At 45.3% G+C, this 140,614-nt stretch overlaps 6 protein-coding genes, 1 long non-coding RNA gene and 1 pseudogene across 28 annotated transcripts; 3 read left to right on the forward strand and 5 right to left on the reverse strand.

Moving 5' to 3' along the window:
- Positions 1-4,060: 4,060 nt before the first annotated feature.
- Positions 4,061-9,119, reverse strand: PRR3 (proline rich 3). Of its 2 annotated transcripts, XM_004019275.5 has the most exons (4): positions 8,976-9,119; positions 8,200-8,262; positions 5,622-5,912; positions 4,061-5,346 (listed from the first exon to the last, which is right to left on the reverse strand). In XM_004019275.5, exons 1-4 carry the CDS (start codon positions 9,076-9,078, stop codon positions 5,240-5,242), a joined length of 564 nt encoding a protein of 187 aa, XP_004019324.2. In that variant the 5' UTR covers positions 9,079-9,119; the 3' UTR covers positions 4,061-5,239. The 2 variants fall into 2 exon arrangements, with proteins under 2 accessions (XP_004019324.2, XP_011956364.2); XM_012100974.5 differs by lacking the exon at positions 8,200-8,262.
- A 1,060-nt stretch (positions 9,120-10,179) lies between these two features.
- Positions 10,180-17,786, forward strand: GNL1 (G protein nucleolar 1 (putative)). Its single transcript, XM_027958866.3, has 12 exons — positions 10,180-10,305; positions 10,724-10,889; positions 11,249-11,385; positions 11,550-11,701; positions 11,818-11,889; positions 12,838-13,045; positions 13,196-13,291; positions 13,688-13,882; positions 16,251-16,429; positions 16,507-16,669; positions 16,908-17,048; positions 17,434-17,786. The coding sequence occupies exons 1-12, from the start codon at positions 10,233-10,235 to the stop codon at positions 17,673-17,675; spliced, it is 1,824 nt and encodes a 607-aa protein (XP_027814667.1). The 5' UTR covers positions 10,180-10,232; the 3' UTR covers positions 17,676-17,786.
- A 1,869-nt stretch (positions 17,787-19,655) lies between these two features.
- RPP21 (ribonuclease P/MRP subunit p21) lies at positions 19,656-44,096 on the reverse strand. 4 transcript variants are annotated; one of them, XM_060403357.1, is made up of 5 exons: positions 43,987-44,096; positions 43,816-43,892; positions 43,638-43,720; positions 42,716-42,841; positions 19,656-29,734 (listed from the first exon to the last, which is right to left on the reverse strand). In XM_060403357.1, exons 1-5 carry the CDS (start codon positions 44,041-44,043, stop codon positions 29,679-29,681), a joined length of 399 nt encoding a protein of 132 aa, XP_060259340.1. In that variant the 5' UTR covers positions 44,044-44,096; the 3' UTR covers positions 19,656-29,678. The 4 variants fall into 4 exon arrangements, with proteins under 4 accessions (XP_060259340.1, XP_060259339.1, XP_011956366.1 ...); XM_060403356.1 differs by having other exon boundaries at positions 20,299-29,734; positions 43,816-43,916; XM_012100976.5 differs by lacking the exon at positions 19,656-29,734 and adding an exon at positions 42,434-42,573.
- Positions 44,097-45,289: 1,193 nt separating this feature from the next.
- On the reverse strand, positions 45,290-57,764 carry TRIM39 (tripartite motif containing 39). 7 transcript variants are annotated; one of them, XM_042237422.2, is made up of 9 exons: positions 57,245-57,764; positions 56,790-57,108; positions 56,559-56,603; positions 54,754-55,213; positions 52,759-52,854; positions 49,953-50,183; positions 48,747-48,769; positions 48,058-48,173; positions 45,290-47,257 (listed from the first exon to the last, which is right to left on the reverse strand). In XM_042237422.2, exons 4-9 carry the CDS (start codon positions 55,204-55,206, stop codon positions 46,710-46,712), a joined length of 1,467 nt encoding a protein of 488 aa, XP_042093356.1. In that variant the 5' UTR covers positions 55,207-55,213; positions 56,559-56,603; positions 56,790-57,108; positions 57,245-57,764; the 3' UTR covers positions 45,290-46,709. The 7 variants fall into 7 exon arrangements, with proteins under 7 accessions (XP_042093356.1, XP_042093354.1, XP_060259322.1 ...); XM_042237420.2 differs by lacking the exon at positions 56,559-56,603 and having other exon boundaries at positions 57,353-57,764; XM_060403339.1 differs by lacking the exon at positions 56,559-56,603 and having other exon boundaries at positions 56,790-56,872.
- On the forward strand, positions 57,372-93,852 carry LOC101107908 (BOLA class I histocompatibility antigen, alpha chain BL3-7-like). Of its 12 annotated transcripts, XM_004019276.6 has the most exons (8): positions 57,833-58,276; positions 65,574-65,747; positions 78,887-80,240; positions 83,190-83,486; positions 85,440-85,715; positions 86,526-86,801; positions 86,918-87,022; positions 91,009-93,852. In XM_004019276.6, the coding sequence occupies exons 3-8, from the start codon at positions 80,180-80,182 to the stop codon at positions 91,053-91,055; spliced, it is 1,062 nt and encodes a 353-aa protein (XP_004019325.3). In that variant the 5' UTR covers positions 57,833-58,276; positions 65,574-65,747; positions 78,887-80,179; the 3' UTR covers positions 91,056-93,852. The 12 variants fall into 12 exon arrangements, with proteins under 12 accessions (XP_060259334.1, XP_060259336.1, XP_060259333.1 ...); XM_060403351.1 differs by lacking the exons at positions 65,574-65,747; positions 78,887-80,240 and adding an exon at positions 57,372-57,463 and having other exon boundaries at positions 58,198-58,254; XM_060403347.1 differs by having other exon boundaries at positions 86,918-92,908.
- A 17,569-nt stretch (positions 93,853-111,421) lies between these two features.
- On the reverse strand, positions 111,422-113,609 carry LOC114109640 (BOLA class I histocompatibility antigen, alpha chain BL3-7-like; annotated as a pseudogene).
- LOC132658257 (uncharacterized) lies at positions 111,764-119,129 on the forward strand. Its single transcript, XR_009597620.1, has 2 exons — positions 111,764-113,221; positions 113,669-119,129. It is a non-coding gene; the product is annotated as an uncharacterized LOC132658257 (long non-coding RNA).
- A 15,759-nt stretch (positions 119,130-134,888) lies between these two features.
- LOC132658253 (BOLA class I histocompatibility antigen, alpha chain BL3-7-like) lies at positions 134,889-138,516 on the reverse strand. Its single transcript, XM_060403342.1, has 4 exons — positions 138,444-138,516; positions 137,867-138,136; positions 137,393-137,668; positions 134,889-136,496 (listed from the first exon to the last, which is right to left on the reverse strand). Exons 1-4 carry the CDS (start codon positions 138,487-138,489, stop codon positions 135,856-135,858), a joined length of 1,233 nt encoding a protein of 410 aa, XP_060259325.1. The 5' UTR covers positions 138,490-138,516; the 3' UTR covers positions 134,889-135,855.
- Positions 138,517-140,614: the final 2,098 nt, after the last annotated feature.

The raw sequence follows: 140,614 nt of genomic DNA on the forward strand, positions 1-140,614 counted from the left end.
GCAGGCTGTGAACTGGAAAGGGGTTTTCAGATCATTGGGTTTCTACTCTTGACTAAAATGGAAATCATTACAAGGTTCTGAGCAGAGGAATGACCTGACTTGACCTATATTTTAGAAGGATGACTTTGGGTTCACACTGATGGAGGGGCATGAGATGGGAGAAATGGCAGAAGCAGAGTGACCTCTTGGAGGTGTTGGTGAAGGTTCAAACCAGGGTGGTAGTAGTGGAGGTAGTGAAAATGGCTGGTTTCTGAATATATTTGACAAAAAGAGCCAGCAGGCTTTGTTAATGAACTAGACATCAGGTGTGACCAAAAAAAAACACAACTAAGGATGACCTCAAGACTTCTGGTGTGAACAACTAGAAGGAGATGCTATCAACTGAGACTTTAAAACATATCCCAAATCTTCCTACTTCTCTCGACCTCTACATCATCTTTTTCCTCTGGACCACCAAAGTGGCCTCATACCTGTTCTCCCTGCTGTCATTCTCCTTCTCTAGCTTATCCTTCCAACCTACAGTTAATGGTAGTTTTAAAACATAAATCATTTTTTCAGAACACTCTGGGACTTTCAGAGCAGTCGGTGCATGTCCATGCAGAATGATCCAGTGGTTAAGAATCCAGTTTCATGCAGGGGACTCCAGTTTGATCCTCGGTCAGGGAACTAAGATTCCACATGTTGAAAGGATACCAAGCCCACAACAAAGAGCCAGCACAGCCCACAATCCAAACGCTTTGCCGCAGCTCTGTATCATTTAGCCCCTGCTGAACTTCCTGATCTCATCGCCCAGTCTAGACCCACTCGCCTTCTATTTCTACTTCAAATCCCTCAAACTCACTATTGCCTTGGCCCTTGCTGTTCCCTATGCCTGGAATGCACTTCCTCAGGATACTCATATGGTTGCTTCCTCACTTAATTTCTGCCTCTATTCATAGGCTATCTCCTCAAAGAACCACTACCTATTGTAGTATTGACCTGTTCTCTTCCACCTGTCACTCTCCAACCTCTTCTTTCACTTTGTCTTCAAAGTATTTCTTGAAATTACATACGTATTTATTGTCTACCATCTTCACCAGACTATAAACACCATATGCGCAGAAATGTTGCCTTTTTCACCGATATATCCTGAGCTCCTAAAACAGTGCCTGGCTCAGAGTAGGCACTAAGTATTCATTAGATGAACGTGAGGCTTAAATAAGACAATACGTATCGGGAACTTAGCATGGTACCTGGCGCAGGGCTAGCAACCAGACAACGACACATTCTAAGCTCTCACCCCGCCTCTCTGACCATCCCTCCTCCTGGTCAGGTCATTCTTGTCCTTCTTCTCCTGGCCATTGAATGCCAGCTGTCCTCTAGGCTAAGTCCTGGGCCCTCTGCTCTCCCCATCTGACACTCTCCTTCAGGTGATCTCAGCTGCAGATTCCTCAGTAAGGTCTATCCTAACCACCACTGGCTCCCAACCATTAGTCTCTATAGAGTGCCCCATTTATATTCTTTATATCATTAACCACAACCTGTAATTACTCATTTGTTTGTTTTTGAGAAAAACAGTGCCTGACAACTGGAAACTGACCTGACCCTGGCAGGTAGCCCTTGGTGTTGCTAGCAGCTGGTCTGGTCCTCATATCTAGGCCATGGTGCTCTCGCACTGGTCATAACCTCACAGAACATCCAAGTCAGGCAAGGCCAACCTGTGACTGTGATGAAGTAAGATAAAGACTATCATCTTTTCTAATCGAAGACAAAAACAAGGTAACTGTGCAAACCATAAATTCTGAACAAGTACCTCTCAGCTAAAATGAGGAGTGGCTGCCTTTTTTTTTTTTTCCCCCAATTACAGCTTCAGCCATATTTCAGCTCTCCCCTCAAGAGGAGGCTTTGTATCTGCAGGTTCCACATATTCAGATTCAAGCAACCTAGAATTAAAATATTAGGGGAGAAGATTAACTCCAGAAAGTGCCAAAAAGCAAAACTAAATTTGCTGCACATTTGTAACTATTCACATAGCATTTACATTGAATTTATAACTATCTACATGACATTTACATTTTCAGTATTATCTCATCCAGAGATGACAAAGTATAGGAGAGGATGTGTGCAGGTTTCACACAGATATTATACCATTTTACCCAAGAGACTTGAGCATCCTTGGATGTTGGCACATAAAGGGGTCCTGGAACCAGTGCTCCCTATACCCTAAAGACAACGGTATTAAATGGTACTAAGATGTGCAATCATAGAGTTGTCCCCACTTCCTGGGAGCACTCAATCTAGATCCCCCTCTTCCTTGAATCTTCCCCTGAATCACCTAACACAAACCCTCATCCTGTCATTTTTAATTCTTTTATAAGATCTCTGCAGGTGACAAAACCCAACTGTTTAACTAGAGGTGGTTGCTGTTTGGTCCTTGGCTGGAGGACACTGACACTTTTACTGTCCCATTCTCTATCTCTCACCCTAACTCTAGCAGGGAGGGCTGGCAGAGGATGTTTGCCCTTCCCTAATGTTTTCACCTGCTGAAGGGCCAAGAGTTTGCTGGTTAGTACATGGCTGCCTGGATAGAGTACTCTTCAAGCCTCGCTGGAGCTGAGTATTATAGGCCACAGGACATACTGACTTATAGCCAATGACATAAAAGTTAGAGAGCTGAATGTTAGCTTGGAGGTAATTTCCTCTGCCTTTCCTCCATCCTGAGGCTTGGAACATGGATAAGTGAGCTAGAGCTTCATTTCAGACTGTGAATAGGAGGATTTGGCCCCAAGAACCATGGGGTTGAGAAGTGGGGGGAGCAAGGGTTCTGAATGAATGCCCGAGGGCCTGGTGGCATGACTGTCATACATGCTTTGCACTGTCCCTTGATTTGTGAGAAAAATAAACTCCAATCTTGCTTTAAGATTAATTTTGGTTTCTGTTACAACTGAACTTAAAACTGATACACTGGGCCATCACAGGTGCTTAATATTTACAAAGTGAACAAGTGTACTGATGCTCATAGCTTCAACCACTACCTATATGCATATAACTTAATGTCTCTAGTTTTAATCTGAGTACCGAACCTGTATATCCAACTACTTATTTTGTCTCCCTCCTTGGATGTCTTAAAAAGCAGCTCAGATTTGACCATTCCAAAAGCAAGTTGGTGGCCTTTGACCTGTTTCTTCCACTGTCTTTTCAAACAGCACTTGGTTATGCAAGCCAACAACCCTCAGAAATCTAAAATACTTTCATTTTGATCTATTTCCAAATGTCCACTTCTCTTCCATTCCGCTACCCAAGTCCATACCAACAACTCGCTCAGACTACTCAACTTGCTAATGCCATTTCCAAGCTGGCCAGCTCCATACAAAGGTGATCTTTTTGTAAAACCAATCTATGATACTCACCTGCCTAAAAAGGCAGGTATCACAGGCTCTTCAGAGGCTTCTGTCTTATGACCCACATCCTCATATCCTGGATGGCCCTGAGTGCTAGCTCCCCTTCCTTCTCCTTGACTTTCTACTCTTCCCATCTCCTCTTAGCAACACCTCTGCCCAGATTCTGCTTTCCCACCTCGCCTTCTGCTTGTCCTCAAAGCTTGTCTCAGCTGTCACCTCCCCAGAATCGTTATTACGTATTCCCCCATGTCTCGCTTCTTCACAGCACTTTAGACAGGTACATTACACATATTTGTGACTTGACGAACATGTCTCCTCTTGTAGATTTTAAGTTCATTGATTTTGGCTCTCTGTTATTGCTATAGTGTCTTGTATGCTGCCTGGCCCACAGGCACTCTACCAGTATTTGCTCAAAGACTGCTTTGCCACCTCCACTCTATAACCATAAACACAGGTAAAATGTTTAAAAATGACTCCATGGACAGGTCGTTCCTTTCTCCAACAAAACTTAGCCCTTGAATATAATGCAGCTGGTCCGGTTGATCTCCACAGGGTAAGGGGCCCCGCTGGTTTCTTCAGACTGGGAAAAACATGTCAACATTCTAAGTGAAGCATACACTGACTCCCAGCCTCCTCTGCACTTCAAGAGATGGCCGCAACACAGGGATTAAAGAAAATGCTTGTTTCCACTGCATTTATTACTAATATAAAAAAATGTAAAAAAAAAAATTCATTCTCAGTTCTCCAACAGCTCTCATCCCTCCCTCTTGCCCACACAACTCCTGACCCATTTCCTCAGGGCCAGTTCAAAACTGAACCTGTTCACTGCCGTTTTCACAGAAAACAACCAGTGCCAGGGATGCAGGGGAAGAAGGCTGGAAGAGGGCGACAGTACTGTCCGAGTTCCACCCACTGGCCAGGTGGAGATTCACAGAATTCAAATGAAACGGCTGGTGGCCTCACGATGATGCAGTCTAAGATGGGCTGGAGAGAGGAGAGGCCCATCTGAGCCTTCAGATGACATCTCTCGGGCCTGTGTCAATCCCGAGGAACCGACATGGGGAGGATGAGACGACCAGGGAGGCGGTCTTGTGGAGTTTCACAGTTCTTCCTCGTCGGGGGGTGGGGAAAGTCTAGGCGGCACCAACGGCCCCACACATTTTGGCAGAAAAACTTACTCTAGTGTTGGGAGGTCACGAAAATGCCACGGACACTGAGAAAGGCTATGGGGGTGAGGGGCAGGGGGATGCAGAGTTTCACAAAGCACAGTGAGCACAGACCACAGCGGTGGGGATCATGCTACTGACGCAGGAACTACCAGATCCAAGAGCGGGGAGTGTGGCCTCTCGGGAAGTGACTCTGCACCAGTCATCCACACTTGACCCCAGGTCAGCCAACCGGACGGGCGTCACAGGGCCGCCGACCACGCTGGGGCAGGGGTGTCACACGAAAAGGACTTAAAAACAAGCAGCGAGGAGGGGATGGTAGGAAACTGCTCCAGGGCTCTCAGGAATCCAGGGCGATACCGGGGGCTGGGTGGACAGATGCACAAGAAACAGCACCAAAGAGGTTTCCTGTTCCGCAGTCAGCCGGCGAGGGGGAGGAGGACCCAGGAGGCAGCTGAATGGAGCAGGGACGGTCCTGGAGATGTCTCTGGAGGCTGGATCAGAAGAGTGCACACCGCACACCAGTCATGGAACACAACTCTGGGCCCCCAGTGGGAGGGGGCGGTGAGGGGGGTGGGCGTCACTGACTGGGGGTGGCGCGAGGAACAGCCTCACGGTGGCCAGCACAGGGCCGCAGGGGAGAACGTGGCCGCCAGGCCGGGGGCCCCTTCCAGTCTGGGTGGGGAGGCGGCCTCACAGCGGGGGCCCGTTGACGCCCGGGTGGTAGAAGGCACAGAGGTCCTCGTATCGACAGTGGCCCTTTTTGGCGAAGTGTCGGCAGACGGGGCGGTCAGATTTGTCTGTGAACAAGCAAAAATCGGGCAGTTTAAAATGTAAGAACAAACAAATCTAACAAAAAGCAGAGAGAGAGAAGGTCAGATTTCCTACTTGCTACCATTTCCAGGTATTATGGAATGACAGACTTTCTCGAGGGAGAAAAAACATTCAGGGCTACTCCTACTCCAAAAGGACAAAGGACAACCCAAAGCACAAGAGCCATGGGTATTCTAGGCATGAGGTCGCTCTGGGAGTGATGGGTATTAAATGTGTGCAGGCATAAAAAAATGGACCTCACCTTCCATAACCTGGGGTCCATCCTTGGGTGGGCAGGTATTCTTGATAAGAGACCAGCTTTTGAGCCTTCGAGGATTTCTCTGTTCTTTGTGAAAGCCTCCCCTGGAAGGACCCCCGTGGCCTGGTCCAGGGAAAGGAGGCTCGGCATTGACCCCCCACCAACCACGACCATATGGGCCAGACCTGGGGCCTAGGCCTCCCCGAATTGGGCCTCTGCCCCGGGGAGGAGGTGGGAGACTCAGCAGTGGTGGGATCATTGGTCCCCTTGATCCCGGAGGACCTCTGTGAAAAGCTGAAGAGACAGACAGAGACAGAGAGAGACACGGGAAGATCATCAATGGCCAGCTTAATACAGATAATGCAACCCTGATTTTGTTTTAAAAACATTTTATTGAAGTACAATATATACACCAGAAATACACAATTTTAAGTCCTTAACTCAACTATTACCAAGGTAAGCACACCTGTGTTCCCACTAAGATAGGCTAGAGAAGGGACAGAGCCTTATTAGCCTTTCAGAAGCCCCACCTTCTTGTGTCCCTCCTCCCCTACTACCCCACCCTCCTCCCCCAAAGTAACAGCTGTCTTGACTTCTATCACCATAGGTTAGCTTTTGAACTCTGCGGTACAGGAAATCATACAGTCTGCATTCTTTTCTGTCTGGATCCTTTGATTCAACATAGTGTTTATGACCTTCATCCAGGTTGCTCGTAGCAGGAGTTCCTTCATTTTCTCTGCAGTGTGGTATTCCACTACATGTACACACAACTGATTTAGCCATTCTACTGATGGTGGACATGCTACTAGATTCCACATTTTTGTTATAGTGTGGGGATATAACAAAAAAAATGCTGCTATGAACATTTTTATATAAGTCTTCGGTACACACGTGGATGCATTTTTGTTGAGTATATATGTGGTAGAGGTATTATTGGATCCTTGAATATATGTATGCTTACGTTTAAGAAATTCGAAACTTGGGTTGTTCCTATTCACACTCCCACTACCACCATAAACAAGCTGTTATTCCTTGACAACACTTGGTAACAATCTTTTTCATCTTTGCCATTCTGGTGGGTGTGAAAAGCAGTGTTTTGTTTTGAAATTGTGATTGTAACTAACATAAAACTTTCCACTTTAGTACTTTAAGTGTGTATCTCTGTAGTGTTAAGTAATTTCTTGTTATTGGAAAACAGATCTCCAGAACTTTTCATCTTGCAAAACTGAAACTCAGTAGCTTCTAAACAACTCTTTCCCTCTCCTCGCCCCAGCTTCTGGCAAGTACCATTCTACTTTCTGTTAGTATGAATTTAGTTACTTTATATACTTCAGATCAGTGGAACCATACAGCATTTTTTTGTGTGACTGGCTTAGCGTCAAGGTTCATCGGCGCTGTGGCCTGCTACAGGACTTTCTTCTTTTGAGGGCAGAATCACATTCCATTACATGATCATACCACACTCTGTTTACCCATCATCCATCGATGGGCATCTGGCGGCTTCCATATCTTGTCTACCGTGCATAGTGCTGCTATGAACATGGGGTGTGACTCCCTCTTCAAGATCCTGCTTTCCACTCTTCTTGGTAAACACCCAGAAGTGGAACTGCTGGATCACATAGTAGTTCTATTTTAATTTTTTGAAGAATCTCCATACTGTTTTCCATTGTGGTTTCACCACTTTACAATCCCATCAACAGTACACAAAGGGTTTGGTTTCCAAGTTATATGCTTTTATCTTGCCCTTATCTGATGACTAATGATGCTGTGTTCTTGTTCATGTTTTTGGCCATTTAGATCTCAGTTTTTATTAGGTGGCTGTTCTAGTCTTTTGCCCACTTTTCTAACAGATTGTCAGAGAGTTTTTTATATGTTCAAAATTTTAACTCTTTATTGGTTATATTTGTTGCAAGTATCTTCTACTCTATGGCTTCCTATTAACTTAATGATGTGATTTGATTAATAGAAGTTCGTATTTCCTAATGTAATTCAGTTTATTTTTCCTTTATGCTTAGTGTGTTGCTTGTCTGTTTAAAAACTCTAATCTACTTTAAGACCATGAAATACATTTGTTTTCTGAAATTACTTCTTTACCCATGAATATCCAATTAACCTGCCATGATTTGCTGAAAAGGCCACTATTTCAATCCCATCTTCAAGAATGAAATGACCATATGTGTGTGGGCCTGTTACTGGACTCTTTATGCCATTCTGTTAATTTATATGTCTCTTTTTGGACCAATACCACACTGCCATAACTGCTACAGCTTTAAGATAAGTCTTGATATTCAGAGTAAGCCCTTCCCCTTAAAAAATTGTCTTTGCAATTTCTCACCCTGATCCTTTGCATTTCCATATAATAATGCAGAATGCTTATTTCTACAAAAACATTGTAGGGATTATAAGTGGGAATGCAATGGATCTATGGGTCAATTTTGGAAGAACTGTCATTTTACAGCATTGAGTTTTTCATTTAAGTACCGAATTCTTGATCTTTTTTTTACATCCCTTGTGGGTTTTAGTCCCTCCCTTGCTCCCTTTTCACGACCTAATCAAAGGATCAGGGCCCCTTTCTTCTCACCTGACTTGGGGTCACCAGGCTTTCCATTGGCCATGGGGGGAGGGCCCAGAAGGCTGGGTGGTCCTAAGAGTAGACATGAAAATATGGTCATCAGAATGGACTAAAAAACTGATGATCCTGTTCTTATATGCTTTCCTTCTACTACTCATTTCTTAATCTAACCAGTAAAGCCAGGTATATTCTCAACAGTGTTATGGGTTCTGACGCCCATCTATTTCCAAAGCATTTTCAGGATTTGCAAAGTGGAGACTCAGCCCTGTCACGGCGTATAATGAGAAAACGATACCTACAAACTTTCTCTCTCCCTTACATTGTTGCTATCCAATAGATCCCAAGTGACTCCTGAGATAAAACCAATCCCTCTCTTTAACTGCTGGCCAGTCAGATACCTCTCCTTTAACCCTATCCGCAAGGAGTTCACAGAAAGCTCTACTTCCACCTTCCCCATGCAAGTGTGGTCACAAACTGTCATCCCAGTCATCGCAATCTGCAACTTCTCTAGGGCCCCTCTCCCTCTGACGTTTTGCGGCTGCGCACATAAGTTCTTTATCTCCTCTCCCTTCTTTACAAAGGGTTAGAGGCCAGTTTGAAGTTGAGGATTCAAGAAAGAGAACTCATTTAGTGTTCCATCCCACACAGGCTCCCCCCCCCCGGCCCCCGCCCCAGCGCGTGCGCCCTTCCTCCCGTTAGACCCCTCTCCCCCGCATATTTTCAGCCTCTAACCCTTCGCCTCGACAGGCTGACAGGCATGTGCGCACCCCTCCGGGGCTCCTCACCGATGGGGCTCCCATCCTCCTCGTCTCCAGTCTCATCCCGCTCTGGCAGTGGGGGCTGCTGCTGCAGTTGCTGCTGCTGATTCTGCTTCTTTCGTTTCGGCATCGTGGTTGCGGCAATGGCTGCAGCGGGATTTGGAGGGCAGTGAGGAAGGGGCACGCTGGGATTCTGTTTCCGCTTCCGGGGGGGGCGGTGGACACTGAGGCTGAGGCTCCCGCCATTTCACTTCCGGAAGGCTGCGGAGAATCTTTGTGCGGTTCTTCTCGCATCAGCCGCCTCCCGCAGTCTCTGCCAGGCAGGGCAGCAATCTCAAACCTTTCCTTTGCTGCGTTGCTATAAACGCTTTGAAAAAGTTGCTCGCTCCTCCCCTCGCTGAAAGAAAATCCACAACCGGCTGCTCCTCACAGCCTGCCATAGAGTCGACTCTCGGGCCAGAAGGCCTGATAAGAGAAGGCTGTCGCATCTTGAGATCGCCATATCCGGTCCCCGGTTTCTATGGTAACAGCTGCAGGCACAACTTGGTGCCCTATGACCTCCCTCCCAAAATCCTTGTCCCACCTGGGTTTCTCTCCTCGGCGGCGCTTGCATTTATGATCTGTAAGCCTGCTCCTTATCATCATTCCCACAAGGAATTTGGGTCCCAGCAGGGCGCTGCCCAGGGCTCTCCAGACCGCCACCCACCCTTCAAGACCTCTGACCCGGCCCCCAGTGTAGTTCAGTAACTCTGCTTCCTTCCCGGGATGCGCAGTCGCGCCTTTCCTCTAAGGCCCAGCTGGAGGATTGGTAAAGTAGCTTATGCGCGTCCACGCCCCTTTCTCCCCAGGTGGTAGGACCCGCCCTCCGCTCCACCGCCCCCTCCAGGTGAGTGGTAGCTTCTCCCCGGCGCGCAAGGTAGTGATGACACGCGTCCCCCCTCCTCTGAAGGCGAGTTGGTAGCGTCCGTGACGAAGTTAGCCCGATCCTCCCACGCGCGCCTCCTTCCTCGCCGCCGCAGCGCCCTCTCCGTGCCACTGGCTCTCACGTGCGGGTAGCCTACCCTGCATCATCCTCTCGCCTCGCTCTCACTGGGAAGTGACTGTATTTCCCCGTTGTCTTCCACCCGGGCCGCCCGGGCGCAGCGGCCGGGCCCGCCCGCTGACGTCACCTTCAGCCCCGCCCCCTCCAGGGTCCCGGGCCCTTGCGGCGGGGGCTGCCCCGGGGGGAGTCAGTTGAGGCGGCGGGAGCTCGGCGGAGGGCGGGCCAGGTGACTGGTCCGGGCCATGCCGAGGAAGAAGCCTTTCAGCGTGAAGCAGAAGAAAAAGCAGTTGCAGGACAAGCGGGAGCGGAAGAGAGGTCAGTGCAGGAGCCAGAGGAGGGGGCGGGGCTCGGACTCCCGCACATCTGGAAGGAGGGGTGTGCCCGCCTCACCTCTGGGAGGCGTGGGAGGGGGTGGCGGCCGCGTGCCGACGCGCGTGGGCGATCGCGGAGGGGATTCCCTCACCGCAGCCCCCTACATCTGGAAGGGGTGGGGAAGGATGGAGAGTTGGGGGAGGGGAATCCCTCCAGCTCCAACGGGGCGCCATCCCCGCAGATCCCTGGAGGAGGAGTGCCTCCCCCCACGCACATCCGGGAGGGTCCTGGGCAGAGTAGGTGGGAGGGCCCGGTCTCAAAAGAAGTGCGGTGGTGTGGGGAGGAGCCAGGCCGACCGGGGAGGGGGTCTTTTGGCCCCTGAGAACTGGCCAGCACTGGCGTCACCGGCTCCTCCCCGCAGGGCTTCAAGATGGGCTGCGATCCAGTTCCAACAGCCGCAGCGGGAGCCGAGAGCGGCGGGAGGAGCAGACCGACACCTCGGACGGGGAGTCTGTGACCCATCACATCCGCAGGCTCAACCAGCAACCTTCCCAAGGGCTGGGCCCGCGAGGCTATGACCCAAATCGGTGAGAATGGGCGGGGGGCTCTGGCCCAAGTTTCCCCGCCTACCCGGAAGTCAGAGCGTTGGGGGAAAGCAGGCTGCTGGTGGTGGAGGCTTGAAACGAGATTGGGGGAGGGCTGGGATGCCACGGTTCTCCATGGGCCGCTAGGGCACAAGGGAAGCTTGTGGAGCGGGCTACAATCTTCCCTTCCGCAGAGCCTGGAGAGAGTTTGGCTGTTTCTGGACGAAACTTAGGGGAAGGCCTGTTGTTGCACGAAAGAGATTTGGGGGAGGGCTGGCTGAGAAGCGAGACTTGAAGTCTGGAGAGAAGAGTTTGTGGTGGGCCAAGGATTGCGATGGATGCTGTGGTCCCTTCCCTGTTAGATACCGGCTGCATTTTGAGCGAGACAGCCGGGAGGAAGTGGAGAGGAGAAAGAGAGCTGCCCGGGAGCAAGTGCTACAGCCCGTCAGTGCTGAGCTGCTGGAGCTGGACATCCGGGAGGTCTACCAGCCCGGCTCTGGTGAGTGAGAAGCTCAGCGCCTGGATGCTTGGGACAGGCAGTGGGCTGGGGAAAGGAGTTTGGAAGAGTAAGAGCCGACTGGGAGGAAGAAGGGGTCTGGGAAATGCACCCTTGAGTTTTGAAACTATCCCAAAACTTATTTGGACTTTTTATTGATGACTCAGTCCTGGACTTTCCCCGACGTCCTCCTTGGAGCTATGAGATGTCTAAGGAACAACTGATGAGCCAGGAGGAACGGAGCTTCCAGGAGTATCTTGGGAAGATTCATGGGGCTTACACCTCTGAGAAACTCAGCTACTTTGAGCACAATCTGGAGGTGAGACTAGAGTGGGGACAGGAGTGGGGCATAGTCACCCATGGCCAGATTGGTTTGAGTCAGGCAGGAGAGTGACTCTGGGCTCAAGTTCTCTTTCACTGATTTTGTCTTTTCAGACATGGAGGCAGCTGTGGCGAGTGTTAGAGATGTCTGATATTGTTCTGCTGATTACTGATATCCGACATCCAGTGAGTCCTGAGATGAGGGTGGGCAAGGGGCAGGAGGGAGGGAGGTTCTGGTGGGGTAAAGGGCAGAGGCAGTAGTTGGGAGACATAGATGTAATCCCTTCCTTTCCAGTCTCCTCTACCCTGCTGAAGTCTGCAGTTGGGAACTCAGTCTTTATTCATCAGTGTCAGAGCCTGTCACTCCTCCTCTGGCCAACTGCCTCTCCTGTTCTTTAATCCTTTGATGGAAAACTGTTCCTGTTTCCTAGCACACCAGAGCTAATAGGAAGTCTCAGTGTGGAGCTCCAGGGGAGTCTGTGAAGTGGGCTTCCCTGCCATATGAGTCACTACAGAACTCAGCCTCACTTGGGATGCTAGGGTAGTGGTTAAGGCTCTAGACATGCTGCTGGACAGCTCTCCTGGGATCTGGCTGTGCTGCTTCACTGTTGTTCTCCAGGGGGAGAAAGGGAGGTCTGAAGTCTGTGTGGATATTTAGGTTGGAGATCATTAACATGTACACATACACCTCTACATAGTCAGAGACATACGTGTGCATTCACATACTCACTTAACTACATGTGCTCAATGCAAACCTCACACGTGCATGCCAACACATAAGCTTGTGTACACATGCAGACAGATGTGTGTGTAAAAACAGATACTAATTTCTATCCCAGTCCTCATCCCTGTGAGTGATCCTAGCATTTATCCCTGATTGCTAGGTCCGCTTCCTTGTTTTTAGCTGTTTACCATCCCTAATTGGGCCCACAGGGAATGCCCAGAGACAGACATACAGGTGATGCTCACTGCTGCTTTGTCTCCCTAGTTCAGTTTGGCTGATCTATCCTTGTTGCCCCAGAATCTGCTACCACCAGGGTCTTCTCTCCAAGCTGTGCCTGGTGAGTAGGGCACTGTAGGCAGAGAACTCTGGGTTGACCTTGCATCACTCCCTCCTCTTATATCCTGTTCCAGGTTGTGAATTTCCCACCAGCACTTTATGAGTACGTGACTGGAGAGCTTGGGCTGGCCCTGGTGCTTGTCCTGAACAAGGTGGATCTGGCCCCGCCAGCTCTCGTGGTTGCCTGGAAGCATTATTTCCATCAACACTATCCCCAGCTCCACATTGTTCTTTTCACCTCTTTCCCTCGGGATCCCCGCACCCCACAGGACCCTAGCAGTGGTGAGTGGGCAGTGAGGAGGGCAGTGTGGGGGATGTAGGGGGGGCAGGGGACAAAAGGGAGGACCTGATCTGGGGTCTGAGGGTGGTGGGAGAGAGGGGGTACCTGAGCCCCGTGGGGTGAGCTCATGCTTTTGCACCCTTTGATCTCAGTCTTGAAGAAGAGTCGGAGGCGGGGAAGAGGATGGACTCGGGCTCTGGGGCCAGAGCAGCTGCTGAGAGCCTGTGAAGCCATCACTGCGGGGAAAGGTATGTGCCCCTTCCAGGGGAGGTATGGGGGCCAGTGGGGGCTACCCAGGGCCCCGAATCATTTTGCATACCTTCCCTCTAGTATCAACTCAGGCAAGAGGCCACAGGGAGGGCCAGGAGAGGAAGCTGCCTGACTTGGTAGGACAAGAGAGGCAGCAGGGAGGCTGGAGCCCCTGTGGCTGACTGCCTTCAGTCTTGCTGGTGCTTTTTAGAAACTCAGAAATGCCCCCGATTCCGGGGTGGGGTCAAGCGAAGGCTGGGGAGGTTGCTGTTAGGCAGCTTGGCTCTGCGAGATGCAGAGGGCGCCATTTACCTCGGCTGTGCAGAGCGTGGTCTCCATCATCATGGGCAGCGGCCCTGGGGAGAACCACTTCCTCTTTCTCCTTCCCTGCACAGTGGACCTGAGCAGCTGGCGGGAGAAGATTGCCCGGGATGTGGCCGGGGCCACCTGGGGTAGCGGCTCCGGGGAGGAGGAGGAGGAGGAGGACGGGCCGGCCGTCTTGGTGGAGCAGCAGACTGACTCTGCGATGGAGCCGACGGGCCCTGCGCGGGAGCGCTACAAGGACGGGGTGGCGACCATTGGCTGCGTGGGTAAGGAAGCAGCGGCTGCCTGGGAGGCACAGGGTTTCAGTATTTGGGAAACAGAGAAGGTGGTCAGGTTCCTCTAGGCTCCAAGGTCTCTGAGGCCAGAGGAGGCTGTCTCCCATTGGCATAATGATCACAGGACACCTGAGTTAAGTTTGCCTTCTTAGCTTATTGATCTCGAGCAAGAGATCTTCCAACTCTCAGTCTCAGTGACTCTGATTTGAAAAATGAGGACAGTGATGCTCAGTTAAAAGAATGGATGGGAGGAAGTGGGAGAAGAGTATAGAGAGAGCTTTAAAAAGTCTAACAAATAGTGATAATAGTAATAATAATAATTTTAAGAATTATGTGATGCTTGCTGTGGTCAGTTATGTAACTTACATATTAAGTTTTTTAGTTGTAATAATCAGTCCATCATAAATCATAGCAAGAGCTTAGCAAGTGTCAGGTTCTTTCTTAATTCTTTCAGTCTGTTGTAAAGAGAATCTTCTTTTAATTAAGAGCTTTGTCTCTGCTCTCAGTGGGGGATGAAGGAATGTAAATGGTAGGGATGGGCAAGACAAAGCAGAGAGTGGTCAGAGGCAGTCCCAGTCTAGGGGAGAAATGAGACTTGCTCAGAACAGAGGCAGAGGTGGGGAGACAGGTCAGGATCTATTTTGAAGGTAGAAAACACAAGATTGCTGAGGAGTTGCACTTGGGTTGCATAAAAGAAAGCAAAGAATAAAGAAGGACTTACAAAGTTTTATACTGAGCAGCGGGAACACTGAAGTAGGAAGACTGGGAGAGGAGCAGATTTGGAGGGATTGGGGAAGGGAATCAGATTAAGTTTGAGAGTCTTTTTAAATATCCCAGGTGGAGACGTCGACTAGGCAGTGGGCCAAGAGCTTAGAGGAGAGAGCTGGAGATTTGAATTTGAATGAGATTTAAACTTGGGAAGCCAGTAGTGGACATAAATGGTGATTAAAGCCATGAGATGGGATGAGATGTGGGAGAGGAGACAGATGGAGAAGAGACTAGGCTAGTGTTTAGAGGCTGGGCAAAGGAGAATGAAATCAAGAGTGTTCCAACAGGCAATGAAGAAAGTTTGGAGAGGAGAAGAGGGCTCAGTCGTGTTGACTGTCGCTGACAGGTCAAGAGCGGTAAGAACAGAGACTTGCTCAGCAAGTTGGGCAACATGGAGATCAGTGGTTTCAGTGGGTGGAGAAGAGAAAGCCAGATTAGGGTGGCGGACGAGAGGATGGGGAATGACATAGTAATGTTGTATGAGAAAGGGCTAGACACATCAGCATCCATACTGTACAGTCCCATTTGTGTAAGGCTCCAAAGCTATAGAATTGAACTGCACCAACTGTTCAGGATTCACAGGCCATGGAACTGAAAGGAAAGTGAAGCGGCAGAATTCAGTGCCCCTCAGGATCAGGCTCCCATGAGCACAGGGAGAGGGTTATGATCGAGAAGGAAGGGATGGGGCCTCTGAGGAAGTGAGTCATTCTGTGCTCAGGGGTGGGTGATGTGGGGGTTCATCAGGCATGTTTATGTTTTACATGTTTTTTGTGTGTGTTATAATTTATGGTCACAAAGAAGATGGTGTGAAGAGGTGGTGACAAAAAATAGACAAGTCTTAGAGAGTTTTACTGTAAAGGGGAGAGAAAACTGGAGTTGTCAAAGGAGAGTTGTCTCCCCAGCCCCTTTCGAGAGGAGGTATAATCAAGGAGCCCATGGCTATGGAGGGCTAACTGTACTGTTTCATTTTATATAAGGGACATGAGCCTCCCTGGAGTTTGGTACCTGTGGATAGCAAGGACCGGCTGTGCGTGAGTGTGTTGTAAAGAGAGCACAGTCAGCACCAGGGTGCATTTTTGCCTGGCCTCAGTCAGCTGCTGACTGGGCAGAGTTGCATTTACAAGGCTGGAGTTTTGCCATATGACTAAGAAGAAGGGGAGAGGCAGGGCCAGGGAGTTGAAGCTCCTTGAAAGGGACTGGCTGTCGCGCTGGACCGTGGAATCTAAGTTGAGTAAGAAGGGAGGTGAGGGCATGAGCCCATGTTGGTCAGGGTCAGAGGCTCATTGGAATAGAGGATCCAGAATAAGTGAGCTGGAAAAATGAGGTGTTGGGCAGAGAGAGAGGTGCTTGTAGGTGGGATTTGGAAGGTGTGAAGTGACAGGCCCAGGGTAAGACCACAGAAGGGGTGGAGGAAACCTCTGGGAGATCCTGGCACTGGGAGGCCAGAGCCTGGTTTGTAACTTTTGACGTTATACCACATCTGTCCTTTCTTTCTGCACCTTAGTTGCCGGTTCATCTATAGCTACAGCACCGTGTCCTACCTGTCACAGAGTAAGGATCTGTCAGTGTTAATTTTCCTTGTCTTCCTTAGGTTTCCCCAATGTGGGCAAGTCCTCGCTGATCAACGGGCTGGTAGGCCGGAAGGTTGTGAGTGTCTCTAGAACTCCGGGCCACACGCGATACTTTCAGACCTACTTTCTCACTCCCTCCGTGAAGCTCTGTGACTGTCCCGGCCTCATATTCCCCTCACTTCTGCCCAGGCAGTTGCAGGTACGAGGGCAGAGGGCCAGCAGTGGGGAGAAGGCAAGAGATAGAGGCAGGTACTGAGTGCTCTTACTTCCCCTCAGGTCCTGGCGGGGATCTACCCTATCGCCCAGATCCAGGAGCCGTACACCGCTGTGGGCTACCTGGCCTCCCGCATCCCCGTGCAGGCTCTGCTCCATCTGCGCCACCCAGAGGCTGAGGACCCCTCTGCAGAGCACCCCTGGTGTGCCTGGGACATCTGTGAAGGTGGGCTCCACGTGCCTGGCTTTCCTCCCCTGGCCCTGCTTCCTGTCTGTCCTTCCTCAGAGGTCCTGCCATCCTGATGGGGCAGCTGGCTGGTCACCTACAGACCCTGTCTCAGGGCCAGCAAGATCTTGGGTCTGGAATATTCTGGGAGAAACTGGAAGGACTGTATTAGGGGTGTGGGATGATGGTGACTGGGCCGAGTTGATGCTCTTCCATCCCCATCCTTCTCTCCCTCCAGCCTGGGCAGAGAAACGTGGTTACAAGACAGCAAAGGCCGCCCGAAACGATGTGTACAGAGCAGCCAACAGCCTCCTGCGGCTGGCACTGGATGGCCGCCTCAGCCTGTGTTTTCATCCCCCGGGCTACAATGAGCAGAAAGGTCAGTCAGCTGGTGATCCTCCCCAGCCCCTGCTGTAGGAGAGGCAGAAGGGTGTGGGCTTTGTGGCCACACTGTGTGAGGATTTGGATTCTGCCCCCATCGGCCAGCTCTGTGTGGCTAAGCAAGTCTGAGATGACTTTCCGATCTACAAAACGAGAGTGCTTAGTTGCCCCTGGCAAGGAGGTGGTCAAGATGGGAGTTAATGTGTGCAAAGCTTCTGTTCTGTGCCCAGCACAGGAGAGGGTGAATGAATGAGTGAACAAATGAATGCCAGCAGCTATAAAAATGGTTGTTATTCTTAGTCTTTGCCTCTTCCCCATCTTTGCCTGGTGTTAGTTTCTTGCTCAAAACTCTCCCCCATTCTTTTTCTGTTTTGGTTCCCCAGGCACCTGGGAGTCCCATCCAGAGACCATGGAGCTGGTGGTTTTGCAGGGCAGGGTGGGGCCAGCGGGTGACGAGGAGGAGGAGGAAGAGGAAGAGCTGAGCAGCTCCTGTGAGGAGGAGGGAGAGGAGGACCGGGATGCGGATGAGGAGGGGGAAGGGGATGAGGACACCCCAACCTCGGCTCCAGGGTCCAGCCTGGCCGCCCGAAACCCTTATGCCCTGCTGGGCGAGGACGAGTGCTGAGTCCCTGCCCTACTCCATCTCCCCACCTCCCCAATATCTTTGCTTTTGGACTGACCCGGGGGTCTCTCCCGTCTGCCGCCCCAGTTGTGAATAAAGATTGTCTGCTTTGTAGCCCCTTCCCTAGATGGACTGAGGTGAGAGCAGCTGTCTCAGGCTGACAGCTGTGGGAGGCTGGCTGCTCTTCTCCCTTCTCTTTTCGTGGATTCTCTTTGCAAAAGAAGAGTTCTCTTAGGAGTTAATTCAGTGGGTTCTGAGGCCCCAAACCGCTCCCTCTGCTCACTCTCCCACTTTTACCTTAGGAACTGTGTCATCAGCATGAGGAGGGGAGGTCACTTCAGGCTTCTGAGGCCTGGTCAAAATCCAATCCCCTTTGGGAGTTTGTGCTGGTCCCTCTGGTGTTGGAACAACCCCTGTGCGCCCCCTGCTGTCAGTCCTGGGTTATACCAGGAACTTCTGGGAGAAGCAGCAGTAAGAGATGTCACAGCTGATGTCTCCAAGTGAGATTTTTTTAACAGGATTTATTCAAATTCAACAAATATTTATTGAGGTCCAACTGTGTGTTTAGACTTATGCTAAGCACTGAGCATATAAAGCTGCACAAACAGGCCTGACCTAAATATACAGCCTGGCCATGATCAAGACCTCATTAATCAGGTACCCAACTTTTTGGATTAAGATGGGTGTATAATGTTCTCCAAATCCTTAGGGCTCATACGGTATAATTCTAGAACTTCCTGTTGGTGGTGATACTTAGCTAAGACTTGATGCTTGTGAAAATGTTAATTAAATGTGTATGAGTAGTGTTAATTACTGGCAAACAAGTGGGGTGCACATTTATGATCTGAGCAGAAGAGCCCTGTAAGTGCAGTTTTAAGTCTCATTATAGAGCTTTAACACTAAGGGTCTACTAGATTCAAATGGGAGGGCACACACCCAGCCTCCTGAGCCCCACTTGCCCTGGTTTGGGATGGAGCCAAGGAGACCCAGTGCATGGTCTGGGCTATCTTATGATATCAGGCGCAATTCAGCAGAGGTCAGCTCTTCTGTGAGTCAGGGTGCTTTAGGCCTTGCTGTACATCCCCCTTGATAGGCAAGCAGCTGGACTCCTAGATTTCATTCTTGGAGAAAAGGAAGAATGAGCTTTGGTTCATTGGCTGCCACAATGTTGTCTGGGTTGGGTGGTAGCAAAAAGTGTTGTTTGATAGGTTAGCCGTCAGGGGTAGGGGTGAGGAGAAGAGGGCGTATGATTCCTCTCTCTAAAGCGTTCTGTTCAGGTTCTGGGTCTCAGGCTACTTTTCATTCCAGCAGAGACCCAGTCACTCCAGAAGCAAAAGAGGCTGAGGTGAAGTGGCCCATATTTGGGTCATTTCTTCCAGTTCCCTCCTCCTCTGGTCCCAGTGAGGACATAAGCTCTGGAATTTGAATTCCAGTGCAGAGTTTGAATACAGCATGTGAATGTGTGCGAAAGTTGCCCACAATGTGCTGTAAAAGAGAAAAAGTTTCAGTGGAGAGAAAAACCCACCTGTCTCCCATCTTGCACTTTGTACCCTCAGGGCTAGGTCTGTTGACAAAAAAAGGGGGACCCTTACTGAGCATCCTGTGAAGGTTCATAATGGTCAGGGAAGCTCAGGGGACTTCTCTACTGCTGGAGGTGGGATGGGGACATTGGAATTGTCTCAAAAAGTGGAGAAAAGTGAGAAAAATCAGAATTCTATTTATACCCTTGTCTCTGTGCCACTTCTCTTCACTTGTCTTTATCTTGTTCTGTCTTATGAGTTTCACCAGGAGCATTTGGGAGATCTGGGGGTGGAGATGAAAGTTGAGACCTGATGCTGGAGGGGAAGCCAAGGAAGAGGGTTTTTATGCTGAAGACCTGGATGGAAGCAGTGCTAACATCCCCAAGGGGCTAGAGATGGCAAGTGAGTCTTCCCAATCAGTACTCACTGTGTAGGAAAGTAACACTGGGAAAAGAACTATCTTAGCAACAAACTGATTTGGGAGGAGAAGGATAAATAATAACACCAGTGCTGGAGGTTGAAACTGACTAAAAGGGGACAAAGGAAACCAGGGGTCCAGTTCTGAAAGTCCCAGGATTCCTGTGCTCACGCCCCTCCTGGGACATATCCACTGTGGAGGTCTCAGGCTCTGGGAGTTTGCACAGCTGGCCAGTCTCTTCTCTTGATGCCCAGAAGCTAGTACTTACTCATGCTGTAATTCCATTTAGATGTTGAGCAACTTCTGAGCTTCTCTTTCTCTAGACTGAGTTCCAGTCATGGTTCTGGGACAAAGTAGCTGTGTGTGGTCCAGAGTAGTTCATTGATACAATCAACAAAATTGGTTGAAAACAATGTGTGTCAGGCATGCTGAGTTCTGGGACAAAAACACTGAGTCAAGGCATAGACCGCACCCTCCAAGAACAGAACAGCCAGATACTAATGACACTACTCCATGTCACCATGTAAATCATAAAAGAATTGCTGTACGTGAGTACTGAATTGTACCTAAGTAAGGTGTCTAGAATTATAATCACCCCAAGAATCCATTCACCAATTGAACATTTGTCCATTTGTCAACAATTACTCTGCCAGTCACTGCTAAGTGGTAAGTGATACAGAACTAGTCCTTTGTGGAGCTCACAATTTATTGGAATATGAAAACAATTTAATAATTACCCAAAAAGTGTGATAAGTGCTGTGAGAAGGGTGATACAGGGTTCTGTTGGATAGTGGTGGCTTCATGTAGAAGGATGTTGCTCAGAAAGAAGTGGAGGACAGAACTGGAAACTGTGATTGTATAGCAAGTTATATAAGACTAGGGGGAAAAAAAAATTAGTGGTCTGTGGTAAAGAACTGCTGTGGGAACACCCAACGGGTCAGTCTTGGTGAGTCAGAAAAAGTCTCCTAGAGGGACAGAGGTCCAAGCTGAGGCCTGAAAAGTGAGCAGGAGTTAGCCAGGCATTGAGAGGGAAAGAGCATTCCAGAGGAGAAAGCAAAGGATAGGAACAAGCACGTGACAGTTTGGAAGACTTAACTGGTTCAGCATGGCTGGGGCAGAGGGTGCAGGGCTGGGAAGGTAAAGCTGGAGAGGCTTGGGTTAGCTCTTGCTGGGTCTCATCAGCCGTGCTAAAGATGAAGGCTTTATCCAGAGCGGCACTGAAGAACTTCAAGCCTAAGACCAAGGAAGAGAGATTTGTGCTTTAATGTCAGTTTGGTCGCACTGTGGAGACTGGTTTGGAAAAGGGGGAGAGATCAGAGACTTTTGCAGAGATCCCAGAGAAAGACTGGAAACCAGAATTAAAGGGCTTGGGGGAAGAGAGGTGTGGCTGTAGATGGATTTGGGCATCAGAAGCATACAGGTGGGAAGAGGGTAGCTGAGATCCTTGAGAGCTGAGGAAGAATGTGGAGAATATAAAAGGGAGGGCAGGGAAAGAGAAACCAGCAGACAGGATAAAACCTCGGAAGTGTGGTGCACTGAAAGCCAAGGAAGGAAGAAGGAAGGGCACAGTGAATGCTGCTGAGGGTCAATGACAAGAAGGAAGAATGTCCACTGGGTTTAGTAAAAAGAAGCCTTGCTGGTCTTGGTGGGAGCAGCTGCATTGGACAGGTGAGATCAGAAGTCCCAGATGTCAAGGGATTGAGAATAATTTGGAGGAAGGAAGTGAAGGCAGTGGAGAAAAGGAGATAATTTTTAAAGACGTTTGGTTGTGTTTGGAAGGAGAGAAAAATGGAGAGAGCAGAGTATATAAAATCGAGAAAAAAATTCGCTCTAAGTTTTGAATGTTTTAACATACTGTTTAGAAGAAGGGTTGAGTGGAGGAGGAAAGACTGAAAATGCAGGAAAGTGGGGATTAGTGATGGAACAAGCCCTGGAGAGCGGGCGGGGGCGGCACTGACAGTCCCGGCGCAGGGATTACCCTCCCACGGGAGCCTGGTGGCTTCTGTCCTAATTGGAGGAGACAGCGCTGACATTCAGCCGGTTTGCACTGGTACTCTTCAACCAGTTGTTAAAACACTTCTGTACCAGTTAGTAAGTAGTATAAGAGTAACTGCAATAAGCAGTAAAAATGATTAATAAAATACATTATAATATGAACTCATCAGTTCAAGTAATGAGACCGCGACAGCCATTGGCAAAATGGGCTTCCCGCTGTACCTGAGACGCTTTGCAGCGCCATCTGCCGGTGGGGTAGCGTCACTGCAGGCTAAGCGGCTGCTTTGAGCCTTATTAAACTCTTTAAAATTGCCTGTTCAAATTATCTTTGAATTATGGAGTTGCTATTGCTTCGAAATAGTTTAGCTTCTGCTTTGATTTTCTTGCTAGAATATTGTCATTCTTGCATCAGTAGTAAATTTCAGTGTTTTAATATTTACAAATTTAAGAGTTTTTAATAAACTATTAAAGCCAAACTTGAATAAAGAGATAAAGTTTGAATATGTCTCTTAATATGCCTTCAGAAATATCATAAATGGGAATGCTTTGGTTCCACGGGAGAACAAAGAAGAAATATTCATGAGCTGCTGCTCATGATGTCTTCTGTTACTATGTTAAAAAAAAAAATCAAAATTCTTTCTTTAAAAAAAAAAAAAGATCAAAATTCTTTCCAACGTTTTGTTTTGAAAATTGTCTAACACACAAACTGAAAAAAAGGACAATAAACACCCAAACACCTAAACAAGGATTTGACAAATCTAACATTTTGCCACTAGTCTCTATCCTGTTTATCCTGTCTACTTATCTTTTATTTATTTTTCCCCTAGACTGGTTGGAAGCAAGTTGCAGACATGCTCATTCTTTCCTAAGTCATCAGTATACGTCTTGCACAACCACACTAGACTTACCGTGTCTAATGAGTTAGTAATTCCTAATCTAACCTAGTATCATATTCAAGCGTTCCCAATTTAAATGTCTTTTACAGCATTAAAGGAACAAACCAGGAATCAAGTTCCACACACTGTTCTTTGCTGTGATTATGTCCTCTTCTTTCCCCTCTTCTTTTTTTCTTTTTTTGACCGCACCACATAGCATGTGGGATCTTAGTTCCCTGACCAGGGATCGAATCCTCAACTCCTACATCCCTGCACTGGGAGAGAGAAGCTTTAACCACTGGACTGCCAGGAGGTCCCTCCCCCTTTCTTTTTAATCCAGAACAGTCCAGTCTTCATAAAACTGACTCTTTGAAGAGACTAGGCCAGTCTCTTCTATAGAATATATTACATTCTGGATTTGTCTTATTGTTTCTGTGTTGTCATTTAACCATTCCTCTAGCTCATATTTTTTAATTTAAAAATTTAGGTCCTAGTTACCCAATTTGGGGACTGATTCTTCAAAAGTGCTGCATTTGTCACACTGTTTCACAATGGAATGCACATAATACGAGGTCATCCCATAGCTAGTGATGTGAAGTGTAATCAACTGTCCTATGAAAGTAAAGTGTTCCCCTTTGCAGTTAGCAAGTTATATGCATGGTTCTTTCACACTGTGATTTTTTTTTTTTTTTTTTTGGCTGCATCTTGCAGCCTGTGGGATCTTAGTTCCCTGAGCAGGGATTGAACCCAGTCCCCTGGCAGTGAGAGCCTGGAGTTCTAACCAGTAGGCTGCTGGGAAGTTCCTGACACTGTAAATATTCTAAAAAACTTTCACCCAATAATTGGCATCCATAGTGACCCTCGCCTGAATGAGTTATTTCATCAAGGGTTACAAACTGGTGCTTTTCTACTTCTCCCACTACTCCATTTATAAGGAGATATTTATCTAGAGGGGAGCTTTCCCTCATCAACTGGAAAGTTAGCCTATTTTTAAAAAACCTATAGGTTTCTGGGTTTTATCCATTTAGTATTTTCCAATCATAGTCATTATTCCTTTTGTTCTCAAACTGTACCAAATGTGTACAGTAGGCGCCCTTTTAAGATGACTCCTGTGTCCTTTCGACATGCTCCAAAGTTGTCTGTGACTACTTTCTTGCTTCTGGCATGACGATATCCCAGGCTCAGTTTTTACTTTCCCAAGCTCCAAACATGGAATTAGCCATTTCTCCAGGGAGTACTGGTTCTTTTCATGAAAAATGGTATATAGAAACCACTATTTAGATGCTGGGAGAACTCATTACTGCAGGAGTATCACTGCTTTAAGACACTTTTAATGTTAAGAAAAATCATGAATTCATATTGATATTTCCAATTCAAATTTTATATTGTAATTTAACTTTTTTCATGTTGTATTTCATGTCTTTCATCAGGATAATTTAAAATTTTAATAAGCTTGACATCTATTTGCTTTATCCTAAAATATTCAAAAAAGTTTCAAAATTAGTGTTTAATACTACTGACAGTAAAATAACTAAGTGCAATTTAATATTTTTATTCGCTGTTCTTTTAGTCTTTAGAATATTTACCATGAAGGATGTACAGTGTACTGTATTCACCTGAGGGACTTCTCTGGCAGTCCAGTGGCTAAGACTCCATGCTTCTAAAGCAGGGGATACCATTTAGATCCCTGGTGGGAGAACTAAGATCCCACATGCAGGCAGGGTCTGCAGTCCAGGTCTCCCCACCTCCCCCGCCACTCCCTTGCTTTTCTTGCTATACTGCCAAAGCACCTGTTCCCTTACTCCACCGTGGTCTAGGTTTCCATGCCAAGGTCACTGTTCCTCGCCTCTCACCTCCATCCCCCGTTATATGGAAAGTCCAGGCAGCCTCAAACTCACCAGCCGATAGCCTCTTCTACCTTCCTTGGGCAGTCCTGCTCCAAAATGGGCCTGTGAGGAGTTGCAGGACAGTCTGTGGCAGCCGGTCCCTGGGAACCCAATACTTGTCTGTGCCCTCTGCACTCCCCGCCCTGCAGCACAGTTTAGGGCTTTTCAAGCTACAATCCCGGCTAGGTGTGGTTCTCCACTTTTGGGCAGTGTGGCGGGTGCGGGGCATGCCAAGGCTGAATTGGAGGCCTGGGGCCTGAGATCCCTGGGGGCTGGGGTAGGGTGGGGTGGGGAGGGGGATGGTCACTTATTCCCAAGAAGAGGCGGGGAGACCCGGCTTTATGAGAGGCACTGGATGGAAACACAGAAGCTCAGTTTTAGTCCAGGCACTGTCTCCCTTGCGTTAATAGGTAAGCTGTAGTTAATAGGGCAAAGAAAAATGAATTTCATTTTTTTCTCTGTATAACTATTTTCAAAGGCTTCGTTGTCTGGGTACAGAGCAGTCTGTCCCACACCTTGTTCTTCCAGGGAAATAAAGTATCAGGTCGAGCTCCCCCTAGAGCAGCCAGAACTTACTGAGGACAGAGCTGCTGATCCTTGGATGCTCGGATACAGAATAAAACCGTGCCTCTGAGGCTCCAACTGGGCCCTGGTGTTCCTGTGCTTGTGGTGCCCATAGTCTGGTCACTCCCCCTGGAATCGGGGGAGGTTTCTCATCTCTTCCAAGAGCCCAACCCTTCAGTCCCAAGTTTCCCCATTCTTCATGTCTAGTCTCACTTGTCCCCATAGATGTTTTCTGGACATTCAAAGGACTCATTGCAGGTGCCCCAGCCAGTCAGACCCCTATTTGCGAAGCTAGGAGGTACAGGAAGAGTGGAAGGGGGCTCTCATGGGTGAACTAAACATTTTTTGTCTTCGAACTGATCTTTGAGAAATATAAATTTAGTTTATGCAGTCCATCTTGACTACCATCTTGACTACATGGTCAAGAGTATTTATTTTTGTCGCTGGGGACAATCCCCAGCTCTGAGCTCCATGCTATCCCCTGAAACCTCACCTCCACCAAGGCCTGCCCCAAGTGACACCCTCATGTTCAGGTAAAAGGGGAAAGGGGCCTGCATTGGACAGAAACAGCAGAATCCCAGTCCTTTTGAGGTCGCTATTTTGAAAGGCCAGGAGACAGGAAACAGAATGGCCAGGACCTATGGCCAGAGCCCTGTTCCACCCACGCCACCCCAGACCCCTGCCCCATCTGTCTCCCCTGTCACAGCGCTGACTCTCCCAGGGAAGCTGGGTGTGGACCCTCAAAGCGTAGAGTGTTTCTCCAGCCTGCTGAACGCAGATCCTGTCCTCACAGCACCCAGCTGGCCCAGTCCCGCCCCAAGCCATGGAGGGAGGGTAGACTGGGTAGACGGGCATGGAAGGCTCCACCCAGTGATTGCAACCAACATGGTCCAGGCCCTTCCAGGCTGGGCTTACCTGGTTCCTGAGCACCTTGGCTCTACCTACCCACGTTCATTGTCAGTCTGGTCTGGCTGAGTTGCGGGGCTTCCAGGATTGGCTAGCCTGGATTTGGAGCCATAAGAATGTCCTGGAGCCCAAGGTCAGGCTTGCTCATGCTGCAGTCTCCTCCACTGGAGAGAGAAGGAACAGGAACCCTGTTCCCTGAGCCCCTGGGATCCTGGATGGCCATGGTCTCACCTGCTCTTTCCCTAGTGCTAGCCCCTGCAACCAGTTAAACAGCTTTAAAATATCTGGGGTTTTGGTTTGTGGTGGCTGAGTGTTTCACTGTGACTTGATAAACCCAGAGGTTTTTTCTTTGTTCAGAGCCAAGTAAGGCTGCAGTGGGGAGATTTTATAACAGCAGCCCTTTCTGTCCCAACCCAGTCTCCTCCCTTGTGTGCTGTGCTCAGTTGTTCAGTCGTGTCCAACTCTGAGACCCCATGGACTGTAGCCCACCAGGCTCCTCTGTCTGTGGAGATTCTCCAAGCAAGAATACTGGAGTGGGCTGCTATGTCCTCCTCCAGGGGATCTTCCCAATCTAGGGATCGAACCCAGGTCTCCTGCATTGCAGGCGGATTCTTTACTGTCTGAGCCATTGCTAGTCTCATTACAAGAGAAGGAACTGCAAGTGAAAAGGTTAGGCATCTACCAGGTCACAGCGGCAGTGCCTGAGCGGACGAGTTTGAGCAAACTCTGAAAGGTAGTGAAGGACAGGGAAGCCTGGCATGCTGTAGCCCATGGAATCGCTCAGACACAACTGAGCAACTAAACAACAGCAGAAACATATATGTAATCTTCATTTAGTAATTCTATTAAATCTATCTCCTAGTCAAGATTTATAACCTCTGTCAATGCCCGGAAGTTTCGAGTACCCCTCCCCTATTGAAACCTCACTATCAAAACACGGTCCAGGATCCCCCTGGTGGCCCAGTGGCAAGAATCCGCCTTGCAATGCAAGGGACAACAGTTCAATCCCTGGTCCATGAGGATCCCATAATCCAGAGTAGTTAAGCCTGGGCACTGCAACTACTGAGTCCACAAGCTGTAACTAGTGAAGCTCATGTGCCTAGATCCAGAGCTCCAAAACAAGAGAGGCCACTGCAATGAGGAGCCTGTACACTGAAATGAAGAGTAGCCTTCACTTGCCACAACTAGAAAAAGCCTGCATGCAGCCAAAAATATTCTTTTTTTTCTAAGATTAATTAATTTAATTTATTTAATAATTGAATAAATAAATCTTAAAAAAAGAATCTGCCTGCCAGCGCAGGGGACGTGGGTTTCATCCCTGATCTGGGAAGATTCCACATTTGGGGCAGGGAAGGGGAGGCAACTAAGCTCACGTGCCACAACTGCCGAGCTCATGCTCTAGATAGAGCCCATGTCCTGCAACAAGAGAAAGCCACCGAAATCAGAAGCCTGTGCACCACTGCTAGACAGTAGCTCCACTAGAGAAAGCCTGTGTGCAGGAATGAAGACCCAGCACAGCTGAAAATAAATAAGTATTTTAAAAAGTTAAAAAGAAACGTGGTTCCATCTTCTGTGGTAATCTCTTTGCTTTTCTCTATGCTTTCTCATTGGTTTGCACTCTCTGAAATAAAGACCTGCAGGAGATGTCTTCCCTAGAGCTGAAAAATCTCACTGTGCATCTCAAGTAGGTCCTTGGAGCTACTAGAGAAAGTCCATGTGCAGCAACGAAGATCCACCACCGCCAAAAACAATCTTTTTTTCTAAGATTTATTTAATAATAAAATAAATAAATCTTAAAAAAAAAAAAGAATCTGCCTGCCAATGCAGGGGTTTGCTGGGTGGGCTTCCCTTCTATCCTTTCTCTCTCCAGCTGGCAAAAACAAATCAGTGAACAATGTGTAGAACAACCCTTCTAGGAAATGGTGGTGGTAAGGGGTATACAAAGTGTATGTGGGGGGAATCCACTCAAGTAGATGAATTTTGAAGCCATTTGTTACATTAACTCCAGTACTGGAGCCATGAGGGGCACTAGAGTGTACCAACCCACTCAGATCAGAAGGTTAGAGTCTCCTCTTGGTTCCTTTGACATTGCAGCAGCCTCAGGGGCCTTGCTTGCCCTGGGAATGGTTGGGAGGAAGTGGAGGAAAGATCATATTTTACTACCAGCAAGGTACTGTGCATTCTTTATCTTTTTCCTCCACAACAATACTGAATTTCTTTATAGTCTGATAAAAAATTTAGAGATAAACTCACTCATTATGTCATCTATTTTTCTTTTGTTCTGTACATTTCAGTATAGGGCATAAGAGAATCTTTTGTGGATCTTTCTGTATGTTGTCCTCTCAACTTACTGCTGGGTTGTTCAGTAACTCAGATAATCTAAACCTATAAATTATGAATTATAAATTCAATTTTAGAGCAGTTTTCCACAGTAAGAAGACTATTCATGGAGTTGGTGGAACCTGCCAATTTAAGAGTTTCAGCACCCTGGACAGATCTATATGTCTATGGACTCTCTGTACTCTATATGCAGTGTATTTGGAGCTGGAGTTCTCTTTCAATTGGACACAATGGCATACCAGAGAGGAAAGTTTAAGGAAAACCTTAGTGGCCATGAAATTGTGATTTTAAACACAGTCATTAATCACAATCTCAAATTCTGACTCTCTCCCACTTTTAACATGGCATTAACCATGATGTCACTATAACAGAAGACCCTGTTTGTAGTAAATCACTTGAGTTTCTTTCTTCTGCCAGGCAGCCTATCTACAGTGAGCCTACAGTAACAGCATTTAGACCAAAGTAAGCACTTCAAGAAGGACAACTGTATCCTGTAAAAAACCCTAGAGAGGTTGAGGGAAATGAAGGCAGAAAAGTCCATTACATTTGAAAGCAGAGGTCACTGCTAACTCTCGAGAATTGATAAGAAGGTTGGAAAGAGCAAAGGCCCAGAAGCACATATAATTAAGGAATGGGGAGTGGGGAATACCAAGGAGACTGGTCTGGCAGGAACATATTCTTAAGGTAGGAGGTGGACTGGATTGGTAGGGTGTGAGGAGCTCAGGGGGCTTTCCAAATGGTGCTAATGGTAAAGAACCTGCCTGCCAATGCAGGAGACTTAAGAGATGCGTGTCCAATCTCTGGATCAGAAAGATCTCCTAAAGGAGGGCATGGCAACCCACTCCAGTGTTCTTGCCTGGAGAATCCCATGGACAGAGGAGCCTGGCGGGCTACAGTCCATGGATTCGCAGAGTTGGACACACTGAAGTGACTTAGCATGCATGCCCAGGAATTTACCCTATCTGGACAATGGTTACAAATCTTTGAGTAGGTCTAAGGTATGAAAAAGTATATAATTATGGGTGTAGTGGCAAGAGAAAAACAAACATGTTTTCAGTTCAACTTGTGTGAGCTACTTTTGATATTGAGATTTGATAACAAGATTTGACGTGAATGTAGATAAAAATCTTTATTTCCCATCTCCGGCAATGTAAGTAAACTAACAAGTGGTAGGATAAGGACTAGAGGAGCAGACCACTCCTTGGACTGCAGAACAAGGGCGGTTCCAGGGACAGAGAAGTAGGCAGACAGGGACACTCTGAGACTGGGAAAGATCAAGTGTAGCTGGTCGTAGAGAACCTGAGTTCCAGACGTAGTTACTGTTTTTTTAAAAATAACTAATTTTGACGTGCTGGGTCTTCGCTGTTGTGCTCGAGCTTTCTCTAGCTGCAGTGAGCAGGGGCTGCTCTTCATTGCGGTGCATGGGCTTCTCACTGTGCTGGCCTCTCGCTGCACAGCATGGACTCTAGGTGCATGGGCTTCAGCAGTTGTGGCTCAAGGGCTTATCTGCACTGCAGCATGTGGGGTCTTCTTGGACCGGGGATCAAACCCGTGTCCCCTGCAATGGCAGGCAGATTCTTTACCACTGGACTGCCAGGGAAGTCCTACAGTTATTATTTTTATGTTATACACAGCAGAAATGGGATTTCAGTCAGTCGTCAGTCAGATCATCAGTTTAACTACCACAGTCTCAGTTCAGTTCAGTTCAGTCGCTCAGTCGTGTCCGACTCTCTGACCCCATGATTGCAGCACGCCAGGCCTCCCTGTCCATCATCAACTCCCGGAGTTCACTCAAACTCACGCTCATCGAGTCAGTGATGCCATCCAGCCATCTCATCCTCTGTCGTCCCCTCTTCCTCCTGCCCCCAATCCCTCCCAGCATCAGAGTCTTAATGAATCAACCCTTTGCATGAGGTGGCCAAAGTACTGGAATTTCAGCTTTAGCATCATTCCTTCCAAAGAAATCCCAGGGCTGATCTCCTTTAGAATGGACTGGTTGGATCTCCTTGCAGTCCAAGGGACTCTCAAGAGTCTTCTCCAACACCACAGTTCAAACGCATCAATTCTTCGGTGCTCAGCTTTCTTCACAGTCCAACTCTCACATCCATACATGACCACTGGAAAAACCATAGCCTTGACTAGATGGACCTTTGTTGGCAAAGTAATGTCTCTGCTTTTCAATATGCTCTCTAGGTTGGTCATAACCACGGTCTAGTATTATGTAAAATCAAAAGATTTTGGGACGGCTGTGTAAGGATATATGTGTAAGAATATATGTACAGAACATATATGATGATGTACTGTAAATCAACAGTAGTGATAAATAAAGGAAACCTCCTAAATATTTATTGATAGGGTAGTAGTTCCAAACATAATGCGATAAAAGTGTTAGTTGCTCAGTTATGTTCAACTCTTTGTGACTCCATGGACTGCAGCCTGCTGGGCTCCTCTGTCCACGGAATTCTCCAGGCAAGAATACTGGAGTGGGTTGACATTCCTTTCTCCAGGGGATCTTCCCGACCCAGGGATTGAACCCACGGCTCCTGCATTGCAGGTGGACTCTTCACCATCTGAGCCACTAGGGAAGCTATAACACTACGGAATAGTATTAAAAATGACGTATTAAAGTTTACTTTGTGACACTGGCACAATGGCCAATTTGAAATGTAAGTCAAACTTATAATTATGAGATACCACTGGCAGGATGATATTGTACATGTAAGACAGCAAAGAGCAGGGCATTCTGAATAGAATGATTTCATTTTCAAAAAGCTACAGCAATGGGAATTCCCTGCCAGTCCAGTTACAACAAAGTGCTTTCATTGCTGAGGGCCCAGGTTTGATCCCTGACTGGGTAACTAAGATCTCACAAGCAGTGAGGCATGGCAACAAAACAAATCAAATAAACAACCCCACCAAACAAAGCCAATAAAACAAAACAAAAACTACCACGAGCAAGACAATTAAAGTTATCAACATCTGAAAGAAAGATTAACTATCTCCATGAGCAGATGATATGATTTCATGCATAGGAATCCAAAAGAATACACTAAAAAATCATTGGAACTAAAAACAAGTTCAGCAAATTGTCAGGATGCAAGATCAACATACAAAAATCTATTGTATTTCTATATAGTATCAATGAATAAACCAAAAATGTATTAAGAAAACAATTTATAATACCACCACCAAGAATAAAATAGGAGTAGAATTGAGAGTCTAAAAACAACCTTCACAGTTATGATCAATTGACTTTTTGAAGAGGATAAGACAATTAAATGGGGGTAAAGCAGGAGTCTTTTCATCAAATGGTGCTGGACCCACTAGCTATCACATGCAAATGAATGATGCTGGATCCCTATTCCATACTACATGCAAAAATTAACTCGCAATGGATCAAAGACTTAAAACTCTTAGAAGAAGACATAGATGCAAACTTTATGACTTTGGATTAGGCACTGATTTCTTAAATGTGGCACTAAAATCACAAGCAGCCATGGGGAGAACTGGGTGCTGACTCAGTTGATGACCAGAAGGTTTACGACCACTAGACTCTGGGAAGGGCATTACCCAGGGTGAGCTTCGGTCAGTACCCGGAGAGGCAGAATGGAATGATTTCTCTGATATTTTCTAGTGTTAAGTCAACAATAACTGAAATGTGATTTCTTTGGAGAGGTCAATGAAATAGGAAACAAAGGTTCAATTTTTCTTTTTTTTTCTGACAGTGCCTAACCTACAGTGTTTTAGGAAAACCTTTTACTTTCATTTGTTCAGCTATAAACTGGGAAGAGGGATGTGTTCTTTAGGCATGCTAAGGGAATTTAGACCAAAAAAAAAAAAAAAAACCCACCAAAAACCCACTCCTATGCTTACACCATATGCATAACATAGCTATTGAAAATATGTAAATCTGTGACCCTAGGGTTTCTTTTAAAAAATGTATACATAGGAGAAAAAAGTTGCTTGCTCCTTGGAAGAAAAGCTATGACAAACATAGACAAAGTATTAAAACAGAAACCTCATTTTGCCGACAAAGGTTCGTGTAAGTCAAAGCTATGGTTTTTCCAGTACTCATGTACAGATGTGAGCGTTGGATATAAAGAAGGCTGAGCACCAAAGAACTGATGCTTTCAAACTGTGGCGCTGGAAAAGACTCTTCAGAGTTCCTTGGACTGCAAGGAGATCAAAGCAGTCAATCCTAAAGGAAATCAACCCTGAATATTCATTAGAAGGACTGATGCTGAAGCTGAAGCTCAAATACTTTGGCCACCTGATGTAAATAACTGACTCATTGGAAAAGACCCTGATGCTGGGAAAGACTAAAGGCAGGAGGAGAAGGGGACGACAGAGGATGAAATGGTTGAATGGCATCACTGGCTCAATGGACATGAATCTGAGCAAACTCTGGGAGATAGTGAAGGACAGGAAGTCCTGGTGTGTTGCAGTCCATGGGGTCACAAAAAGTTAGACATGATTTAGTGACTGAACAACAACAGGAAAAAAAGAAGGGTCTTCCATTCAATTCCAACAGCCAGAAAAAGTGTTGAGTGAGGGAATTCCGATTTCTGAGAAGTGGAGAAAGCACAGCTGCACAAGAACAAAAACTTAAAATTTGCTGCAGTAGCTTTTCTGCCTTTAATCCCTTTAATTGACTGCTCCCAGCTACAGTGAAACACATGGTCTGTTTGAAATAAATTGTGCTGAACAGTCTGGGGAAGAAAAAGATCCTGGAAGGCCATTGTTCCAGTCAGAACAGAACCACGTTTGAATTGGAAAAGTTGTGTTGGGTCTTCCAAATCTTAGGGGCAAACACACTTGTTGTCTGGAGGTTTTGAGGTCAGAAGTCCACAGTTAGTTTCAGGGGGCTAAAGTCAAGGTGTGAGCTGGGCTGGTGCCCGCTGGAGGCTCTAAGGAAAACCCCATTCCCTTACCTTTTAGAGCTTCTAGAGGCTGCCTATGTCTCTTGGTTTGTAGGCCCTTCCTCCACCTTCAAACAACATCCCTTCAATCAATCTCTTCTTTCATCATCACATTGCCTTCTCCTCTGACTCCTCCTTCCTTAGCTGATAAGGACCGTTATGATTACATTTGACCCACCCTGAAAATTCATGATACCCTCCCCCAAGGGCCTCAACTTCATCACATCTGTGAAGTCCCTTTTACCATTTAAGGCATTATTTACAGTTTTCACGGATTAAGATGTGATTAGGGGCCTTTGTCTGGCTCTAGGTGAGTGATCACACCATCGTGATTATCTTGGTTGTGACGATCTTTTTTGTACAGTTCTTCTGTGTATTCTTGCCACCTCTTCTTAATATCTTCTGCTTCTGTTAGGTCCATACCATTTCTGTCCTTTATCGAGTCCATCTTTGCATGAAATGTTCCCTTGGTATCTCTAACTTTCTTGAAGAGATCTCTAGTCTTTCCCATTCTGTTGTTTTCCTCTATTTCTTTGCATTGATCACTGAGGAAGGCTTTCTTATCTCTTCTTGCTATTCTTTGGAACTCTGCATTCAGATGCTTATATCTTTCCTTTTCTCCTTTGCTTTTTACTTCTCTGCTTTTCACAGCTATTTATAAGGCCTCCCCAGACAGCCATTTTGCTTTTTTGCATTTCTTTTCCATAGGGATGGTCTTGATCCCTGTCTCCTGTACAATGTCAGGAACCTCAGTCCATAGTTCATCAGGCACTCTATCTATCAGATCTAGTCCCTTAAATCTATTTCTCACTTCCACTGTATAATCATAAGGGATTTGATTTAGGTCATACCTGAATGGTCTAGTTGTTTTCCCTACTTTCTTCAATTTCAGTCTGAATTTGGCAATAAGGAGTTCATGATCTGTTTTCATTCCAATCCCAAAGAAAGGCAATGTCAAAGAATGCTTAAACTACTGCACAATTGCACTCATCTCACAAAGTAATGCTCAAAATTCTCCAAGCCAGGCTTCAGCAATATGTGAACCGTGAACTTCCAGATGTTCAAGCTGGTTTCAGAAAAGGCAGAGGAACCAGAGATCAAATTGCCAGCATCCCCTGGATCATGGAAAAAGCAAGAGAATTCCAGAAAAACATCTATTTCTGCTTTATTGACTATGCCAAAGCCTTTGACTGTGTGGATCACAATAAACTGTGGAAAATTCTGAGAGAGATGGGAATACCAGACCACCTGACCTGCCTCTTGAGAAACCTATATGCAGGTCAGGAAGCAACAGTTAGAACTGGACATGGAACAACAGACTGGTTCCAAATAGGAAAAAGAGTACATCAAGGCTGTATATTGTCACCCTGGCTATTTAACTTCTATGCAGAGTACATCATGAGAAATGCTGGGCTGGAAGAAGCACAAGCTGGAATCAAGATTGCTGGGAGTAATAGCAATAACCTCAGATATGCAGATGACACCATCCTTATGGCAGAAAGTGAAGAGGAACTAAAAAGCCTCTTGATGAAAGTGAAAGTGGAGAGTGAAAAAGTTGGCTTAAATCTCAACATTCAGAAAATGAAGATCATGGCCTCTGGTCCCATCACTTCATGGGAAATAGATGGGGAAACAGTGGAAACAGTGTCAGACTTTATTTTTGGGGGCTCCAAAATCACTGCATATGGTGATTGCAGCCATGAAATTAAAAGACGCTTACTCCTTGGAAGAAAAGTTATGACCAACCTAGATAGCATATTAAAAAGCAGAGACATTACTTTGCCAACTAAGGTCCATCTAGTCAAGGCTATGGTTTTCCAGTGGTCATGTATGGATGTGAGAGTTGGACTGTGAAGAAAGCTGAGTGCCGAAGAATTGATGCTTTTGAACTGTGGTGTTGGAGAAGACTCTTGAGAGTCCCTTGGACTGCATGGAGATCCAACTAGTCCATTCTGAAGGAGATCAGCCCTGGGATTTCTTTGGAAGGAATGATGCTAAAGCTGAAACTCCAATACTTTGGCCACCTCATGTGAAGAGTTGACTCATTGGAAAAGACTCTGATGCTGGGAGGGATTGGGGGCAGGAGAAGGGGAAGACAGAGGATGAGATGGCTGGATGGCATCACTGACTCGATGAGCGTGAGTTTGAGTGAACTCCGGGAGTTGATGATGGACAGGGAGGCCTGGTGCTGCAATTTCTGGGGTCACAGAGTCGGGCAGGACTGAGTGACTGAACTGAACTGAACATACCAATAGCTTTTGCTATATATGTATTCAAGACTATGCAACTTGGAGCTATGTTTTCTAGAAATGGTTGTGCGGGTCACTGAAAATTACAAGAAGAGAAAGGACCAAATAACATTTTGCTTTACAAATATCTCTCTGTGTGTTGGCAGTGCCTTTGGAGGAGAGGATGACTGGAAGCAAAGAAATACGTTAGGAAAATTTGGCAGAATCTCAGGGACAGATAATGACGGTTTCAGCTAGGGCAGTGGCCATACACTGTGACTGGCATCCCTGCCAGGGTCAAACGCCTGGGACCAAGCAGCCACAAAAGGTTGGAGGGAAGGCTGAACCAGAGACCAGGGCAGCACTGGGTAGAAGCCTGCCCACGCTGAGTCACAGGTTCCAAGGGACATGGATCTCCTGAGTTGAGGCACTGTTAGGTATATTGGGTTTAAGTGCTAAGTATTTGTGGACTTGGAATGAGTGGTGCTAGTGGAATGAGGGCAGGGATGCAACATCAGCTGAGAATGAGCATAATCAGGGGATGGAGCTGCCACAAGGTGGCGCTAAAGGAGCGGACTCTGGGCGAGGGACGCTGACAATCTGTGACCAACGCAACTGCAAAGGAACTTCAGGAAAGCCACTTTTCCTTGTTTTTATTTTTCTTTTTTCAGTTGTATTAGGTTTCTTGTGAACCATTTTCTAGCATCGGAGCCCATTATCCTCTCTTCTTCCTCCTGGTTCTTTCTACAATTTGACTTTTCCTCTTATATTGTGGAAAAATCTTCCTATTGAGATATTGCAAATTTCCAATAAGGGACAATTGTTGTTCAGTCGCTAAGTCGTGTCTGATTCTTTGCGACTCCATGCACGCCAGGATGCTCTGTCCTCCACCATCTCCTGGAGTTAAGGGACAATAAGCGTAGAGAATCCTGTCCCTTGAATCTCCACGTTTCTCACTAACCCACAGCTTCCCACACTTCCCAGACACAAAAGGCTCAAAGGATAAAATGGAATTTCTTCTTTTACACCCACATCTCTGGGAAGCAAAGGGCACACCCAAGTTTGGGGAACACATCTGAGCTGGGAGAACCAAGAAACCTGCAAGACATGGGATCCCAAATCCGTGCATATGGCGGGGATGGTACAGGGGTCTATGAAGTATGACAATAGGGAGAAACCCGTGGAAGCTCTCAAGTGGGAGTCAGCCGGACCTCCAAGAGAAAGTGAAGTGAAATGGAAAGAAAGAATCTCAGCAGCTGGGCAAGAGCCAGACCCTGACGTGGTCCGGGAGTGTTTGCGGCTTCCCTGCTGTGCAGCTCAGACGCATTGCTGTGTCGCTTATTCAATCGTTATTTTAATAAATCCTTAAATCAATGGTTATTTTACATCCTCTACCTACCAGCCACAATGCTGGGCTGTGCAGGTACAGAACTCCAGGAATTCTTGCAGAGACATTCATCTGGTGACACGGATTTGGCACCAGGGCCAGCTGCAAGCAGAACCACGCGCCTTGGGGCTCTGTTGCTACTCGCCCGGGGCGGGGGGTCAGGGGTCCCTCCCAGTCGCCACTCCCAGTCCCTAGCCCTGGCCTGCTTTGGCAAGGTTCTGCCAAGTGGAAGCCCCAACAATGGCAGAAGAAGAAAGAAATGGATGGTGTCTGAGACAAGTTCAGGCCGCTGCCCAAGAAAGAAACCTGTAAATGCCTAAGTCATAGCTCCTGGTGATTTTTCGTGCAAGAATATTAAGAGATCAGGACTCCTGCAGTCAGTATGGAATTCATGTTGGCTATATGCTTACCAGAACTTAAAACAGTTCAGGATCATTCACTCTGGCAAAAACACATCTCTGGAATGGATGTTATCAGCTCCTCCTGCACACTGGAGGAAACTGGACACTGTGGTTTAGATAACCTTGGAGAGCTTGCAAATGTAACAGGCTTGGTTGCACAACACCCAAGATGTTAACAGCAGTTCATATTCAGTCCTGATGACAGAAAATTCTTGTATTCAGGGAATGCTTCCTAATTCTTGTATAATATGACAGAAAGAGCAGAACCCAAGACGTAGCAGCTGAGACAGAAATTCAAGCATCAATCAAATGCTTACTAAACTAGATGCAATGAGATAAGTGCTGAAATGACAAACAAAACTCGAGAGAACTTTGAGATCTTGAGTGCTTCTTACATGAGCAATTGTGTTTTAAAAAATAGTTTATTTATTTATTTGGCTGTGTAAGATCTTAGTTGCAGCGGCATGCCAACTCTCAGTTTCAGTGTGTGGAGTCTAGTACCCTCACCAGGGAAACCCAGGTCCCCTGCATTAGCAGCGTGGTGTCTTAGCCACTGGGCTACCAGGGAGGTCCCAGCAATTGTTTTAAGAGGCCAGAACACTGATTGATTGTGAGGAACTGAAATCGTGCAACTCAGACTAGGACTTGAAACCATGATCTTTTGACGGAGATCACATACGTGGTCTGAGGACGTAATGAAGCTCAGGTTCTTGATGTCTCATCACAGAAAAGAATTCAGCAATTGACAAAGTGGTAGCAAAGAAGTGGATTTATTTAGAGAAAAACACACTCCCCAGAGTGTGGGCCATCTTGGAAGGCAAGAAACCTTGAGAGAAACAAGTGGATATGAAACAGGACGGAAGGGGGCAGGGCACAACCTTTAAAAAAATGACACAGCAATAGGACATGACAAAAACTGGTTAGAACCAACTAGGTCCAAGATGGCAGACAAGTCAACCTCAGTAGACCTTAAGCCTCAGTATACACTCACTGTAACATATTAGCATGCTAAATGACATACCCATCAGTGTTATGACAGATCTCGCAAGCCGAGTAGTTGTGGCGCACAGGCCTAAGTTGCCCTGCGACATAAGCAGCAGGGATCAACCCATGTCCCCTGCATTGGCAGGCAAATTCTTAACCACTGGACCACCAGGGAAGTCCTCCCCTGCCCTTCAAGTGTGAGTTCTGTCCACTGTTCCCACAGTGGGAGCTGTTCCGAGGACACAGCTTTGAGAGAGCAAGGTGTAGTTGAGATCATCTGGACTAAAGGCATGACTGAAGCCTGTCAAGGCCTCTATATAATAAAGATTCTTATGGGTGAGTAGGGAGATCTACTTGTTTTGTTGCTGTTCAGAATAAGCTTCAATTGTTATAAGTTCTCTTGCTTATTTTAAACCTGTCACTTACCAACCTGGAGCAGTCTACCTCTCTCATCTCTCCCTGCCCTCTGTGAACGGGGGCTGCTTTCAGAGTTTACTTAGGAAGCCCTGGAGGTTTTGAACCAACAACTAGATCCTTTACCTCCCTCAAGTCTTTTTCTTTTCTTTTGGCCGCAGCTGGTAGCATGTGGGATCTTCGTTCCCCAACCAGATATGGAACTCTGGCCCTGTGCAGTGGAAGCATGGAGTCTTAATAACTGGACCACTTGGGAAGTCCCAAATCTTTTTTTTCAAATGGCACTCTTAGTTGGGATTTCTTCAAAGCAAACTCAATGACCAAGACTTGGGTGCAGGTAGTTTACCTGGAAGATGATCCTAGGAACTATGGTGAAGGAATGGGGAGTAAAACAAGGAGAAAGGGAGGAAAGTGTATAGAGGGCACATCTAAATAATAGTGCCACCAGGGCTCCACTCTGCTGGAGGCCCTGAGACTATGTAGAACATTTAACCACCGATACTCATCCCTCACTGTTTGGGGTGGCTCCCAGGAATATTACTCCCTGGCAGTTTGGGCCTACCTTGCATGGCTTGTTTCCAGGTAACAGTCGGCCTGAGAAAGGAGCTGCTGTCATAGGTGGGAAGGATCTGCTGGAGGTAACCTTCTGAGGTTGTCTGAGGGGGTATGGAAGAGGCACCCTCAGAGTCTGCTGGACACCTTCTCAGTGTTGCCTGCCTGGGCTGCTCTAACTGAACCTGGAACCTATATTCCACAGCTTCTTTGCTCTCTTGGCCTTTTCTGTTGCACATATCCCTTTAGAATACATAATTTACTGTCATACGTTGCTTTTTTTTTCTTGTCTTACTTCTGACTCTTGTTCATTGATTTATATCCTAATTCCTAACCAAATGGCCTGGCATAGAGTAGGCCCTCACAAAGTAGTTATTAAATAAATGCATGAAATCCTGGCTTTTTGATACCTAGTGGGAAAACTGGATAACTTCATTTGTTGGTCTTCAGTGTTGGAAGAAGCTTTAGGAAAAGAACACAGTCAAACTGCCTCATGTACAAATGTGTACTATGGGGACAATAACTCAGATTCACTGATGTCCATGACCTGTCTTTTCTAAAATACTTTGCTGCTTGTTATTATAATCATAGTATAATTTTGATTACTAATTAAACTCTACTGCAGTCCTCTTAATACTCAGTTTTCAAGGTGTCACCACATATATTATCTCATCTGATAGTTAAAGCAACTTTGTCACATAAAGCTAAAATTATTTACTATTCCCTTTGTTGAGAATCTAAGTAATTTTTGCATTCCCTTCCAAATTCAGAACAGTCTCTCAACTCCTCTCTGTCCCCTGACAATAACTATACTTTTTTTTTTTTTTACTAGTTTTAAAAAGTGCTAAGCATATCGAAGGTTCAGGAATAATTAAGGCTCAGTTTCTATGGCTTTTGGAAGACCTTGTTTACTTATTTATTTTTTGGCTGTGCTGCATAGCATATGGGATCTTAGTTTCTGACCAGGGATCGAACCTGTGCCCCTGCAGTGGAAGCGCTGAGTCCTAACCACTGGATTGCCAAGGAATTCTCAGACCTTGTTTTCTTGAACCAGTTGTGATGACATAAGTTTCTTCTCCTCTAATTTTATCTAACGAGTCCTAAAAGAGCACAGATTTTGGACTATTAAATTGCTTAGAAACATTAAAGAAAGCTGACTACTGCATACTAGGACTTTGATTTCCTCTTTGTTACAGGAAATCCATTTTTGCACATATTGACTATTATGTCATAATAAGTAAACATGAAAAAGGACAGAGTTTTGGCTATGATGTCTAGTGAGAGGAACCCCTATCTCACTGTGGACATGTTCAGTCATGTGTCCTCATAAATCACACTTGAAACCACTTGGCCAAGAGTCAGATTTAGTGTGCGAGAACCAACCAGCTCAGAAATGACAAGGGAGCCAAGGAAGGTGAGCTGAGGCCACAAAGGGTCCAGGCCTACACAGAGTGTACCTTCAGGCTACACATTTGTGTTGGCTGCTACAGTTGACTCCTTGGGCACTATCTCCAGAAACAAATGTTAAAGAATAACTCAGAAACATTTAGTTACTGCACTGAGATTAGTATTTTCCAAACAAATAATGTATCCACATGTGAGGGAATTGGTAGAGAGAATGAGTTAGGCACAAAGGCAAAATGGGGATGTGGTAGATTGCTACACTGGTAGTTGTTAGGGAATCAGTGAACCTCCCAATATTCATACCCCAGCGTAGCCCCTTCCACACTGAACCTGGACTTGGCCATGTGATTTACTCTCATCTAGGGGACATTAGCAAGCTTGATGAGAATAGAGGCTTGACAAGCACTCATACCTTGGAGCTTGTCTTCTTGGATTACTCTCTGTGGAAGTCAGAGCCATGTAAGAAGTCCAGCCACCCAGAGACAGCCATGCTGTGAGGATGTCAAAGCCAGCTACATAGCAAGGCCACACGGAGAAGCAATGAGGTATCATACACGCAAATGAAACTTCTTGAGTCTTCCAGACCAGGTACCAGCCACCAGCTAAATGCAGCTGAGTGATTCCAGCTGATGCTGTACAGAATGGAATAACCACCCAGCCAAGGCCTCAGTCAGTCTAGCCTACAGAATCAGGGGAAATAACATATTGTTTTAAGCTACAACATCATGCAGTGATTTTTATGCAGCAATGAATAACTGCAACCAAGATTTACAAGAGAAAGGGAAGAAAGAAAACTGCATTCCGGAAATAGTGAATCTTATTTGTCTACTTTTGGAGTAAGCTGAGTAGCTGGCACCCAGCAAAGAAGTCAGTCTGATATTCTGTCCTCAAGTAAACCGTCCAGGGATATCAAATAAAACAATTTTTGTTGTTTACTGATTCTCAAGAAAACCTTGAAGGTTTACCTACAGAATTTATTGTATAATATCTGCCAATGTCCTTCTGTCAGTACTTTTGACTTTAATTAGTTCAAGTTGAACAGTGTCTCTTGTTAGAATTTTATAGAAGAAAATAGAGATTGGCCAACACAAAGTGGCCTGCAGAATCTGAACCCTCCCTCTGCCAACCCCACCCTAACTTCTTTTCTTCTGTTAAAACAGCATCAATGACATATATACACTACAGTGTGTAAAATAGCTAGCTAGTAGGAAGCTTCTGTATAGCATAGGAAGCTCAGCTGGGTACTCTATGATAACCTACAGGGATGGGATAAGGGGTGGGAGGGAGGTTCCAGAGGGAGGGGATACATGTACACACATAGCTGATTCATTCTGTTGTACAGCAAAAACAAACACAACACTGTAAAGTACTTATACTCCATAATAACATTTAAAAAAGAATAAAATAAAAACAGCATCAGGGACTTCCCTGGTAGTCCAGTGGTTAACAATCTGACTAGCAATGCAGGGGATGCAGGTTCTACCCCTGGTCGGGGAACTAAGACCCCACATGCCACGAAGAAACCATGCCACTGCTGAGCCTTGCATGCCACAGCTAAAGAGTTCAAGTGCTGCCAAATAGATAGATATTAAACAAAATAAAACAAAAACAGCATCAGTGGCATCAGCAGTTTGTCTGTCCAGCCCTTTAGTCAACAGTCAGAGCTACCTAAAAATGGACTATCTTAAGGTTCAGGGCTTTGCAAACATCCCTGGAGCCTGAGTTCCAACCATGGTACTGTACCAAGGAGGCAAGGGTGGAGGGGCACTTGGGAGGCAGGGTCCTGGAAATGAGAGCTACTTCCCAGGGCCAAGTGGAAACTGGGATCTATCTCCCTGAATGGTGGGACTAAGAGGATGACAACAACAAAAGACAAAAAGGACAAAGAAGAGGTTAACTGGTGACAGAGAAATGCAGACAGAAACAGAGGAAAGAGCTGAAACATTCACAGAACGGAATTACACAAAGTTAAGCAGAATTAAAATTTATTTGGAAGACAGAGTGAGTCCATCACTGGTGACTGGAGCTCTGAGGCTGCACTTTCTCCTCAGGAAGCTGGGCTGGAATGGGGTGGGCTGTGTTTGGCAAGGGCTGTGGTGGTTTGGAATCTAAGTAGATGAGCAGAATTAGTTTTTGAAGACTGGCACTTTCCACACCAACCCAAAACTCACCCATTTGTCTTCTGCAGCTCTCCGTTACCCACTGTCTCTACTCCCTGGGTTAACCCCCATTTTCTCAACCATCTCTCACCTGCCTGGTTCCCCAGCTGGGCCTCGGGCCGGTCTCCCCAGAGCACATGCCTCGGGTCGTTGAGGAACCGCTGGCTGCGCTGGCATGTCAGGCAGGTCTGTACAGTCCAGCGCTGACCCTTGCAGCCTGGAATGCATGTGGGAGAAAGAGAGTGCCCAGGTTTAGGAGAAGAAAAGGTCTCCTGAACCCAGTGTTGCCTCCACTGTTTTCTAGTAGGGATTCTCCTCCCTCCCCACCTTGAACGCAAATTTGATGGTGTCAGGTCCCTGAACAAAGTCTATCATTTTCTTGGCACCCTTTAAGACAAAGTCCAAACTCCTTAACAAGACTCAAGATCTGCCCTGCTTCCCTCTCCCACCTCAGGTCTTGCCCTTGCCCACCTCAAAGCCTGCCTCCTGAACTCTCAGTTCCTTGACAGCACCACAGGCTTTCTTTCCTGAGGCCTCACAAATGGCAAGGATTTCCATCTCCTACTCCCCTGCCCTTATAAAGAACCTCACCACCACTGGTTTAAGTAACTTCGTATTCTACTCCCCTAACTGAAGCATTTTTCTAGGCTATTCTAATCGTTCCTCTTAGTCCATCCCATGAAACCATATTTCAATGAGAATGTTGATTCTAGAGCAATCCTTGACACATCTCAGAAAAATAATTCTTGAGTGAACGAATGAAGATGCGAATCATCCTCTATGATGTCAAATAACATCTATTATCATGGCCGGGCGAGGCTGCCTCTCAGGGCAACATCATTTTTCTACTGCCCAGATCTGTCTGTCCAAGTAGAGTTAACAACTCAGAGAAAGCCACCGACTCCAAATCCCACACCTGGCACGCGTCTGCCTCGAGAAAGGGATCACTGCCCGTCCCCTCCCCAGCCCACAGGTGTTCCTCATACATCCCACCTCAGCAAGAGGGTACTTACGTCTCTGCCGCTGGGTGCAGGTCAGACCCGGGATGAGGAGGGAAGAGCAGCCACGGCAGAGAGTTCGCTTCACCGAGGGGTCCCTGGGGGCGGAGGCAGGTGGTAGTCCAGACGCCCGCTCTCCCTCTCCAGTCCTTCCCCCGTCCCGCCCGCTGCCAGGCTCCATAACCTCTCTTACCGCCGTAATACGAGCCGCTTCGCTATGGTCCTCTCCGTGTGGCAGTAAAACCTCGCTAGCGCCTGGTTCTCTGGGTCCTGTGCGAGGACGCAGTGGGCGGCCTGGGGAAGTGAGCCGTCACTGGGGGCCCTCCACATTGGGTTCCCCGCCGTGCGTGCGCCGCGGACTCACCTGGTACAAGAAGCTGAGCCTCTGGAGGGCCTCGCGGTCTTTCACCGGCCCCGCCATCCGCGCCGCGCGAGCTCTCCACACGCGACCGTCCACAGGCCCCGCCCCAGGATAGCCACGCCCCCGGCGTCCGCGCGAGACCTCCTGGGAATTGTAGTTCCGGGAGCGATGCACACTCCTTTCTTTCTGGTCTTCCTTTCTCTGGCGCCACCCTATGGCCTCACAGACCCAACTGTTCGAAAATCCACCCCGCCCCTGCAATGAGAGTCCAGGGGCCTCCTCCTAGTCTTTCTCAAGCCGATAATTACATTAGGCGGAGACTGGAGAAGTTAGTTGAGCAGAAGAGTCTTAAACCCCTAAACATCGTCAGGACAGAAGACTCTTCTTTTTAGGCAGATAGGTTGGGAGATGGTTAGGTGCAGTTTATACCCAGCTAGACTTTCTGCCCTATGCTCCTGAAGACAAAGGCAGATGCCTTGAAAACCTACAGACAGAAGCAGCAGGTCTTCCTTTTTTTAGAAAAGGCACTGGTGCCAGTGGGAGTGACGCTGGAAAGGATCATGAGGGTAGTGGAGGGAGGGAAGAGGGCTCCTGGCCCTTAGAAAGCACAGCTTCCTCCCAATCTTTTCCACTTAGCAGATGCAGTGCTGGCCACAGTAGGGGATCCTCATTAACCCCTAGTCTCAGGAACTGAGCACAGAAACCTTTCAACAGCATCCCCCTGAAGAAATATCCCCTGTAGTACTCCACGTCCCTCCCTTCAATCTCTGCCTCTCCTTTCCTGCTTGACCTGCTGCTGCTGCTTCTGCTTCATAATACCACTCCTTCCTGAGGTTAGAAGTAGAGGGACAGAATATGCATAAACCCTGAGACAGGGAGAGGGTAGTCATGTCAGGAGAGCATGAGAATTCTCTCCTCTCTCAACCACCCCCCCCCCCCACCCACACCTTGCCCCAATCAGGACTCCAGTTTGAAAGAAATGGCTGAAATTTCCTCTCAGATTACTTTCACAAAGGCCTCCAAACTCAAATGAGGCGTATGATTAAAAGGCAGATATGCCCAGGCCCACTCCAGACCTCAGTCAATTACTGAGGGCAGGCACCAGGAATATGCTTTTTTTTTTTTTGAGGCCAAACTACAAGGCTTGCGGGATCTAAAGTTCTCCCACCACGGATCAAACCCAGGCCCCCAACAGTGAAAGTGTGGAGTCCTGACACTGGACTGCCAGAGATTCCAAGGAACATGCATTTTTAAGTTTCTAACACATCAACAGAGGCTACTGTCAAATTACCACAGGACACAAGGATTACTTCAGTGGATCCTTTGTTCCATATTATGTTTTACCAACCAAAGCATCTTGCCACAAAGAACCACAGTCAAGGCACAAAGGTAAGAGGAGAGTCTGGACGAAGTCCTGTTGAGGTGGTAGGAGGAGCTGAAATGCCCTCAATAAACTGCAGTTTCTTGTCCCAGTCTTCTGTGAACCCGATTAGCCAGTAGCAGATAATCCAGTCATTTTAGTTTGGTTTGGCATGCATTGCGTTACCTTTTCTGTAACATATGTACCATATAGGTTGTTTATTTTGGCCTAACATTAAAATGATTTACATTCTCTGATAGGAGAAATGGCAAAACGTGAACGATGGCAACAAACAAACAAAAAACCGGCTCTTATGAACACTAGTTTCAGGCTAGATACACACAGGCCAAAGGAAGTTGCCTGTATGGCTTCTCCCTAAACATACTACCCTCTTCTACCCTGTCCCCAGGGTAAGGAAGACACCAGTTTCTTTCTCCCTGTCTGGCTTGGATACCTTAGCCAGGTAACAAGGCTGACAACTTGGGAGCAGCTACTTGGAGGCATTCTTTAAGGCCCAGGCTTTGGATAGGAATGCTTTTCTCTTTCCTCTAATACCTGACTCTCTCCTTTCCAAGTTCCCTTGGGGAAGCAGTGAGAGGGTAGACATGTCTTGCATGATCTCTTGCATCTTGCCCCTCCAGATGAGCAAGGTAACAGCTCTTGGAGACAAACAACTACAAGAAGGGAGACGATAAGCCAGGCCTGCTGAAGATGGAGGCAGGGACCTGGGTTCTTTCTTCCTACTCCCTCCTCCTCACATTCCTACCTCTGGCCAATCCTACTCATAATGGAACCAAAGAAACCCTTCTCTTTTCCTGACCTTCGTTCTAAACTTCTTGATGCGCAATCTCTGCCCTGAAAATAACTCCTCAACTTCTAGACCCGTGAGAACAACTGTCATTCACCTTTATTTCAATTAGAGGTACAAAGACCCCTGTGATCTTCCTAAAAAAGAAAAAAAAAAAAAGTCTATTCTGGGTCAAAGAACCCCCTGAAAGGCTGTACAGGGATTTCTGTTTCCTCCTCTGGTTTGAGTGAGTCAGACCCTTCCACAGACTTTCTTCTGAAAAAGTCTCTCCTTCCTTCCCAACCGGTCCTTGTGCAATAGCAAACCCAATGGACTTCAGGGGAGACCACCCCCTGAGAACCAGCTCTCCACCCTGTCAGGAGGGAGACACTGCAGTGCTCTCGACCTAGTCCAGTCCTACCTACTCCTCCATATAAACCATTCGGGAAACCACATGGTTCTCCCACATGGTTCAGAACCAGAACCAGGCAGACACGAAGACATTCCAGCAGGTCACAGGAAGGAAGGCCCGTAGCTCTTGACCCTGCCTCACCCTGATGATTCCCATGCCCCGACCTGTCACTCCCAGTCTGTCGGGGGCCTGATGGTGAGTGGTGCAGCATTCTTCCGACCAGCCCGGATGCCTGGATAGAAGAGGGGCCAAAGTTTCTCAGTAAAAGTATCAGTGAAGGTGTAGATATGAGAGCGGTCTGTGACGTTGTAAAAAGACAGTGTGCCAGCCTCATAGTCTAGGAATATGCCCACCCGCTTAGGTTTCACCTTGATGTGCAAAGGGGTAAAAGGCGTGGTGGTGGCTGCATACTTGTCCCCGTTCCATAGCCGCACCCGCCAGTAGCCAGTCTCAGGAAGCGGGGTCAGTTCACCCTTTCGGCTCACGGAGTCCCGGCACACACCCACTGCCCAGTGGGTCTTGTCGCCCACCTCCACCTCCCAGTAGTGTCGACCTGAGGTGAAACCCTCAGTAGCCAGGACGCAAGGGTAGAAGGTGAAACGCCGTGGTGTATCAGGGAGATCCCGGAGTCTTGTCTCCACGAACTTGACGCTCTTACGATCTTCAGACAGGACTAGGTTAGGATGAGCAGTTTCAGGGTCCAGGGTCACATCCGCTGGCGGGAGAAGCCACAGTGGGGAGCTAGATGAGGATGGGAATAGCTAAACGCCCCCGCCTCACTCTTCCAGCCTGCCTTTACAGAGCCTGCCCTGTGAAAGCCCCCAGAACCCTGTGGTTTGGTTAACCTTCTCAATCCTCAGGGTCACCTAAGGGAGGGGAGGGGCGGAGGGAAGGGAACAATGGCTTCTGATCCTGGCCCTAAAATAAACAGGTAATGATCTCTTGACTCTGCAGGGGCTGGTGCTTGAGGCTCCTGCCTGGTCATCCCTCTGTTCCTCAGAGATCATCATGCATCTCACTGGGTGGAGAAGTACAAGGCACAGACCAGGGGCCAGAAACGATGAAAAACGTTAAGAAGGATACAGAGCAAGAGAGCATTACAGTCTGGCGATAGGGTGACAATGTGTCTGTTTTCCTGTAACAGTCTGGCTTATGCCTGTTTCCTGAGTAAGTATTAATGAGACTCCCTTTCATTCTCAAGAGGAGACCAGTTTTCGGCAAATTATTTAACCTCTCTGGGTCCCTATTTAGAAAAATGTGGGACTAAGAGGAGACCAGTTTTTGGCAAATTATTTAACCTCTCTGGGTCCCTATTTATAGAGCAGATGACACCTGAGGCTCCTCACTTTGAGTTCTGCGACTCAGAGTGAGATTAGAAGCCAGGTAAAGGAGTGGATGTGGATACAGGCATGAAAAGTGACAACAGGGATAACTGAAGTCCAGATAAAGTAGGACCTAAAGACTTCCGTCTCTCTGTTGATTTCCTTTGCTAGTTTCCTTTTGGGAACAACTCACCAATTAGCTGTTTAAGGATTTTCCTTAGTGCAAAGTACTGTCGGGGGAAATTGCTGAAGTTCTTTTCCAGCTCTATGGATACTGAAGTCACCTCCATGGTCTTCACCTTCTCACATCTAGGAGGGATGGGGAGATAGGGGAAGAAAGGGCAGGGTCAGGGGAAGCTCCAGCTTAGTCACTATTCAGATGCTGTCATCTTTAGGGAGAAACTAAAATTATTCATCCTCGTACTTTCTCCTCTCTCAAGACAAGTACTCACTGCTTTCTTTTGCCTATCTATGGAAAGAGAGATGGTCCCCTGGACAAATCCTTAAGAATGAGTTTTAGAACTTTCTGGAGGTACTGTTATATTTCATGCAAAGAGATACCACCCCTACTCCCCAACCCATTCCTCCTTCCATCTTGTTTGGACATGATTCCACCCACGGGCCCAGGCAGAATCTGGTTCTATTACATTATGCTGGTATCTACCCTACCAAGGAAGTCCTGATGCTCAAAGGGTAAAGGGGAACAGACTAGTACTCCCAATCATTTGTTCTGTAATTGGCTTCATGGATGCAAAAACCCTTCTCCCTTTTTCTACCCAAACACTGCATGACTTTCCCATTCTTACTCCCCCAGCTCCCTATTGCAGCCCTAGTCTTTAAGCCAAGACCTAACTCACTCGAAGAGATACAAGAATCACTTACTTTTCCAGGGTACTTTTGACATCCTAGAGGAAGGAGAAAAGAAAGCAATATTGGTCCTGGTAGTCAAGGGCCCTATAGGCAAAAGGTTCCCCTCCTCCCCAAAGTTCTAGAACTATTAAACAGGCACAGGACAAACTAAGGGTCACAGTGCAAAGGGGACTAACTCCAGAGGGATCTGAGTACATCTTTCCCAACCTAACCCCCACCTTCAGCTCTCAGTCATCATGAAACTTGGTAACTGATGTCACTTCCAAATAGTTTCCTGTGTGTTTGTCTTTGTTCCTCAAGAACACCGGGACCTCAATGCCAGGGATAGGATTGTGTCTGCTCTTTGCTCTGTCCCCCAAGTACCAACCACACACCTGCCTCCTTGAGAATCAGTAGAGATAGTTCTAGACTGCTGGCATAGGAATGAATCACTCTCTCCCATTGTGGTTTGGTATCCCTTGTCTAGTATTGGTTAATAAATATTTATAAGTGCGTGCCAATCCTGATTTGTGAATACTTGGGGTCCAGAAGACAAAGAAGACAAATCTCTGCCCCGCCAAGGATTTCCCAGTTTAATGTGGAAGGCAGAACACACATACATGAAAGGACATGAGAATAAATACCAAGCAATATATAACATGCAGATAAATATACAACGAAGCCTCGCTGATTCAAATGCTGGTAATGTGATCTCTAAGATAAGAAATATGTTTCCTGGAATCTTGCTAACACCATTCATTTGCTTAAGAAAACAGACTATTTCAAACATTTTAGAGGCACTATTTACATATCAAAAGCAGCATGTTACTATACATTATTTCAAGTGTCATCACACTATATTTCTATTCTTTTTGAGCACTAGGTAAGTCAAGTTCCAGGACTTAAAAGTAACGGTTACTGCATTTTACACAATTTTTAATGCATAGATTTTTCACTAATTTAGACTAGACTGCCCTCTTCTCAAAAAATTGAGTTTTTTCTTTGGTACAAATTAAGCACATAATTGTTGACAAGACATAAGAACACAGAAGTGATCAAAAGGGATGTGAGAAATCAGAGAAGCCTTTCTGTAGAGAAAGATCCTTTGAGCATGTCTGGAAGAAAGAACTGGATTTAGAGAGGCAGAGTGGAGGAGTGAGCATTGCAGGCTGACAGAATGACCTGTGCAAAGCTAGACTGCGCTCGGCCTGAGTGGCTATGCAGGGGCAAAGGTCGAACCTTAAGCATCTCGAAGCCCGACTGTAAGCACTTGCCCTCCACCTCAGCAGCCAAGTGGGCGAGGTCCCGGCGCTTGTCTCCAAGGTGAGCAGCATTTTCTCGGAGGCGCTGTAGAATGTCCTGTTCCTCTTCCTCCAGCCGTGAAAGTAACACCTGCTGCTCTTCATCCAGGCGCCGGTGAAGCTCTTCAAATTCCTTTAGGATCTGCTGTCGGCGACTCTCCACTAGTCTCTGAGAACAGAGGGTGGGTGTTATGTTTCACAGGGTCAGTGGGGCATAGGATACCTTTCCTCATGCACCATGTGTATGAATTCAGACTTCAAGTGCCATTGGAGAGAGTTTAAAAGGACACTCATGTTGCTCTCCATTGATATTTCCTTCTGTAAAGAATGGCTCCATCCCCATTAGCACCCTTACTGATAACTTGGGATGAAGATCATTGAGATAAAAAAATAAACCAATGCTGAAAAAATTATTTTATTTACTAAATTAACTTCTAAAAAAGCTATACTTTTATGTTTTAGAAAAAAAAAATTCAAGACATAAGAACTCAATAATATGACAAGTAGTATTACAGAGATACGGCTGTAATAATAGGACAAGTACTGATAGCAGAGATACCTCTGCTATTTCCTACTCTAAGTTCTAGCTAACGCAAATTGTGAAGAAAAGGAAAGCACAGATACTCGAAAGTTAGAGATTGTCATCATTTGTACACTGCAAGACATCTACCTGATAAAAACCAGAGATGGAAAAACTGGAAAAATATCAGAATCAGTAAGATTTTAGTAATGGACTGTTATAAAATATAAATTTAGATTTTGGGGCTGAGCCTGCTAAACAGTTTCAAGTCACTTCAGAGACTGACAGTTTACACCCCAGGAATGGGTTATAGATGTGAAAAAATAAAAGGGGCATTGGGTCTGGAGGTGGGGATGAGGGAGAGGGAGGAAAGATAATTCAAAAGGTCACTGAAGGAAAGTTGGTGATTGGTGACAGTTTCTGAGACCACTGAAATGATAATTTACATTAAAAAAAAAAACCCACACCACAGTTCTATTCAAGCATTTAGCAGGTTTTTAAACTTTTTATTTCCTTCTCCGTCCTTTATCCTTAAGAATGTGATCAATAGGAAGAGGAAAGCTAATGATTAGGAATAAGCTTCATTTTCACAGATTTTTAGTGTTTCAAGACAATAACTTTTTTAAGTTTACCTTTGCAATCAAAATTAGTTCAACTTTTTAAAAATTCAAATGTTTCTTTTTAAAATGCATAAAGGACTAAGGTAATAATACTTGCTTCCTATTGAAATGTTGTCATTGTTAAAAAAACAAACAAACAAACAAACTAATTTCCACTAATTTCAAACCTGTGCTTAGTTCTTCGTAATCCCTAAATCTCATTTATTTCTTCTGGAAGGCTTTAATGACATTGAGTTTCTCTGTCATATTCTTGGGAATTTGCAACTGTACCTTTTGTGTCTGTTGTTTCTATTTTCTCTACCTGACAGTAAGCTCAAGGAGGGCAAGGACCATGTTTTTGGTCATCAATGGCCCGGTGTCAAAGACAGGGTGTGGCCTATACTGGAAGCTTAATAAATATTTATTGATTCCTGCAGAATTAGTATCTCTGGTTTTGCCACATACTGGCTGTATGATCTTGGACTAGACACTGATCCAAGTTCTGTTTCCTTCTGTGTAAACTGGGGATAATAAGACTTATCTTATAGGGTATCTAAGTTCACTCTTGCCTAACAAGCTTTGCTGGACTCCCTTCTCCTTTTCTTGTACCTTCTCTATGTTCCACTGGGGCCAAGTCTAGCCTGATCTCTTAGAACTTAAAACTGGGCAGAACCAAGCCTAAGACCTAATACAATACTTTAACTTTGGAATGTCATGAACACCTAATGAATTAATGCCCTATTATTACTGTAACAATTAATACATGTTTCACTGTCCAATAGAAGAAATAAGGCAGGTATCAAAATACCAGTCTACCAATATGATAATACTATAGAAAAGATGTGAAATTGTATGAAAATTAAGAAAGCGAATTTCTGAAGGGTCAGGAAAGGCTACACAGTAAATGGTTTTCATTTTAGGATGGACAGGATACTACAGGTAGAAGATGGGAAGGGAAAGAACATTCTAGGAAGCCATACTACCTAGCATACTCGAGCTTATGTGAATTAAGAGAATGTGGTTCTAATGTGACTGGGGGGTTCTGGGAGCTCTTGGGCAGCTTCTTCATCCTTCCTCCCCAGTGCACCTTCCACATTCTCCAGCAGAGAGCCTCCTTCCTGCTCTACAAAGAAAAGGAGACCAGCGGCCATCAACTCCCTCAGCTCGCCAAATCCTTCACCCCTTATATCCTTCTCAATTCTTAATCCATTAGGAATGTACTTAAACATTCTTAAGTACAATGTTTAATGACAATCAAGCTTAATAAAATATCATTGTTTTTGAAAGAGCATTTTTTAATAAACCAAAAATGTTGGATTAAATAATGCATCATTAATGTTTAGTTAAATAATGTATGGCTAATGTTCAGGGATTCCCTGGTGGCTAAGATGGTAAAGAATCTGCCTGCAATGCAGGAGACCTGGGTTTGATCCCTGGGTAGGGAAGATCCCCTGGAGAAGGGAGTGGCAACCCACTCCAGTATTTCTGCCTGGAGAATTCTATGGACAGAAGGAACCTGGTGGGCTACAGTCCACAGGGTCACAAACAGTTGGACACGACTGAGTGACTGACAATGTTCAGTTAATTGCCTGTAGGGCAGGCCTAATGGGACTGCCTGCCTTTACCTTGAGTTCGCCAGGCTTCTTCTCCTCAGCGGACTTACAGCGGCTGATCTCCTGCAGCTTCTGCTCCAGGGGCTCCAGGCACTTCTGCAGTTTTTCCTGAGAGGTGTGAAGTAGGAGAACAACATTTGTGGTTGGCTGGTACAGCCTATGTTCAGAGCCTAACCCGATTGTTTTAAACTACTTGCTTCCTATTCATCTCAGTTCAGTTCAGTCATTCAGTCGTGTCTGACTCTTTGCGACCCCATGAATCGCAGCTCGCCAGGCCTCCCTGTCCATCACCAACTCCCGGAGTTCACTCAGACTCACGCCCATCAAGTCAGTGATGCCATCCAGCTATCTCATCCTCTGTCGTCCCCTTTTCCTCCTGCCCCCAATCCCTCCCAGCATCAGGGGCTTTTCCAATGAGTCAGTTCTTCGCATGAGGTGGCCAAAGTATTGGAGTTTCAGCTTTAGCATCAGTCCTTCCAATGAACACCCAGGACTGATCTCCTTTAGAATGGACTGGTTGGATCTCCTTGCAGTCCAAGGGACTCTCAAGAGTCTCCTCCAACACCACAGTTCAAAAGCATCAATTCTTTGGCACTCAGCTTTCTTCACAGTCCAACTCTCACATCCATACATGACCACTGGAAAAACCATAGCCTTGGCCAGATGGACCTTTGTTGGTAATGTCTCTGCTTTTCAATATGCTATCTAGGTTGGTCATAACTTTCCTTCCAAGGAGTAGGCGTCTTTTAATTTCATGGCTGCAATCACCATCTGCAGTGATTTTTGGAGCCCCCCAAAATAAACTCTGACACTGTTCCCACTGTTTTCCCATCTATTTGTCATGAAGTGATGGGACCAGATGCCATTCCGTTTTCTGAATGTTGAGCTTTAGGCCAACTTTTTCACTCTCCTCTTTCATCTGACCACCTCTTAATCCAACTCCGTTCTTTGCTCATGAAGTGTCAACTTCCTACAGGTCCCTCCTCCTGCCTCCAGCCTGTCTCCATGCCTTCCTTGCTTGCAAAACTTTAATTGAATCTCACTGTGTCCAGCTGTCACCAACTCTCTGTTCTTCCCTAGCCCTATTCATTTTCTAACAAGGAACTGCCTGTACTGACAGGCAGTTATGTACCCTTATGTACCCTGACATCCTTCTTTTTTTGGCCACATGGCATGCAGGATCTTAGTTCCCTGACCAAGGATTGAATCCCTGCAGCACTGGAAGCATGGAGTCTTAACAACTGGACTGCCAAGGAAGTCCCTGATATCCTTTTTAAAATTTGTTTTCCTATACAACTCTAACCACTTGCAAATAAAATAAAATCTTGATTATTCTGTGAACTACCATAAAGTCTTGTTTGTAAGACTTCATTAATATAATTAGGCAAACTACTTGATAAAGTGCTAAGACAGTAAAATCTCTAGTTCCTATTACTCAAACATTTACCCTGTGTCTCAGCAGTAAGTTAAACCAGATGCCATGTTACCCATTATCTGGGAAAGATGAAAACAGGCTGGTTTAGCTGTTTTCATCTAAATGGTTGGGATGGTTTAGAATGGTTGGGATCATTCTAAAATGATGTTACCTGTTCCCAATACCAGTGGGTAAATAAGCGGTGTGCTGAGCAGGGGGACAGAATGAAGGAACCAGACCATTTTTTAGTTCTTAAGTCTGAGATTCTCTGTGTGGTTTCATTCATTTATGAAAAATAGGATACATTCTAAGACCACACATACTCAAATGTGTTACAAAAGTCAAGAGAAATTTGGGCCGTACTTCTTACTGCTCTTCTTCATGCGTGAGGACAACCAATCAGACGGGACTATGCGCACTGCACCCCCCGACCCTCACCCCAATACATAGCTCTGTACCTCCGAGGGGACTACAGAGTGAGCACCAGAGACTGTCTTGCCCTCAGGAACTTATGATTCTCTACCCAGGGAGTTGCCCATCCTCTGGGCTCCTCCCTCTTGCCCTGCACTGACATCAAGTATCTGGTTCCCTACCTTATACTCCTGTGTGGCATCGTCCAGTGGCACGACGGTGTGGGCCCGGTGGGTGTGGGAAATTGCACATATCAAACACACAGCCTCCTGGTCCTCATAGCAGAAGAGGCTGAGGGCCTCATGGTGCTGGGGGCAGAGGCTCTCATCTCGGATCTTCCGCTTGACGGCCTGCAGCTGCTTAGCAATTTCCACCATACTGCCCAGCTGTCGATTAGGCCGGAGACTGCGGTAGCGGGATGTCTTTCGACATACAGGACAAGGGAAGTCCCTCTCTAGGTCCTCCCACCAGCGAGTGATGCAAGCTTTGCAGAAGTTATGCCCACACTCAATGATGACAGGCTCCTTCAGATACTCCAGGCACACAGAGCAACTTGCCTCCACCTGTAGGTTCTCCAGAGCTGCAGCTGTGGAGGCTGCAGAGGCCCCGGCCTCTAAAAGACTTGTCTCTGCCATTATTTAACTTGAGGTTAAGAAGAGAGAAGAGAAAAAACAAAGTTAGTTGGGGGGGTTAATTTCTTTGCATCCCTGGCCTGACATTTACCCCCAGGTTAAATCCTAACTCCAGACTTAGCACTGTCATGGTATTTTTACATCTTCCCTTCCCCCAGTCAATCTCTTTGGTTTTTCCATTTCCCAAAATTGTGACTCCCACCTATGAGCAAACTGACACACAACCCTCAGTCTTGTCTTTCACCACTGCCTTCTCTTGTTAGAAGCAGAGGCTTCTTTCAAGTCTAGCCCAGAGTATTCATCCTGATCCAGGTTCATTCCACTAGTATCGTAACAGTTTCAGAAAAATGTATTCTTAGTTTGACATCTTTTTCTAATAGATGAAAAAAGAGTATGGGAAAGTGAAAAGTGCCTTAACAGTCAAAGCATTAAGACTGCTTAAATCAAGTATATTTTAAAGTTTAATGCTACAGATGAGTTCTACTACAATAGCCCACTGAAGCCTAAGCTTGATTCTTTGCCACTGTTCCCTCAGTCTTTCAAATGGTAAATATTGGAATGAGTTAGGCAAGGGTAACAACCTCTTCTTTTCAGAAAAGTGTGACATTATGCTTCCCTTTACCAGGCCTAGAGGAAGGGTACACTCATCATGGAATGAAATGATTCACACAACAACTGTTTCCTATTTGTATGCATTTGGATGTTTGGAGCTGCTGTAAAAGTGATAAATTTACAGCAGCTATACCAAAGAGTTTATTACTGAGCCCAGGGCAATAATTTCTTGAAGAGTTGACAAATTTATTCCAAGTATTCAGTGCTGACAGGAGTCTTTTGAAATAGTTGTTGATAACTAATTCCTTGGATATACTGTACTTCCAACTAACAGGTTCTGGGTGGTCGGGAATTAAGAGAGAAAAGTAAACTGGCAATCAAAAACTCTAATGAAGCCTCAAAAGAACTGGAAATGCCCCTGAGAGATGTATAAAGCAGAAGGCTGGTCTTCCGTTCCATCCTTAAAACATAACCACTATTATCCATGAAATATTTCATTTCTCTACCCCTTAACCTCTCTTTCTAAGGAACCCAACAGAAGAAAATTTAGTAAGTCTATTTATGTGTTTAGAGAGAAGTGGCCATGTAGTGAGTTGGGTTAACAATGATTATTTCTGTATATACTGATGGCAAACGTGAAAAGTGTTTAATTTGGAGTAGGAACTGATAACATATTTGGACCTGAATTTCTCCCTCAACCACGAGAGAAGTTCAATTAGATGATTTTTCTTTACCTACAGGAATCCAACTTCGACCAGTAACACTTCCCTTTTCCTAATCTAGAAATTAGGTGGTGGCCTCACCCGAGATGAGTTGAACTGTATGCTGAGTTAGGGACCAGGATGGATCTAGACTGGCGAAAAAGTAGCGTTAGAGAAAGATGGGGAAAAGGTTAGGGAAGTATGGGGAGAGGGCTTGGAGCTACAGCATTAGTGAGGCCTTGGGTCATTTCCCCCCTATTCCTCGTGTCTCAGTAGAAGGGCACACTTCAGAGAGGTCCTCATTGTGTTTCTACCACTGTTGGGGGGTCCCACCTTGCGCCCCTTTCCTGAGCGTGGTCCACAACTCGGTCCCACCCCCGTCTCCATCTTCTCCCGCCTGATCTGGCGCAGGGGGGCTGGAGAGGGGGGAGAGGAAACGTCGTTGTTGGCAGGGAGGGAGGGATGCGTGTCCAGGTGAGAAGGTGTGACGTGAAGATGGGATGCCCGCCGCTATGACGCAGCCGAGACCCGCGGTGACGGCGTCAGAGTTTCACCCGGGGAGGCGAGCGGCAGCGGGACGGGGTAACGGCGGGGTAGCCAAGCAACGCCGGACGCGCTGACGTCGCCGGGGCGGCAAAACGTCCGCCCGGGCCTGAAACGGGCGGAGGCAGCTGTGGTTACGTGCGGGGGGCCGGTGACGCAGTCGCGGGGCGCTAGGACGCGGCGTGCGGAGCCGGCGGGCGGGGGCAGGCCCCAGGGTCCCGGCGCGGCGGCGGGACAGCACCTACCTTCCCGGCTTCGGGTCCGGGAGTGCGGGGCGCGGAGCCGCCGGAGCGCTGCCTCCCTCCTTCCTCCTCCCCCCGCCCCCGCCCCGCAGCGCGACACACAATACTCGCCGGAAGCGGAAGCCGCGCCGAGAGGCTCGTGTCAGTGGAAGCTGGGGTGTCGGCGGGCGACCGCGGGAGGGCCTAGCGGCGCCTGCCGAACAAGAAGGCGGGGGGGCGGAGGTGAGGACCAGCTGGAGGAGTCAGGGGCAGGTGGCCGGAATGCGGTCGTCCAGGTGACCCGAGGAATCCGCTGGAGAAAGAGGGCCGCGCATGCGCATGGTGGAGCGCTGAAGCCCATTGCCCTCAGGGCGCCTACGGGCGCCGGGGCAAGCGGTACTGTCCCGCCCAGGGTCCGCGCCCGGACTCTGGCCTGGCTCGGTTGGTTCCAGGTGGCGCTGGGAGCTGTCGAGGGCGGAGCAGGGGCGGGTTGCGGACTTTGAGCTACACTTCTCTTCTCTCCTGGCCAGTCTCGGGAGAAGGTGGCTCGCCGAGTCGGCGGCCAATAATGTGGCGGTCCTGCTGATCTCAGCTGGCACGTCACTTCCGACTAGTTGCGTTTTAGGCTTTTAACATTCAAGGATTAGCTCAGTCCTGCCTTGGGATATTCCTTACCTTGTCCCTTCTAGGCGGGCTTTATGGAAATTATCTGCTGTCTCCGCTGGAGTGCGAGCCTCAAAAGAGCTGATACTGCGACTCCGCTGCTCACCTTTGCATCCTCGGCTGTTTGCTCGGGGCCCGACTGCAGTGAGCGCGCCTTGAACTCGCGTTCTGAATGCGAGAGAATCCCGTCTTTTTCCAGTTTGGGAGCTGTGACTTGAGTTTCTCCGCAGGAGTAGATAGTGCTTGTATGGAGACTCCAGACTCCTGCGTTATTACCTCCTTACTTTCCTCTCCTGTTGCTGGAATCTTCGCAGGTCTGTGACTGGAGGACGAGGGTGAGGTGATGAGGCTGGAAGAGTCTGCTGATGGAGGTGTGATGAGACTTGGGAGGAGGTGCGGAGTTGATGGAGCTGGGGAGGGTGGGTGCTGGGTAAATGAGTGATGCGGCTAGGTAGGAGTTAGTGCTCTAAGCGCATACAAGGCTGGGAGAAAAGGCAGCCCACCTCCCCTCTTCCCCCAATATTTGGCATACAGAATGCTGACTGGAAGAAATAAGCAAATTTTGGTGTCCCCTTCTAGGGGAAATGGCCATATGGCCCTTGTTCCTGTGTAAGTTATGATGCTGTTTACAAACACTGTGCAGTGTTCAACCTCGAGCATCCTGGGAGCCAGGAACTATTTACTTGCAGAAAATATCTAATATGGGAGGTATAAAGATTTAGAGTCAGACATGCGAAGGACAGTTGATCTGCTTTTTCTTCACTGTTCTTTGCTTTTTGTTCACTTTTCTTTTTTCACTAGCCAGTGGTTGAAGATTAAATTCTTTAAAATTACATTAACTCTTCTCCACCCCATTATTTGATTGTTAGGAATTTTAGGAGCAGTACGTTTTCTATTTTACGGACTGCCTCAATTCGAAGGTATAGTGAAAGCCATTAACTAGGTGGTCAGCCTCTTTGGCCTTGCTTTATGGGGAGAGTGGTGAGGTTTGGTTCTGGCTTGTGAATTGTAACTTTTAAGGTGTTGGCTAGCACTTTACTCTGGCTTTCTGTTTGTAAATACAGATGTGGTACTAAGGAAATGATCAGGAGCAAGAACATTGCCTAGGAATATGAAGAATGTGTTGGCCTCGAGTAATAGATTTTTAAGTGGACTTCATGCCCAATAGGGCTTCCCTGGGGTCTCAGAGGTTAAAGCGTCTGCCTGCAATGCAGGAGACCCAGGTTCCATCCCTGGATTGGGAAGATCCCCTGGAGAAGGAAATGGCAACCCACTCCAGTATTCTTGCCTGGAGAATCCCATGGAGGGAGGAGCCTGGTAGGCTACAATCCACCGGTAGCAAAGAGTCAGACACGACTGAGCTACTTAACTTTCATGCTCATTATGGAAGAAAAGGGCGGGAAGAATAGGTAAAACTAAAAAATTATAGTTTAGAAGTTTACTATACAGTTTATACAGTGTGTACTATACTATACTATACAGTTTAGAAGGGCATAGTCCAATGTCATAGGCCAGGGGTAGATATTTTTGCTTTATTGGCCATACTGTCTTTGTGGTATGAAAATTGCATCAGATTATACTAAACGGTGAGCATTACTGAAGTTTGAATTTCATATAAATTCTCCACTTGTTTTGAAATTTTATTCTCTTTTTTATTTTACCCCCAATCATTTAAAAATGTAAACACATTTCTTAGCTTGTGGGCTGTACAAACACAGGTGGCAGACCATAGTTTGCTAACCCCTTACATAGAACAATAAAGAAGTACTCGGTATTTTTCAAGAGAGAATAATTGAGAAAGAGGGTGATCACAATGCTATGATCTCTTATTTTCATCTGCCTATATGATAACACACAAAATAATAAAGGAAATTTGAGATCTTAACACAAATTTGTATTTGTTATGACCTGTGAAACTTGATCACGTGAGAATTATGAATATACTAATAAGATACAAATACATTCTTTAAACAAGAAAAGGTATTCCTTGTCTAAAAAAGGGATTATAGTTCAGGAGAGGTGGAATAACACCGAGTTGTGGTGTTGATTTAGACCAAAGGATTTCTAGCACAGGAATATGCAAAAATAAATAATAGTAATGTGAAGGATAACTCAAAAAATTTTAAATATACACTTTAATATTGTTTTTATATCAGGAAAGGATATATCTGATATATCTTTTATATAGAGGATCTTGTGGAACCATTGAGTCATATAGAGGAAAAGGGGGTTAATACTGCAGGTAGGAAACTGGTCAAGGCCGGATATAGGATATGGTAGGTTGAGGAGGGAAAGGGTTCAGCTGTCCGTACTGCTGAAATTCTTACTCAGAAAAAGGGAAAGCATCTAATTTTCCCCCACCGTTTTTTTTTTAAGTTATGAAAAATTTAAATTAACAGTGTTTTTATACTTTACATTAACAGTCTTTTTATACTTTACATTGGCTTTTCTGTTTCCAGTTCAATAACACTGGAGTTACTTTGTTCTTTTTTAAGTCTACATTATTTCTTCATTGTGTAGACGTATGATTTATTCAGCCATTTGTTTAAATAAGACATTTAGAGCCTTTCCGGGTGTTTATTTTTTGACCACAGGGCTTGCAGATCTTAGTTCCCCAACCGGAAATGAAACCCAGGCCTTGACAGTGAAGGCGCTAAGTCTTAACCTCTGGACTGGCAGCGAATATCCCCCAAGTCTTATTAAAGGCTATAGTGGACATACTTGTAATATATGTTTCCCTCATTTTTTCTCTGATAATACTTGACGAATAAACACTGTATTAGTTTAGGTTGTACAACATAATTATTCGACATATTTGCACATGTATCTTTATATTGTCATAACCTCTGTACTAGTAGGACAAACTCCTGAAAACTGAGCTTCTTTGTGAAAACGCATGGAAATTTAAAATCCTAATCATCTTTTCAGTTTCCTTGCCATAAGGTTGTACCTATTTATGCCCACACCAGCATGTTATGAGATGACCTCTTTGTTTATGGTGGAGCCAGTGTTGATGTTTTCATATTTTAAATTGTTTGCTAATATTTTTCATTAAAAGCTTTTAATGATTGCATAACAGATCTTGTTCTGTAGGTAATGTACATTTTCCAGCCTTTTTTCAGCAGATGGGCATTTACTTAATTTCCTTTATAAAATTTTTTTTAAATTTTGCTGCTGCATAAACAGTGTTAAAAGATTCTCTGAACATTTGTCCTTAGGTGCTAGTGGATTTATTACTGTGAAAAAGGTTGGGTTGAAGGATATAATTTACATCAGCCCTCTGTATCTGTGGGCTCCTCATCTGTGGATATGGAGAGCTGCCGTTCTTCAGAAAGGACTTGAGCATCAGTGGATTTTGGTATCCACGGGGAATAGCTGTAGTACTAGTTTTAATGAATATTTCTGTACTGATTTTTAAGAAGGCTATTATTATTTACATTTACATTGACAGCAGTGTTTGAGCTTTCCTGTTTCCCACATCCCCCAAGAAGAGATGGTTATTATCTATGTTTTTATTTCTTTCTGGCCGGAAAAGAGATGTTTGGTTATTTGAGTCCCATTTTTTTCTTCCTTAGTAATTTTGAGTATCTTTTTGTTGTTGTTTGTTTGTTACTGGGATTTGTTTTCTGTGCATTTCCAATCTTTGGCTGTTTTTCCTGTTGCATTGTCTGTCTTTTGCTTATCAGCGTATACATACATACCACACATGACATACTGTCCTCATTAAGAAATCCAGTCTGACCCCAGATTCTAATTTACTTTTCTACATTTTCCTACAATGTTTTTTATTTTTTACATTTAGATCTTTATTTTTAAAAATATGATGTAGCTTGAAATTTTCCATGAATAAAAAGTTGTAGAAATTAAATAAATTAAAAAAAAATATGATGTAAAAGGAAGATCTTTTTTTTCTAGAGCAATGCTGTCCCATAGAAATGGAATGCAAGATACTTATGTAATTTTAAGTTTTCAGTCAAGCCACATGAAAAAAAAGTAAACACAAGTGAAATGAATCTTAATAGTATACTTCAACTTAACCCATTATATAAAAATATTATTTTTACATGTAATTTATTTTGAACAATTATTAAACTAAGTCTTTGAAATCCAGTGTGTATTTTACACTTACATCAAATCTCAGTTCAGACTAGGTGCGTTGTAGTTGATCAGAGGCCCCATGTGGCTAGTGGCGTTTGTTGAACAGCATGTGTTACATGGATTGGATGGATGGCTCGTGCTAGCTTCATTATTAAATAATCATCCTGTTTTTGTTGAATTAAATTTCACACTTGTCATACCTGAAGTTGTTTCATAGTGAGATCTGCTTCTGGATTTTTGATTCTGTATTCTAATCTATTTATCTCTTACACCAACACCACAGATTTTATTTCATTGAATTTTCTTAGATGTTCTTGGACATGTATTCCATATATAAACTCTAAATCAGTTTTTTTTTTTTTTACTGTTCTCTCCCCTCAAAGGAATTTAAACAACCTATTGTGATTCTAAACAGAAAAGGGTTTAATGTATAATTTAATTAGGGTATAGTTGGCATTTTTTATATTGTCTTCCAGTCAGGGATTTGGTTTGCCTTCCATTTATTCAGGTCTCATTTTATTTCTTCAATAAGATCCTCATTTTAAAAAACAGATTCTTTTACCTTTGTTTTTTGGGGGGGTGTTATGCATGGAGATTTCTCCCCCAATTTCTGATAAGCAAACCATGTGCTTCATTGCTTGGATAAAGAAGAAATAATTGATATTTGACTATTTCTTACATCTAGACCCCTATCGTAATCTCTTATTAACAGTAAATTTTTAACTATAGAGTTTAAGTATTACTGGCACTCCATGTTTTCATGTGTTTCCCCAGCTCATTCTTATGCATTTGGCCAGAGAATCTCATTTGAGATCTGCAAATCTGTATGCTGAAGATTCTCAAAATTTGTTTCTGGCTTGTCTCTCTTTCCTGAAACTAAGACATCTGGAGCTCAACATGTACAGCCTGAGGTTTTTCCCTCTCTCTTTTTCATGACTAATGTGTTACTAAGTTCTAGAAGTTCTTAACTGCTGTCCTTCTCTCCCTCTCTGGAGTATCAGAGAATTTGTAGATATTTTAAAAATACTGCAGAAATGAAAAAGTCTCACTATAGAGCCTTCAGAAATAAATTCCCTTGCCCATGACATCACCTGTGAAATTGCTGTTTTGATTTGTTGAGTCATTCTGGTGCTCTCACCAGCACCCCTTTCCATGTGCTAAGACAGTTACTAGCATTGGTATCTATCCTTTTCTGTCCAAGAAGATGGAAAATATCCTAAATCCTAGAGCATGTAGGAGGAAAACATGTATTCTGGGGGTTAATATATTGGTGTCCTAGGATTGCTATAACAAGGTTTCATGAACTGGTGGCTTAGAAGAACAAAATTTATTCTCTCACAGGTCTGGAGGAAAACTGAAATAAATCAAAGTGTTGGTCGGGTTGATTGCTTCTGGAGGCTCTGAGGGAGAACCTGCCCCATGCCTCTCTTCCAGCTCTTAGGTTTGCTGGCAGTCCTCTGTGTTCCCTGGCAGTCTCTCCCTCTCTACTGTCACAAGGTGTTCTTTGTGTGTGTGTGTTTGTGTGTCTGTGTCCAAAACTCCCTCTTCTAATAAGAACGTCAGTCTTTGGACTAACACCCATGTTAGTCCAGTATGACCTTATTTTAATTTCATTACACCTACAGAGATCCTATTTCCAAAATGATTACATTCTGAGGTTCCTAGTGGACATGAATTGGGAGGGGGCACTATTCAACCCAGTATAGTATAATAGAAATAAAATTCACAGGTGTTGGACTTCCCTGGTGGTCCACTGGCTCACTGGCTAAGACTCTGCACTCCCACTGCAGGGGATCTGGTTCTATCCTCGGTCAGGGAACTAGATCCCATTTGCTAAGACTGAGAGTTCGCATGCCATGACTAAAGATCCCATACTGCACTGAAGACCTGGCATAGCCAAATACAGAAATAAATCTTTTTTAAAAATTCACTGGTATCTTTAGACACTTCACCAGAGAGAAGTTTCCATACACTGCAATCTCCAGAGGTCCTCAGTGTAGACACTGAGTTGGTCAGTGGACTAGTCAGATTGTAGAATAGAACCTTGGCTGCTGCTCATTCATATGTACATGTTACTCATTCATATGTACGTGCTTGGTTATGGGAAGCTAAGAGAATTGGTACTAAGCAGAGGAGGTTGAAAATAGACATAAAGATGACTTTTCTAACCACCCTTATGTATGCTCTCATTGTCAGCTGAGCCTGGCACATTTGCCACTTTTGATCATCTGGCTCTGTGTCATCATACCACCTTGCTCGATTACTTGGTGCCGAGGGATCATACCAGAGGTCATCTCTGGCATCCTTCCGTCTGTAGGCAAAGCCTCTTTTCAAATCTGACTCTTCAGTAGAGGAATCATGGGATTGTCAAGCGCTCCTCCACTCCCCCTTATTTGATAGGGACAGAAGAGGCAGTTTTACCTCCTAGGAAAGAGTGTAGAATTTGGTTTTCTTGGTTCTCAAGCTGGCTGTATTTTAGGGAGGGGACCAGAAGGAGAGTCAGCTCCTAGTACAGTGAGTATATAGAAGGTATTCTATAAATGCATGTTGAATTAAGGAATTTTTTCCTCATGGGGTAGCCCTTGGTGTAGTACATAGCTAAATGTTTACCTATATAGTGCTTTGACTCCTTTGACTTCCAAAACAGCAGTATGTGGAAGTTCTCCAGTTCTCTCCAATTCTCCTCACTGCCAAAGTACCATCCATCAGAACTAAGTTATTTGCAGTTCCCTAAATCTAGTGCCCTACTTCGCAGCTAGATATTTGTTGTTTCTTCTGGATTCCTCCTAATCTTGCTCCCACCTCCAAGTTTTCAACATTTTTCTCTGCAATACTTCTGTACTTTTACAGTGTTCTTGAATTATTGATGTTTTTATATCTGTCCTCCACTAGACTGAGAGCTACTTGAGAACAGAAAGTCCTTGTTTTCTCGTCACCTCGCCTTAGTTCAAAGGAGGAAATCAAGGCTTGAAAGAGTAATTTGCCTAAGGTCACACAGCTGGTGTATGGCAGCACCAGAAGGAGAATCTAGATCCTAAATCACTCAACAGCTGTAAAGAAAAAAGCGCTGCGCAGGTGTCAGGAGACCCAAGAACTAACCTTGAGTTGACAGCTCTTTGTGTTATCCTGCCTGGGTGCGATTCTTTACCTTTATGATATTTTGATTCTTGTTTAGGGTCATCAACCAAAGTTACTTTTTGTATGTGTTTTTTCCAAAGAAATTGAAAAAGTCTCAGTTCCCTGTAGATTCATTTTAAGCTAAGCAGCTGAAGAGTGTTGTTCAGGTGCTTTATAGGGCCCTTTTGGATCTTATGTTCCAAGTCTTTGTACCTTACCTGAATGCTCTCCATAGGTGACTCCACTACCCTTTATTCTTTTTCTTATTTGCATGTTGAGATGTGAGATTTCCTCAGGAGCAACTGCCTTCTGCTCTCCAAGGTCCTGAAAAGATACCCCTGGGCTTCCTGCAAATTCCGGTTTCCCGGAATGCAGATTTGAGTTCTTATTGGTTCTTTTTTTTTTTTTTTTTAAAGTCTTTATTGAATTTGTTACAATATTGCTTCTGCTTTATGTTTTGTTTTTTGGCTGCAAGGCATGTGAGATCTTGGCTCCCTAACCAGGGATCGAACCTACACCCCCTGCATTGGAAGGCGATGTCTTAATCACTGGACCGCCAGGGAAATCCCCTGACTGGTTCTTGAAGAAAAAGAAGACGGCAGATGATCAGCTTATTGGAAAACACAGGAGAATGAAAGGCACTACTCAGGTGATGGAGTCAGGTATTCTGTTACTTTGCCTTTCTCCATCTCCCTCTTTTCTGTGGCTGCCTCAGTGAGTCCGCCTCTGCTTCTCTTGTTGCTGAGGTCTCAGACTTCACTCTAGAGGTGCTGACTAAACTCAGATGTAGGGTTAAGGAGATTAGGACTGAAGGATTAAGTAGGGTCCAGAAGCTGATGGGTTTATCTATCAGAGAGACTTCAGAAACTGTATCTCTCACACTCAGAGGTTAGTCTGGGGTCAACACAGTGTTGTCATTGATCATACCCTGAGGATTCACCTCAGTGAATCCCTGAGAAACTAGAACGTCTTCCCTCCCATCCTAAGAATTCTGCTGCTTAGGAAATGACCCCAAAGTGATAGTCCTAAAGTCCTCTCCCTGTTCCCACAGAGAACCACAGAAAGATTCAGATGAAGAGCCTGACTCTTAGGATGTAAAACTATTGGGATGAGATTTTTTTCTTTCTTTTTTTTTTTTAAAGAGTATTTTCTTTGCTATTGATATTCAGTGCTTCACTGTTTTGTTAATTATGTTGTTATTCCTCTCCTGTGTCCCTCCCATTTAATTAATTGCCAGTTGCTGACATTTTTAAACATCTCAGCTGTCTCCTCCATTTCCGCCTTGTCCCGTTTCAGGTCTTTCCTGGATGGTGGCCGCTGACTCCCTGCCTTTATCTGAGCATTTGTTCTTGCTCTGTTGCCCCACCCCCAGTGTCTCCTCTGTGCTGTGTCTTTGGTGACGTTTCTGACTCAGAACTCTGTCATCTGACTACTCAGCCATTTTAATGATGACTTTTATCCTTCACCTATTGGATAAAATCTAAATCTCTTCGGAATGGCTTACAAGGCTCTTGATATTCTTGACCAGTGGACAGTCCTACGTTTATAGATGGGGGATTTATGAGGAAGAGCAGACCATTTGCAGAGAAAGCAACCCACTCCAGTGTTCTTGCCTGGAGAATCCCAGGGACGGGGGAGCCTGGTGGGCTGCCGTCCATGGGGTCACACAGAGTCGGACACGACTGAAGTGACTTAGCAGCAGCAGCAGACAACTGCATCTTTGTGCACTTAGGTTTTTGGGGATTCCATATGTGATCCCATTAAAATGTAAGGAGAGAAGGTCTTTCTACAGTCTTTTTTTTGGCTGATGAAAGAAGCAAAGGGCTCCTTCTCTTTTGCCAAACTGAGTACTTTCTAGGGAAGCCAAGATCTTTGCAAACTGCTCATGGAAATTACTCTTTCTCTTTGTAATAACAGAGGTGGGCCATGGACCACTGAGGACACTCATTAAGCATGTACTCCCAAAATACTGGAAAGAGAGTCCATCAGAAACAAACTTTTATTAAAAGACTGTGTTGGGCACTGTGCTCGGTCACATGGATAACAGTGAACAAGACAGGCATATTTCCTTCAGGAATCTGTGATCGTAGCTTGGAAAACAGACAGCTAGTTTTAAAGTATTGCTCTGGAGATATAACCAGTTCCAAACTATCTGTTGTCTTGATCATAACTCCTTTAGAGTTACTGTCTTCATAGTCTTCTTTTTTCTTAAGATTATTAGTTCCTCTTATGCTGTTGCTTTTTTGCTTTCAAATCAGCATGTAACAAAGCCTTTATCAACTCTGCTGACCTAGGTAGCAGCAGTCTTCCCTTTGCTGCAATGAAAGCAATGGTGTACGTTTTAGTTTTCTCCGTTCTCACCTCTCTCTGACTTCTGCAATCCCTCCTCTTCTCGCCACTGAACTCTGTCTTCCAGTGGTCCCCAGAGGCCTTTCCCTAGGCTTCTCTGTGGCGCCTGACACCACTCACGCCTCTCCCTCCGTAGTCTCAGAGCACTGTTGGATACAGTCCGGTCTGCGCAGTCTCTCCCGTTCTCCCCACCTCCCCCCTACCCTACTTGCTTCTCCTGTGAACCTCTGACAGGATCTTCATATCTATTCAGGGCTTTCTTGCTGTTTTCAGCTTTGCATCTGGTGATGTTTTCTTCACACCCAGAATCCTCTAGAGGATTCTGGAGAGTAATGTGAAATCTTACAGTAAACTGATGTTTCTGTGTCATGCACGTAGAGAAATTTCAGTTCTCTAGTGCCTGGGAATTTTAGAAGTGAAGTACTATAGTACGCATTCACAAATAATTTTTACCAACATAATCCAGGATTGAAAGCTATTTTGTTGCATTTAAAATTGTATTTAGAATACTGTAGTTAATTTTTCTGTAACTATGTAAAAGTAACAGAGCAAGCCATCCCAAGGTTCATACCTAGTTTAGACAAAACAATCAAAGGATTTACCTACCTTATAAGACCTAGCATCTTTCTCCTTCTGTAGTACTTTTCAAAAAATGGGCAGCAGATCTAAATAAACATTTCTCCAAAGAAGACATACAGATGGCCAAAAGAGCACATGAAAAGATGCTCAACATCACCAATTATCATAGAATGCAAATCAAAACTAAAGGGACGTGTTCCCTCATACCATTCTGACAAATGGCCATCAACAAAAAGTCGATAAACACAGAAAACAACATAGTGTTGTAAAGCAGTTATCCTCCAATTAAAAATAAAAAAAAGTAGGGACATGAAAAAAGAAAGAGAAGATGCCAATAAACGGTATTTTAATTGGTAAAATAAAAAAGTGAATACATACCCAAGAAAATATAAAATCTTTAGTTCTTAAAAAAAAAAAGGCTACAAACAATAAATGCTAGAAAGGATGTGGAGAAAAGGGACCCCTCCTACACTGCTGGTGGGGATGTAAATTGGTATAACCACTATGGAGAACAGTATGGAGGTTCCTTAAAAAACTAAAAATAAAACTGCTATATGATCCAGCAGTCCCACTCCTGGCCATATTTCCACGGAAGCTCATGATTAGAAAAGATACACGCACCTCAGTGTTCATTGCAGCACTGTTTACAATAGCCAAGACCTGGAAGCAAACTAAGTGTCCATTGACAGGAATGGACAAAGATGATGTGGTGCATGTGTATCTAATGAAACATTACTCAGACATAAAAAAGAAGAAAATAATGCTATTTGCAGCCATATGGGTGGACCTAGAGATTATCATACTGAGTGAAATAAGTCAGAGATGATTTCAGTCATATGTGGGACCTAATTTTAAAAAATGCACTTTTTTACAAAATGAAAATCAACACAAATACTGAAAACAAGCTTCTGGTTACCAAATGGGAATTGCAGAGGTGGGAGGATAAATCAAGAGCTTGGGATTTTTGTGGCTCAGACAATAAAAGAATCTGCCTGCAATCAGGGAGACCTGGGTTCGATTTCTGGGTCAGGAAGATCCTCTGGGGAAGGGAATGGCTACCCACTCCAGTATTATTGCCTGAAGAATTCCATGGGCAGAGGCTACAGGCCATGGGGTCACAAAGAGTTGGATACAACTGAGCAACTAACACTTTCACTTTGAATCACTTTGCTGTTTTATGTCTGAGACTAATAAAATATTGTACATCAGCTATACTCCAGTAAAATTAAAAAGCTGGACTGAGACTCTTCTGGCACCTTTTCAATGTTTTGTTGATTTTATGATAAAATTTATTTCAAGAGTTTTAGAGCAGATACTTTGTTGTGTGAATCTAATTCATAGTGCTCTTTAAATTTTTTGTGATCATTGCTAATTATTTTGAGTCCTGAGCGCTGACAATGCTTTGAGTACTTTCAACTTTCACACAGCTTTAGAACCAGTATTTACATTGCTAACAATTATAAGCCACAGGTGAGTTTTGTCAAAATCACTTTTTAAGTATTAGAAAAGCCAGTTACTATTTACTTTGAACTGAATCTTACACATTATTAAAGACATTGCTACTTGTCATAGTTTTTGTACAGTATCATGTGTTTCAGACTGATGCATGTCACTGTTTCCTTGTTCCCTCTCAGATCCACGAGATGAATGTTTATAAAATTTAAAACCCGTGTTAAAAATGTATCGAGGAACTTCCTGGGGGCTTCCAATGCAGGGGGCCTGGGTTTGATGCCTGGTTGAAACTAAGATCCAGTGCAGCCAAATAAACAAAAATAATGAAAATAAATACAAAGTGTATCCAGACTTCCTCACTTCATTCCGTTTATTCCTCATATTTTAAGTTCTTGGCATTTATAGATACGAAAACGCTGCACAACTGTTATTACTGCAGGAATAGCAGTCCAGTAACAATAGTAACAAGGAGAAGCCAAACAAATATATTGTTTGGAAATTTTAGCAGTGTGAGGATTTAACAAAGTGATGATTTTTATAAATGTAGAATGAAGAATGTACAGCCCTAGCCACAGAGCTTGTGACTGAACTGGCAGGTGATACCACGAACGTGTCTCCTGCAATGACAGGAATTCCTCTACTGATAGACCCTGTGTTAGCCGAGACATTGCTAATGAGTATATGTTAGGATTGATAGCACTTCTTTTACTGTTTATCAGTGGCTGTTTTGTTTTCTTTAGCAATCAGTATAGCTTACTAGTGTGTGCTAACTGAATACCGGTATGGAACAGAATACTGTAGAGGGCTGTGAGCATTAGTTAATATGCTACTGTGACTTTTAAGCACTTCCCTGGTGGCCCATGGTAAAGAAGCCACCTGCCAGTACAGGAGATGTGGGTTCAATTCCTGGGTTGGGGAAGATGCCCTGGAGAAGGAAATGGCAACCCACTCCAGTCTTTTTGCCTGGGAACTCTTGTGGACAGAGGAGCCTGGCGGGCTATAGTCAGTGGGGTTGCAAAAGAGCTGGACACAACTAAACAACAGCATGGCTTTTGAGTATTGAGCTGGTTAGGTTTGGAAGTCAGGTGGGGCATATTTAGAAATTACAGTAATAAGAGGCCTCAAGAGTTAGGATACTTGCTTTTAATGCATGGCTCTTGTGGAGTGAGGGGAAGGTATGGTCTTTCTGTTTTTTCTGATTCTTTTTAGCTGAATGAACAAAAGTAGATAGACTGAGTTTGAATAAAAACGAGAAAGTTTCTTCGCTTTATTTCTAAAGTCAGATGAGGTGGCCTGGGTATTGGTGGTTCTGTAATAATTTGAAGCTTTGTTGTTTGTTGTTCAGTCACTCGGTTGTGTCCAACTCTTGACAGCCCCATGGACTGCAGCATGCTAGGCTTCTCTGTCCCTCAGCAATTCCTGGAGCTTGCTCAAACTCATGTCCATTGAGTCTGTGGTGCCATCCAACCATCTCATTCTCTGTTGTCCCCTTCTCCGGCCTTTAATCTTTCCCAGCATCAGGGTCTTTTCAGATGAGTCAGTTCTTTGCATCAGGTGGCCAGAGCATTGGCGCTTCAGCTTCAACATCAGTCCTTCCAATGAATATTCAGGACTGATTTCCTTTAGGATTGACTGGTTTGATCTTGTAGTCCAAGGGACCCTTAAGAGTCTTCTTCAACTTCACAGTTCAAAAACATCAATTCTTTGGCACTCAGATTTTTTATGGTACAACTAGCACATCCATACATGACTACTGGAAAAACCATAGCTTTGACTAGACAGACCTTTGTCAGCAAAGTAATGTCTCTGCTTTTTAATATGCTGTTTGGGTTGGTCATAGCTTTTCTTCTAAGGAGAAAGCGTCTTTTAATTTCATGGCTGCAGTCACCATCTGCCATGATTTTAGAGCCCAAGAAAATAAAGTCTGTCACTGTTTCCATTGTTTCCCCATCTGTTTGCCATGAAGTGATAGGACCAAATGCCATGATCTTCATTTTTTGAATGTTGAGTTTCAAGCCAGCTTTTTCACTCTCCTCTTTGCAGCTAGATGTTATTAAATCTTAGTGCAAGACTGGGATTCACTGTCATTCTTGCAAGTTATTTCACACTTAGAAAATAGCATGTTATGAGAGAGGAGGTTTTGTCACACTTATAGAATGTGGTTAGGGAGGGGAGGGTGGAGATCCAAACAGAAAAGTTAGTGTTTAGTTTTTCTTGTCCTGCCTTAAAATATAAAATTTAAGCAATGATCACAATATGATATATTCATACAATAGAATATTACTCTGTAATAAAAAGTCAAGTACTGATAAGTGTTACAACCTAGTTGAGTCTTAAATATACTGAGTAAAAGAAGCCAGACACAAAAGATGACAAATGATTTCATTTCTATGAAATATCCAGAATAGGCAGATCCATGGAAATAGGAAATAGTGGTTGCCAGAGGGTTGGGGGATTTTAGGTGGGGAAAGTCCCTTATCCCATGGATAAGGGATTTCTTTGGGAGCTGATGGAAATCTTCAAAAATTGTGGTGCTGGTTGAAACAACTCTGTAAATTTATTAAAATGTGTTGAATTATACATTTTAAATGGGTGAATTATATGGTATGTAAATTACATCTCAAGCAAGCTGTTAAAAAATTAAAAATTTACATTTAGGGAATCCCTTGGTGGTCCAGTGGTTAGACCAGTGCTGGATTTGGGTTTGATCCCTGGTCAGGGAACTAGGATCCTACAAGCTGCATAGGGTGCCCACCCCTAATTATTAATACATTTAGAATTTAAATTGAAATTAATGAAAGTTAAAATTTTTGAGTAAAGTAAGATGTGGGCAGTGTGGAGATAATTTGTGTTATCTAGATGAGCACAGTTCAGTAGAAGTAGAATGCATACATGTGCAATTTAAAATTTTCTAATAGCCATATTTATTCAGCTAAAAGGTGAAAATAATTTTAGTATTTTTAATTTAATCCAGTAAGTCAAATAAGTGTACTCAGTTCCTCAGTTGCTACATGTCTCATTTTCCTCACCCTGAAACAGAATAACAGTAACTACTTAATGGTTGTTCTGAGCATTGAGTGAGTTAAACATCTATTCCATGTTTATTCTGTGTCAGGTACTATACTGAATTTAAGTGGACTTCCCTGGTGGTCCAGTGGTTAAGATTTCACACTTCAAAAAACAAAACAGGGACTTCCCTGGCAGTCCAGTGGTTAAGACTCTGCCTTCCAGTGTAGAGGGCACAGGTTTGATCCCTGATTGGGGAACTAAGATCCCACATGGCACGCAGTGTGGCCAAAAATAAAAATACAAAAAGCATATTGAAAACAACGCCCCCCCCCCCCCCCCCCCCGCCGCCCCCAACAAATGGCTGTGCTTCCACTGCAGGGTCACAGACTCGATCCTTGGTCTGGGAACTAAGATGCTGAATGCTGCATGGCGTGGACAATAGAAAAATAAAGCTGGAGATTTTACCTACACTTAGCAGAAAAGGAAATACTAATTAAGGAAGAATGCATGATTTAGTTTGTGCCTTAACAGTGTAGGGGACCATGAAGACTGATGTATATATTGTTAGATACATGTGTGTGTACTTGAAGGGGTATATACATAGGACTGTAGCTATCAGTTCCCACTAGAATGCGTGTGTGTGTATGTGCACGCGCACGTGCGTGTGCTGGTGGTGTGGAAGAAAGTTGATAAAGCATGTCAGAACCATGGTCCTAGACATCTTGTGCTTAGACTGGGGTTTAACCAGAAAGCAGTGTTCAGGGGTGAAAGGACTCAGGAAGCAAAAAGGCTGAGAGAGGAAAATCAGATGTGATTATCATGCAAAGTGGGTCCCTTTAGGGTCACCACCTGTTCACCAGGACTCAACAGAAAACCACAGTACCATATGCTACAGGTTAAGAAATAGGTTTCAATTCAGCGTCAGCAAGTAAAAAGAGGGCACGAGTCCCATTCCTCCTCTTCTTTGCATAAACAAGCAAACTGGGCACCCTTCTGGGCAGGCAGGGTGGGAGCAGGGCATAGTGGAGGGATCCTGCCACATTACTGCTCTCATCGTAAGGCAAGCAGCGCCAAGAGCCACCTTACCAGGACTTCCCTGATGGTCCATTGGCTAAGACTCCAGGCTCCTGATGCAGAGGGTCCAGGTTCGATCCCTGGTGAGGGAACTAGATCTCACATGCTGTAACCAAGACTCAGTGCAGCCACATCCCCTTTTTTGAGGGGGAGGGGAAAGCCACCTTATCAGTGAGGAGACAAAAACTGCTTAGGCACCAAGCATTCTGGGTTAGTGTCGGCTGTTGACAGGATGTGGTGAACAGACTCCTGCAATGTCCTCTAACGGTCCTCCTCCACTGGTATTCACATCCTTGTGAAATCCCCTCCCCTTGAGTGTGGGCTGGATCTAGGGACTGACTTCTAACCAAAAGAATATGGTGAAGGAAAAAGACATCACTTCCTTGAGTAGATTATAAAAGTCTATGACTTTCATCTTGCTAAGAAACTCCTTTACTGTCTTTGATGAAGCAAACTGCCATGTTGGAGAGACCTATGTGGTAAAGAACTGAGAGGTCTCCCCTGTCCAACAGCCAGTGAGGGTCTGAGGCCCTCAGTACAACAACCCTCAAGGAACTGAATCCTGCTAAAAAAATGTAAGTTTGAAAATAGATCCCTTCCTAGTTGAGTCCAGATGAGCCCCACTCTTGCAAAATATTTATTGCAGTCTTGTAGACACTCTAAAGTAGATGACCCAGCTTATGCTGTGCTTGGGTTGCTGACCCACAGAAACTCTGAGATGCTTTGAGTTGTTTCAATCCTCTTGTTTTGGGGTAAGTTGTTACGTAGTGGGAGATAATATAGGAGAAGGAAATGGCAACCCACTCCAGTGTTCTTGCCTAAAGAATCCTGTGGACAGAGGAGCCTGGTGGGCTGCTGTCTGTAGGGTCGCACAGAGTCGGACACGCCTGAATCAACTTAGCAGCAGCAGCAGGAGATAATACATTGTAGGTGTTTGGAAATGTTAACTGCCCAATAACTGGAGACCTGGGGGCCCATGGCAAATTACAGTCTCCTCTGCCAAGTGTTAAAAACACCACTGATCCCCTTAGAAGGTGACTTCTTTTTAAAATAAATATTTCTTTGTATTTATTTATTTGTACTGCTTCTTCACTGCAGCATGTGGGATCTTGTTAATAGTTGCGGCATGTGGGATTTAGTTCCCTGACCAGGGATTGAACCCAGGCCCCCTGCATTGGGAATGTGGAGTCTTCGCCATTGAACCACCAGGGAAGTCCCAGAAGGTAACTTCTTGCAGCTCCACTCACTGGGAAAAGAAGGAACCGCAGGTTCTAATTAGCTCATTATTCAGGCTACCCACGAGTGCTCAGTGTTATTTTCAGACAGTTCTGCTTCTTGTAATACAAAGATAATATTAACTCACTTAGGACAGTGGGTTATAAACCCCCTTATGAAGGGAATTGTTCTCCTAGACTTTTGAAACCTAACGATGAAGAAAGAGTTGTTAAAGGCACCAAATAAAATATGAGAAGAAAGTTTCAAAGAAAATGTTAGTATCTTAACTTAGAATTTTGTGACTTCAAAGGGGAGGAAACAGGAAGCTGTAGGTAAGCTGTGGTAGGAGTGAAGGCTGATTTCTAACCAAATGTCAAGAGAGAAAAATGCAAAAGAAATGAAATTAGTAAGTTAGGAGACAAAGCAATCAAAAGCAACAAGTGTGTCTCTGTATCTCGGTTTAACACCTCGGTTGTTAAGGAAAAAATAATAATATAATTAGAAAAGTATGAACATGCCCTAGATGTTTGATGATGTTAATTATTATGGTGTTTAGAAATGATTTAAAATGATCAAATTTATGAAGTTATTTTTAGTGATATAGTAAAAATATTACAGATGATGTATTTATAATTTTGTTTAAAATATTCTGCACGTACTGGGGGGAACTAGGTGGGAGTCTAAATGTTGCAAGGCTGATTCCAACTATATGACATGGGAATGGCAAAACTACAGAGACAAGAAAATCTAGTGGCAGCTGGTGGGGTGGGTAGTGAGATAAACAGGCAGAACACAGAGGATTTTCAGGGCAATGAAAATACTTTGTATGCTGTAATAATAATGAACATATGTCACTATGTACGTGCATACTCAGTCGCTCAGTCATGTCTGACTCTTTACTACCCCATGGACTGTAACCTGCCAGGCTCCTCTGTCCATGGAGTTATCCAGGCAAGAACACTGGAGTGGGTTGCCATTTCCTACCCCAAGAGATCTTCCGGACCCAGTGATCCAACCCGTCTCCTGTGTTTGCTGCATTGGCAGGTGGATTCTTTACCGATGTGCCACAGGGAAGCCATATGTGGCCTTACACATTTGTTCAAAGCCTGGTTTGTACAGCATCGAGAGTGAATACTAAGGAAAACTGGGGACTTTGTAGCTGTGATGTGTCAATGTGGGTTCATCCTTGGTAAAAAATGTACCATTCTGGTGAGTGGTGTTGATAACTGGGAGAGATGATGTAAGTGTGGAAAATCTCCGTACCTTCCTCTCAATCTTGTTGAAAACCTAAAACTTTTCTAAGACAATGAAGTCTTTAAATATATATATATATATAAAGCAAAAACCAAAACCTGTTCAGTAGAAGGACTTAATAGCAGAATTGAGCTGGCAGAAGGAAGAATTTGAAGACAGTTGAATAGAGTTTATGCAATATGAAGAACTGGAAGAAATAAGGATAAAAAATGTACAGACAGAGTCTCAGATACTGTCGAACACCATCAGTGTACCAACATATGCATAATAGTCTCAGAAAAGGAGGAAAGGGAAAACGCAGAAAAAAAAAGGCTTAAAACTTCCCAAATTTGATGAGAAATATTAATCTGTACACCCAAGAGACATACCGTACTCCATGTAAGATAAACACAAGGAGATCCACACGAAGACACGTTAATGTCAAAAGATTACGAACAAAAGAGAAAAATTTGAAAGCAATAAGGGAAAACATTGCATATTAAACATATACATTCCTACGCCCAATAACAGCTAACTTCTCATCAGAAAAAACAGAGGCCAAAAAGCATTGATATATTCAAAGTGAAAAGCTAAAAACACAGAAACCACCAAATAACCTGATAACCAAGAATCTTATATCTAGCAAAACTGTGATTTGAAACTGAAGACAGAGACATTCGCAGATAAAGACCCTGAGAGAATTTATTGGTATTAATAGCAGATCTGTGGGGAGGGAGGTGGGAGGGGGGTTCAGGATGGGAGGGATACATGTATACCTGTGGCCAATTCATGTTGATGTATGGCAAAAAACATCACAAATCGGGGTAACGACACCATCAGGGGAAGCGGTTTAGGCACCGAACTTTCTTCCTACTTTGGAATACACGTCCTCTACCTCGAATACCCTTCTCAGCTTGTGTAATTATCCTCCAATTACATTAATTCAAAAAATAGAGCTCTCTTAACAAGAAATATTAAGGACAGCTTCTTTAGACTGAAAAGAAATGGCACCAGGTTATCCAGTCCACATGAAAAAAAGCACCAGGAAAGGTAATTATGAAAAATATTATAAATGTATTTTTATCTTATCTGACTTAAATTACATAAAACAATGAATTTATTGTATTGAGCTTATAACAGCTACAGATATCTATTCATGTGACTAATTGGACAAAGGATGGGGGAGGGAATGGAACTCTTGGAGTAAGGAAATGACAAAAATGGTCATTTGAATCCACAAGAAGGAAGAGGACTGGAAATGCTAAATACAAAGTTTAAAATGAAAGGCTCAAGTATGTTGTTTTCTTTTCTCAATTTTAAAAGAAAATTATATAAATCAGTATGACACTATATTGTCAGCTTTATAATATATACATAGATGTCATATATATGATAACACAAAGGAGAGGAGACATAAAGCTACATCAGAGCAAGTTTTCTGTGCTAACGGGAATTAAAGTAGTGTTTATCCAAAGTCTATCATGATATGTTAAGGTGGAGATTGTAATTTCTAAAGAAATCACTATAATTCAAAATTACACTGAGATTGAACAAAATAATTTATATGAGTCATAGCAAATACTTAATAAAAGACAGTAAGAGAAGGAATAGAGAAAAAGATGTGAAACATTGAAAGAATGAAAATGGTAAGCAGATCCACTCATAATAAATGTGAATGGATTAAACGTATGTAGTTTTCTATGCTACATAATAAGCAATTACAAACCTCAAATCAACACACATTTGTTATCTCAATTTCTGTGGGTCAGGACTTCAAGCATACCTTAACTAGATTCTCTGCAAGCCTTTTTTTTTTTTTTCAATTAAGATGTCAGTTGTGTTCTTATCTGCAGGATAAGAACACTCACTAAGGACATCAGTAGAATTCCCTTCCCTGTGGTTATATCCTAAGACTGAGGGACTTGACTGGTTGACTGGAGGCTGCCTCAGCTCCTATTGGCCGCCCCTCAGTTCCTTATCACATGGGACTCTCAACATGGCTACTTCCTCAAAGACAGCACAGCAGAATGTCTTAAGAAAGGCTACTAGCAAAACAGACTCTGGCCATGTGATCATAGGCATGACATCCTATCACCTGCCATATTCTCTAAAAGAAATTTTTTTTTTAAAATTAGGCTGCTTGTGGTCTTAACTGTGGCATGTGGGATCCAGCTCTCTGACCAGGAGTTGAACCCAGACCCCCTGCATTGGGAGCTCTGAGTCTTCGCCACTGGGCCATGAGGGAAGTCCCTGCTACGTTCTCTTGGTTTGAAACAATTCAAAGGTCTCAGAGACAGTCTCGAGGTGGGGGATAATGAAAGGTCATAAAGATTAGAAGAAGATCGCTGGGGGTCATCTTAGAGTCTGCCTGCCACAGAGGGAACTCCCTTAACCTGATACAAGTATTTATGAAAAGCCTGTAACTAATATCGTGTTGTTCACTCACTCAGCTGTGCCCAGCTCTGCGACCCCATGGACTGAAGCACCGCAGACTTCTAGCATTTTTATTTTTTGGCTGTGCTTTCACTGCTGGGTTTGATCCCTGGTTGGGGAACTAAGATCCTGCAAGCCTTCCTGCGCTGCCAAAAGAAAAGCCTGTTGGAGAAAGCCTACGTTTCTGTGAGCAGACTTGGTAGAAACCAGGGCTTTGAGAACTCTGCCAGTGAGAGTTGAGAAGAAAATGAGGAACATCTTATTGGAAAATAGAAAAAGAGGAAATCTTTCTTAAATATTGATAGTAGTGGAAAGCTCAGCTAAATTATCTCCTGCAGTTATGTGGGAAGCAGAATTTGTAAGAAATGAAACGTTATATAGCTAAGGAGATTTCTGAGCAAAGTATTGGTGCTGCTTGGTTTCATCTTCCTGTTTATGTTACAGCAACATGTAAGAGGAAAGAGATAAAGAGGAACCAGGGTTGGCTGATTTTGAAAATTCTCTCCAGATAACAAAAAGCCAAGAGGAGATGGAAAGGCGATGTCCTGTGTGTTTTCATCTTTCTCTCGGCTCCACGTCCTTGTCCCAGGCTCTACCATCGTGCCTCAACCCCACTGTGGGGGTTTGAACCTTCTCCCCTTAAACTGCCAAGCCATGGAAAAGGGCTTGCTGCTGCTAAGTCACTTCAGTTGTGTCTGACTCTGTGCAACCCCATGGACTGTAGCCCACCAGGCTCCTCGGCCCACGAGATTTTCCAGGCAAGAGTACTGGAGTGGGGTGCCATCCCCTACTCTGAGGCAACTCTGACTCAGTGGTGGACTCATTTCCTCCAGAGCAGGGAAGGAACCGCCCCTCCCAAATTCCTCATAGTAGTTTCTGGCTTACACAGTAATCCTGCTGGATTTATTTTAATTGGACATTTTATTTTCCCTCCAGTGTTTCAGATGAAATTAACCTATAACATATTCACTAACGGTGGAGGACATGATGATCTGATACATGTTTGTACTGGTAAAGGACTGCCAGTGTGGCTGACAGGACATTTTAAATGAGTGGCAGTTCACACCATTAATCACCCCAAGTGAGAACCTTATTTTTGTGTCTTTATTGTCTATTTTCTCCCTAAACATGTAATTGTTTTTTTCTTGCTCCCCGGTCCTCAGCAGGGAAAGCGCCTAGTCCAAACCACTGGACCGCCAGGGAATTCCTTAATGCTCCGTGGGTTTTTTTTGACATGGGTACCAGTTCAGCTTTAATTACTTGTTTACCACGTTTCCCCACTTAACATATATATGGCTACATTTTCCCAAGCTGCTAGTCACTCAACTTCTCCATAGTTTTCCAAATACAGATTAACCTTATTTGCATTTGGATGAGGAAGAAGCCAAGGCTCCGAAGCGGAGAGGCTCGCCTAGGATCTGAAGTCCAAGTGGGTGGGTGCCGTCTAGACCTGTCCTGGGCTACTGGCTGACCTGCTGTGGCAACGGCTATGCAGGAAGCCACATGCTGGGGCTTTCGTTTTCTCCGAATTCAACTTCAGTCGTCCTTCCCCAGATGGTCGTTTCCTGACGAGCTTATCGCTGAGTGGCTGGTGCTCTGCAGTAGTTTCAAGCCGTTTCGGTTCCTGTAAGGCTCCGCCCGCATGCAGTCCGGAGCTGGAGTGAAGACGGTGGTCTCTGAGCTGTGTGCCACAGCCGTGCCCCCGAAGTCTTGGGGCCAATCGGAACAGCTACGGCCATGCTGTGGGGCTCTGTCCTCTTGAATTTCTTCCTAGCTTACCTGCCAGAGACACAAACCCGTGAGTTGGGAGCGAGGGGTGGAGGGCTGGGAGAGTAGGAGAAGCCGAAACCGGCCGAGAGTGGAATTTTTCAGAACACTGGAAGCTCCGTGGTGACTTTCCAAAACCTTGGTGCAGGCCGTCACTGGCTAATTTGTGCGGGCTCTGTCAATGCGGGCAGCTAGTGTAAACAAGAGGAGAAGGAAATGGCACCCTACTCCAGTATTGTTGCCTGGAGAATCCCGTGGATGGAGGAGCCTGCTGGGCTGCCGTCTTTGGGGTCGCACAGAGTCGAACATGACTGAAGCGACTTAGCAGCAGCAGCAGTGTAAACAGGAAAGAAGTTGGCAGATCTCTGAACCAGGTCAGAAGTCATAATTCTGTACTCTTGCTCAGAATAGACGTTCCTGGTTTCCCACTCCAGTATTCTTGCCTGGAGAATCCCCTAGGATTTTGGCGGGCTACAGTCTATGCGGGGTCGCAAAGAGTCGGACACGACTGAGGGACTGAACTGAACAGTCTATGCGGTTGTTCAGGAGGGAGCGACTAACACTTTCATTTTTAAAGTATTTGGAAGGGCAAAGGCACAGCCAGAAGCAAAAATTTGGGATGGATGGTATCCAAGGTTTTAGCTCATCTTTCTTTACAATTTAGAGTGTGTTTATTTATTTACAAAGTATGTACATATTCCATTATACCAATGCATTATGTAGAGTATACGAATTTACAGAAACAAATCCAAAAAGATGAGACAAAATATTTTAAATAACTTTGAAAAAATTGAGCACAAGCTTGATTAATGACAGAACTGAAAGAAAAACGAGGCACACACATTCATCTTTTATTCAAAGGGCTTCACTGAAGTATTTGTTTAAATATGGCTCATCAGGAAAACCCCATAGGGACAGGATGCAAACTCTCACCACCCACTAAGCTACAATTTTTTATTTTCCTATATGCAGATTGTTTGCAAAACCATTGTTCCCAGCCACAGGTCTCCTAGCACAGTTTCTCAGCAGCTATTGTTGCACGCCAGACTCTAGAAGTGTACCGAGAAAGCCAGAAGGAAAGCCAGACTCATGACTTAATTACTGGGTAAAATGTTTCCAGACCAACAAGTAACGACTCATGGAAAATGAAACAAATTCTTGACATATCAGAATTTATGTGAATTGGCATATCTGAAACATATCTGGCAGGGTGAATTTTTTAAGTCTTACCTATTTATGAGCAAGACAGAAGGAGAAATGGGTTCTAAATAAAGCTTTGCTACTAAGCTTCAGTTTTCTCACCTCTAACCTGGAATTTAAGCAGCTACTTCATACAGTCATTAAAAGAATTAAAGAAATAACAGCAAACCACAGAGGAAATGCTCCAACACAATGATAATTTTTAGGAATCAGTTTCTGTGCAGGTGAAAGTGGTGTGGTGAGTGCTTTAATAGGAGTAACGTGTAAACATTTCCATATTTATACATTTCCTATCTGCCTAAATGGAATGTCACCCAGCTATGGCTGCTTGGCTGAGCCATATAATAAACGGGAGTTTGTGCTCAGTGTCTTCCTTTTGCTCTTGTTTTTGTTGTTTTCCCTCTCCACAATCACTCCCTGGAGTTCAGTGTCTCCGAACATCTAACCTTGCTCCCTGCATAGCCCCTGTTAGGTGCAGGGTCACAGTAGGGATCAGCAGAGAGCAGACAAGGACTTGCATGTCCACTGGGTCCTGAGGAATGACCTCTGAACTCAGTAGGTGTTTCTCAATGGAGTCTAGATCTGAGTGGGGTCAGTTCATAGTGAGAGGGACTTTATTCATCAGAGCAGGAGCCCATGTCAAGGGGTAGAAGTGCAGAGGTTCTTCTGCAAAAGAACAATGCTGTTAAAAACAGAAATGCTATGAATAAATAATTTACAGAAGAATGAATTCAACTGGCAGATAAACATGGAATTATGTTCCATATAACTTCATAAATTAATGTATAAACTAAAATGTATGTATTTTAGCTGCCATTTATAGCAGTGTGACTAGACCTAGAAAATATATTTAGTGAAATGTCAGACAAAAATACTATTTGAGATTACTTATATATGGAATTGAAAAATAATACAAATGAATGTACCTATAAAACAGAAACAGACTCACAGACATAGAAATCAAATTTGAGATTACAAAGAGGAGAGAACAGAGGAGGGACAAATTAGGGATATGGGATTAGTAGATACTAAGGGAAGTAGATAAGCAACAAGGATTTGTTGTATAGCACAGGAGATTACACGTACTATCTTTAATCTGTTATGGAATATAATCTTTCAGAATACTGAATCACTATGCTGTACACCCAAAACCAACACCATGTTGTAAAGCAACTGTACTTCAACTTTTAAAAATTTGCACTTTGCTCTCATCCCCCCCACTCTGGGGCCACGGAAAAAATTGTCTTCCATGAAACTGGTTCCGAAAAGCTTCAGGACTACTACCCTAGCTGGTAATGTGGGTAGGCCTTATCTGATCAGTTGAAGGCCTTAATCCATTCCTGAGGAAGAGTGAATTCTACTTTCAGACTGCCTTTGGACATAAGCTGCAATGTCTTCCTTAGGTATCCAACATGCAGCTCTGCCCTGCAGATTTGGGCTTGCCAGCCCTGTAAAATTACATGAGCTAATTCCTTAGAGTAAATCAATCTTACCCTGTATATATGTAAATATATTGTTGTTACATACATATAAATATCTGTATAGTGCATCCATACATACTTATATGTGTATACATATGTGTGTACATTTATTTATCCAGATTCTCCCAGTGCATACTCTGTGTGGAATTTAAATTCACTTATGCAGAGCGTTGTAATTGTCTTTTCGTTGTTTTATCTTGTGCGCCATGTCTCCTATTAGACACACGCTCATTCCCTAGATCCTCACGCAGTAAATTCTGGAGCTCGCTCTGACCCACTGTCGCTTGTTCTCACCTCAGGATCACACTCTCTGCGGTATTTCTACTCAGTTGTGTCTGAACCGGGTCCAGGAGTCCCTTTGTTTATGGCTTCTGGCTTCGTGGACAACCAGCCCTTCATTCGCTATGACAGTGAAGAGATGAAAGCAAAGTCTTGCGTTCATTGGTTGAGGGAGGAGCCAAGTTACTTTGATGATGAGACCAAGATCTTCACAAGTCGGATGAAGATTTTCCACTTAAATCTGAGGAATGTGCAGCAATATTACAACCAAACCAAGGAGGATGGTCTGAACAGAGCACTGGCACAAAAGCAAACAAGTAGGTGCCTCGGAGAAAGCAGAGGGGAGTGGCGCTTGTCACTTCATACCAATCCCCAGGGGTGAAAGGCTCTCGACAAGTGTTCCCATAGCGTCAGGCTGGGGCAGAAGAATGTGTACAATTATCACTTGAGAATGAAAGCTGAGCTGGTCTGGTCACAATGGTGTAGGGTCTGTGTGACAAGAATTAATAATTAACAGATCAATTAAGCAGTATTATTGGGTCGTGGATATATGCTGAACATCTTTTGAGTGCTAGAAATGGGGATCCAGAAAAGTATAAACTGATGTTTGTCTTCAAAGAGCGTATAATTCATATGGGAAGGTACTCACACTTCTGTAAAAAGTTTATTGACCCTTCACTGCATACCCAGAGATGTCAAAGACAGGAACCTCCTTGAATGCCATAGTTTAGTGAGATTCATAGATGAGATACCCCAGTGGTCGGAGCTTCATGAGTGAGACAGAAGTTTACGTAGAACCTGGTGGATGTGTATTACTTAGGTCTATGAAGAACATAAAAGATGTTCCAAGCAGTAGGAAATCAGAGTGGGGCAAGGCGTGGGATAGAATTTGTCTTAGTGAGCTCAAGGGGTGTATTGAAATTTAATCATTTCTAGTTAATGGCTCTTCAGAGTTTAGGTCTGTTGAAACAAGTTTGAAAAGGGCCTTGAAGCCCAATCAAGGCATAAGCCAGTGAGAAGTATAATTCAAGCTGAATACTGAGGCTGCTCAGCTTTTACCAGTTGATCCTTCTAGGAACATGAATTCAACAAAGGTTTATCTGATGGTTACTTTACAGGCACTGATGTAGACCCTGCCTTTCAAAGGCTCACAGTATAAGAAGAGAGTGATGGTACACAATAAAGTTAGAGTATGCAAGTGTTAGACTAGGAACTTGAACTGGAAATCTGTAGACACCTAGAAGCGCGTGTGGTGAATCCAGGCTGCAGTGATCTCAGATTTGTTCACATTTGACTTAGAAATTCATTTGGGAAATTTTTCAGCAGTTTGGGCTTGTTGATGCCATTTCCTGTTTCTACTGCCTCGTGTTGTCCTTTTAGTTGCTAAGTTGGGTTGCAAACGAGCTTAGTGACTAAACAGCAAGTGACCTGACTTAGTGATTAAGCAACAGTATGCATATTAGTCCGCTTGGCCTACCATGACAAAATACCACAGACTGCATGATTTAAGCACCAGAAATGTATCTTCTGACTGTTCTAGAGACTGGAAGGTCCAAGGTCAAGATTCAGCAGGGTTCTCTGTGGTGAGGGCTCACTTCCTGGCTTGCAGTTGGCCACATTCTCGCTTTCCTTTGTGTGTGCCCATGGAGTGAGGGGAGAGAGCTCCTTAACCCCTCTTGTCCCTGTTGGATTAGGGCGCTACTCTCATGACTTCATTTAAACTTAATTACTTCCTAGAATCTCTGAATACAGTTACCTCAAGGGTTAGGGGTTCAATACAGTGAATATTGGAGGGATAAAATTTGATCCATAGCACTCAAGGAAAACTACTCAGTACATTGTGCCCTCCCGTGTTAATGCTGTGTAGTGTGGTCCTGTTTTCAGGAACTTGAGCTTAGACTCTGAGGCTGTTAGCCTAGAAGAGACCTGTTAGGTCATAATCTAACCCTCCATTTATGCAAGATAAATATAGAAAGAATAACTTGCCCAGATCACACAGTGCACGGCAGAGTTCAAATCTGTAACTCCCAATCCATGGCCTTTTCAATACCTCCTGGAACCAACCATAGACCATTCCTACAGCAGAACTGACTGTAATTAAAAGAGATCGTTATTAGGGCAAAACTAGTTTGTCTATGGAATTTGAATGTCCTCTAAGGAGAAGATAAGAGATGGGAAGGTATGGGGGGCTAGAACCACGGGTGGGAGGCCTTGGGGGCAGACTGTGCCTAACTGACACTGACTGGCACCACTGTCCTGGGGCTGGGCAGGTCCCCACACCCTCCAGTTCACCTACGGCTGTGAGCTCCTGGAGGATGGCAGGACCACGTGGCACTGGCGGTATGGCTATGATGGTGAGGACTACCTGAGCTTGCATATGGACCCTCTGCAATACACAGCAGCCACATTCGTTGCTCAATACACCAAACAAAAATGGGAGGCCGCTGGGAACTTCATAGAGAGAGACAAGAACTACTTGGAGAAGGAGTGCATCCTGTGGCTGTGGAGATACTTGACGTTTGGAGGGGAGAGCTTGAACCGCACCGGTAATGGCTTCCCACAGCCCACCCTTTCAGCCCTTCCCCATCCCCAGCTTGGGCCATTTTCTCTGCAGAGTGTGGGTGAGGATGTCTTCTCCAGAACTGACTCAGCACAGGGGTGTTGATATTTAACGTGGGATGTCTGGGGCCAATGTGCTGATGACATCTTCCCTACAAGCCATAGATGTGGAGTGAGGGGACTTCCTATCTTGAGTCTCCGGGCAGTGCCATCTGATCCACCCATTCTTTAGTTTTTTTAATTTATTTTGCTGAAGAATAGTTGATTCACAGTGTTGGTTTTTTGTTTTTGGTTTATTTTTGACCACACCTCACGGCATGTGGAATCTTACTTCCTGACCAGGAATTGAACCCAAACCCCCTGCAGTGTAAGCATGGAGTCTTAACCACTGGACTACCAGGGAGGTTCCCTGAGCCACTCATTCTTACTAGTGCCAGGAAACTACTCTCAGGAGGACACAGCGCTGCCTCATAGAGTCTTGGAGATTTTTCATCCCTTTGGCACTTTCCCACTAGATACACACCTGTATCTAGAAAACATTGACCAAAGATTTGATAAAAGAGTTGAGAGCCTTTGAAGGGGCTCTTATTCTGGAGGAGAACATTAGACTGAATTCCCACAGCCTTGTCTTGAAGCTGGCTCAGCTTACTGTGGGTCCCTCTACCCTCAGATAGAGGAAGTTCCCTTTCTCCCACTGGTTGGCAGATGAGCCATCAGGAGTTGTGGTGGCTTGATCTTTGGAGCTGATGCTACTCAACAAACCCTTGCCTGAGCCCTCCCTGCTTTGTGTACCACAGAGCCTCCCAAAACACACATGACTCATCACCGCATCTCTGACCATGAGGTCACCCTGAGGTGCTGGGCCCTGGGCTTCTACCCTGAGGAGATCTCACTGACCTGGCAGCGCAATGGGGAGGACCAGACCCAGGACATGGAGCTTGTGGAGACCAGGCCTTCAGGAGACGGAACCTTCCAGAAGTGGGCGGCCCTGGTGGTGCCTTCTGGAGAAGAGCAGAGATACACGTGCCGTGTACAGCATGAGGGGCTTCAGGAGCCCCTCACCCTGAGATGGGGTAAGGAGGGGGTCGGGATGGAGCTTCCTCTCAGATAAAGCAGGAGCCCTTCTGGACATGAACGGCAAGGTCAGGACTGAAGCCTGAAGTCTGGGCTCCTTCCCTTTCTTCCACAGAACCTCCTCAGACCTCCTTCCTCACCATGGGCATCATTGTTGGCCTGGTTCTCCTCGTGGTGGCTGTGGTGGCTGGAGCTGTGATCTGGAGGAGGAAGCGCTCAGGTAGGGAAGGGAGGGAGGGATCTGACTTTTCTTGTCTCACTGGGGGTTTCAAGCCCAGGTAGAAGTTTGCCTGTCTCGTTACTGGAAAGTAACCTCCACACACATGTGCTTGGTAAGTCTGGGGCTTTTTGCTTGCACTTATTCTTTATAAGGCACGTGTGAAAATGGAGACCAGTATCAACGTGATGAATCTGGTGATGGGGACACTGAAGGTCAGGGAAGGTCACTGCGAGGACAGGTCTCGGCAGGTGGTTGGTTCAGGCCTGCACACCTACTTTCTTCATGCTGCAGAAGGCTTTGTGCCTTCTCATGCTCCTCTCAAGAACAATAAGCACCTTAATATTCCTTTTCAGTCAACTCAGCTGAGAAGAGGAAAAAACAAGTCAGAATTACAAGGCCTAACTCCCTAATCCCGGGTCCGCGCCTGCGGAATGAGGAGAGGGGGCTGCGGGCTGTGCCTCCATTTTGTCAGTAATGCCTAATGCAGCTCCCGACATGCCCCCACCCTCCTCCTTTGTGACGAGGTGGGACTGGGCCATCTCCATCCTTGTCTTAACTGCATGTTACACTGAGTTGCAACTTCTTGTTGAAAATAGGAATCTGGATATGAATGCATTTTTTCTGTTCCCTTGTTTATTTTTGGCTCCGAGTCTCTGTTGCTGCCGCTGGCTTTCTCGAGTTGTGGTGCACGGGCTTCTCATTACAGTGGCTTCTGGACAGTAGTAGTGGGCACACACTTAATTGCTCCATGGCACGTGGCATCTTCCCAGGGCAGGGATTGAACCTGTGTCTCTTACATCGGCAGGCGGATTCTTAACCACTGAACCGCCAGGGGAGCCCTGAATTTGTTTTTCCTGATTCTTGTCATGAGGTGGGGTTGCTGGGTTAATTAAAGGCTAGGAAGATTCTTAAATTTTGCAAGAAATGAATGGAAGTGCTGAGAACCTTTTAAAATCTGTGTGTTTGCTGTGCCGACTCTGTTGCAGGTGGGGCAGGAGAAGGCTGTGAGGAGCTGAGTGTGGACGGGGCCTGGGCCCAGTCAGAGCATCATGGGCTTTGATATGGTCACTGCTGTTCTCATCTTCTCAACTCCTGTGTCCTTGTCTCTTCAGTAGAACCTTGTCTCACCAGGACCTGTGATCCCAAGGACTGAGACATCAGCTGAACCTTGTCTTGTCTTCTGGACTGTGGGCAGTGAGGACCTTATGTGGCCAGGTCAACCAGGGCTCAGGACTGGGTCTGGTCCTCAGTCCTCATTTTTTAGGTGTTATTTTTTTTTTTCTTCTTAATTTCTATAGAGAATTACTCTTCTTTTTGTTCTTGCATATGAATTCTAGTCTTAATTTCCTCCAGGTGTCCCCCATCTCTACAGGAGCAGGAGTAATTTTTGCCTGTCATTGTCCCCACAAGGCCCAGGGGGCCCCTGCTCACTATAGTTAGTGTGTGTGTTCTACAGAAATGACTCATCCAGCTCTTAACCCCCTTCCAACGCTGTTTTCTGTGCTTTTAGCTCTAGAAGTGCTGGTGCTGGCTCAAATCCAGACTCATGGATTTATGAAGCTGAGTCTAATTTAGATGTGCAGTGGTTTGGGAAATAGGACCCCTAGGTCAAGGACCATTGCTTTCTCGAGTGGGACAGGAATTTGTGTGCTGTGGTGTGCAGGAGGGTTGCTGTGGGAGGAAGGAGCTGGGGGAAGGAGGGAGAGCAGCACCTGTGAGAAAAGCAAGGCAGCATTGACACCAGTCAGAGTAAACTTGTGCTGCAGCTGCCGCGGGACAGCACGTGGCCTTTAAAGACGCTGCCTTTAGAATATGGACCTCCCTAGGGACTCAGATGGTACAGAGTCTGCCCACAATGCGGGAGACCCGGGTTTGATCCCTGGGTCACGAAGATCCCTTGGAGAAGGAAATGGCAACCCACTCCAGTATTCTTGCCTGGAAAATCCCGTGGACAGAGGAGCTTGGTGGGCTATATTCCATGAGGTTGCACAGAGCCCAGCAGAATACAGAGGTGCTGTCCACTCATCAGTCATTCACCCGATCTATGTGTCGTGTCGGATACATCACACATTATTTTTGTATCCAAGAAATTTCAGAAAAGCAAAGTCAGGCAAAGTTATTGGCCTGTGGAGCTTGTTCTAGTGAGAAGGGGCAGAGTGTACATTATGAGCCTAGTAAGTAAGGGAGTGTTTCCTTCGAGGTTGGTAAGTGCTCTAAGGAAGGTGACCTAGAGTATGAGTGTGTGGGGCCAGGGAAGGTGGCTGTGCTACTAGGGTGGTCAGTGGGCCTCATTGAGAAGGTGACTTCTGAGTGAAGATGTGAAGGACAGGAGGGAATGCCCACAAGGAGGTCTGGGAGAAGTTCTCTCCAGGCAGAGGTGCTTCAGTGAAAATGCTCGAGGGCAGGAGAGCACCTGTGTTCAAGGAAGAGTGAAGAGGAGGCAGGTGTGGCTGGTGGAGCGAAGAATTCAGATGAGGTCTCATGTGCACACAGATCATGTGGCTTTGAGAATATTGGATTGACTCTTCTCTGAGGAAGACGTAGTGCTCCAAGACAGTTTTGGGAGAAGAGGGACCGGTGTGACTTCTTTTAGAAGCATCAGTCTGGCTGCTGTGCTGAGGACAGAGCTGAGAAGTGAAGGGTGAACCAGGCAGCAGTGGAGACTGTAGTGTCCAGGTTGGAAATGTTGGTGCTTGTCTCACGTGTGGGCAGGGAAAAGTATTACAGAGTGACTAGAACTGGATATATCTAAAGATGGACTTTACAGCATTTCCTAATGGATTAAGTCTGAGTTGTGAGAAAGAGGACACCCAGACTTTCACACTGTGCAAGTGGCTCAGTGGCAAAGAATCTGCCTGCCAATGCAGGAGACCCAAGAGTCGTAGGTTCGATCCCTGGGTCTGGAAGATTCCCTGGAGAAGGAAATGGCAACCCACTCCAGTATTCTTGCCTGGGAAATCCCATGGATAGAGAAGCCTGGTGGGTTACAGTCCATGGGGGTCCCAAAAGAGTTGGACACGACTTAGCAACTAAACAACAAAAACGGGTATTCAGTTGAGGAAATGCTGGATTTGGATGCCTATTAGAAATTCAAGTTAGGTTATCAGTTGTGGCACATGTTTGGAGTTTAGGAGAGATGTTTTGGGTGGAGAAATAGATTTTGGAAGTGACACCATATAAATGCTATTTATAACCTGCTGAGAGGGATTAGAGGAGGAAGGAACAAGGACTGAACCCTGGACCTCACAGCCCTATACAGTCTGATTGGATCACGCACCTGAGCAGACTGCATGATTCTGACACACGTCTAGACAGCACGGAGACCAGGTAGTCCCCGACTTACCTGTGCACGAGAATTCCCCGGACATCTCATTAAGTTCCAGTGGTTCAAAGTTGAATGTAAGAATCTGAACTTACAGCAAGGTTGGTGCTGATGCTGCTCATCTTCAGAGCACACATTTAGTAGCAAAAACATAGAGCAGGATTCCCACATGGCTGCTCAGCAGCCTCACCTGTAGGGCTTGTTGATAAGCAAGTCCTGGGCTCTGTTCTCAGCTTTCTGAAATGGTGGGTCTAGGGAGAGGCCCAAGTGTTTTGCAGCAGTACCTATAAGCAGTCTTAGGTCTTAGCCAGGTTGAGGACAACTGACAAGGGTCAGTGATCAGAGCGCTCAGGTTGGGGAAGTGTCTTAAATCCACAATTAAATGCTGTTTTTTTCCTGGGAAGAAAAAAGCAAGACATCTTCTGGGACATTTATGTTGTTTGCCCTACCCTGGGATATGTAGCCAGGTGGAAAACTGAGAAAGTGGTTATCAGCTCAGCATAAAGAACATCTCTGAATCCTTACTCTCCGAAACTATTCCCTGCACTGACTTCTCCTTCACATCTTGGTGCAATCAGTGGAATCCAAGTTTTTCTAATTTAAACATGTATGTGTGTGTGTGTGTGTGTACATATGCTTACATACTTGGCTCTTTTTATTTCAGGGACTGAGTCAGCACATTCGGGAACAAAATTCGTGATGCTTTTCTAAACGTACATACAGGAACCACTGCTCTGCTGCGGGACGCAGTTGCCTTTGTTACAATGACACCCTGATGCTGGACACTCAACTGTGTGGCTAGAACTGCTATCACTATTGCTCTTGGCAACTGAACGTCACTCCTGCCACTCACCACCTTTGCCAAATGCCGTGTGCACACACCCAGCAAATATGTGTCATTATGTCCAGAGTCACAGCTCAGCACGTGACATGTGGCTAAGAGTGCCTCATCTTTCCCAGCTGTATATTTGGGGAATTGAGTTTTCCTCTCTCATGGAAGGATGTAGTGTCTGCCTTTCAAGACACTTTCATGTTGCAGCTGATATCACAGAAATACAAAGGAGTATGAAAGACGACTATGAATGATTATACAGCAAACTAACTGGAGGAACTAGAAGAAGTGGGTATACACAACCTACCGAGACAAAATCATGAAGAAACAGAACAGCTGAACAGATCAAAAACAGGTAAGAAGACTGAATCAATAATCAAAAACTTCCCAGCGCATGGGAAGGCTGGACAGCTACATGTAAATCAGTGAAATTAGAGCATTCCCTCACAACATATGCAGAAATAAATTTAAAATGGTTTAAAGAACTAAATGCAATACTTGACACCATACGTCTCTTAGAAGAGACTGTAAGCAAAACATACTTGGACATAAATCATAGCAGTATTTTCTCAGATTAGTCCGTTCAGTTGTTCAGTTGTGTCCGACTCTTTGCTACCCCACGAACCACAGCACACCAAGCTTCCCTGTCCATCGCCACCTCCCGGAGTTTACCTAAACTCATGTCCACTGAGTAGGTGATGCCATCCAACCATCTCATCCTCTATCATCCCCTTCTCCTCCTGCCTTCAATCTTTTGCAGCATCAGAGTCTTTTCAAATGAGTCAGCTCTTCGAATCAGGTGGCCAAAATATTGGAGTTTCAGCTTCAACATCAGTCCTTCCAATGAACACCTAGGACTGATCTCCTTTAGGATGGACTGGTTGGATCTCACTGGAGTCCAAAGGACTCTCAAGAGTCTTCTCCAACACCACAGTTGAAAAGCATCAATTCTTCGGCACTCAGCTTTCTCACATCCATACATGACCACTGGAAAACCATAGCCTTGACTAGACAGACCTTTGTTGGCAAAGTAATGTCTCTGCTTTTAAATGTGCTGTCTAGGTTGATCATAACTTTCCTTCCAGGGAGTAAGTGTCTTTTAATTTCATGGCTGCAATCACCATCTGCAGTGATTTTGTGGGACCTAATCAAACTTAAAAGCTTTTGGATAGCAAAGGAAACCATCAATGAAATGAAAAATGTAGCCTGCAGAGTGGGAGAAAATATTTGCAAAGGATGTGATTGAGAAGAAGTTAATATACAAAATATACAGACAACTCATACAACTCAATATCATAAAACAACTTCCCAACCAAAAAATAGGCAGAAGACATTTCTCCAAAGAAGACAAACAGGCTTCCCTGGTGGTCCAGCAGTTAAGAATCTGCCTTGCAACATGGGGGCCGCCTGTTCGATCTGTGGTCCAAGAAGATCCCAGATGCCACGGAGCAAGTAAGCCGGCATGCTGCAACTACTGAGCCCACGCAGCCTGGAGCCTGTGCTCCACAGCAAGAGGAGCCACTGCAATGAGGAGCCCAAGCACCGCGACTAGAGAGTAGCCCTCACTCTGCAGCTAGAGAAAGGCTTCGTGCAGCAACCCAGGAGAGCTCTGCGGTCCTCCAGGGTGAAACGGCAAACTTTTTTTCTCTACATTCCTTAGCCTTAGTCACATAAAACAGCTTTTTCTTTAAGCCCTGAACTGATGATTACACAATAAACAACTCAGTTTAAACGCTGTGCTAAGTCGCTTCAGTCGTGTCCGACTCTGTGCGACTCCATAGACAGTAGCCAACCAGGCTCCCCCATCTCCGGGATTCTCCAGGCAAGAACAGTGGAGTGGGTTGCCATTTCCTTCTCCAACGCATGAAAGTGAAAGGTGAAAGTGAAGTCTCTCAGTCGTGTCCAACTCTTAGCAGCCCCAATGCCTTCTCCATTAAACACTACTAGGGATTATGTAACAACAGTGTATCCTGCTTGAGGACAGTTGCTCCTTCCTGAAAACCTTCTGACTAATCCTGATATCTTACAATGTACATTATGAGAGGGGGTCTGGTAGGATCTTTCTATTATTAAGTTCTAATCCTGTTATCCTAAAATGTAAGCTGTAGGAGTGGGTCTGGTAAAATTTTTACAAGCTTGAGACATTCTTTTGATTTATTGTAATGACTAATTTAAAAAGTATATAATTCCCTTGCTAACACTAGTGAGGGGGGGGTACTCTGCCAGCCTTCTGATGTCTGTGTCAGAAGCTTTCTCTGCCCCTTTTCACTGTAACAAAACTTCTGCCACACAAGAGCCCCGAGTGGTCAAGCTTGGTCCCTGCTCCCGAAGTTGAATCTTCGGAGAACACAAATCCGACATCGTTCACCATAAGCTATCACAAGCACAAGGTTGAAAAATCTCAAATAATAAAAAGTGTATAGAGTGAAAAGTAAATTTTTCTCCCCTATCCATCTACAGTTTTTCCAAATTTTCTTCCTGGACCCAACCACTGTTGCCAGTTTCTATATGTTATAGACAGAGATTTCCCTTTTTAATCAGGGATCATTTTACTATATGTTCTATCTGTACCTTTGTTTTTCAATTTAAAATATATTCTGAAAATATTCCATTTTTTTTAACAGACAAATCTCATGTAGTTTAAGATAATAAAAATTATTGATTTTTAAAAAATTACCAAGTGTAACAAAATTCATCCTTATTCCATAATAATAGTTTTATTGGGGAACAAAGTCACCCAGATTAAAAACTATCCATTCTCCAGCCTTCCTTGAATTTAACCATGTCTGTGTGACTAGATTATGATCAATATGATGACCCAGATACTAAGTTTCCCGTTTTGCCTCTAAAGGGCTCCACTCTGCTCCTCTCCTGCTCTCCCTGGTTGCTTATGGACCCTGAACATGCTCTTAGGTATCTTGTGCATAGTTTCTCAGTCATGTTTGACTCTTTATGACCCCATGGACTGTAGTCTGCTAGGTTCCCCTGTCCATGGGGATTCTCCAGGCAAGAATATTGGAGTGGGTTGCCATGCCCTCTTCCAGGGGATCTTTCCAACCCAGTGATCAAACCTAGGTCTACCGCATTGCAGGCGGATTCTTACTGTCTGAGCCACCAGATGACCAAGACCAAATGGAACTGGAGGGCAGGTTGTTTGGCCCAAGAGTGACTTGATTGACTGCTGAACGGTTTCAGTTGACTGTGGCATGAAAGTGAGGGTCTTTGGTCCCTTCCTTGTGTGGATAAAACCGTAGTTGGCAGAATTCGAACCTGTGCGGGGAAACCCCGATGGATGGTTCAGTCCATCGCCTTAACCACTTGGCCACGACTACCTTCAGGTGCCTTGGGTCATCCCAATAAGGGCACCACCTCAGGAAAAGCAGAGAAGGAAGGTAGGTCATAGGAACCCTGGATGCCTGGATACCTTTGTGGTACAGAACCCCTCAGGCCATCCTGGAACTGCCTGCCTCACTATCATGGGAGTCTCTTCCATCCTGTTTAGATCACTATTATTTGGGTTTCTGCTACACACACTGAATTAATGCTTGTTGAGAGAATAGGACTTCCTAGGAGTGTGTGGCCGTGGTGATCTGTTCTGAGCAGAGATCCAGTTGCCGTGTCACCACTGTGGGCTCCTGGGCAGGACATTATTCTAAATTAGAGTAAGAGGAGCTGGGTCCCAGGTGCAGCACGGGGAGATCGGAGACTTAGCTTCCTGATCTTTCTGGCCCTGGGACTCACCAGGTGCTAGGTTTGGAAGTGTTTGTTTCTACACTTCCTGTTTTCACTACAGATCAGATTCCTTGTTTATTTTATGATTTGCTTTGGAGGCAGCAAATTGTGCTCAGAGATCGAGATTGTCTTTGCCAATAGTTTATTTAACAGAGGTTCACTGTGAAAATCATAATAATTTCAAAAGCCAATAGCATACAGGATAATGTCTTTTAATAAGCTAGTGAAGAAATAACATACTCCAAACAAATGATTAACTACACTGTTTTTCTAGGCAAGGAAATATGACAGAGATAATGTCCAAATATACCATGAGGCACATCTTTTGTAGCAGTTTGGTTTCTCAGGAGAGAAGGTTTTGCTAGAGCGTGTGGCTAGGGAGCGCTGGCCCTTGCTTTGGCAGGCGGAGGAGGCTGCTCCGAGGGTTATCGCTCCAGGGACATTGCATGGCTCATGTCTCTGCCAATAACGAGGGCCTCAGTGGAGCGGTAACAATCATCCCTTTCCTTCCTGAGACTGCTGCATGGTTGGATATCACTGCCGACCAAAGGAGTGCCTTGGCCAAAGCAGGAGCAAGTGTCTCAATAACTCCAGAAAGCTAGATCTGCAAAGGATGGTTTTGCCCTGACGGAAACTCTCAGATAGTCCTCCCTGTCTCTTGGTTTTTTATATCCCAGCCGTCCCTTTGTCATAGTTGTTCCCGCACACGTTCTTATCAGTAAGTCCCAGCAAGCCTCTGAGCCACTGGGCTGCTGAGTGCTTGTCAGTCAACAGCAGAGGGCACGATGACATCCTTCACAATTTACTTCATTCTTATATCAAAACAATGGTACTTCAAAGAAAAATATATTTTTGCTCTTAGCCATAAACAAATGGATTAAAACGACTCCACTTAAGGTGGAAGATCTGAACAAGGGGATCTGAAGTAATTTCAAACCAATATACAACAGTCCTTGTTGTTTAGTCACGGTTAGTGGTCTCTCCCTCCTCCTCCTGCAGTCTGGCGGCAGGGACTGTGAAGGATGAGATCCAGAGGAGGAACTCCTTAGATGGAAAAGGAATGCAGGGTCGCTTGACAATGGTTTTCACTCGGAATTTCCGCTTTCCCAGCCTGGCTTGGACAACTGAACTGGAGACAACTGATCCCGGTTCCCTCATTTCCTGTCCCTGGTCATCCCCCAGTAAATATTCCTTCACCCACTTCTTGAATTCTATCTGCTGCCAGTAAGTCACTATTTACAGCTTATACTCTAAGGGTAAAACTTACACATGGGCATGGATGCCAGAAGATGAAGATTTAGGGGAGCATCTTAGAGTCTGTCTGTTTACCGCCCAGTAATTTTGTGATGAAAAGAGTCAAATGTTGTTGGCTAGAAACTAAAGGTAAAGAAAAGAAAGCCAACTTTGTTCATAGTTAATGTTCTCTCGTTTTTCTCATGGACCAAAGAATTCTCAAGGGTCTTTTTATTTAATAGTGACATGGTTCAATAATCAGTATGACCTTAAATAACTTAGGAAGTATTTTTATGTACCAAGGGATGCACATGACCCAGACCTGACCAATCAGGGTGTAGCCACATTATACCACATCTGCCTAGCAACAGGGATTGGTCGAGGGGTAACTGTCTCTGGTCCTTTATGTATGGACACGGTGAGAAAGAGGTTTATCTTTCTGCTTAAGTTGTTTAAGCGGGGCAGTGTGAAGCAGGTTAGAGATGACCTTGGGTACTTTCCCTAAGAACAGAGAGAGAAATCTGATGACAAATTTGAGTCCCTGGATCCAGTCACGTCTCAAGTCAGCCCCATCCTTGCCCTCTCAGGTAAATCAACATATTTAATCTCTTCTGCTAGAACTGTTAACTTGTGACTGAAAGAGTCCCGGTATTATTCACAATAATGTGAATATTGATATTATTGTGGGTGTGAGGGTAATCGGGCTTCGACATCTTCACCTCATTTATCACCAGGGTTGACTGAACTGATATGGCTGGTTAGGCGGAGTCCCCTTCCCCCTCACTGCTCCATGTGTGTCCCTCTCGAAGCTGCGTGCATGGCCAAACAGGATGACCATCCCTGATAGAAGCGGGCTGGTCTTTGGTCAAGGGTATTATGAGAGGCTGCATTCCCCTGCTAGAACCTCCAAACAAGCAAATATTGTTATTTTTAATGGGGGCCCAGTAGAATTTAATGTTTTCTCCATCACTCAGCTCCAATGACTAGCAGTATAACCTCTGTACTTACATTACTATGTGAGCCCTTGGATAATAGTTCTGAGTGACACTCTGTGGGAAGCAAGGGCAAAATCCTACCTGGAATACAACTCAGCCCAGATCAAGATCAATCCGTGATATTTCCAGGATGGAAGAGTAACGGTATAATCAATTGCAGGATTTCTCTGGTGGTCCCGTGGTTAAGAGCCCACCTGCCAATGCAGGGGACATGGGTTCCATCTCCGGTCCAGGAAGATCCCACATGCGCGGAGCAGCTAAGCCTATGTGCCAAAACTACTGAGCCTGCGCCCCCTAGAGCCGGTGCTCTGAAACAAGAGAAACTCTCCCGCTCACCACAAATGGAGAGTAAGCCCCGCTTGGCGCAACTAGAGAAAAGCCCAGCGGTGCAGTCAAAAGTAAATTAATTTAAAAACTCACATTGGGCGCATCTGCTGCAATAAAGCTAATTCGAGTTAAGTTCTTAGCAGTCCACTGTCATCTACCACGATCCATCCAATTTTTACTAGAACCAGACTGGCAAATTCACTGCTATGTTTGGACCATGCTCCACCCCACATCCCTTATGTATTCAAGGGAGGGATTAAGCTCTTTCATTACCCTTGAGATATAAAATTGTTTTAATTTTCTATCCTCGCTAAGGTTCAAAGGCTATTTCATGGGCTTCCCCTTGGCCTATATTATTACCAAGCTTTTATTGCACAGGTCAAACAAATGTGAGGTTCCAGCAATTGTTAAACATGGCCATTCCAGTGACACATTTGGAAACTGGGGAAATAATCACAGGGGGCATGTGTGGACACAGAGAATCCACTGAGACATGGGTGGACCGGAGACAGGCCACAAACCATTTCCTGGTCCTCACATGCCTCTCTTATAATGGGAGTCCATGACGGTGCTTTGGTTCCCTAAGAATCAGTGTCAAATTGGACTCTGTGTCTAATAAGCCTAGCAAAGATCTGGGCATTTTCTTTCTTCAGTGTATTGTGGTCACTGATTCCTTTAGTGAAGGACTTGGGGAGTTACTAATGTACCACACCTGCTGTAGTGTTATAGAAACTACGGGGGCCTTTAATTAATGGATTCTGGGTCTGAGATCTGGCTCAGATCTGGAAACTGGTCAGGGAATCATAACTTTCTATTGAGGTCGTTTATCTCTGCCTTCAGCTTTTTTGTCATTCTTCTACTGGTTCAAATATTAGGCAACACTCCTGTAAGCTGCCCTTCCATCTTGCCCCAAGGAGTATAATGATCTGTCACCCATTTCCAAAATTCCTCACAGTCAGAATTTCTCTGGTCTCAGTTCTGACAATGATGGCTATTTTGACAATTCTGCTCTCTTTGTTTCGTACTTGCTGTCACCTGTCCTCTGGCTTTCTGGGATCTTATTATCCCCATTAATGCTAAGGAGACATTAATGCTAAGTTCTGTGATGTTATCTCCTGGGGTCCACCCCAGCTCGCCAAGGACAGACACAATGAGCTTGATACTCCCCTTACCCATGCATTCCTTATTGCCTGATAAACAGTATCCTTTGGGTCTCGCCAAGGAAATAGTCACCTGTGTGTTTTCCAGTTCTATAGCGTAGATTCAGACTAGCATGCCCACTTCTCTGAACCTTTTCATCTTTCTTTCTACAAACTGCCATGGCAGTTCTGGCATCTATATTTCATTTAATGGAGCCATCACTTTCATTAGAACAGTTTTCTTTTTGAGATATAATTCACATATATTATTCAATCGTTTAAACTCAGTAGTTTCTATGTTCATAGAGCTAACGCAACAAATACCACACATCAATTTTAGAACATTCTCATCACTCCAAAAACATTTTAAAAGACATTTTCATCACCACACATCCATTATTTCTAAGCAGTCATCCCCATTTCCATCCAGCATTCCCTGAGACCTAGGCAACTACAAATCTACTTTCTGTCTTTATAGATTCACTTATTAAGGACCCATTGTTGTTCAGTCACCAAGTCGTGTCTGCCTCTTCTAGGAAATGGACCCGTTAGATAAGTGGAATAATACAGTGTCAATCTTTGGTGACTGACTTCTTTCACAAAGCAAAATACTTTCAAAGTTCATCCCCACTGTAGCATGAATCAGTACTTCATTCTTTTTGTGGTCAATATTGCATTATGTGGATATATCACCTTTTATTTATTCATTCATTCCTGTGTTCATAGACATTTAGGTTCTTTCTGTGTTTTGGTTATTATGAATCATGTGGCTTGGACTGTATGTTCCAAACTTAATAATACACTTTAATAATTATTACTTCATATAATTTGGGGAAGTTTCTATGTTTATGTCTTCAAGGTCACTGATCTTTTCTTCTGCAATGTCAAATCTACCATCACACATCTAACATAATCTACCAATCTACCAATACACGTCCAGTGTATTTTTATCTCAGACATTTTCATCTAGAATTGTAATTGTGATCTTTTAAACATCGTTCATGTCTCTGGTATAACTTTTTGAACATAAGGAGTATATTTATAGTAACTTTTTTTAAAACTGACTGCACTGTGCCACGTATGGGATCTTAGTTCCCTGATGAGGGATCAAACCCGTGCCCCCTGTTTTGGAAGGCAGAGTCTTAAACACTGGACCACCAGGGCAGTCCTATAATAATCTAGAGTAACTTTTATTGTCCCTGTCTGCTAATTCTAACATCCTGGTCTCTGCAGTTCTCAACTCTGTCCCCTTAACTCATGGGGACTGCTGGGCTCTCTTAGGGCTCCTGCCTTCCCACACTGTGTCCTGGAAGCTCTCTCCAGGAAGGAAGCGGGACAACTGCAGGCCTTGCCGCTTTCCTTTTCTTCTTTGTAGAAGTCACAATGCTTGCGCTGCCTGATGTCCAGGGTCTGAATACTGTTGTTTCATATGTTTCTCTGAATTCATCATTGTGTAAGACAAGAGAGTAAATCTGATTCTTAATGCTCCATGATGGCATTTTCAAGCTTGTCATTTTTCTCTTTACACAAAATATCTGGGTTGTTTTATTTTCTATGTTTTATAATTAAAAATATTGAAGTTTTATGTCCTATTGCTTCTTGCAGTTCTCGATCATATTGTCTTTTGCTCACTTGTACTTACACATCTCCTGCTCCCAGCTGTTCCTTTATCTTGCACCATTATTTGTGTAAATTCTTTGACATATAACATAGGTTAAATGTCAAACAAATATATTAGCAATAAATGTGAACAAAAATGAAAATGTGGACTAAGAAGTGGAATATAACAAAATAGATCAGTTTGTCAGAGATGAAAGTGAATGAGGAGGATATTGTCAGTATAAGGAAAAATATACTGGTTGTAGTATTGGGGGAAACAAAATCTCTTTTTTTCTCCTCTTCTTACCAACTCTTATTAATTTATGTTTACTCTTAGAATATTATAGGGTTACAAAGTAAGGAGTAAAGGGAACATTTAATTTAGTAATTGAATATTAGATTCTCTAGATATGGTCTAAATATAAATGATACCAAAAGAGTGAGTGAGTGAAAGTCACTTAGTCATGTCCAACTCTTTGCAACCCCATGGACTATATAGTCCATGGAATTCTCCAGGCCAGAATACTGGAGTGGGGAGCTGTTCCCTTCTCCAGGGGATCTTCCCAACCCAGGGATCAAATCCAGGTCTCCCACATTGCAGGCGGATTCTTCACCAGCTGAGCCACAAAGGAAGCCCACCAAAACATTATATAATATAAAATTAAGTGTGGTGAGTACAAAGCCCACGTTCTCAACCACTCAAAGAAAGCTATCTAAAATATAGACTCCTTTGCTCATCTCTATCTTGAAGTATAGAATTTGGAGGGGGAAGTAAAAGAATTAATGAGTATGTTAAATTTTAATAAGCAGTTAAGCTTTTTCAACTTTGAAATAAATTAGTATTAAAAAAATTTTTTTAATGGAGGATAATTGCTATACAATGTTGTGTTGGTTTCTGCTGTACAACAAGGTAAATCAGCCATAAGTGTATATATATATATATATATATATATATATATATATATATATATCCTCCCTCTTGAACCTCCCTCCCACCCAAAGTAGTGTAAAATTTCTAAAGGGCACTTTTGCAAATCATCTCCACAGTTTAAGTGTGCTTGTATTTTGATGCAGAAATAACTAAATTCCTGGGGCTTTTCTGGCTTCCCAATGGTTAAGACTCTGTTTCCAGTGCAGGGGACATGGGTTCAACCCCTGGCTGAGGAACTAAGATCCCACATGCCAAATGATGCGGCCAGAAAAAAGCAAAAGGAGAAGTAACTAAATTCCTAAAAGGATTTATCCTAAGAAGATAATCACACATGTCTCAGAAATATTAATATGTGTTTAACGATGTTTCCTGACTTGTGGTTTATACAAGCGAAATGGTGGAACTTATCTAAACGCTGTAGTCAGTATAACGATGGTGTGCTCAGCCGTGCTCGACTCTCTGTGACCCCGTGGACTGTAGCCTGCCAGTCTTCTTTGCCCATGGGATTTCTCAGGCAAGAACTCTGGAGTGGGTTGTCACGTCCTTCCCCAGGGAAGATCTGCACCCAGGGATCAAACCCAGGTCTCCCGCATTGCAGGTGGATTCTTTACTGTCTGAGCTCCAAGGAACACTTACTATGTCTCAGGCAATAAGGCCATGTGATTTACATGGTCAAATTTTATCCTAAAAGCAAACCCATGAAGCATCCAATTTGTGATCGTTTTGTGCTGAGAGAGTTTAAGGAGGTGGTGGAGTTGGGGTTGGGATTGAAACCAGGATATCTTCTCTCAGAGACCTTTGTGACCTATTTTCATTAGTTCCCTGTCTGTCAGGTAGCAGGCATGACTCTGCACCCCATGCTAGTGAACTGTTGCAGTATTCCAGAATGTTCTATGATAAGATGCTGCTAGGTCCAGAAGTCAAGAGGACATCAAGTGGCAGTGTGGCTTGACTGCCTGAGCCACACTAAAGTCCATCACCCAGTATATGTTTTGAGGCCTCCAGTGGGTCAGGATCTGCTCGTTTCTGGAAACAGAAGGAAGAGCAAGAGTAAGACCTTGGTGATATGGTGCTTTAACTGTCATTAGGGAAATGAACATTTAGCAGAGATCATAAAAGAAAATAATCAAGAGACCTAATGGATTCCGTATGACTATAATCAATGATATATAAACGATGCAAGAAAGATCTGGCATGTGAGACAAGGCCAGAATTACACACAATAGCATGTATGTGAACAGAGAAGGAGAAAGCACTCTCAGAAATTAGAAATATGATCACAGAAATACACAATTCAATAGAAGAATCAGAAAATTAAGTTGTACTTCCATTTAGTGCTACAAAATGGAGAAGTAATAGCAAGAAGGAAAGAAGAACTATAAGAATTCTGGGTGATCAGCAAGGGATTCCAACACATCAAGAACATAAGTTTCAAAGAGAATGGAAAGTAGCAAATATTTTTAAAATGTCAAGAAAGTTGCTCAGAGTTTGACAGAGAAAAGTTTTTACTTTCAATGGTCCCAACCAAGTTCTCAGTACAGAAGATGAAAACAGATCCACACAAAGATATATCACAGATGAAATTTTGGTGAAAAGAGTGGAAAAGAAGAGCTTGAGCACTTCCCTGGTGGCACCATGGATAAGAACCCACCTGCCAATGCAGGGGACACGGGTCTGAGCCCTGGTCTGGGAAGATTTCACATGCCCAGAGCAACTAAGCCCAGGCACCACAACTCCTGAGCCTGTGTGTCGCAACTAGACAGCCCGCTCGCCCTGCTGCACACCCCAGCTACTGCGCCCACAAGCCTGGAGCCTGTGCTCCAGATCAAGAGGAGCCGCCTCCCGCTCAGGGCAACTAGAGAAAGCCCTTGGACTGCGACGAAGATCCAGCACAACCAAAGGTAAAGTAAATACAATTTTTTTAAAAAGAGGAGACTTTGAAAACTTCAAGAGACAAAAAATAATCTGCTCTGGAGAAGCTAGAAAATGCTGAAGCAATGCTTTCTAAATTCTGAGGAAAATTATTTCCAACACAGAATTCTATACCAAGTCACTATGTGAATAAGTGCTAGTAGCCTGAAGACATTTCTAGATGTGTGTGTGTGTGTGTGTGTGTGTGTGTGTGTTAGTCACTCAGTCATGTCCAACTCTTTGAGACCCCATGGACTGTAGCCCACCAGATCCTCTGGCCATGGAATTCTCCAGGTAAGAATACTGGAGTGGGTTGCCATGCTCTTCTCCAGGGGATTTTTTTTTAGATGTTTATTTTTTTATTTTTTTATTTTTTTTAGTTTTTTAGTTTTTAAATTTTACAATCTTTAATTCTTACATGCATTCCCAAACATGAACCCCCCTCCCACCTCCCCTCCCCATAACATCTTTCTGGGTCATCCCCATGCACCAGCCCCCAAGCATGCTGCATCCTGCGTCAGACATAGACTGGCGATTCAATTCACATGATAGTATACATGTTAGAATGTCATTCTCCCAAATCATCCCACCCTCTCCCTCTCCCTCTGAGTCCAAAAGTCCGTTATACACATCTGTGTCTCTTTCCCTGTCTTGCATACAGGGTCGTCATTGCCATCTTCCTAAATTCCATATATATTTGTTAGTATACTGTATTGGTGTTTTTCTTTCTGGCTTACTTCACTCTGTATAATCGGCTCCAGTTTCATCCATCTCATCAGAACTGATTCAAATGAATTCTTTTTAACGGCTGAGTAATACTCCATTGTGTATATGTACCACAGCTTTCTTATCCATTCATCTGCTGATGGACATCTAGGTTGTTTCCATGTCCTGGCTTTTTTTAGATGTTTAGAGTTTCAATATTTTACTTTACATGTTCCCTTTCTCAGGATACTAACTAGATGGAGTAAAGGGAAAGTGGTTGAGAAAACCAAAGAGAGGAACATGTGAGATCCAGGCAACAGGGAAGCCAGTAGGAAAGAGTGGCAGAGGTCAGCCTGGGATGAGGTGAAGGAGATTCCGAATGTCAGCCACGCCCAGGCGAGCAAGGAACCTATCCCTGTGTGGCAGCACCGAGGGCTGTGGGAAAGTCTGTGCAAAGAGACGAAGTTGGTAGAATATCTATGTGCTTGAATATATTCATAAGTACTTAGGCTGCAGAGGAAAGTTTGGGCGTGATTTCATAATCAATACAACAGAAACTAAGCAAATGAAGGAATAAGACATTTATTAACTCCAGAACAAGGTTTTTAAAAATTCAAGGGAGAACAATGATCATGGTCTACTAAATGCTTAGCTGTGAGTAGCATTTGTTTACACGGTCATAACAATGTAGATACTGAACACTGAGCTAATAAAAATTATAAAACAACTATTTGAAGGACTGTGGTATGTTAAAGAGAGCTAAGTCACTAAAATGATACACATACAAAAACAAAGGAGTATTATGAATGTGCTATTTAGAGGAACAGAAATACCAATAAGAGAAACACACAAAGTTAAAGAGGTTGTCTCTGGCATCAGAAATGGGATGTATGGAAGATTGGGAGGCTTCCCTGGTGGCCTAGATGGTAAAGAATCTGCATGAAATGCAGGAAACCTGGGTTCATTCCCTGGGTCAGGAATATCCTCTAAAGAAGGGAATGGCTACCCACTCCAGTATTCTTGCCTGGACAGTTCCATGGACAGAGGCTGAAAGCCATGGAGTTGCTAAGAGTTGAATACAACTGAGTGACTTTCGCTCACTCACTTATTTCCATTAACAGGCCTTGTAGTGGTATTTATTGTTCAAGATATGTGCATATATGTATCTGATAAAAATAAAAGACAGCACAGTAGGTGAGAGAATGGACTCAAGTATTGTTCTATAAGGAAAGTCCTAGAAATGGGGCGCTGGTTGGAGGGGGATATGGCATCAAGGGGTGGATTTTAATGGGACCATTTTGTTTTCATTTATTTGGTTTCCTTTTGTTTGTTCTAATGAGAGGTATTAATATTACAGCACATTGTATGCAAGAATGAGTGATACAGTAGAGACTAGGAAATTGATTATTGGGGGAAGCAGGGGCCCAATCTTACGCTCAAGCTGAGAGGTGACCTTAGATAGGTGAGGGACCATCCATCATCACTGGTTGGAAGGCAGAGATACAGACACAGAGCTTGGGGCCACTGAGATCTGTGCCCATCAACTTAGAGCTTTGGCACCTGGGCAGCATCAGTTTCTATAATAAACTAGACGAAAATACAACAGAATATTTCCAAGGGTGAAGGCTACAGCTATTTTTAGTATCATTTATTTTCATCATTTTATAAATTTTCTATAGTGAACATACTTTATCATCTATTATAGAATATCTGTATACATTTTAATCAGAATTTTAAAAACTTGGTTTAAGTTTGAAAGGGAAGACAGATGGGTAGAAAAAGTCAGGAACTTGGGGGCGAAGAGCTGGAAGTGGAGGACTGCCATGTGTGGACTCTGGTGCAATAAACTTACAGAGCTGCTTCTCCATTTCCAGGACACTGTTCTCCATGAAGGGCAAGCAGGATCTTTCCCTTCTTTGGGAGGCTAAATCATTTATTACTATCTTGTCAACTCGTTGATGCTTTTAAGAAGATGGTTTTTGAGTTTAACATGGTATTTTTACCTCTTTTCAGTGGAAGGATTTGTCCATAATACTATAGCTCATCTTTTCTAGAAACTGAAAATGGAAGTTCCGTGAAAAGATCTTTGGGGAGTTTCTGGTTTCAGTTCTACAAATAAGCAGCTTGGAAATCACCTTTCTGTCCTTAAGAGAAGTAAAAACCCGAATGAGCTGAAAAATTACCAATTCTTCTAGAATTCATAAAAGAGAGGAAACCGGGCAAACCATTGCCCTCAACATGAAAAAAAAAAAAATTCCCAGAAGTTCCTCAAAGCAAAATTTGAGTTTACTACACACTGGGAACTATTCACATAGCATTTACATTGTATTTACAACCATTTCCATAGCAATTACAGGTATTGAATTACAGGTATTAGAAGTAACCTAGAGATGATTTAAAGTACACAGGAGGATGTGTGCAGGTTGACATCATTTAAAAGGGACTCGAGCGTCCACAGACTTTGGTATCTTTGAGGGCCCTGAAATTAATCCCCTGTGGATGCTAAGGGTCAATGTAGATCAACTGAATAGAATAAGGAGCCTAGAAATAGACCCACATAAATATTGTCAACTGACCCTTGACAAAAGAGCAAGGCAATACAATGGACGAAAGATAACCTCTTTACTAAATGGTGCTGGAACAACTGGACATCTATTTGAAAAAACATCAGTCGCGTACAGACTTACACCCTTCACAGAAATTAACTCAAAATGGAGTATAGACCTAAATGTAAAATGTTAAACTATACAACCCCCAGAAGATGATATAGGAGAGAACCTTGATGAATTCTGGGTATGGTAATGACTTTTTAGATACAACAGCAAAGGCACAATCCATAAAAGAAATAATTGATAAGCTGGGCTTTAACTAAAATGAAAGTGAAGTCGCTCAGTTGTGTCTGACTCTTTGCGACCACATGGACTGTAGCCTATCAGGCTCCTCCCTCCATGGGATTTTCCAGGCAAGAGCGCTGGAGTGGATTGCCATTTCCTTCTCCAGCAGATCTTCCCGACCCAGCAATCAAACCCGGGTTTCCCGCATTGCAGGCAGACGCTTTACCGTCTGAGCCACCAGATACCCCGGATAACTTTACACCAGATAGTTAAAGTCTTCTACAAATGTGAACGAGGATGTGGAGAAAAAGGAACTCTTATGTACCGTTGGTGGGAATACAAAATTAGAGCAGCCATTATGGAAAGCAGTATGGAGATCTCTCAAAAAATTAAAAATGGAACTACCATGTGATCTAGCAATTCTACTTCTGGATGTTTATCTGAAGAAAATGAAAACACTAACTCAAAAAGAGATGTGGCAGTCATGGCGATGGAGAACGTGGGATGTCCAGAACCCTGGGTGGGGCAACTGGGTGAACGAACCCCTGAGTATGAGCCTGGACCACAAGTTTTGCCAGCTGAGCAAGGCCAAGGCTAGAGTACAGAGGAGTGAGCAGCTGCAGGAGGAGGCCGCCGTCTGCCACCAGCTAGGGGAACTCCTGGTGGGATGGCTGTGGCCAGGCTCTGGCCTCCGTCCTGCAGGCCTGCCCCTCGCTCAGCACCGTGTACCTCCAAGCCTGTGCCTTAGGCCCCAGCTTTTCCCTGAACCACCAGGTGGCCCTGTGGCCCTGAGCAGCACCTTCCAAGACGCCCGGTGCCTGAAGACACTGGCTCTGTCCTACAATGGCCTGGGAGCCACTGCCCTCGCCCAGGCCCTGAGCAGCCTGCCGACCCATCGCCTCCTGGACCTGGAGCTAAGCACTGTGGCTGCTAGCAAGAGTGACCCAGGTCTCATGGACCCTGGTCAGCTACCCGATCCAGAAAGATTGCGCCTGGGGTGCCTGAACCTGTCGGCAAGCCACCTGGGCAACGTGGCCTGAAGAGCTCTGAACAGATGTCTCTGCCTCTGCTCCTCACTGGACTCTCACCTGTCTGCCAACCCTGAGATCAGCTGAACTGGCCTGGAGGAGCTCCTGGCTGCCCTCCGGGATTGTTCCTGAGGCCTCAACTTCTTCCACCTGTCAGGTTGTGCTGTCCAGGCCCTTGGGCCTGGGCCTCTGGCACAAGGTTATGGTGCAGCAGCCGTCTCTCCTCTGAGAACCGTGATGCCCTGCCTGCCAGCTGGGCCCCAAAGGGTGCACCCTGGACCAAGGCCCCAAGCTCTTCTTCAGGTGCCTCTGACTGGCCAGTGCCATGCCCCGCCCTCCCCACCCCGTCAAGCCTCTACTAAAGGAAGCCCTTCTGCCTGCACCTCCCTCCTCTGCTGCTGTCTGGAAGGCGAGTGGGAGGCAGAAGGCAAGGTTGTGAAGCCTAGAGCCCTCCTGGAAGTGAGGATGTTACTGAGACAGGTTCATCTGCCCAGTAAGCAGCGAGCCAAAACCACAACATGCCAAGGATTGCAGCAGAGAAAGGATTTAGTCACAAGGTGGCCAAGTGAGGTGACGGAGGACAGATCGAATGTTTTCTTCCCCAAAGGCCAGGGGAATCCCAGGGGGTCCAGTGAGTAGGACTCAGCACTTTCACCTCCAAGGACCCTGGGTTCAATCCCTGGTGGGGGAAATAAGATCCTACAAGATGAATGCTTGTCTTCTCCTCCCCCACCCCATCCCCGAAGCAGGGTGGTCTTAGACATGGGAAAAGGACTTTGAAGGCAAGAAAAAGGTGAGGTAATCTGCTCTTCAGAGCTGCATCTGAATTACTTGCTTCTTCAGGGGACCCATGTTGAAAAATGGTGGTGCATGATGGGGGAAGGGGGCTCTGTTGTCAAAAGGTCATTCATCAGACACCTGTGCAGGGCCAGTTTTAGTATGAAACATGCAAATTTTTGTGTCAACAGTTAAAGCCAGCTTGATCAGTGGGAAGAAAAAAGATGTCCACCCCATGTGCACTGTAGTATTGCTTATCACAATAGTCAAGATATAGAGACAGCCTAAGTGCCCATTGATTGAATGGTTATGAAAATAGAAGAGGAATATTAGTCTGCCATATGAAATAATGGAATCTTGCCATGTGTATCAAAATCTAATGTACAATGGTGGGACGGGCATAACCTTCATACACTTTAAAAAAAATTATCTATTTATTTTTGGTAGTGCTGGGTCTTCATTGCTGTGCACAGGCTTTCTCCAGTAGTGGAGAGCGGGGGCTTCTCACTGTGGTGGCTTCTCTTGTTGCAGAGCACGGGCTCTAGAGCATGTGGTTTCCAGTAGCTGTGGCCAGTGGGCTCGGTTGCTCCGCGGCAGGTGGGATCTTCCCGGAACAGGGATTGAACCATGTTCCCTGCATTGGCAGGCAGATTTTGAACCAGTGGGCCACCAGGGAAGCTTCAGACACATTTAGAAGGGGAGGCACTACTGGTCTGTAGCAATGTTCAAATACAGCCAAAACCAAAATGAAATTTGTCATTCTTTTTCCATCTCTCATTCCCAACCTCCACCCCCAGTAACTGTACCCTCTTCCCATGTTAGGGGAATCCCAGACTTTAAGTGCCCTGGTAGAAGGCAGAGACTACCTCCCTCCATATGAGAGGATACTTGCTTCCCCAACATTCTTGCAAGTGGACACAGTATAAGCCCACAGTGAGGTGACCACATACTGACTCTGGCTCAGGGGGTGGTGACATAAGCTGAAACAGTGAAGAATGCATTTGGCAAAGGTGACATGAATGGCAGTAATGACACCCATTTGCCAAGGGAAGTAATGAAAGCAGTCCCAGCCCGGAATGGGGTCAGTGGTGTGAGTTGTGACATCTGTGCTCAGCTGGGGCCAGAGGGTCCGATGTGGGACCCCATTTAGGAGGATTGTGGATTCTGTTCCTGGCTGGGTAGCTTCAAGCTTATTCTGTGGCTTTTCCAAATGAAATGAGTACACATACACACAATTTTCATTTATGTAACAGAAAAATTTGTATTCTGTTGTTTACACTAAGGAATGAGTGAGAAATCCATTTAGGTAATAGCTTCAAACAGCAGGATTCATTGATTTTCATTATTCTGAGCTTATAACACTTCTTCAGTCTTCCACCTGGCTATGTACCTCAGGGTAGAGAAACCAGTATGCATCTCTAGCCCTTGTCTTCCCAGGAAAGTACAGCTGTTGAAGTGTGGATTTAAGACTCCTCCCCATTCCGAACGCTCTCTGATCACTGACCTCAGTTGTTCCCAATCTGGCTGAGCTCCTGGATTGCCTGTGAGTCCCTGTGATCACAGGTTCTGGTGGGACAAGTTTCTACTGAAGGGAAAAGGACAAAGAAACAGAGAAGATGACCCATCCAACCAGTGACCACTCTGAAGCCCACAAAGGACTCAAAACTCTCTGGAGAGGGCTCATACCTCCTCATATCCTTCTGTGGTCCCACTGAGATCAGACTCAGCACAGCAAACATGTAGATGCTGGAAGATTCTCAGTGGTTCCGTTTGTTTTCCTGTCTCAAACTTTAAGAATCTTTTTCTTTATTAATCCATCAACCCTCATGACATGGATTAGGAAAAACAAATTCACATCCAGATTCTTATTTTCAGTATTTCTCAGCACAACACGAAGTTAAGACAAAGGTAGAAAGGGCCCAGCCCCGCCTCTGCTGAAACAAGGGAGTCCAACAGGGAGCAGAACACAGGTCAGATGGGGAGGGGGCGCGGTGGGCAGGGGTGGGCCAGTCTCCCCACCTCCTCACGTTATGCTAATAGAAGCACAGATGCATTCAGATGCAGCTGCAGAAAGAGGGGTCAGGGGATCTGATGTCACAAAGCAGGACTGAGCATCACTCAGTCCTCGCAAGGCAGCTGTCTCACACTGTGAGAGAAAAGAATCAGGAACCAGTTCAGGTCAGTCATGCAAGGGCGGACATTCTCCACAGACCCCCATATGCCCACATGTCCCACTCAAAGATCCCTGCCGTCCAATGTGTCCCCTCTGCCCCATCCCCCTTTCAATCTATACCCTCCAGGGTCTCACCTTTAGGAACCACGAGAGGCACATCAGAGTCCTGGGCACTGTCACTGCCTTGGGGAGAACAAGACCAGGACGTGGTCAGAACCCACAGGAGAGAAACTAGAGAAGGAACTTCGAGGAGGGTGAGCCCCCCATTGCCTCCTTTCTGGACCCTCACAAGGGTCTCAGGAATCACCCCTTTCATACTTACTTGCAGCCTGGGTGTAGGTCCGTCTTTTTTCACCCGTGAGAAGAAAATATCATGTGAGAGGCCAGGGAGAAGGCTGAGTCATGAGACCCTACAGGAACCCCTAGTTCTGGACCCCAGAGAACTTTCTGGAACTGTGGTCAAAATTCATGCTAGGATCAGGAACACAGAGAAGGGAGCCAGGTAAGGACTGGGCCACCTGCTCTCCTGCAGGTCTGTCCTCATCAAGGACCTCCCTTTGACCTTCAAGTGCTGGAAACCGGGTCCCCAACTGGAATTAGTAAGGTGAAAATTTTCTCTTTCATTTTCATACATGCTTTAGAAAAGCAAAATGTTAGCATCAGCTCCAGACTCCATGCGTGTGAGGAGCATACTTTCCAGGAACCAGGCAGGTAAACTACCTGGGCTTGAAAGCCCCAATGAGACAAGAAAACTCACTCCAGATCACAGCTCCAGCCACCACAGCCACCACGAGGAGAACCAGGCCAACAGTGATGCACATGGTGAGGAAGAGTGTCTGAGGAGGGTCTCTGGAGGCAAGGGAAGAGGCCCTGATCTCAGGCTTGAGTCCTGAACTTGCTGAACTGAGTCCTGAAGGGCTCCTGCTTTATCTTAGAGGATGCTCTCGCCCCATCCCCCTCCTTACGCCATCTCAGGGTGAGGGGCTCCTGAAGCCCCTCGTGCTGCACATGGCACGTGTATCTCTGCTCCTCTCCAGAAGGCACCACCAGGGCTGCCCACTTCTGGAAGGTCCCATCCCCTGAAGGCCTGGTCTCCACAAGCTGCATGTCCTGTGTCTGGTCCTCCCCACTGCACTGCCAGGTCAGTGAGATCTCCTCAGGGTAGAAGCCCAGGGCCCAGCACCTCAGGGTGACCACACGCTTAGAGATGGGGTGATGGGTCACATGTGCCTTTGGAGGGTCTGAGGAAGAATCAGAAAATTCACAGTTTGTGTAACCTCCATGGGGCAGTGAAGCAGCAGCATGTGACCATTCTGAGGAAGGACAGAACAGTGATTTTATCCCCAGCTTTACTGAGGTATACTTTACAAAAATTGTACACATTTAGAGTGTACTACATGTTGCTTTGGTATATATGGACATTGTGAAGGTAATTAACATATTCATCCACTTACCTTATGTGTGTGTCTATTTGACAGGGTTGATGAGAATGATTAAGATCATTTTTAAAGTATACAATACACAATTATTAACTATAGTCACCAGGCTGTACATCAGATCCTGAAGCTTATTATGAGATTTTTTTACCCTCTGAGCTATGGAACATTTAGGAGCATGGTTTTGAAAAAAGCAGCACAAGAGCTAGATAACAGCCTCAAGTCAGAGATCAGGGATGATCTATATTAGTCCTTGGAAATTTCTAGAATGAGAGACTAGGATAGGTGCTCTAAAAATGTGAGGGGGAGAATATAGACTAAAGGTCCTGACTCTGGTGGAGGCTGAATGACTCAGAAAAGCTGGAGTCAGGCCTCCTAAGATGCTCTCAGGGTGAGAAGAGGCCTTGAGAGAGAAAGTCATGGATCACAAGATGGTGGCCAGGGTCAAAGGGCACCGCTGACCAGCTATTTCAGCGTGTCTTTCCCGATCTCCAGGTATCTGTGGAGCGACTCCACGCACTTGCCCTCAAGGTAGATCCTCACTTGCGCCGCATCACCTGCCGCCTCCCACTTGCGCTTGGAGATCCGAACCGCCATGTCCGCCGCGGTCCAGGAGCGCAGGTCCTCGTTCAGGGCGATGTAATCTCTGCCTTCGTAGCGGAACTGGTCATACCCGTGGAGGAGATGCCCGTCCGACCCCACGTAGCAGCCGTACATCAGCTGGAGGGTGTGAGACCCTGACCCACCCCGACCACCCGCGGTGATTAAACCCAAAGTGAAATGAAACCGGGTCAAGCTCCCCCGCCCCGTCTCCTCCCGGGCCGGGGGCCGGGTGTGTTCTGCAGTGTTGGGGTGACCTTCGGACTCGCAGACTCGGGGTGACCCCTCTGGTCCCTGGGGATGGGGGCCGTGACCCGGACCCGGGCCTGCGTTGCTCACCGGCTTTGCTCTTGTTGTAGTAGCCGCGCAGGTTGTTCAGGTTCAGTTGGAAAGTCTGTGCTGCGTCCTTGGCTAATCGCGTCTCCTGATCCCAATACTCCGGCCCCTCCTGCTCCACCCACCGCTCCCGCGGCTCCATCCTTGGATCCCGGGCGTTGCTGTCGAACCGCACGAACTGCGTGTTGTCCACGTAGCCAACAGTGATGAAGCGGGGCTCCCCGAGGCCGGGCCGGGACACAGCAGTATAGAAATACGTCAGCGAGTGGGAGCCTGGAGGCAGGAAGGGGTGAGACCCGACCTGACCTCCTCCCTGCGTGGTCCCCGGTCGAGGTGATGGGGCCGGGAGGGAGGAGGGCGTGTAGGGCCGGGAGATGGAAGCGGTCGAAAACCTGTCCAAACTTAGAAAGGGGTAGAAAAGAGGAGTCGGGAAGCAAGGCAGGGACAGGCCGGGACCCGGGGAGGGTGGGGTCTGGGCAGGGGCGTCAGGGTCACTCCATGTCTGGGGTCCTGACCCCCAGACTCCCTGGCGGTCCCTTTGCCCCTCCACGCAGAGGCCGTTCCCTCCCAACCCCACACTCACCAGCTAGGGTCTTGGTCAGGACCAGGATCCTCGAGAGCAGTTGGAGGAGGGTTCCTGGCCCCATGACTCGCATCCTCTGGGTCTGGGAAGAAGCAGGGTCTGGGCGGGTTGGTGGAGACTTTATAACTGGGATCCAATGATTGGTTTTTCTAGAAACCGTGCACCCAGTGGCAGTGAGATCTGGAGCTGCATCATAATATCCAGGCTGCAGGGCTAAGAGAGAGAAAGCGAAAATCGAGAAGGGGAATCCCCAACATGGAGCGTTCCAGCCCCAGACACCACCCTTGACCCTGAGATCCTGAGCAGCTTGCCCTCCAGGCACCTGGGACTTTGCCCTGATCCCTCCCCTCCAGCCGGGAGCATGGGAGATCCCACCCATGGTAAAGGTCATGAGGAAGAGACCTGAAGGGCAAAGGCCAATCAGGACTCGAGGGACCCCCTGGACCTGCTTGAACATCTTCCCCAAAACCAAAATCTGTCTTACTATTTTCTGCCTTTCACCAAACTCTTCTGACATTAACAGGGGGCTATCCCCAACCACGTTTCTCTAAAGAAAATCAACTTAGAGCTCTAGTAAATAAATCTCCTGGGCATAATGGGAGTGTTTCAATTCAAACCCCTCTGATGGCTCTGTAACTTGCCTGACAGGTTTATCTGGACTTTTACAACTAGGCCTGTGTTTGTTTATAGCCCCCCCAACCGCGAGAAGCATAGGAAGCTTAAAAGATTCTAGGAATATAGAGCCTTTTGAGGAGTTAAAAATCATTAGACTAGAAGTGGTTAAGGGTTTCATTGTTGAGCCAATACGTGCCGCCAAATTTTTATATCTTTCATTGTGTACCTGGGAGTGCATTAATTAATATAGTTGAAATATAAGTAGTGGCCTTGATATTAACAACATGAAACTTTGAGTTAATAAATTCTTTCCTTGTTATAGCCCACTACACCTTTGCCCTATAGGAATGTAACTTTATTTAGTGCTTTCTGAGAGTGGCACCAGACTTTAGAAAGAACAACACTTTTAGGGAGAATACGTTTTCTGGTTGACGGACCCTTATCAGAAAAGGGTCATAAAACACTAATAGGCCTCCTGGCCATAAGTTGATGTAAATCACCTAAGACCTATGTGTACAGATAGGTATACAGAAAGAAAGCCTGGTCTCGATAAGGGTCAGGACTGCTGACTCTGCATTTTTCCATTATTCTCTATGTATAACTTAAGGTATAAAAGCTCCCTTTGAAAATAAAGTTGTGGGCCTCGCCTCACCATCGCTTGGCCTCCTCATGTTGTTCTTTCTTCCTTTCTTTTCCTTTCTCTTCAGGCTAATTCCCTGGAGCGCAGGGGCCCTCTGAGTTCACTTTCCTGCCTGGGCTTCTAAAACCCACTCAAGAAGGTGCCCAAGGTGGGGCACTTTCAGCTATTGAAGAGGGCACCTGCAGCCTATGTGAATAGTGCAAGTCTCGTGCTGGGGCTTTATTGGCTTTCTGTGTAAACCAAGGAATATCAGCCTCTTTCTCTCCTCTATTCACTTAACTGAAAAATTCTTTCTTTATCTCCTTCTATATCTCTAAGTAAATAAATTTCAGTCACTGACGCCATCCCCCTGAAGATACCCTGGATCCAACAGGAGCTGGACCCTGGTACTCTCCTGCTAGGTAGAATGTTGAAGCTACCCAATAATTGCACCCATCTCACATGCTAGTAAAGTAATGCTTAAAATTTTCCAAACCAGGCTTCAACAGAACCTGAATGCTGAAGTTTCAGATGTTCAAGATGGATTTAGAAAAGTCAGAGGAGCCAGAGATCAAAGTGCCATCATCCCCTGGATCATTGAAAAGGCAAGAGAGAAAACATCTACTTCTGCTTTATGGACTATGCCAAAGCCTTTGACTGTGTGGATCAAAACAAACAGTGGAAAATTCTTCCAGAGATGGGAATACCAGATAGCCTGAACTGCCTACTTCAGAAATCTGTATGCAGGTCAATAAGCTACAGTTAGAACTGGACATGGAACAACAGACTGGTTCCAAATTGGGAAAGGAATATGTCAAGGCTGTATACTGTCACCCTGGTCATTTAACTTATATGCAGAGTACATCATGCGAAATGCTGGGCTGGATGAAGCACAAGCTGGAATCAAGATGGCCAAGGAAAATATCAATAACCTCAGATAAGCAAATGACAACCACCCTTATGGCTGAAAGCAAAGAGGAATTAAAGAGTCTCTTGATGAAAGTGAAAAAGGAGAGTGAAAAAGTTGGCTTAAAGCTCAACACTCAGAAAACTAAGATCAAGGCATCTGGTCCCACCACTTCATGGCAAATAAATGGGGAAACAATGGAAATAGTGACAGACTTTATTTTTGGGGTCTCCAAAATCATGCAGATGGTGACTGCAGCCATGAAATGAAAAGACACTTGCTCCTAGGAAGAAAAGCTACAACCAACCTAGACAACATATTAAAAAGCAGAGACATGACTTTGTCAACAGAGGTCCATCTACTCAAAGCTATGGTTTTTCCAGTAGTCATGTGTGGATGTGAGAGTTGGACTGTAAAGAAAGCTGGGTACTGAAGAATTGGTGCTTTTGAAGTGCGGTGTTGGAGAAGACTCTTGAGAGTCCCTTGGACTGCAAGGAGATCAAGCCAGTCAATCTGAAGGGAAATCAGTCCTGAATATTCATTAGAAGGAGTGATGCTGAAGCTGAAGCTCCAATACTTTGGCCACCTGATGGGACAAACTGACTCATTGGAGAAGACCCCTGTGCTGGGCAAGATTGAAGGCAGGAGGAGAAGGGGATGACAGAGGATAAGATGGTTGGATGACATCACTGACTCAATGGACATGACTCTGAATAAGCTCCAGGAGATGGTGATGGACAGGGAGGCCCGGCGTGCTGCAGTCCATGGGGTCACAAAGAATCGGACATGACTGAGCAACTGAACTGAACTGAACTCCCCTCTGAGAGCTCTTTGTCCCATTGTCCCCCTGAGTCCTAGCTCTGGGGCTGTTTGCGATTTTGATTAAAATATCTACGCAATCTTACAAATTTGGGAGGACCCTAAGGATAGTACCACTTCTATGCATAATTTCCATACTACGAATAATACACTTAAAAATTTTTTTGTTTGTTTATTTAGAATAATATTAACAACCCATGTGTTTAATGTGAATAACTATTTCCCAGAATAAACAGGGTGGTGAGAAGCATAGAGCTTTTTACATTTTTTCCAAGTATCTTTCCTGTCTCTTTCGCTAGAAGACCACTGGATTTTCAGGTTTGTGTTTGCATTGAATCTGTTATTTTGAAGGTAGTCTGTGAAAGTGAAAAAGCCCGCACATAGGTAGGAGTAGTATTTTTTAATAATCTTTTCAGATAATTGTGGATGTTCATCTTGGTTACAAAGCTAAAACTGTACAAATGTAGTTTCTCAAAGGTTTTTCCACAGTGGGCCTGAAACAATATCATTGACTATTTTCTCTTGGGTTACATTAAAATACATAAGCCTGTTTTGCTCATTGAACATCTCTTGTACTAATACAAGATTTTTACAAAGTACTGCATTGTTTCACTAAATTATACAGATCTTTCTGCTCATTCATTCTTTCAATAACAGTTGTTTTCCATGAAAAAGGGGGTAGTTCAGAGCACATAGAATTTTTTCTTGGGCCATAGGACTTTGAAATGTAGTAGAAGTGCTTGATGTGTACTTTCTGTGTAATCACAGAAGATAGTTTTAAAATGTGTATTTAAGACTGATGATTAGGAAACATAAACTTTTTTAGTTTATTTTTAAAAATTTATTTTATTGAAGACTATTTGATTTATAATGTTAATTTGTGCTGTACAGCAGAGTAATTCACTTATACATGTGTATGCTGCTGCTGCTGCTGCTAAGTTGCTTCAGTCATGTCCGACTCTGTGCAACCCATAGACGGCAGCCCACCAGGCTCTCCCGTCCCTGGGATTCTCCAGGCAAGAACACTGGAGTGGGTTGCCATTTCCTTCTCCAATGCATGAAAGTGAAAAGTGAAAGTGAAGTTGCTCAGTCGTGTCCAACTCTCAGCGATCCCATGGACCACAGCCCACCAGGCTCCTCCACCCATGGGATTTTCCAGGCAAGAGTACTGGAGTGGGGTGTCATTGCCTTCTCTGATACATGTGTATAGATATATTCTTTTTCGTATTCTTTTCCATTTTGTTTATTAAGGACAGATGAGAATTTTTAATGTGTCATTCTGGATGTTTTAAAGCAAACCTGATTATTAGTTTTCTTATTTCCTACAAGAAAGTTTTGGTGAAAATAATTACTAGTTAAGTTTGCTACCATAGTCTCCATTACTGCTGTTATACATCAAAGCAAATGTCAACAGAGTGAGAAGCCAAATAATATCTGAGTGATGCTATGAAAGTAGCTTTCACCTCAGGGATCTCATGAAAGGGTCTCAGGGACATCAAGCGTTCCACAGACAACACTCTGAGAATTGCTGTTTTGAATGCACAAGGGTGTCTCTCAACTGATCCCTGCCTTCGCCTCCTCTTCATTTTGGAAAATGCTTTTACCTGAGCTGGACTCCCTGCCTCCCCAGACTTAACTGAGGGCCCTGCTCCTGGGCTCCTCAAGGAGAGAACTCACCCCCTAGAAAGTGATGCCAGAGAGTGTTCTCAGTCTGGGAAGGGAGGTGGGGGCAGGTGTTTCCCCTTTGGAAGTGGAAGAGTTTGTACCTGAGGTGCCAGACCCACTCATAACCTAGTTGATTTTGTTACACAGTGGCTTAATATGTATTCATATCCCAGACAGATATCTGACATAGTGTCTAAGAAAAATAATATTGGCCCTTTCAACTCACATGGTTTAGTGCACCTGACTCGAGGCCCACAAATCATGAAGAGCAGTCCACTCCAACAGAACATCCTGTGGTGAAAGAATTGTTCTATGTTTGTGCTGTCCAGTCAGGTAGCCAGTAGCTCCATGAGGCTATTTAGCACCTTAAAGTGACTGTTGTGCTGAGCACTTTTATTTAATTTAAATAGCAACATGTGGCTACTAGCTAGCATAGTAGTCAATGCATATGTAGAATATTGTTAATTAATCTCCTGTCTCTTTCCCCTAAAAGATCCTGTGTGACTCATAGGTTGATGCACGTTAAAATAATCTTAATATTGAAGTTATGGATTTGTCTGTGCAGGTCTTAGATATATCTTTAAATACAGAATGCTCTGAAAGTTTCTTTATTGTGTATTTTAACAGATAGAGTGTTCAGACATTAGCCAAACCATGGTTTATCACCTTAAGGTTGTAAGTGTTCAAAACTGCTCATCACTATATATAATCCTTGATCTCTTGGTGTTTTCCTAAACCTGGTAAACATAAGGAGACAAAGAAGGCTTCATTTAGCCCAAAAGAAAGTGTTTTTTGAACACAACAGATATCAATACTTTGTAAGACTTGTACATACTTGTAAAGTTGTAAAGCAGAACATTAGAATCCAGCACCTTATTACTTTTTACTTACTGCTTCTGCTATACTTTCTTTCCAAATTCAATCAGTTCTGTTTCTCTTCAACCTTGGACCCCTCTCTCCTAGATAAAAATATACATAAATTTTTTACACTTGTGGAATGAAGAGTTTTATGACCCAAAGATTAAAAGCCATCAAAACAGAGAAATCTTTCCTATGTCAATCAGACACTCACAGAATACAAACATATGCCCCTATTCCAATGGAGGACACATAAAAACTTTTGGCAAACAGGTAACATGTCTCAATAATCTTCAGCCAAAGATCATCAGAAGCAAATCTGTTGGCAATCAAGTTGGATTTATCCTGGGTACAGCGAGGAAGATTACACAGTATCAGGGATGATAGATAGTGTCCTTGTAAGGTGTTAGAACATATACAGCCAGGAGTCCCCAAACTCTGAGCTTGGCCCGGTACCTCCTGTCAGATCAGTGCCAACATTAGATTAGAAATAAAGTGTACAATAAATATACTGCTTGAATCATCCTGAAAGCATTCCTCCCACCCCTGGTCCATGGAAAAATTGTCTTCCATGAAATCAGTTCCTGCTGCCAAAAAGTTGAGGACTGCTGATATAGAGAATGTGGGCTTTGATTTTGAGAAGCGTCTATGTGAGACTGGCTCACTCTAGATTGGGTGTGGTCAGGAAGTGGGGGCACTTCTATGCCTGGGCACCTCAGTGAGCCTCTGCTATAGGGAGGGCAGACTAGAGTGAGGATACAGCTGTGACTGGGAGGAAGCAGTGGTCTCTGGGTCAGCACAGGGAGAGGTCTGGTCCACGGTGAGGGGCGCCGGGCTGCCTGGATGGTCTGTGCTTGTACAGAATGCTGTCCTGTTCTTGTTTTGTCTCTCAGTGCCATGCACTCAGATGTCCTTGTCTGATGCTGATCTTCTGTGAGATGACTTATGTCCAATAGGAGAAGAACACAGACGCGTGGTGAGCTCCAGCTCAGCTAGAGGACCAGAATGTACATCCTAGTGTATGAGCTGAGGGCGATCTGTCAAGTGTTTACAAATGTAAGGGATTTTCATGTAATTTTTGAAAGCATTATTTACCAGCACACAAGAGAATTGAAAATATACTCAAGCATATACAAAAATAAAGAATTCATGTTCTTCTCCTCATTCCCCATTCACTCAAGTCCTCTACTCAGAAGCAAATGCAATTAGAAATTTCTCATTTTTCTTTCCAGAAAAGTATACTTTTCATTAATGAATACTGTTAGATCAGTAAAAGAGCTCAGGCCACAGCTTGGGAGAAATTATTGTAAATTCACATATCTGATAAAGGACTTGTTTTAGAATATGCATAGAAGTCTTCAACTCAACAAAATGAAAATAACTAAAAATAAAGTCTGAACAGTCACCTGTTCTAGAAGATATAACAATGGAAATGTATATGAAAAGATGCTAAACATCTTATGTTGTGAGGAAATGTAAATTGCAAAGACAGTAATGTGCATCACACCCGATGGAACATCTGCAGTCCAAGAACTGGTGATGCCAAGGCTGGAGCAGCAGAAGGACGCGAAGCAGCAGAAACCCTCACTCACTGGGGCAGGAAAAGGAAGCGGCGCAGCCACCAGAAATGAGAGTCAGCAGTTTCTAACGAAGCTACACAGAAACTCCCCATGCTGTCCACTGATCAATGTAGTATTTCTCCAACTCATTTGAAAACTTATATTTGCACAAACCTGACTCTGATGCTGGGAGGGATTGGGGGCAGGAGGAGAAGGGGATGACAGAGGATGAGATGGCTGGATGGCATCACCGACTCGATGCACATGAGGTTGGGTGAACTCCGTGAGTTGGTGATGGACAGCGAGGCCTGGTGTGCTGCAATTCATGTGGTTGCAAAGAGTCGGACACGACTGAGTGACTGAACTGAACTGAACTGCACACCAATGTGCCTATCAGAGTGCCCCTTAAGTGTGGGCTGCACATAGTGACTTTCTTCTAAAGATCACAGGGTGAAAAGTGGGAAAGTAAAAATAGAAGTTCACAAAGAACCTGGGAAATGTACCTTAGCCAGGGGATGAAGTGCACTTATTAGTCACACCCCAGTGGACAGTGCATCCCCTTGGTGACTGGAGACTGTCACTCATCTCTGTGGTCCTTTTCCCCAAAACCCTGTGCCCCACTCAGATCGAAAGATGTTCTACTATGTGTCTCAGCAGTACTACCCAAAACATCAAAGTCATCAAGAAGAAGAGAAGTCTGTGTGACTGTCTCAGCCAGAGGAGCCTGAAGGAAACACAATTCAGACTTAATATGTGTCTTTCATGGGATCCTGGATCAGGTTAAAGGAAAACTAATGAAGTCCACATAAATTCTGTAGTTTAGTAACACTGTGTCAATATTGGTCATCATCAGCGGTGAGGAATGTATGAAGGTGGTATAAAGTGTCCTCACAGGGGGTGGGATATATAGTAACACTCTACTAACTATGCTGCTGCTAAGTCACTTCAGTCGTGTCCAACTCTGCGTGACCCCATGGACGGCAGCCTACCAGGCTCCCCCGTCCCTGGGATTCTCCAGGCAAGAACACTGGAGTGGGTTGCCATTTCCTTCTCCAATGCATGAAAGTGAAAAGTAAAAGTGACGTCGCTCAGTCATGTCCGACCCTCAGTGACCCCAAGCACTGCAGCCTTCCAGGCTCCTCCGTCCATGGGGTTTTTCAGGCAAGAGTACTGGGGTGGGGTGCCATTGCCTTCTCCGACTACCTATGCTACTTGGTTGTAAATCTCAAACTGTACTAAAATGAAAGCACATTTTAATATCAACTAGAAATGAACAGGAAACGGAAGAAGTGATTATCAGCTTTCCAGGATGCTTTCATCAACGAGCTTCAGAGAGAAGACATGGAGAGAAAAGGTGGAAATCTGAGATATAGCACAGGGCTCCAGGGTCTCCTCTCCACTGATCCTTGCAGTACCCTTGAGCCTGACCCCAGAGCTGCTCAGAAAGCACCTTCACCCCATCCCTGGGCCAGGGCAGCCATCTCTGTCTGACTCAGACCACAATGCATCCTCTGGCTCCCCTGTGCAGAACTGGAGAGGAAAGAGTGGTCATGCCCCCTGTGAGGCCACAGGGCTGATGACTGGACACCTGAGCTCCCCTTTGATCTCCTTACCAGAGACCTGCCCAGGCTCTCCTTAGGCTCCCAGCAGTGGGTGAGTGCTGTGCACACAAGCTGGTGTCCATCCAGTGTCAAGTTTAAAGATTGAATTATCACTCAAAATACATGCTGACATGGACATTTCTCTCCCCATTAAATAACCAAGGACTTTGGCCTCAGAGGGGATCAGATATCAAGGCTGTAATGCCAGGTCCAAGGTGGAGCCCACCAACATACAAGGTGTCCTCATTATCAAGGGATGGGAGCTTGAAGCCCAACTACTGTCACTTCTTCTGGCTACTGCCAGACTTACAGACTCTCCCTCTGGGGAATCAGCTCTGGAACCTCCATTCCTAGGATGCAGTAGAAAAGGGGAGGAAGAGGAGGGAGAGGAGATCCCAAAGTGCCTGTAAAGGTGGGGAGGCTCCTGGAGAAGTGCGGAGAGGCAGGAAACACTGACATTATGGGATGGAGGCCACAGGTGTGGGGAGGAGAAACCAGAGAGGAGAGGATGGGGGAGGGTCACTGAGCGGACGTGAGCACAGGGAGGTGGGGTCTGTGTGGGGAGAGGGCAGGGGCTTCGGGCCTGGGTGCTGGTAGAGGCTCTGTTTTCCACCCGGGTGATAAACATGCAGGTATCAGCTCTGTAATTTGGTGGTAAACTATACTTATGTTTTCGGTATTTTTCTGAAATTACATGTATCAGTTCAGTTCAGTTCAGTCACTCAGTCGTGTCCGATTCTTTGCAACCCCATGGACTGCAGCAAGCCAGGCCTCCCTGTCCATCACCAACTCCCGGAGTTTACTTAAACTCATGTCCATTGAGTAGGTGATGCCATCCAGCCATCTCATCCTCTGTTGTCCCCTTCTCCTCCCATCTTAAACTTTTCCAGCATCAGGGTCTTTTCCAATGAGTCAGATTTTTGCATCAGGTGGCCAATGTATGGGAGTTTCAGCTTCAGCATCAGTCCTTCCAATGAATATTCAAGACTGATTTCCTTTAGGATGGACTGGTTGGATCTCCTTGCGGTCCAGGGGACTCTCAAGAGTCTTCTCCAACACCACAATTCAAAAGCATCAGTTCTTTAGCACATCGCTTTCTTTATAGTCCAGCCCTCACATCCTTCCAAGTATGGTGTGACTCAAGTACAGGTGAAAGAAGGAAAAAGAAAAAAGGAGAGAGCACAGGAGATTAAAGGAATTCCTTTCTGCAGAGAAATACCCCCACCTCAGTCCCCACTTCACACACCCCCATACACAATGCTGGGGGAGGCATTGGGACAGGGAGACTCAAGAAGGGAGAGCTCATCCTCAGCTCACAGTCAGGGTTACTGGGACAGTGTCCATTTATTTGCTAAAACAGTGGGACCACTGTGTCCGAAAGACTGGCCCAACAGATTGGGAAAAAGATCTGCCCAGCTGGTGGCTGTGAAGTTGGTTCCTGGAGATCAAAGGACAGGACCTGAGTGGAGTCCGGAGGCCACAAGGAGATCAGGCATGAGTCTGGGCCAGGGGTCCCCCTAACATTTTACAGAAGCTGGAAAATGACCTTCTCCCTCTCTAGACCTACAGTCAAGGACACCAAGGAGGGTACCCCTCCTCTCCAGGCATCACACACCTCCCACCCTTTGAAGCCTTGAAGAATACTCTTCTGCCCTGAGTCCTAAGAGCCCAGGCCCCCAGCCTCCTGCCTCTTCATCCCCTTCATGGACCTTCCTCACTTCCCACACCAGGACAACAGAGATTAGCAGGGGTCCAGGGAAGTCATGGAGTGGCATGGACCCTCTTCAGGGTGAGAGGTTTAGGTCACCAGAGCATAGACCTCAGCTTTCTTCCTGTCCCCAGCAGGGGCGCCACTCCTGGCACACAGGAGGTTCTCCATCAGTTCCCTCCCTCCTGGAAGCTGTTTCCCAACAACTAATTATAGACCATGTTGTATTTACATCTCATTCCAACCTTCTGTAAATCCCTTGGTGCGTCACTCACTGAGACCCAGTAACGAGCCTGACATCTAGTAACTACATAACAAATGGTGAGCAAGTCAGTGTGGGGTTTTCTTCAACTGACTCATACATGCATAAAGTCTGAAAAGTTCATATGACATAAAGGGTTACAGTGAAAAGTAAATTTCCTCCTCCATCCCATCCAGAATCTTTCCACATTCCCTCCCTGGACAAGGTAAGTGTTACAGTTTAGATAGTATTCTAGAGAGAGGGTCTAATTTTGTAAGATGGTATTTTCCATACATTCTATCTACAACTTTGTTATCAATTAGCAATATGTTCTGAGACTATTCTATTTTTCAAATACAAATCTAATTCAGTTTAAGATATTGATAATAATGGTTCTCCACTGCTGGTTTTAAACATTTACATATAGGAAAAATCCTTCATCTTCCATAACAATAGAGATTTTTCCTAGACGAAGTCACCCAGATTTACAGTATACTCATTCTCCAATCTCTCTGAGGCTGCTTGTCCTCATGGTTAAATTCTCGCCAATATGATGAAGCAGATGTAAATTTTTGAATTTTGATCTTCAAGGGAAGAAACTTTTCCTCCTTCCCTGCTTTCCCTGGTTGCTCCCAAACCATGAACGTAGTCTTAGGTTCCTCGGTCCATGCCAACAAGGGCAACGTCCCAGGGAGAGCACAGAGTAAAGGTCACAGGGACCTGGATGCCTGGACAACCTCGTGCTGCAGGGCCTCCCTGAGGTTAAGTCGCTCAGTCGTGTCTGACTCTTTGCAACCCCACAGACTGTAGCCCTCCAGTCTCCTCTATCTATGAGATTCTCCAGGCAAGAATACTGGAGTGGGTTGCCATGTCCTTCTCCAGGGGATCTTCCAAACTCAGGGAAGGGATTGAACCTGAGACTTCTGCACTGGGGGGCGGACTCTACCATCTGACACCCGGGAAGCCCACGCAGCCCTGCAGGGCCACCCTAGCAGCCCTGGAGCTCCCTGTCTCACTGTCCTGGGAGACACACACCAGCTTCCTTCCTATGAGACCAGTGTTACTTGTGTTCGGCTGCACAGAGTGAATTAATACATATCGGGAGAACAGGATTCCCAGGATTGTGTGTTCATGATGGTGTGTTGTGAGATGAGCAGAGATATATTTACTGTGTCACCCTTGGCTCCTGAAACATTACTGTGAGCTGGAGGAAGGGAGAGCTGGGAGTGGGGGCAGCAGGGGAGCCTGAGGATGTTACCCTCCTCATCTTCCCAGCTGTGGGGTCTGACAGGGGAGGGTTTGGGTCACCAGGTATCTGTTTGGGGATGTTTGTCTCTTCACTTTCCTTCTGGTCCTCTTTACAGTTTCCTTCACATTCCAGACAGGATGAGAATCTCTGCTGGTGCTCTCTTCCTCCTCATCCTCCTGTCTGAGGGCAGGGCCTGCGGAGGCTGAGACCTAGAGGAAGAACTTCTTAGGTAGGACAGGAATACAGATCACTTATCCTCCTTCTGGAATCTGCTTCCCCAGCCTGGCCTGCACAGCCAGTCCTGAGACAGCTGACCACGGGTCCCTCATAGCTTTTTTCCCCTTGTTCCCAAAATGTATGTTTATTAATCTCCTAAATGTTACCAGAGAGTCACTAGTCCAAGCTTATGCTCCAAAAGTGAGTATTATACAGAGGTATTGCTACCAGAGGAGGGAACACTGGGAGCACCTTAGATCTGCCAAGCACAGGATGACTTTGGGATCATCTGACCACATGGCTTCTCACAGAACTAAGGCTAGGAATGCAGAGACCAAAATAAATAGAGAGTTCAAGTCCAAGGTTTTGGGTCTCACTCCTCACATATCCAGATCAAAATTATGTTCCAAAAATACTAGGGCCAACTTCCAGGTTATTTGGAATTAAAAGAGAGAACTTTGTAGGTAGAAACATAAAGGTAGGAAATGAAAAGAAAGTAGCCAGGCTGAGAGTTACAGTTGTCTCATTATCACTGGCAACTATTGTGCTGGTTTCTGCAAGAACCACAGTGGAGAATTAACTGGATATGATGTGATCACCATGCTTGCATCCTGTAAGTCTTTGAGGATGACATTAACATCTTTCATTATCCCCAGGACACAATATTGCCTTTAATACTCTGTCTTGGCTGAGTATTTTCCAACACCATTTTATATTCCCAGTAGCAGGTTCCATGGTTCCAAACTCTCCACATCCTCTCTGAGGATATGAATCTTGGTTTCTGGATTTTCAAGGAGGGGATGTCCCCACATGAACAAGCTCTGGGTTACATTTCCTATTACAGCTCATAAGTTTCAGCAAACCAAAGGGAAGATTGTTCCAGATTTGGCTAATGCCCCAAGGGTGAAAACAACTCCCTCTGAAATATTGCCCACATGTATATTATGCCTAAACATTTATTCTCTTGGTACTGTACTTACGGAAGCTTATTATACTTAATCTATTATTTTTATTTGCTTTCACTGGACAAGTAGACCTTAAAGCCAGGCCAACCATGTTACTAAAAATGGAATCTCCAAGGCCTATTTTTTCAATCCTGCTATTTTTCTGGCACCAGGGTAGTTGTCAGAATGCAAGTCCACCTAAACCAATGATACTTTATGTCTTCTGTGAGCCAGTGCTGGTTTGTGAAGTGCTTATTATCAGGTCACAGTAAGAAACATACAGACATTGAAAGTGAGCATAAGCAAGTAAACTACCTTATCTTGATCCAGACTGGTAATTGCCAGGAAATATATGAGCATTTTTGTCATGTCATGGATCTGCTAAGGCTGTTGGATTATTAGTCTTCATGGACTAGAGATTATAGCTTGGTGTCTAAACTAGTACTTAAGAGACTTTGCGTGGGTCACATGTAATTGATCAATTTCATAGATACTGTCCCCAGCAAATGCATGTACAAAGAAATACAAAAGTAGAGTTCAGTCGCTCTGTCGTATCCAACTCTTTGCAACCCCATGGACTGCAGCACAGCAGGCTTCCCTGTCCATCACCAACTCCTGGAGCTTGCTCAAACTCATGTCCCTTGAGTCGATGATGCCATCCAACCATCTAATCCTCTGTCATCCCCTTCCCCTCCTGCCCTCAATCTTGCCCAGCATCAGGATCTTTTCCAATGAGTCAGTTCTTCGCATCAGGTGGCCAAAGTATTGGAGCTTCAGCTTCAGCATCAGTCCTTCCAATGAATATTCAGGGTTGATTTCCTGTAGGATTGACTGGTTTGATCTCCTTGCATTCCAAGGGACTCTCAAGAGTTTTCTCCAACATGACGGTTCAAGAGCATCAGTTTTCTTGTACTCAGCCTTCTTTATGAAGTCCAACTCTCACATCCCTACATGACTACTGAAAAAACCATAGCTGTGACTACACAGACCTTTGTTGGCAAAGTTATGTTTCTGCTTTTGAATACGCTGTCTAGGTTGGTCATAGCTTTTCTTCCAAGCAGCAAGCATCTTTCAATTTCATGGCTGCAGTCACCATCTGCAGTGATTTTGGAGCCCCCCCAAATTAAGTTTGTCACTGTTTCCATTGTTTCCTCATTTATTTGCCATGAAGCGATGGGACTGGATGCCGTGATCTTCGTCTTCTGAATGTTGAGCTTTAAGCCAAGTTTTTCACTCTCCTTTTTCATCTTAATCAAGAAGATCCTCAGTTCCTCTTCACTTTCTGCCATAAGGGTGGTGTCATCTGCATATTTGTGGTTATTAATATTTCTCCCGGCAATCTTGATTCCAGCTTGTGCTTCATCCAGCCCAGCATTTTGCATGATGTCCTTTTCATTATAGGGGACTGGAATGCAAAAGTAGGAAGTCAAGAAACACCTAGGGTAACAGGCGAATTTGGCTTTGGGATATGGAATGAAGCAGGGCAAAGGCTAATAGAGTTTTGCCAAGAGAATGCACTGGTCATAGCAAATACCCTCTTCCAACAACACAAGAGAAGACTCTACACATGGACATCACCAGATGGTCAACACCGAAATCAGATTGATTCTATTCTTTGCAGCCAAAGATGGAGAAGCTCTACACATTCAGCAAAAACAAGACCAGGAGCTGACTGTGGCTCAGATCATGAACTCCTTATTGCCAAATTCAGACTTAAATTGAAGAAAGTAGGGAAAACCACTAGACCATTTAGGTATGACCTAAATCAAATCTCTTATGATTATACAGTGGAAGTGAGAAATAGATTTAAGGGACTAGATCTGATAGACAGAGTGCCTGATGAACTATGGACGGAGGTTTGTGTCATTGTACAGGAGACTGGAATCAAGACGATCCACATGGAAAAGAAATGCAAAAGAGCAAAATGGCTGTCTGGGGAGGCCTTACAAATAGCTGTGAAAAGAAGAAAAGCGAAAAGCAAAAGAGAAAAGGAAAGATATAAGCTTCTGAATACAGAGTTCCAAAGAATAGGTAGGAGAGATAAGAAGCCTTCCTCAGCAATCAATGCAAAGAAATAGAGGAAAACAACAGAATGGGAAAGACCAGAGATCTCTTCAAGAAAATTAGAGATACCAAGGGAACATTTCATGCAAAGATAGGCCCAATAAAGGACAGAAATGGTATGGACATAACTGAAGCAGAAGATATGAAGAAGAGGTGGCAAGAATACACGGAAGAACTGTACAAAAAAGGTCTTCACAACCCAGATAATCACGATGGTGTGACCACTCACCTAGAGCCAGACATCCTGGAATGTGAAGTCAAGTGGGCCTTAGAAAGCATCACTATGAACAAAGCTAGTGGAGGTGATGGAATTCCAGTTGAGTTATTTCAAATCCTGGAAGACAATGCTGTGAAAGTGCTGCACTCAATATGCCAGCAAATTTGGAAAACTCAGCAGTGGCCACTGGACTGGAAAAGGTCAGTTTTCAATCCAATCCCAAAGAAAGGCAATGCCAAACAATGCTCAAACTACTGCACAATTGCACTCATCTCACATACTAGTAAAGTAATGCTCAAAATTCTCCAAGCCAGGCTTCAGCAATAGGTGAACTGTGAACTTCCAGATGTTTAAGCTAGTTTTAGAAAAGGCAGAGGAACAAGAGATCAAATTGCCAACATCCGCTGGATCATGGAAAAAGCAAGAGAGTTCCAGAAAAACATCTATTTCTGCTTTATTGACTATGCCAAAGCCTTTGATTGTGTGGATCACAATAAACTGGAAAATTCTGAAAGAGATGGGAATACAGACCACCTGACCTGCCTCTTGAGAAACCTATATGCAGGTCAGGAAGAAACAGTTAGAACAGGACGTGGAACAACAGCCTGGTTCCAAATAGGAAAAGGAGTACATCAAGGCTGTATATTGTCACCCTGCTTATTTAACTTATATGCAGAGTACATCATGAGAAACGCTTGGCTGGAAGAAGCACAAGCTGGAATCAAGATTGCCGGGAGAAATATCAATAACCTCAGATATGCAGATGACACCACCCTTATGGCAGAAAGTGAAGAGGAACTAAAAAGCCTCTTGATGAAAGTGAAGGAGGAGAGTGAAAAAGTTGGCTTAAAGTTCAACATTCAGAAAACGAAGATCATGGTCTCTGGTCCCATCACTTCATGGGAAATAGATGAGGAAACAGTGGAAACAGTGTCAGACTTTATATGTTGGGGCTCCAAAATCACTGCAGATGGTGATTGCAGTCATGAAATTAAAAGATGCTTGCTCCTTGGGAGGAAAGTTATGACCAATCTAGATAGCATATTAAAAAGCAGAGACATTACTTTGCCAACAAAGGTCCGTCTAGTCAAGGCTATGGTTTTTCCTGTGGTCATGTATGGATGTGAGAGTTGGACTGTGAAGAAAGCTGAGTGCCAAAGAATTGATGCTTTTGAACTGTGGTGTTGGAGAGACTCTTGAGAGTCCCTTGGACTGCAAGGAGATCCAACCAGTCCATTCTAAAGGAGATCAGTCCTGGGTGTTCATTGGAAGGACTGATGCTAAAGCTGAAAGTCCAATACTTTGGCCACCTCATGTGAAGAGTTGACTCATTGGAAAAGCCCCTGATGCTGGGAGGGATTGGGGGCAGGAGGGGAAGGGGATGACAGAGGATGAGATGGCTGGATGGCATCACCAACTAGATGGACATGAGTTTGAGTAAACTCCGGGAGATTGTGGGGGTCCAGCCCCGGTGGATCCAGGGTAATTCGAAGGTGGGGACGGAGTCTGTGTCCTGGAAAAAACTTATTTAATTACAGATATAGAGGGAGATTAGAAACAGATAGTGTAGTAGGAGAATTAATGGAGAAGAGAGGCTGAATAACTGGTTTACGTGGAATACTAATCACCACCTACGTAGGCCACAGGCATCTTTCCGTTCTCCCGAGGGAGAGGAGGCACTGAGGCCTCCCTGGTCTGATCTTAGAAGCCCCTGCAAAGTCACTAGGCTTGGTGCGTACCCTCATACCAGATGGGAACTCAGCCAAGAAAATGGGGAGCGAGAAAGAAACGACACGGGGGAATCAGTCTTTCCAGAAACTGATCCGATTTCTTTATTTTTCAGGTTTGTTTATATACCTTTTTGTTATACATAGGGATGAATACAGAGTCACACGGGGGTCAGCAGACCTGACCCTTGTCACAATCAGGTGCTTCATATAAAATTATACAAAGGTCTTATGGGTTTCATCATCTTCTGGCCATGAGACCTGCTGACATTTTATGGCCTTTTCTGATACCGGTCAGTTAACCAGAAAACTTATTTTTCCAGGGGTGATTTTTTCTTAAATCAGGTGCCACCCTCTAAATAAAGTTGCATTCCTATAGGGTGAGGGTGTAGTGAGTTACAATCAAGAAAGGAATTTACTTAACCTAAGGTTTAACATGATTAATCTTAAAGGTTAATACTTATTTCTCCTATATGCTAGTTGTATTCATTATAAGGGCAGGAATATGGAGATTTAGCAGCAAATATTGGCTCAACAAATGTAAACCCTTCACCATTGTTTCCCCTTAAGATCTATTTTGTCCCAAGACAGTGATAAAGTTACATTTTTGCATAGCAAGGACACAGTGATTTATAACAAAGTTCAGTGATCTATAACAAAAGAGAAAATTCATTAACTCAAAAAGTCTAGTATTGCTAACATCAAAAAACTACTATATTTCCTTTTCTATATTCCAAATACATTGATTAATATATTCCCAGGTGCCTAAGGATATGGAGGCCTGATGGCAATCATTGACTCATCAATGAAAAAAGCCCTACACTAATACTCCAAACTCTCTGTGCTGTTTATGGTTGAGAGGTTGTCACACAAGTTAGTCTGTTAGCAGAGAGGCTTGACCTGAGACATCCTTGTCACACCCAGGGCATGGAATTAGCAGTAATTATTGGCACGCGACAAATGAAGAAACCCTTCACCAATATAATTCCTAATCGACCCATTAACACTATACTAATGATCTCCTAACTTCTCAAAAGAGTCTGTATTTAGAAAGTTTTAAAACATCCCGTGTCTCTCACAGTTGGGAGGCTGTAAACAATCACATGCGGCCAGATGAGCCTGATCAGGCAGGCCAGAGAACCTCCAGAGTTCATAAGTTGAAACACTCTTGTCACCCCCAGGAATTTTTATTAAGTGGAGCTGCACGTTAACTCCTTCTCTGAGAGAAATGGTTATGGGGGAGAGCTCCCCGTAAAGTACTCTGGTTTGGGGGTAGATGCTCGGGAACAGGGGGTTTCCTGAGGCTTGATCACGCCGTTGCCTTTGCCAAGCTTCCTTCCTCATGACCTTTGCCATGGGCGGAGTTTCTCACGCTGGCCCCCAACAGGAGATGGTGACAGATAGGGAGGCCTGGCATGCTGTGATTCATGGGGTTGCAAAGAGTCGGACACGACTGAGCGACTGAACTGAACTGAACTGAACTGATTGTTGATTTGATACACTTCTGTACTGCAAAATAATCACCACTATAGCTTTGTCTGACAACTGAATCATGTCACATAATTACCTCTTCTACATGTGTGGAGAAAATTTAGATCTAGTCTCTCAGCACCTCAGAGACTCTTTTTATGGTGAGCTGATGATCACTTCCTAAATTTTCAGCCTGGCGACAGCACATGGCAGAAACAACATGTAACTCGCACCAAATGTTTTGTCTTTTTCCTCTCAGGAAGAAAACATTTAAATGTGTGTTTAAGACCCCTCCCCGCCTTAATCATTCTCTGATCTTTAATGTCAGTGGATCCCAGTCTGCTCAGGACTGCTTGTAGAGCTTGTTACAAAACAGTCAGGACTCTTCCCAGATCCACCATCTAGAGTGTAGGGCTCAGAGTCCAGGAGTCTATTATGAACGAGCTGTACAGGGAGGCTGGTGCACAGCCGGGTGGAATCCAGATCTGTGTTCCTGCTATGAAATGTGTGACCTGAAGGTCAGCAGCAACCATGTTATAAGTCTATTCCAGACCTTCTGCCTCTAAGAGGAGTGCAGGTGAAGGTCAGGACCCCTTTCCATGTGCCATCTAGACGTAGGAATGGTGCCATCTGCTCAGGTGTGTGGTCTGATCAGTTCCCATAGCGCAGGGGATTCAGGATTCAGTCCTCGTCCCTCTGCTTCTGTAGCCAGTTCTCCCTCATCTGTGACGTCATCTGTTCTCAAGGCTTTGAGCATCATTTATATGGTGTCACCTCTTCCATCTATTTCTCCAGTCAAGTCATCTCACCCAAACCCTAGACTAGTCACTCCAACTCAGTGGCCACTTTCTGAAACAAATGCTGATGCCTCCTCCAATACGCTCCTTCCAGAGTCCCCTTATTTCCACAGTAGGCGCCCCACATGCTTACTTGCAAATCTCAAATTTTGAGGTCCTCCTTTACTCTTTCTCATAACTCAGATTTAATCCTCTAGGAAATGCTGTAAAATGCATTTTCAGAATAGATCAAGAATCCACTCACTCACCACTATCTTCCCTGCTCACATCCCAGACAAGCAGCAGCCTCCCCAGCCTGGACCCTGCGCTGTTTCCCTCAGGCTCCTCTGCGCCTCCCTCGCCCTTCACCTCCTGACTATGCACAGCAGCCTGGCTGACGCTTCCAGAGAGCAGGCACACCAGGTCATGCTCTGTTCGTATCATTCTATGACTCCACAGCTTACTGAGATAAAAGCAACCCCCTGTAACATCCTGGAGGCCCACAGGATCTGGCCGGACATGGGCTCTCAGCGCAATTCCTTTTCCTTCAGCCCCAGCTGCCTCCTGGCTCTCCCTTGAACACAGACACTCTCCTGCCCGCGTGCATTTGCCCTGGAGGCTCCTCTGCCTGGAGAGAACCTCCCCTAGACCTCCTTGTGGACATTCCTTCATGTTCTCCACATCTTCACTCAAAGGTCACCTTTTCAGTGAGGCCCCTGTCCACCCTAGTAACACAGCCACCTGCCCTGTCCCCACACACTCATACCTGGGTCACCTTCCTCAGAGTACTTACCAACCTGTACAGGAAACACTCCCTCACTCACTAGGCTCATAGTCATGCTCTGCCCCTTCCCCCTAGAGCACACCACACATGGCGGACAGGGTTTGTCTGGTGTTAGTGCACTGAGCTCTCCCAGATGCAGAAAGAGTGTGTCATGTCTCTGTTCACAACAAAGATCAGTTCAATGAATGGTCAGTAAAGCGCTTCCCTATTCCAGAGATGGTGTCTTTATTGATGTGACCTCAGGCCACATGCTGTCTAGTGGCAGTTACAGCACAACATCCATTCACACTGACCTCAGTGCCACCTGTTTTACTCACAAAGGCTGATCTCCCTTCCCTCCCCGACTAATCAGCCTGCACCCCACACACAAGGCTGTTTATCTCTTCAGAAAGGAAGGTCCTTCACTTCCAGCTCCTATTTTCAACCTGCTGTGATTTTATGAGACTCTGCTTTCTAAATCCATGTGTTGAGATGGGAGCCAACAGTAGCCTTAGAAGATGTAAGGGCAGAAGAAGGGGCAGACTGCAGAGAAGAGAAAAGTCCAATAAGAATTAAGTCAAGATATGAAACTATTGGGTCTCTCCTCTTTGCAAGTTCCAGCATGTGGTTCCTTTAAAAAGATGGAGAAACGTTGGAAAGAAGAAACCAGCAAAATCTCTAGGAGGGAAAGAGCTGGATGGCTCTGAAATTTCTCTCTTGGAACCACTGAGAATCCTGTGTGCATGGTCCCCTTGGACTTGTGGGGACAATGACAGGCAAAGTGACCCCTGCTGCTGTCAGAGATGTGGTCACCCGGAGAAGAATGAGACCAGGACTCTACACATGAAAAGAACAGTCATTACACCAACAACAAGAATAGCAATAACTAAATACGCAAAATATAAACACATTCAAAAATGACAGGAGCTAAGGATAGGTCCAAGCCCTGATCCTAGGATTATCGTTTAAGTAAAGCACCCTGTCCATGGTGCTGGAGATACAACAAGGCTCAGGTGACTTCGGAGTCCATCATCACAGGTCCTTGGTGGGACAAGGATTTACTGAAGGGACAAGGACAAAGGAATGGAGACGAACCCAGCCCAGGAGTGACCATGGGCGGTGCATGGACAGTGCATGCATGCCCACCAGGCACGGATCACTGACTGGGCACAGGCCCTGTCCACATTCAGCTCCTCACAGCCTCCGCCTTTCCTTCCTGCAGCTGACTCAGCACAGCAAACCTGTGGATGGATCTGGAAGGTTCTCAGTGTTTCAGTTTATTTCCTCTTTCAAACTTTAGGAATCCTCACCTTTATTATCCAATCCCCCTTCATGGTACCAATTAGAAAAACAGATTCATATATACAGATTTTATTTTCAAAGAGGAAATAAGACATCATTACTCAGTGCATATGAAGCAAAGACAGGGATTGAGACGGCCCAGCCCCGTCTCTGCTGGAACAGGACAGTGTATCAGGGAGGAGAACACAGGTAAGGGCGGGAGTGGGCGCAGTGGGCAGGGGTAACCAGTCTCCCCAGCTTCTCATGTTATGCTACTAGGCACAGACACATTCAGATGCAGCTGCAGAAAGAGGGGTCTGGGGATCTGATGTCACATAGCGGGATGCAGCATCACCCAGTCCCCACAAGGCAGCATCTCACACTGTGAGAGAAAAGAATCAGGGACCAGTCAGGTCAGTCATATAAGCAGTCATATTCTCCACAGCCCCCAACATGCTCACATGTACCACTCAAAGATCCCCACCACCCAATGTGTCCCCTCTGTCCCAATATTCCTTCCAATCTAGACCCTCCAGGGTCTCACCTTTAGGAACCGTGAGAGACACATCAGAGCCCTGGGCACTGTCACTGGCTGGGGGAGAACAGGACCAGGACATGGTCAGAACCCACAGGAGAGAAACTGGAGAAGGCACTTTGAGGAGGATGAGCCCCCCATGGCCTCCTGTCTGCACCCTCACAGGGGTCTCAGGAATCACCCCCTCCACACTTACTTGCAGCCTGGGTGTAGATCTGTCCTTTTTCACCTGTGAGAAGAAAATATAACCTGAGAGGCCAGGGAGAATGCTGAGTCATGAGATCCTAGAGCAACCCCTAGTCCCAGACCCCACAGAACTTTCTGGAACTGGGGTCAAAACTCATGATAGGATCAGGAACACAGAGAAGGGAGATGTGTAAGGACTGGGACACCTGCCCCCCTGGAGGTCCTCACAAGGACCTCCCTCTGACATTCAAGTGCTGGAAAACTGGTCCCTAACTGGAATTAGGAAGGTGAAAAATTTCTCTTTTATTTTCCCACGTGCTTTAGAAAAGAAAAATGTTAGCCTCAGCTCCAGACTCCACATGTGTGTGGAGGGTACTTTCCAGTAACCAGGCAGGTAAAGTTCTACCTCGGCTTGAAACCCCACTGAGACAAGAAAACTCAGATCCCTCCCTCCCTTCCCTACCTGAGCGCTTCTTCCTCCAGATCACAGCTCCAGCCGCCACAGCCACCATAAGGAGGACCAGGCCAACAATGATGCCCATGGTGAGGACGGAGGGCTGAGGAGGTTCTGTGGAGGAAAGGAAAGGGGCCCTGACCTCAGGCTTGAGTCCTGATCTTGCTGAACTGAGTCCTGAAGGGCTCCTGCTTTCTCTGAGAGGAAGCTCCATCCCATCCCCCTCCTTACCCCATCTCAGGGTGAGGGGCTCCTGAAGCCCCTCGTGCTGCACACGGCACGTGTATCTCTGCTCCTCTCCAGAAGGCACCACCAGGGCCACCCACTTCTGGAAGGTCCCGTCCCCTGAAGGCCTGGTCTCCACGAGCTCCATGTCCTGGGTCTGGTCCTCCCCATTGTGCTTCCAGGTCAGTGAGATCTCCTCAGGGTAGAAGCCCAAGGCCCAGCACCTCAGGGTGACGTTACGGTCAGAGATGGGGTGTCGGGTCACATGTGCCTTTGGAGGGTCTGAGGAAGAATCAGAAAATTCACAGTTTGTGTTACCTCCATGGGTCACTGAAGCAGTGTCATGTGACCATCCTGAGAACGAACAGAACAGTGAGTTTTACCCAGCTTTACCGACGTATACCTAACAAAAATTGTACACATTTAGGGTGTACTACATGTTGCTTTGATATATATGGACACTGTGAAGGTAATTAATGTATTCATCAACTTACCTTATGTGTGAGTCTATTTGACAGGGATGATGAGAATGATTAAGATGAATTTTAAAGTATACAATACAGGACTAACTATAGTCACCAGGCTGTACATCAGATCCCCAGACTTATTATGAAATTTTTTACCCTCTGAGCTACAGAACATTCAGGAGCATGGTTTTGAAAAAAGCAGCACGAGAGCTAGATAACAGCCTCATCTCAGAGATCAGGGATGTTCTCAATTAGTTCTTAGACATTTCTAGAATGAGAGACTAGGATAGGAGCTCTAAAAATGTGAGGGGGAGAAAACAGACTTAAGGTCCTGACTCTGGTGGAGGCTGAATGACTCAGAAAAGCTGGAGTCAGGCCTCCTAAGATGCTCTCAGGGTGAGAACAGGCCTTACGGGAGAAAGTCATGGATCACAAGATGGTGGCTACGGTCAAAGGGCACCGCTGACCAGCTATTTCAGGGATGGTTTGTTTCCTGCTTCTTCCTCAAAGACACTGGATTCCTTGATTGTCCTTGAGAGAAGTGGGGCCACTGGTGACTGTCTTGTACAGAATCTGAAAACCCGGGCGGATTTCCTCCCTCTCCTGACAAGAACCTGGGGCGCTGTTCCCACAGGGACCCCACTTTCCTCTCCTCGTGGGAAGCCAGCTCCAGCCCGAGGGGAGATCAGGGCGGCCCCGCGCCCCTCGTACCTGCGCGCAGCAGCGTGTCCTTCCCGGTCTCCAGGTATCTGCGGAGCCCCTCCACGCACCGGCCCTCCAGGTAGATCCTCACACGCGCCGCAACACCTTCCTTCTCTAACTTGCGCTTGGAGATCTGAGCCGCCGTGTCCGCCGCGGTCCAGGAGCGCAGGTCCTCGTTCAGGGCGATGTATTCTCTGCCGTCGTAGGCGAACTGCTCATACCCGCGGAGGAGACGCCCGTCAGGCCCCACATCACAGCCGTACATCACCTGGACGGTGTGAGACCCTGACCCGCCCCGACCACCCGCGGTGATTAAACCCAAACTGAAATGAAATCGGGTCAAGCCCACGGGAGCTCCTCCTGGGCCGGAGGTCGGGTGTGTTCCGCAGTGCTGGGGTGACCCTCGGACCCGCAGACTCGGGGCGACCCCGCCGGTCCCTGGGGATGGGGACCGTGACCCGGCCCCGGGCCCGCGTCGCTCACCGGCCTCGCTCTGGTTGTAGTAGCCGCGCAGGGTGTTCAGGTTCGCTCGGAAAGTCTGTGCGGCGTCCTTGACTCTCCGCGTGTTCCGATCCCAATACTCCGGCCCCTCCTGCTCCACCCACCGCGCCCGCGGCTCCATCCTCGGATCCAGGGCGTCGCTGTCGAACCGCACGAACTGCGTGTCGTCCACGTAACCGACAGAGATGAAGCGGGGCTCCCCGAGGCCGGGCCGGGACACGGCGGTGCCGAAATACCTCAGGGAGTGGGAGCCTGGGGGCGGGGAGGGGTGAGACCCGGCCCGACCTCCTCCCGGCTCGGGTCCCGGGTCCGAGGTGATGGACCCGGGAGGGAGGAGGGAGCGAGGGCCAGGGAGATGTAAGAGGTCGAAAATCGGCCCTAACTTCGGAGAGGGAAGAGAAGAGGGGTCAATATTCAAGGGAGGGACAGGACAGGCCCTTGGGCGGGTCTGGGCAGGGGCGTCGGGGTTGCTCGTTCCCTGGGGTCCTGCCCGCCAGACTCCCTGGAGATCCCCACGCCCCTCCCCGCAGAGGTCGTTCCCTCCCGACCCCGCACTCACCCGCCCGAGTCCCCGAGATGAGCAGGAGGAGGATTCGCCACCCCATGACTCCCGTCCTCTGGGTCTGGGAAGCGGAGTCCGGGTGGGTCCCTGGAGACTATAACCGGGAACCGAGGAGACGCTGATTGGTTTTTCCAGAAACCGGGCACCACCCAGTGGCAGTGAGAACAGGGGCCGCATCACCAGTGTCCAGGCAGCAGGGCTAAACACAGGTTGTGAGAGAGAAAGTGAAACTCGAGGAGAAGGGGAATCCCCAACATGGAGCTTCTCAGCCCCAAACACCGCCCTTGACCCTGAGATCCTGAGCGGCTCGCCTTCCAGGCACCTGGGACTTTGCCCTGATCCCTCCCCTCCTGCTAGGTAGAATGTTCAACCTACCGAATAATTGCACTCATCTCACATGTTAGCAAAGTAATTTTCAAAATTCTCCAAACTAGGTTTCAACAGAACCTGAACCCTTAACTTTCAGATGTTCAAGCTGAATTTAGAAAAGCCAGAGGAGCCAGAGATCAAAGTGCCAACATCCGCTGGATCATGGAAAAAGCCAGAGAGAAAACATATACTTCTGCTTTATTGAGTGCCAAAGCCTTTGACTGTGTAAATCACAACAAACTGTGGCAAATTCTTCAAGAATTGGGAATTCCAGACCACCTGACCTGCTTCCTGAGAAATCTGTATGCAGTCAAGAAGCTACAGTTAGAACTGGATATGGAACAACAGACTGGTTCCAAATTGGGAAAGGAGTATGTCAAGGCTGTATATTGTTATCCTGCTTATTTAACTTACATGCAGAGTACATCATGAGAAATGCTGGGCTGGATGAAACACAAGCTGGAATCAAGATTGTGAGGAGAAATATCAATAACCTCAGATATGCAGATGACAACCACCCTTATGGCAGAAAGCAAAGAGAAAGTAAAGAGCCTCTTGAAACTGAAAGAGAAGAGTGAAAAAGTTGACTTAAAACTCAACATTCAGAAAGCTAAGATCATAGCATATGGTTCCATATCTTCATGGCAAATAAATGGGGAAACAATGGAAATAGTGGGAAACTTTATTTTTTGGACCTCCCTGGTGGCTCAGATGGTTAAGCGTCTGTCTACAACGTGGGAGACCCAGGTTCGATCCCTGACTGGGAAGATCCCCTGGAGAAGGAAATGGCAATCCACGCCAGTACTATTGCCTGGAAAATCCCATGGCAGAGGAGCCTAGTAGGCTACAGTCCATAGGGTCGCAAAGAGTCGGACACGACTGAGTGACTTCACTTTCACTTTATATTTTGGGGGCTCCAAAATCACTGCAGATGGTGACTGCAGCCATGAAAGTAAAAGACGCTTGCTCCTTGGGAGGAAAGCTATGACCAACCTAGATAGCATATTAAAAAACAGAGACATTATTTTCCAACAGGCTATGGTTTTTCCAGTAGTCATGTGAGAGTTGGACTATAAAGAAAGCTGGGCGCCGAAGAACTGATGCTTTTGAAGTGTGGTGTTGGAGAAGACTCTTGAAAGTCCCTTGGACTGCAAGGAGATCCAACCAGGAAATCTGAAAGAAAATCAGCCCTTAATATTCATTGGAAGGACTGATGCTGAAGCTCTAATACTTTGGACACCTGATGGGATGAACTGACTCATTGGAGAAGACCCTGATGCTGGGCAAGATAGAAGGCAGAAGGAGAAGGGGATGACAGAGGTTAAGAAGGTTGGATGACATCACCGACTTGATGGACATGAGTCTGAGCAAAGTCCAGGAGATAGTGATGGACTGGGAGGCCTGTTGTGCTGCCGTCCATAGGGTCACAAAGAGTCGGACACTACTGAGTGATTGAACTGAACTCCCCTCCCTGCACCAAGAACTCTTTGTGCCACTGTCTTCACGAGTCCTAGCTCTGGCGCTGTTCCCGATTTTGATTAAAATATCTACACAATATTACAAATTAATGAGGACCCCAAGGATAGTATTATGTGACCACTTCTATGCATATTTTCCATACTATGAATAATACACTACACATTTTTGTTTATTTATTTAGAATAATATTAATAACCCATGCATTTAATATGGATAACTATTTCCTACAAAGGGTAGTGAGATGCATAGAGCCTTTTACATTTTTTCCAAGTATCTTTCCTGTCTCTTTCACTAGAAGACCACTGATTTTCAGGTTTGCT

Source organism: Ovis aries, chromosome 20 (assembly GCF_016772045.2).
Source record: "Ovis aries strain OAR_USU_Benz2616 breed Rambouillet chromosome 20, ARS-UI_Ramb_v3.0, whole genome shotgun sequence".
NCBI classification, from domain to species: domain Eukaryota; kingdom Metazoa; phylum Chordata; class Mammalia; order Artiodactyla; family Bovidae; genus Ovis; species Ovis aries.

What these genes read in the sequence shown, in the direction of transcription:
- LOC132658253 (XM_060403342.1), bottom strand. Translation starts at nt 138,489, where the DNA reads ATGGGGTGGCGAATCCTCCTCCTGCTCATCTCGGGGACTCGGGCGG. An exon ending in CTACAACCAGAGCGAGGCCG is followed by an intron (nt 137,669 to 137,866) that starts GTGAGCGACGCG and finishes GGGGCGGGTCAG; the next exon opens with GGTCTCACACCGTCCAGGTG. An exon ending in GGACACGCTGCTGCGCGCAG is followed by an intron (nt 136,497 to 137,392) that starts GTACGAGGGGCG and finishes ATTCTTCCTCAG; the next exon opens with ACCCTCCAAAGGCACATGTG.
- TRIM39 (XM_042237420.2), bottom strand. Translation starts at nt 55,206, where the DNA reads ATGGCAGAGACAAGTCTTTTAGAGGCCGGGGCCTCTGCAGCCTCCACA. An exon ending in CGGGCTTCGAGATGCTTAAG is followed by an intron (nt 48,770 to 49,952) that starts GTTCGACCTTTG and finishes TCCTTCCTCTAG; the next exon opens with GATGTCAAAAGTACCCTGGA. An exon ending in GTCAAAAGTACCCTGGAAAA is followed by an intron (nt 48,174 to 48,746) that starts GTAAGTGATTCT and finishes CATCCCTCCTAG; the next exon opens with ATGTGAGAAGGTGAAGACCA.
- GNL1 (XM_027958866.3), top strand. Translation starts at nt 10,233, where the DNA reads ATGCCGAGGAAGAAGCCTTTCAGCGTGAAGCAGAAGAAAAAGCAGTTG. An exon ending in TTCTGCCCAGGCAGTTGCAG is followed by an intron (nt 16,430 to 16,506) that starts GTACGAGGGCAG and finishes ACTTCCCCTCAG; the next exon opens with GTCCTGGCGGGGATCTACCC. An exon ending in TGCCTGGGACATCTGTGAAG is followed by an intron (nt 16,670 to 16,907) that starts GTGGGCTCCACG and finishes CTCTCCCTCCAG; the next exon opens with CCTGGGCAGAGAAACGTGGT.
- PRR3 (XM_004019275.5), bottom strand. Translation starts at nt 9,078, where the DNA reads ATGCCGAAACGAAAGAAGCAGAATCAGCAGCAGCAACTGCAGCAGCAG. An exon ending in GGAGGATGGGAGCCCCATCG is followed by an intron (nt 8,263 to 8,975) that starts GTGAGGAGCCCC and finishes GTCTACTCTTAG; the next exon opens with GACCACCCAGCCTTCTGGGC. An exon ending in TGGACCCCAGGTTATGGAAG is followed by an intron (nt 5,347 to 5,621) that starts GTGAGGTCCATT and finishes GCTTGTTCACAG; the next exon opens with ACAAATCTGACCGCCCCGTC.
- RPP21 (XM_004018994.6), bottom strand. Translation starts at nt 44,043, where the DNA reads ATGGCGGGGCCGGTGAAAGACCGCGAGGCCCTCCAGAGGCTCAGCTTC. An exon ending in GGCTCAGCTTCTTGTACCAG is followed by an intron (nt 43,917 to 43,986) that starts GTGAGTCCGCGG and finishes TCACTTCCCCAG; the next exon opens with GCCGCCCACTGCGTCCTCGC. An exon ending in CCAGCTGGGGAACCAGGCAG is followed by an intron (nt 42,574 to 42,715) that starts GTGAGAGATGGT and finishes TCATCTACTTAG; the next exon opens with ATTCCAAACCACCACAGCCC.
- LOC101107908 (XM_060403346.1), top strand. Translation starts at nt 58,056, where the DNA reads ATGCGAGAGAATCCCGTCTTTTTCCAGTTTGGGAGCTGTGACTTGAGT. An exon ending in TGTTGCTGGAATCTTCGCAG is followed by an intron (nt 58,198 to 83,189) that starts GTCTGTGACTGG and finishes TTCTCACCTCAG; the next exon opens with GATCACACTCTCTGCGGTAT. An exon ending in GGAGAGCTTGAACCGCACCG is followed by an intron (nt 85,716 to 86,525) that starts GTAATGGCTTCC and finishes TGTGTACCACAG; the next exon opens with AGCCTCCCAAAACACACATG.